Below are 141,922 nucleotides of genomic sequence, written 5' to 3' on the forward strand. Positions count from 1 at the left end.
TAGCCCATGTGCCACAACTACTGAGCCTGTGCTCTAGAGCCTGCAAGCCACAACTACTGAGCCTGCGTGCTGCAACTACTGAAGCCCGCGAGCCTAGAGCCCGCGCTCCGCAACAAGAGAAGCCACCACAGTGAGAAGCCCGCGCACCACAACAAAGAGTAGCCCCTGCTCACAGCAACCAGAGAAAGCCCGCACACAGCAACGAAGACCAAATGCAGCCAAAAATAAAATAAATAAATGTATATATTAAATAAAAAGACACCAGTCATACTGAATTAAGGCCAACTCTAATGACCTGATTTGAACTTAATGACCTCATTAAAGGCCCTATCTCCAAATACAGTCACGTTTTGAGTTATGGGGGGTTAGGACTTCAATTTTGGGAGGACACAATTCAGCCCATAACACCCATCCTAATAGCGGGGACTTGGGTGAGCAGATTGCCTTAGGCCGAGATTCCAAACCAGTGAGATCATCCCCAGTGGGAAGTCAAGCCCGTGGCCAAAACACATTGGCAGCATCAGGGAGGGTGAAAAACTAGGTGAAAATTGGGCTGACAAAGGGAATTGGCAATCAGCAGTGTTAACTATAGGAGGGTTAGGCTAAGTGATTGCTGAGATCTCTTCTAGCTCTAAAACTCAATGACTGAAAATTCCAAGTACTTTTCATCACAGTGTACTAAAAGCTAATACAAAGCAATAGGTGGAGATTTGATGACAGCAGACCAGAACTACGGGGTGAAAAGTTATTTTGCCAGAGAAGCCAGCAGGGCAAGATGACATTCTCTTAGAGATGTAGCTCTCTTGTCTGTGGATAGTGGCAATGGAGAACAAGACCACGACTCCAGGGGTTGTATAGGGGGGAGGGGAAGAGATGGCCCAGCATAGCCTATATTTCATCATATCGGATATGGTAAGAGTTCTGTAAATATCAAAGGATGCTGATAAAGACAGTTGACAGAAAAGTTCTACAGCTTTAGACTCAATCTTTGATTATGTTAGGTTAAAGCAAGAGAAACTGATGCTTTATAGGTTAAAAATAATTAAATATCAACAATTTCATGGTTCAACTTAATAAAGACCTTTCCTGTAGGCCTTAAAGATATGTGTTCTAAAACAAATCAACAAATATAAAGGATTTGTGAAAGAAAAGATATTTCAGAACATGAATTCCCTTTCAGTGTGATAGCTCCCCCCGCAATAGACTCCATTTACCAAACAATATAAAATGTTGATAATGACAATCTTAACTGATAGAGAAAAAGCGTAAGTATATTTCACATGGTCTGTTTCCTATATCTAGGAAATATAGAATACATCTAAAAGCATCTGAACAACTAACAAAAATTGTAGCATTTTTTAGTCTTGGTTATCTTAGGTATCTTTCCTTATTTATATTAAGTAACTGAATCCCCAGCTATAACTGGGAAAATATGATTTTCTGAGTTCTATATAAATAGTAGAAAAATGATTCCGGCCCCTAACCTTACCTTCCACCTTCCCTCTCTTTCTAACGTTATTGGCACTGAAATCTCAACTTATTTGATGGCTCATTTGTTTCGTTTGGATCTCAGACAGTCCTTAATGGAAAAGAAAGATTGGTTCCAGACTAGGTAAATCCCACTAACTTATTATAATACTATTTTTTGGTTTAGACCTTATTTCTTATTCTCTTTCCCCTAAGTGTGGGCAGATATTTAGAAAGAATTTTTTAGAAAGAATTTTTTTAGAAAGAATATTTCCTCTTTACTAAAGTTCTTTTACTTTTATAGAAATTTTAGGCTGAAGAAGTTTCTCATTATTTAATATGCCTCTCTTTAAAATGATGTTTGCTATGTTTAGGACTTACATTGATAAGGAAAAATTGGAAAGCCCCCCAAAATATTTCCTATAAATTTCCAATAATAAAAAAACATCGCTGGGCTTCCCTGGTGGCGCAGTGGTTGAGAGTCCGCCTGCAGATGCAGGGGACACGGGTTCGTGTCCCAGACCGGGAAGATCCCACATGCCACGGAGCGGCTGGGCCCGTGAGCCATGGCTGCTGAGCCTGCGCGTCCGGAGCCTGTGCTCTGCAACGGCAGAGGCCACAACAGTGAGAGGCCCGCGTACAGCAAAAACAAAACAAAACAAAAACAAAACAAAACAAAACATAACTTATGGCTCCTCTATGAAGAAGTTATTCAGAAGAATCTCAGTAAAAGGTTTTACATTTAGATTGCTCTGTTTATTTTACATGTTCTCAAAGAAAAACATAATTTTATTTGAGAAGAAAATTTCTGAGATTTTTTGCAATAGAGCATTTCTAATCAAAGTTTTGGCCCATGTTGTTGGTAGAACAACACAGTGTTTAATTAAAACACACGAGAATCCTTTCTATTTGAGAAATTAAAGAATGCCACCTTTTTCTTCTTCATTTTCCTTAAGGTGATCTCTAAAAAATGCATTTCTGTTATTCAGTTACTAAGTTTGTTGAAGTTTAATTGCTTATGTGGCTCTTATTGTCAGAGCCAAAGTGCAAAAGTCATCTTTTTCCTCCACACAGACACAAATGCTGGCCTGCATTACAGCTCACCGTGGGAGGTATTTATTCTGCGATTAAATGAGAGTAAGAAGAATGTTCTGAAGTTATTGCTTAGTGCCTCTCCCACCAACCTCCCCCCCACACCTTTTTAAAGATGATTAAAATCAAGGCTGAATGTGATTTTGGTAAAGTAAAATTCTGGGCTTATATAAATTAGTTGAAACTTACCAGAAATAAGGGTAAGCGTTTGCATTTAGGTTCAAGTATGAAATGAACATGTGACCTGGAGGTAGGTTGTTCCAAAAAAATCTGTAGATTTTAATTAATCTAAAGCTTAAGATTAGGGACTTCCTTGGTGGTCCAGTGGTTAAGACTCCAAGCTCTCAATGCAGGGAGCCAGGGTTCAATCCCTGGTCAGGGAACTAGATCCCGCATGCCACAACTAAGAGCCTGCATGCCACAACTAAAGATCCAGCACAGCCAAATAAATATGAAAAAAAAAAAAGAGAAAAAAAAGCTTAAAATTAATCAAAGTATGATATGATTATCTTGTATTGCAAAAATAGAATGTTAGATCATGACAAGTAACATCCCCACTGTTCTATGAATGAATCAGGTCGCACTTGGGGCATCTTTTTTCTTTAAATTTTTAATAAATTTTAATTAATTAATTTTTGGCTGTGTTAGGTCATCATTGCTGCGGGTAGGTTTTCTCTAGTTGTGGCGAGCAGGGACTTCTCATTGCAGTGAGGGGGCTTCTCATTGCGGTGGCTTCTCTCGTTATGGAGCATGGGCTCTAGGCACACGGGCTTCAGTAGTTGTGGCACGCGGGCTCAGTAGCTGTGGCTCATGGGCTCTAGAGCACAGGCTCAGTAGTTGGGGCGCTCAGGCTTAGTTGCTCCGCGGCATGTGGGATCTTCCTAGACCAGGGATCAAACCCGTGTCCCTTGCATTGGCAGGCGCGTTCTTAACCACTGTGCCACCAGGGAAGTCCCAACAGTTGGGACATCTTAATAGTCAAAATATTAAGAGCAATACTGATGAAATGAAGTGGATGAGCAGACCAGAAAACTGAGTTGTGTGAGGAACAGTGTATGGAATGAGAGATGCTGAGGCTGAAAAAGAGAAGACTAAGGGGTAGAAAACCACTAACATCCAAATAGCATCTCTTTTGTGCCAGGAATTGTATTAGGTGCCTTCCAGCACCTTGCTCAATTCTCAGAATAATTCTATGCCATAGGGTGTACTATTTCCATCTTCCCACTGGCTTCTTGTGATTAGGCAACTTGTCCCAAGATTCTTCATTATTCAGTGACAAAGTTGTGACTCCATCTGCTGCTTTTCTGATATCAAAACCTGCATTTTTCCTTTCATGTCTTAGGCCACCATCACCGTCACTTAGGCTTCAGATTCTGGAGAAAATTACAGGTCAAGAGTTACTTCATTCAAACCCTTTGTTCAACACTATTTGGGCCCCTGAGTATATGAGGCATCGTGCCAAGAATTCTGCCCAAAGTGAGCTTCTGGCTTCTTAGAGGAAAGAAAATACTTGCCTCAGTAACAGTAATGGAAGGTGGGAAAAGTAACATGAGCAATGCAGTCAGTGTGCTTCAGGGGAAGAAATATTGCTGCTGAAGAAGAGATGTGGCATTTGAACTGGGCTTTGGAAGACAGAGGGATTTGGATGTGCTGAGATAAGGCGGGGAGGGCACCCCAAGCAGAAAGAACAACGTGGGAAAATGCAATGCATGTCTAGGAAACATTAAATAGTTTCGTGTGCCTCTAATATTAGGTATGAGAAGATAAACGAGGAATGAGTTGGAGAAATGGATTGACCTAGATGAGAGAGGGTAAGAAATGCCAGGCTAATGAGTTCTGTAATGTTCTGTAGGCAACGGGGAGCCACAATTGATTTTTTTTTTTTAATTAGGGCAATTACAACGGCCTCAACAGTTTTTTTGCATAGAGAACATACTGCAGGGCAGAAAAGAAGGTGGGAAGAGGTTGGAAGGCTTTTATTTCCCAATGCAAGCTAATGAGAGCCTGAGTGATTGTACTGTGGAGGCTTCTTCCGTTTCTTTTTTTTTTTAATGATATCTTGAAGACAAAATTTTATTTTTTTCACTTAGTTATGATATTTAATTTTTATTAGAAATTTAAAAATTTTATGCAAGTTTTAAAATTTTATTTTTAATTAATTTTTATTGACATACAGTTGCTTTACAATGTTGTATTAGTTTCTGCTGTACAGCAAAGTGAATCAGTTATCCATATACATATATCCACTCTTTTTTAGATTTCTTTTCCCATATAGGTCATTACAGAGTATAGAGTAGAGTTCCCTGTGCTATGCAGTAAATTTTTATACAATTTTTAAAGACTTCTTTCCATTTACAGTTATTACAAAATATTGGCTATATTCCCCCTGTTGTACAATTCATCCTTGACCTATCTTATACCCAACAGTTTGTATCTCCCATTCCCCCGCCCCCTATATTGCCTCATCCCCCTCTCTCCCCACTGGTAACTACTAGTTTGTTCTCTATATCTGTGAGTCTGCTTCCATTTCTTTTTAAGCCCACCCAACCCTCATTCATACCACCCAACTGCTGTCCCATCAGATGGACTCTTGACCTACGCTTCTTTGCCTTTTCTCAATCTCCTTTGCCTTCACCTCCTTCCACTAATCAAGAATCTTGGCCCCCTGACTCCTGCCTTCAACTCTGGGCCCCATGTGTTTGATCTTCATCCTCACTTTCCTGGTATTTGGACACTAGTTTTCACCCACGCGCTATGCTTTGATTCACTTTTCCATCCTCGGATCATGCCATCACCTCAGGCAGGTTCACGCTGCCTCAACCTTGGCCTTAGCCCTTCCTTGCACACGAGTCAGGATTCAAGACCGCAAACGGAAACTACTCTAGTGAATTTAGGACAAAAGTTTTTTTTTTAACTTAATAAAGGATGTTTGGTACCTCATGGAATTTCTGAGTGCTGGCCCATAGGCCATGCAGTCAGGATCCATAGCCACAGGCCACATCATGCTGAATGCTGTGAGGGCTGCTGAAGGGGAGAGGGCTTCGCTGCTGCTGGGCACAGGGACCACGGAGCCAGTGATTCTGGGAACTCGACACAACAAGTTTCACCAAGGACGTTCTGGAAGAGCTGATGCCTCTATTGTCATTTTTGTGAAATGGTAGATTGCAAGGACTCCTGCTTCCCAAGGTTGTTCACTTCCGGAGTGAAATCTTTTTTTTTTTTTTTTTTTTTTGTGGTACGCGGGCCTCTCACTGTTGTGGCCTCTCCCGTTGTGGAGCACAGCCTCCGGACCGACGCGCAGGCCCCTCCGGACCGACGCGCAGGCTCAGCGGCCATGGCTCACGGGCCCAGCCGCTCCGCAGCATGTGGGATCTTCCCGGACCGGGGCACGAACCCGTGTCCCCTGCATCGGCAGGCGGACTCTCAACCACTGCGCCACCAGGGAAGCCCCCGGAGTGAAATCTTTATGATTATGTCTGATGGGTGAAACCTAACCGTCTCCAGAGATGGATGCACCACGGAGCTAATGAAGCTTCAGCCTCAGGACCTCTCATCTGCACAGACCCCTTCCAAGGCCCTGGGGGAGTCTTAGGATGGTCATAGGTTTTGGAAAATTTACACAAGAAAGATACTGTAACTGCAGCCCTGCCTTCCCGGTCCCACTTACTAAATTTACACAACATGATCAGCTATGTGTTGTGAAGCGTAAAGAAACTTCTCTAAACTATTGAGAATAATAAAAAAAACTTTGACCAACCTTACTAAAGGACAGTCTCGAGTGTCTTTCTATTCTTTATTAAAAATATATTATAAAGCCACTGCATGTGAAGAGGCAATCAAAGACTATGCAGCTAAAATAATAATAAATATATAATAAAGAAAAATATTAAAGAGGTGCATTAGGCAATTGAAATTACATTCTTTTTCGGGATTTGTGATGTTTATGGTACTGGTCAGTTTTTAAAATTTTTTTTCTCATTCTAAATAAGTACTTAATTTTTAAACCTAATTTTAAGTTCAAAATTTGGCTGCTTTTTATTATGAAAGAAATTTCCCCTAAATTGCATTAGCTTCAAGCCCTACGAAACCAAGATCTGCCCCTGGGTGAATCCCTGAACCCTAACTAAGCAGGTTAAGAAAACTATGGGGAATTCCCCAGACACAGGAAGCATATTTAAACATGCCAGGTGGCCCTAAACATGATGAATGTCCTTTCCATTGTGCTTGAGCATGTGTATGGAATGTGGGAAAGGACCTCTTTTGAGGAAATAGGTTTTAGAAAAGGAATGGAGAGTCAGGAACTCATAACAGAAATATTACATAGACATGGTGAGACATTAGATTGTGCATGACACCAGAGGACCCTGAGGATTAGCATAGATAGTGATCAGGATGGTGATGCTAATAGCCAGGAAAGAGATCTCAGAGCTGATTCAGATTCAGGGAGGAATTGGGAAGACAGAGTTTGTTTTTGAATATTCTAGGACTCAGATTGTGTAAGCCTTCATAAAGACTAAAGTTAGTAGATCCTCTAGTATTAACTCACTCATTCATAGCCCTGAATGAAGGGTAGTAACAATTACAGTTATGAACTGTAACTTGACAGCCAAAAGAAAATAAAGAAACAGATTAGTTTAGAAAAATACCAACAAACGTAACTGAAGGGCAAGGGTAACTAAAAGGCAGATCAGGCAAAATGTTACTCATGATTAAATACTAGAGATCCTGCTTTGATGTTAAACACATTTTAATCTTGTTATGCTAAAAAAATAGCAAAACTAGGTAGGATTACCAAAACAAAACATGGTTGTCTTGCAGAAATAGTTGTAATAGCAGCGGGTATGTATAGAGGGCTTTCTATGCTCCATGTATTATACTAAATAACATAAATAAATATATATATATATAAAACTTACATAACTTACATTATTTCTTACAACAACCCATTATGGTAGTGTCATTATTCTCATTTTACACATGGATAAACTGAGTTTTAGAGTGGTTAAATTACCTGCCAATTTGCAAACAGCGGTCTGGGCTCTAAAACCTGTACCGGAGTGTATAACCAGTGCACTATATTGTTCATTCAGCTTCCTTGCCTTCGTTATTTTGCTGGAATACACCTATGTGGAGAGCATTATGCAAATATACATGCTTTGTTCCACCACAGACGTATCAAGTTAAATGTATCTTTGATAGTCTCACACCCATACTAAGGAACAGTGGCCCATTCAGAGCTGCACAGAAACCAATGACCAGGTAGACTGGGTTCCCCAAATGACTGGCTTTTGGCAGCCTTGCTGTTGGGGGTGTATAGGTTGTTTAAGAGAGGCACCACGACTTAACGTGAGTCTGTTTGAAAAACAGGAAGAGAGAAGTTATTTGTACATCGTGGATTACATTCAGTCTTTCTTTTCCTTTTAAGTTGCTGATGGGGGATTTAAACACTGGGCTTCAGGGAAAATGGGACCAGGAAGTTACGAGAATCCCTATCCACTGCTTACACAGGGCTAATGAAACAGTCCTATATTCCCAGTACAACTGAGGCAGAGAAGAAAGAAAGATAAGCAGAGGCTGCAGCTTGCTTCCTTTCCCTCTTTTAGTCAGTGCAAGCAACTGGTTATCTCTATGCAAAGTAACACACCCCAATTTTTGGTCCCTTTAGTTTCTTTCATTTTATTCATCACAATTATTTTTCTTATTTATTTTCTGATTTCTGTCTTTCCCCTACAGTATGCATTTTTCGCAGGGATAATATCACCCCAAAGGGTAAAATTTGGTTCTTTGAGGGACAAAAAAATCTTAATCTTTCTATGTTTAAAGCACAGATATACACAATACATAAACAGATATACAATATATCTATAGTATTAAACATAATACATAAACAGATATACAGTATATCTGTAGTATTAAAATTTCATAGTGGAGCCAGTCAGAAAAAAACATTTCTAATAAAGTTCCTTTGGTAGGGGGCAAGCATGGAAAAGGATAGAGAAAGACTATTCTAGGGGATGAGCTTCAGAAGGGCAGGAGCTGCAGAATCCTTGTAGATTGTAGCCCCAAAGTTTAGAAATGTCTTGCACAGAGTAAGGGTGTAATAAATATTCTGAGGCATCAACCCTTCATTTGCCTTGCTAACAACAGACGATGTTCCACATGGAGCCATTCCTTTAAAGGAGGGGGAAGGAGAGTGGGGAAAAGGGAATTATGTAGAGGATTTTTTTTTTTTTTCCCCTGAAGGAAGCTAGGCAGAGTACATGTATAAATTATCAAGGTGTCAACTCAGACGTGAAGTTACTTCTCCATTTCTTTCAGAAAGCTACTTTGTCACCATTAGCTAGTGTGGACTTTTAGATATCTCCATGCAAAATGCTTAATTTAAAAACGGGCACACAGCGTTTCAATCAGAACTTTGCTGTCATCCTCATGCTTTGCCCAATGTCCTTGCTAGGTATTGTTATATCTTCCACATTAGCCCAGACTTGAATCTGGTGAGCTCAAAGCCCAGACTGCCAAGCAGTGCAGGTGAGTGGGCGTAAAGTGTTGGGGAAGGGAGGTCCAATGGCTCCAGCCATCACACAGTATCCATTCTTGACCAGACACACTCCATGCTCTGCCTCCTAACAGACTAATATTGGGTTCCTTTTAGATCAGAGTTTGGACAGCTGAAGATAATTGAGACAGTGGGGCATTTCTTGTGGTCTCTTTCTAATTCCCCAGTCCAAGACTTCCTCCTACAGCTTCCTCTCAAGAAGTAAGAATCACAACCTTAAAGGGTTCTGCAGAAACAGAAGAAATGTCAGTCATGATCTGGTGCTAAATGATTTCTCCTCAGCGCTCTGCTTTAAAGGCCCATGATGAGCTTACCTGGTGGTGCAGTGGTTAAGAATCTGCCTGCCACTGCAGGGGACACAGGTTCGATCCCTGGTCCGGGAAGATCCCACATGCCATGGAGCAACTAAGCCCATGTGCCACAAATACTGAGCCTGCGCTCTTGAGCCGGCATGCCACAACTACTGAAGCCCCTGCGCCTAGAGCCCGTGCTCCACAACAAGAGAAGCCACGACAATGAGAAGCCCGCGCACTGCAACGAAGAGTAACCCCCGCTCGCCACAACTAGAGAAAGCCCACGCACAGCAATGAAGACCCAACACAGCCCAAAATAAAAACAAATAAATAAATTAATTTTAAAAATAAAATAAAATTAAAAAAATAAATGCCCATGGTCATACTGGGAAACTTTCAATACAAGGATCTTCAAGGACACTCCATTCTTAAGTGTTACTTCTGTATACCTCAAATGGCATGAGATTCTGTACGTTGACTTAACTAGACAGAAATACTCTTTACAACATATCATACCTAGATGGAATTTCTACATATTGATTAGAAAACTCCTGAGTAAGGCAATAATAGTAAGAGATAGGAAATAAATTTCTTTGGGAAAGATAAAATTATTTGTTTCTTCTGAAAGAGGTAACTGAAGAATGTTTTAACAAACAGATGAGGTGTGAAAATATGTCCCCATACTTCTTTGTCCATTTGAAAATGATCTAAAGGTTCACAGAAATGATTACACAAGGATAAAGGTAAATTGGAGCATAGGAAAATGGGTTCCGTCGGACAAGAGGAGATTTTGACTTTGAGAAGTTGGTAGAATTCAGAACACGGGAGGATTGTTAGCCTTTGAGAAGGGTCCACTCTTCTCTGAGACTTTTGGAGAAAGAAAAGATGATGCAAACAGGGAAATAAGAAGGTGGAATGTTAGCCAGAGTTTCCATGGTGGGTGTCTCTTGATCTCAAAAGGAACTTTCTCAAGATCTGGCCTCAGTAGAGCCCATATTCAAAATGATTTTCCCAGTGCAAATAAACAGCCCCATGAGGCTCCTAATCCATTCCATCATCTGTCGTGGGTTTTGTGAAATCAGTGAGCTCCTGAAACAGTGAAGGTCAGAGCTGGCAGCTTGCTTCCAGTCACTGGAGAGCTTAGCCACCCTAGCACTCCGTAAGCTGTCCTCCACCCCATTCCCCCCACAGGAGGGTAACAGAGGTCATCACCGTTAAGTGAGGGCAGTGAGGAGGAATCGGGAGCTTTGAGTTGGGTAAGAGTTGGAAACAGCCCATGTAGGAAGTATATCTGTGAGTTCATGTGCCCTGAAAAAGTGTTGCTGACCTTCAGTAATCAAAGATGAAAGACATTTATACAGATATATATTTTTTAATCTAGAGAATGCAAACAATCAGAATGAATTTTTTGAAAAAGAGTAAAATTTTGAAAGTACAGTAGAAGCTCTCTTAACAGACCTCCATTTAAGCGAATCTCCAGATTATCCAGTCCTCTCCCTCCTCTCTGTAACATTCTGGCAGATGCCCATGGCATGCTGTCATGAAAATTGCTCATAGCTAGTTCACTATTTTCTAGCTCTCTTCTACTCCCATCTGTTGAATTGCTTGTGCTAAGAGCACTTGGTTTGTTTTTTGGGGTTTTTGTGGTTTGATCATCTTGAATATTTATTTATTTATTTGGTTATGCCGGGTCTTAGTTGCAGCAGGAGGGCTCCTTAGTTGTGGCATGCGAACTCTTAGTTGTGGTATGCGTGTGGGATCTAGTTCCCTGACCAGGGATCGAACCTGGGCCCCCTGCATTGGGAACACAGGGTCTTAACAACTGGACCACCAGGGAAGTCCCAAGAGCACTTGTTATTTTAATTATACATTTTTTCCTTTTCAAATGATCATATATTAAAATTTACTTTTTTGGGGTACAGTTGTATGAATTTTGACATATTATATTGTATGTATGACCTACTGTATAGATTAGTATACCACAATCAGGATACAAAAAAATTCCATGGCCCCCTCGCAAAAGTCCCTCACGCTGTTCTTTCATGACCACAGTGTCTCTCCATCCTTACACTGGCAATCACTGATCTGTTCTTCAACCCTACAGTTTTGTCCTCTTGGAAATGATATAAATTAATTTATATAGTACCATAAGCTTTTGAGACTGGCTCCTTTCATTCAGCATAAGGCTTTTGAGATTCATCCAAATTGCTGCTCATATCAATAGTTTATTCCTCTCTCTATATAGGATTTTATCATATAGATATACCACAGCTTGTTTAGCCATTCACCCACTGAAGGACATTTGGATTGTTTCCAGTTTGTGGTTACCATGTATAGAGCTACTAAAAACAACATTCAGGTACATATTTTTGCGTGAAGATAAGCTTCCATTTTTGTAGGGTAAATACAGCAGAAATGGATTGCTGTGTCATGTTGTAAGGGTATGTTTAACTTTATAAATAACTGCCAAATTGTTTTCCAGAATGGCTGTCCCATTTTGTATTCCCATCAGCAATGTATGAGAGTTCTAATTGCACTGTGTTCTTATCAACACTTGGTACAGTCAGTATTTTTAAAAGCCATTTTAATAGATTTGAGGTGTTATCCCAACATGGTTTAATTTTCATCTCACTAATGGCTAAAGATATTGAATATCTTTTCATGTGCTCATTTGCCATCTACATAACTCTTTTGGTTAAGTGTCAACCATTATTCATTCAAAAATATTTTTAGCACCACACTCATACTTCTTTCCTTCTTGGACTCCAGTGAATCAAAGGTTAAACCTTTTGTTAATATCCCACAGTTTCCCGAGGCTAAGTCCATTTTTTTTCAATTCTTTTTCTCTATTGTTCAAATTGGATATCTCTATCGATCTATCTTTGAGTCCATTGGCTCCTGCTCTATTATCTCCATTCTGCTCTTGAGCCCAGCAGGTGAGTTTATTTTGGTTATTGTATTTTTCAGTTCTAAAATTCCCTTTTGGTTCTTCTTTGTATCTTCTCTGTGCTTGCAGAGACTTTCTAGTTTTCTATTTGATTCAAGTGTGTTTGTGATTGCTTTAGGAGCATTTTATAATAGCTTCTTTAAAGTCTTTACCGGGTAATTCTAACATCCATGTCACTCATCTTTGTAATTCTAACATCCAAGTCACTCATCTTTGGTATCTATTGTCTTTTCCTATTCAGATTGAGATTTTCCTGGTTCTTTGATAGCAAATAGTTTTGGATTGTATCCTGGACTTTTTGAATATTACGTTATAAGATTCTGGGTCTTGTTTAAATTCTATGGAGAATAAATGTTGCTATTTTTGTTTTAGTAGGCAATCAGTCTGGTTGGGTTCAGGTCACAATCTCTAACCCACCTCCAGTGGGCTATGTTTTTAATGCCAGTTTAGTTTTCATGCCTTTGCAGTGCTGTTTGGACCTGTCCCATGTGTGCACTTCCCATTGGCCAACCTGAGACGTGAGCAGGTAGTCTGTCTGTTAAATTTAAATGCTGACTTGAGTCAGATCCATGTATGTGCTACTTTGGAGTGAGGTCAGGATTCATAAATAACTTTATGGGGTCACTTTCCTGAGCTGTACTCTCTCCCAGACATCCAGGTACTTTCCAGTTTCCTGAACTCCCATTTTGGTTCTCATGTCTGAAAGGTGGGGCTCTTTTTAACCATTCTTCTGCCAACTTGTACAACTTTGCCCACTTGTGGGGCTAAGCTTTAGGAGGACCAGAGGAAAAAATGCAGTAAATTCAGTGCTGCTTCAGTCAGAGGTACTTCAAATTCTGGGCTTTTCCCTTCAATTTTCCATTATTCCAAAACTTCCCTTCAGTTTGCCATTATTTACTTTCCAGACAAATAGCTTCTCCATGCGTTCTGTCCAGATTTTATAGCTGCTATCAATGAAAGAGACAGGGAGGAGTGTGCTTATTCTTATTTGGAACTTGAACCTCTATGGATTCTAATTAAACATTGTGTGAACCAAAATCATATGAGTACAGAAACAAAAGTGGTTGAAGTTTTTCATAGTTTGTTTTTTTTTTTTTGGCAGTACGCGGGCCTCTCACTGTTGTGGCCTCTCCCGTTGCGGAGCACAGACTCCGGACGCGCAGGCTCAGCGGCCATGGCTCACGGGCCCAGCCGCTCCGTGGCATGTGGGATCTTCCCGGACCGGGCACGAACCCGTGTCCCCTGTATCGGCAGGCGGACTCTCAACCACTGCACCACCAGGGAAGCCCTGGGCTGCTTGCTTTTTAACAGGACTGAGAATAACAAACAAAACACAAAGGAGAAAGAGGGGGGCTGGAGGCAGAGGATGCTGTTTGTTTTCTCAGCATGTTGATAAAATATTTGCCAAGATCAAAAGCAGGAGATATTGAAGTTGAACTCCATGGCAGGAAGCTTGGAGCCAAATTCAGCTAACAAAATATAAAGTTTTGGCATCATCGCTAAACATATAATAAGTACTGCATCTAATAAGTGTGTGTTGGTTTATTGTTGACTTTTTGTTTCATTTTCCTGCCTTTCATCAATTTGTTATTAATTGGGGACTTAGGATCTCTCAGGGAAGCTTATTGTTTAAAAACAATATGATAACTAATTGTACAATCGTTTGGGCTATTTCTTGGGAAAAATGAGGAAAGAAAGCCCAAGTTATCCAGTTACAGAAAACTGTAAGAAATTAAATTTGCTTTTTAATTGCTCCGCCCTTCTTTTGTCTTGCTGTAGTTCTGGGAATGGAGAGTCAATGTGATCTAATTGTAAATGATGGGGATTTGACATGCTGGATAATGATTATCCATGGGCAAGGAGAGTTTGCCAGTCTTATTCAGACCCAAAGTATATCTCAACAGGAAGGAGTAATAGAGCCAAGGAGCCTGATAATTGGGGGAAATTCCTCTTCTTTAATTGGATGCAAGGTATAATAGTACTTAATGTAGGAAAGACATTTAACAAGTGAATTGCCTCTGTGTACCTGTCCCTTTGCTTATTTCCTTTTCAGGAAACATTACTGTTTTTAAACTTTAGAGAGGACAGAAAAGCCAGTGTGGGGATGGCTTTAGTTAAACTAGAAATGTGTGGTTCTGGAATGTTTACTCCTATTCTTTTTTTTTTTTTTTTTTTTTAACGTTATCTCTCTCCTATCGACTCATTGCAATACTAATTTTTCGTAAGGTACCTTCAGGCTTAGAAAACACATTTCAGTGTTTCCTATTAAAGCTGAAAGGCAGAGTTTTCTTTTCATTTCCTTCTTTAGGAGTTTTAAAAACCAAACTGTTTTTCTAAAGCTCCAGCTCCAAAGTTCTAAACAATTAAATGCATTTTATAGGTTTTTCACAAAACCTAAGAATGATTTGAGGTTAAAAAATAAAATATCTTGAGCACAGGGAACTATATTCAATATTTTGTAATAAAATATAATGGGAAAGAATCTGAAAAAGAATATATATATACACACATACATATATATATAACTGAATCACTTCGCCGTGCACTTGAAACTAACACAACATTGTGAATTAACTACATTTCAATAAAAAATAAAATAAATAAAATGCCTTGAGTTTTATTGCTAATCAGACCTCAGTGCAAGACTTTGACCAGCATGATTTAAAAAAACATTTTCCACCTATCCTGATTACATTTTTAAACAATATTTTGCTTTTCGACATAGTAAAGACATTTAGGTACTTGAAAATGATTTTGTTGATAGCCAGCAATAGTTGTATTGGGGGTAAAGTTGGATACATTTTTGTGTGTAATGGGATGAAACAGGTTCTGTCCATGGATGATTATGTTTTAAGTGATCTCAAGCTATTGTTATGTATGTTTGAACTAGGAATGAATGTCATCTAATTTGTGGCTTCTTCATATTCTTTATGAGGGATATCCTTATCTCTTAAATATTACAAGTCAGTTTGCCTCTCCAAAGTCAGGAAAGAGATACTTGAGTTAAAACCATTCATTTGTGTACCAGTCAGACCTCATTTTTCAGATCCCACAGATTTCAGAATTATCATTCTTTACCTGCCATTGAATTAACTCTATTATAAAGGCATGGATAATTGACCAGAGCTCCACAATGTACATAAGAATTTGAGAGGACTATTAAAGACAATAAACTATTCCCCCTTGCCTTTAGCAAAACAACTCATATTAATTCATAGTAACCGAGGCTTTATTTTAAAAATTAATTTACCACATTATTTACCAAAAGAATGAAGTTGGACACTTGCCTTACACCATAAACAAAAAATAACACAAAATTGATCAAAGACCTAAACATAAGACTTAAAACTATAAAACTCTTAGAAGAAAACATAGAGGAAAAACTTTCTGGCATTAGGTTTGATGCTGATTTCTTGAATATGACACCCAAAGCACAGGGAACAAAAGAAAAATAGATAAGTTAGACTTTATAAAAATTTAAAATTATCAAGAGAGTGAAATGGCAACCCAGAGAATGGAAGAGAATATTTTCAAATCATATATCTGATAAGGGGTTAATGTCCAGAATATATAAAGAATTTACTCCTAACCACTCAATAACAAAAATACAGATTACCTGACTACAAAAATGGGTAAAGGATTTGAAGTGACATTTCTTCAAAAATGATATAAAAACGGCCAGTAAGCACATGAAAAAATGCTCAAAATCACTAATCATTAGAGAAATGCAAATTAAACCCACAATGAGATCCCACCCCATGTCCATTAGGATGGCTATTATAAACAACAACAATAACAATAGAAAATAACAAGTGTTGACAAGGAGGTGGAACACTTGGACCCTTGTGTATAGCTGGTGGGAATGTAAAATGGTGCAATCACTGTGGAAACCAGTATGGTGGTTCCTCAAAAAATTAAACATGGAATTACCATGTGATCCAGCAAGTTCACTTCTGAGTATATACCCCAAAGAATTGATAGCAGACACTGGAAGAGGGGCCTGTACACCAGTGTTCATAAGAGCATTTTTCACAATAGCCAAAAGATGGAAATGAATGTCCATCAATGGACGAATGCGTAAACAAAACGTGGTCTATACATACAATGAAATATCATTCAGCTTTAAAAAGGGATGAAATTCTAATACACACTACAACATGGATGAACCTTGGAGACATTCTGTTAAGTGAAATAAGCCAGATATAAAATAACACATAGTGTATGATTCTACTTATATAAGGTACCTCGAATAGTCAAATTTATAGAAGAGAAAGTAGAACAGTGGTTACCAGGGGCTGGAAAGTCCGGGGACGGTGGCAGGGGCAGGCAGTGGGGAATTGTTAATGGGTACAGAGTTTCAGTTTGGGAGAATGAAAAAGTTCTGATGATGGATGGTTTGTGATGGTTGCACAACGATGTAATGCCATGGAACTACACACTTTAAAATGGTTGAAGTGGTAAATTTTGTGTTATGTATATTTTACCACAATTAAAAAATCCATTTGTTTATACACTCTTAATTTGGATTTCCCCAAAAAACAGACCTCATGGGACAAGGATTTAAGAGGAAGTGGTTTCTGTGGGATCCCAAGTAATATTGGTGAGTGGGGAAAGGGGGCAAGGAAGAGAAAGCAACCAAGATGTGTGTCATCAAGCCAGTTACCACTATGAACAACTGAGACTTAATCCGGCTGGGAGCTCTGGGATCCAGTGCAGTACAGACCTCAGAGCTAACTCCCTGCAGATGAAGGAAATGGGATATTGCTCCACTAGCTCCCATCTGTCTTTTTTTTTTCACTCAAACTATAAACTTTATTCAAATTTCACCAGTTTTTTCCACTTATGTCCTTTTTCTGTTCCAGAATTCAATCCAAGATCCCACATTGCGTTTAGTCATCAGGTCTCCTTAATCTCTTCTAATCTGTGACAGTTCCTTAGTCTTGCCTTGTTTTTCATAACCTTGAAAGATTTGAACAGTACTGGTAAGTTATTTTGTAGAATGTCCCTCAGTTTGCATTTGTCTGGTGTCTCCTCTGGTTAGACTGGGGTTATGGGTTTTGGAGAAGAGGTGAAGTGCTCTTCATATCACATCACATCACATCATCACATCACAGGGCGCATGATAGCAACACGGCAATGCTGGTGATGTTGTCCTTAGTACCTGGTTCATGTGGTATCTGCCAGGCTTCTCGAACACTGTAAAGTTCCTTTTTTGCCCTTTCTATACTCTTTGGAAGTTCTTTCTATGTTCTTTGGAAGTTGAGTCACCAAGACCAGTCTACAGCAAAGGAGAGGGAATTAAGCTCCACCTCCTAGAGAGGAGAGTATCCTCATATGTTATTTGGAATTCTCCATCAGTCATTTTTTTAAGGGCTATTGCCCAGATGTCTAAGTCCTTTAAGCCAGGTGCAGCAGAGTGGACTCCAGCGTCCAGAGAAAGTCATTGGGCAAAGGGACCCTAATGCTGGCAGCAAACTGGATGGCATTATTTAAAATTGAAAGAGATTTCTGGATTAGGCAGATCCTGAATAAAGTACTGTAGGACCTACGGGGTGTGAAGCGTACATTAGGCATCACATCACCCCTTTCTTGTGACTGTCTGTCTTTGAACTGTATGCTCTGCAGCATCCTCAGGTTGGGTCCAAGTCTTCGCTTCCCAATCTGCTCCTGAACCCCTGCTCTAGTAAGAAAAAACACACAACAACCTTCTTTTCCAAAGAAGGAAAACTTAGACAGAAACGCCTGTTTTCTTCAAATATACCCAATATCTTGTAATAATCTATAACGGGATATAATCTGCAACAACACTGAATTACTATGTTGTATACCTGAAACTAACACAATGTTGTAAATCAACTATACTCCATTTAAAAGAAAAATGTTTTCTTCTGAATGTAATTAAATCTTGTTATTTTTGTATTCCCAAACTGCTATATATATATATCTACAGCTTTTCCTGTAAGTATTGAGTAAATGAAGGAGGAAGGGGAGGCAAAGATGACAGAGAAATGTCTTGGAGGACAAGAGCTGGGCAAGACTCTCAAGAACGAAGCTAAGGAATTCCCTGGTGATGCAGTGGTTAAGTGTAATAACACTGAATCACTATGCAAGGCACAAGGCCTGGTCTGGGAAGATCCCACATGCTGCGGAGCAACTAAACCCACTAAGCCCGTGTACCACAACTACTGAGCCCGCGTGCTGCAACTACTGAAGCCCGTGTGCCTAGAGCCCATGCTCCGCAACAAGAGAAGCCACCGCAATGAGAAGCAGGCGCACCACAACGAAGAGTAGCCCCCGCTCGCTGCAACTAGAGAAAGCCCGTGCACAACAACGAAGACTCAAGCCAGCCAAAAATAAAATATAAATAAATTAATTAAAAAAAGAAAAAAAGAACTAAGCTAAACCGTAGAGTAGTGAGAACCATCAAAGCTTAATTTCACTTACGCTTCAATGAATACCAGGGACAACTCTCATTGGGAGACTATTTATTGTGGAATTGATGGAAACTTTGTAGCTATCTCTTTGGTGTTTTGACCCCTTTCGGGTTTCCTGTTATAATTAAACAGTAAAACCAAATCTAACCAAACAAAAAGTCCTTGGAAAATCTTAAAAAGGTTCTGTGGTTTCAAGGCAGTCATGGGGTCACATCGAATTTTTTGATTCATGGTGCACTGGGAGGGCTAAAGTCCCCATGGAAACACCATTGAAAATGAAGCTGATGACCCCACCCTGACGAGATGGGAAGAAAAAAAGAGCCCACCAAACTTTTTATCTTTGACCTCCAGCTACAACTCGACACTCTGGCTTGGAGCTGAAGAAATCCCCACTACCTGGGGTAGTGGGAAAACTAGAAGACAGTCTTTTGGCCTACTAAGTTGAATCAAAACACTCCCCATGGAAACATTTTTAGATGTGATGGTTAGGTTCTGAAGTGCTGACAGCAAAATTACAGCTTAAATAAGTTTTGTGGTTTTAAGACAATAATGACTTACCATTTCTCACTTTGGGGACCAAACCCATTTTCACATCAGGAAATTCCTCAACTGGAAGATTTAGTAAGAAGAAAAGTTAATGTTAACCATTGAGGAGATTTTGCTTTCACTTACCTGCCTGGCTTGTATTTTTAGATTTATACACGTATAGGTTTACACATGCCCTTTCTGAGGTAGGGATATTTGAGTTAAAAGTGTACTATATGACAAAGACCTACTGTATAACACAAGGAACTCTACTCAGTATTCTGTAATATCCTATATGGGAAAAGAATCTGATATAGAATGGATATATGTATATGTATAACTGTATCACTTTGCTGTACACCTGTAACTAATGCAGCATTGTAAATCAACTTTACCCCAATATAAAATAAAACATTAAATGTAAAAAAGCGTACTACATGAGCTATCAGGCCATGAACAGACATGGAGAAAACTTAAATGCATAATACTAAGTAAAAAAAAGTTTTTTTTTTACCAAGTTTTTTTTACTAAGTAAAAAAAAGCCAATCTGAAAAGGCTACAAATTGCATGACATATATGACATTCTGGAAAAGGAAAAATTACGGCGATGGTAAAAATATTACCGGTTGCCAGGGACAGAGAATTTTGAGGGCAGCAAAATTACCCTGTTTGGTACTCTAATGGTGGGTACTTGTCATTATACCTTTGTCTAAACCCATAGAATGTACAACACCAAGAGTGAACCCTAATGTAAAATTAGGACTTTGGGTGATAATGTTGTGGCCATGTAGGTTCATCCGTTGCAACAAATGTACCATGCTGGTGGGAGATGTTGAGGATAGAGGAGGGACGCATGTGTGGAGCCACAGAGTATATGGGAAATCTCTGTACCTTCTGCTCAAAATCGCCGTGAACCTAAAACTGCTGTAAAAAAATAATAAAGTCTATTTTTAAAAATGAACTGTATGTTCAGCTATTGTGTATGTACACCTACCTACGCCCCTGCTTTCCTTTCTCCTTTCTTAGAAGAGCAGCATTGTCTTGGGTAGATGCTGCCACCTCGTGGCTAATATGAGAAACTGTCAAAAGCAAGACTTCTGCAGGGTGAACTTAAACCAGGCTTTCTTTCAGATATTCACTAACAGCTCAGCAAATCCCACCAAAGTGCCTTAAATATAATAAACACTGAGTACTCATAAATACAGAGAACAGATTGTTGGTTGCCAGAGGCGGGGGTTGGAGGTGGGCAAAATGGGTGTGAAGGGGGTCAAAAGGCACAAAATCTCAGTTATAAAATAAATCCGTCACGGGAATGTAATGTACAGCATGGTGACTATAGTTAATAATATTGTATTGCATATTTGAAAGTTGCTAAGAGTGTAGGTCTTACAAGTTCTTGTTAAAATTTTTTGAAACTATGCGTGGTGATGGATGTTAACTGTGGTGATCATTTACAATATACACAAATAATGAATCATGTTGTACACTTGAAGTTAGTATAATGTTATATGTCAATTATATCTCAATTAAAAAATACTCAATGAAAACACAGAGCTTCATTTTAATTAGAATATTCCACTATAAAGGAAATTAAAAGTGATGGATTTTTATTTACAAAATCATCTTGGGCCAACGTATATTCAGATTCCTGTTAAAGTTCAAATAGCTTAAAACTTTGAGAGGCTTTTAAGCAGTATATATGATTCCATTTTGGGTATCCTGTTATCTGCCACTAATCCACAAGTCTATTTTTACCAAGAGGTCTAATCTCAGGGATTCATTATATTCTTAGAACTGGAGCGCCGGCAGAAAGTTAGCTTTTTAAAACATGAAGTTTGTAGCAGATGCATGATTAAGAAGTAACTAAATCTCTTAAGATAACAATTTTTGGATGGTTCCACATCCTCCAGAATCTCTTATCTGATTTAAGCTCCTTAGTAAATCAAAACATTTGTTCTAAGATTGACAGCAAGCTTGGAAGCTTTCAACAGATGGGATCTCAAATAGCTCTGGATTATGTGAAACAAAACGAAACAAAATAAAAAAATCACTACAATCTTCCCAGGGCTTTATAAAATTATAAAAGAAACTATGATTTGCTTAGTTACGGATTTCTGCCTAACCCTGTTTGCAGAAATACTTCTGAGACCAGCCTCTGTGATCGCCCAGATATCATATGTCTGTGACTCAAGTCTTGGGTCCAAAGCTCTTGCTTTCAGTTTGTTACCAGGGGTAAAAGTGTTCTTTGTAGTTGTAGCTCTTTACAGGCTTCATTCTGCTGATACCTTCACGGCTGCCATCTTCTCCAGGCTGTGTCTGTGATTTGGGAAGATGGCGAAAGCAGAGAACTGTGCCGCCCCTGCCCTGGCCCCAGTAACGGCTTAGAGACAATCACAAGACACATCCGTCCTAGATGGATTTTTATGATATTGTATCTTATGTCCGTAGTGCTCACTGCAATCTATGAAAACATGCTTGCGTTCATCTCAGGAGCATGCCTTTGCACCCACATACTTCACAATAATTTTCCTCTACTCCACACCCATGTGACCAAGGAATATTTGCCAATCCTTTTGACTGAGTAATCATTTATGCGAGACATCCTTAAGTGCTTCGGGCCTGGCTCTGTCCTCCAGGGAGCTCCCGGTTGGTACGAGAAAGTACCTCGTCAGATTCTTTACCACCTAGAGTGAATCTGGTCCTTAGCAATGGAGACTGAGCCGGTGACGTCACTCAGGAAGCTAAGTTTTTTTTCTTTTATTGAAGTATAGTTGATTTACAATGTTGTGTTAATTCCTGCAGTAGAGCAAAGTGATTCAGTTATACATACATATACATTCTTTTTTAAATATTCTTTTCCATTATCCTTTATCACGGGACACTGAATATAGTTCCCTGTGCTGTACAGTAGGACCTTGTTGTTTATCCATTCCATATATAATAGCTTACATCTGCTAACACCAACCTCCCACTCAGGAAGATGAGTATTTTGAATGACGTGGAGTTTTGTTTGTTTGTTTGTTTGTTTGTTTTGCCGCACTGCGCAGCTTGTGGAATCTCAGCTCCCTGACCAGGGATCGAACCTGGACGCTTAGCAGTGAAAGTGCAGAGTCAGAACCACTGGACTGCCAGGGGATTCCCTTGAATGACCTTTAAGGACTGGTGTTTCCTAGGTTTCCTCAGTCCTCTTCTCCTCCCCAGGATATGCATTCTAACAGCTTCAGTTTCTATTTATATGTTGATGACTATCAATTCTATCATTTTAACCCCAAACTCTCTCCTGAGATCCAGACCCATATAACCATCTGGCTCTCGGACAGCTCATCTTGGATGTCTCTTGGCTACCCTATGGAATTTGTCATCACTTCCCTCCCCTCCCAAAATGTTGCTGTTTTGGAGGGCGATTCTTATCTCGGTGAGTGACACACCATCCATCCAATTTCTCCAAGCAAATATCACACTTCACTTCTTTCCTCCAGCATCTCCAACATGCACACATATACACTCATTGTCTCTCTTCCTCCGTGTATCCAGAATCCATCTAATTCTCTTCACGTTTGCTGCTACTATCTTCATCCTTGCTGCCCCTCTAAAAGCCTGCCTACACTTCCGGCCTCTGATCTTGTCCTTTTCCAATTTTCCAACTGCAACTAGAAAGATCTTTCTAAAACACAATTTAGATCGTTATCACTCCCCTGCTTAAACTCTTTCTAGAATCTTCTTTTTGCCCTTTAAATAAACACCAATGCAGCAATCTTAGTTCTCATTGCCTTCAATGCTGTTTACCTCCTCACTTTCACTTGGCTAACTCCTATCTACTTCTAATGGTTGAATTTTAAAATTATTTCCTTTGGGGCTTCCCTGGTGGCGCAGTGGTTGACAGTCCGCCTGCCGATGTAGGGGACACGGGTTCGTGCCCCGGTCTGGGAAGATCCCACATGCCGCAGAGCGGCTGGGCCCTGAGCCATTGCCGCTGAGCCTGCGAGTCCGGAGCCTGTGCCCCGCAACGGGAGAGGCCACAGCAGTGAGAGGCCCGCGTACCGAAAAAAAAAAAAAAAAATTATTTCCTTTGGGAAACCTTCCCTAAATTCTTCAGACCAGGTCAGCTACTCCTCCATTTTCACAGCCCCTTGTGTTTACCCTTCATAGTAGCTATGTTATTTTATATTAACTTGCCTGTCTCCTTCATGTACTGTAAGTTCCTTGCTAGAGGGAAGTGTGTCTAGTTCAGCACTGTAATACCTACCAGTGCCTAGGAGGCACTCTGCAAATATTTACTGAATGAATGAAGGACCGCAAGCAAAAATCACCAGCACTGAGAAGTAGTTAGTGAATGTGTATGTGCCCTACAGCAACAGAATAAAACATAAAATGGGAACATTTAAGATTCTGTGATGCTAAACAACAGAATTGTGAGCCATTACTGGCAAAGTACGATTCTTGCTATATTCAGAAGGTATTGGAATTGTGGATGAAAAATGTCACCTGCCATATCAGGATGTTGTGGCCATCAAGCCATCAGCCACCACGCCACCTCCTGACTGTTCACCCTGAGGGGATTCAGGATGGGTTAAAAAAAACAAAAAAACAAAAAAACAAAAAAAAAACAGGATACTGGCCTTAGATAGTTAAGGTGCATATCAAAGGAATGATTTCAATGAACCCAGACTCTTGCATCTTCCCATATAGAGAAAAGCACTAAATTATTCATTCACTTGAGATGTATGATTTTCTTTAATTAGCAGTAATCTTTTGAGGTTCTGACTACCTGGGAAAACTCCTCTATATCCTGGCTCCCCCCCTACCTCTTTGGAGCAGTCCCCCAGAGCCATCTGAGAGGCTGTCTCCTGGGCTTAGGTCCTCGCAAGTCCACTGGATAAAACATAATTCTCAAATTTTACGTTGTGCATTTTTTCAGTCGACAGAATGAAGCATAAAAAAAGCAAGATGATTAATTCATTTATTAACAAACCAGTAATGGGGGCCTACCGTGGGCCAGGCCCTGTGAGGGGCTTTGGACATCCTGAGATGATTGTTCCCAGTTCAAAGCTGAGTGGGTGACAGACTCACAGAATGCTAAAACCAGGAGGAGATACGAAGGAAATTCGATCAGCCCCCGCATTTTACAGAGGAGACTTAGATGATTTCTACAATGTCTTCCAAATTACTCAGTAACTGTATAAAAAGAGAATATTTTCCTTTTACACAACCAACTTTTCCTCACCTTCAATTAGGGAACCTCCTTAAGAAGGGAACACTGTATCAGTAATACTCTGAAATCCAGCCCACATAGGCTCACCTTGGAAGGGGAAAAACAATGAATAGTCTACCAAAGCTGCCTGGAAGGATATGTTTCTATTTAAAATCTTGGCATCGTGAACGCTTTAGGGGTAAAAAAAAAAAAAAAAAAAAAAACCTGCCTGCATGAAATAGTTAAAAATGATCATGAATTAAAATCATCAAGCTATGTTAGCAGGATATGGGAAGAATCTGATCACATAATCGTTTGACTCAATGACCAGAAACTGGTTTTCAAAGAGAGACTGTCATTATTAAATTAAGATAGAATTAGTTTTTAGTGGACCTTTTAGACGTTTTGGTAAAGTGACCATTTGTGCACACTTCAAGGTGTTGATGTCACGCAAAGATAGGCCAACTGCTTTGCATCAGGTGAGAGAGGAGGAAGTGTCCTGGCAAAGGCTGTTTTTCTTGGATGAAACAGGCCTTGTTCATAGGGTGTGTGCCCAACCATAGGAGACAAGAATAAGGCAGCCTAGAATTAAGAGGTTGAAAATATCTACATCTTCAAGTCAGAAAATCAGAAATGCTCACTTCTGGAGGATAGTGGATGCCTTAAGTATCTGTTTCACTCATATGTCACCTGTTTCCTGAAGCTCTGAACACCCATACGTGGGGTTTCACACGTTTTGTTTTTATACTTAGAGGGTCACTGACCTTATAAGATGTGCAAAAAGTTAGAGCCTCTGTAGAGGTTATAGTTTGGCCATTGATGATAGTTGTTATGTTATTACAACATCACATACACATATATGAATTATACTAATACATATACCTACGTGAACGTGCACATTATTACATATACACATCACTATTACGTATACACGCATACACATTATTACAATATGTTTTATTATTACATGCACATATATACATTATTATAACTATTGGGAGCAATTTTATTAATAAATCAGACTCTTCCTCAGTCAAACTTTGGGCATGATTTTCCCTGTCTTTTTATTTATTTATTTTTTTGCGGTACGCGGGCCTCTCACTGTTGTGGTCTCTCCCGTTGCGGAGCACAGGCTCCGGACGCGCAGGCTCAGCGGCCATGGCTCACGGACCCAGCCGCTCCGCGGCATGTGGGATCTTCCCGGACCGGGGCACGAACCCGCGTCCCCTGCCTTGGCAGGCAGACTCTCAACCACTGCGCCACCAGGGAAGCCCCTTCCCTGTCTTTTTGATTTTATAGTCCATGAGGGTGAGGGGAGATAAAAAAGCTTTTCTTTTTTCGGTTATTTAGTAGAGTGGCAATGGTACTGTTCCTTCAAGCAGAAAAGTCAAAAGTTGTATCTCATCTCAGAGAGTCCAACAGCTTTTAATTTATATGTTGATCCGGACTGGAATGCAATGGAATTTAAATTAGGCACACTCACCACAGTGACAGCAAAACACCCTGCATTTTCTAACTACGTAAGCACTGAGGCTTGGATGATAGACGATGGGGGAAACAAATCCCTAAGCAGGAAAGCAGTGCTTTCTTATTGCTCACAGCACTTATTTCCTCCAATGTACATTTTGAAACATGTGCCTACTTTGGCTGTTCCCCGTAACAGCGATGTGAATCTGGTCTCTTGCCGTCTGTGATTCTCTGTACTTGTTTTGAGTGTGTGAGGCCTATTTCCCTTTCTCAGTTGCCCACTTCTAGAGATTAGGGATTAATGATACACTGAAAAGAATATAATAAGTGATTTTATTATTACGTGTTGTATGTATGTGTGTGTGTTTATTATGCTATTTTAGAGATATATATGATTTGAATTTGTTTGCAAATACAATTTCCTCAAATTTGGGATCATGACCCCATTTTGCAGTGGAGGGGATGTGGTGTGTGTACGACTTGCCCAAGTTCTCCCTGCTGGTCTGTAGTGGAGCCAGGGTTAGAAGCCAGAGTCTGACTCCAGAGCTGTATTCTTTCCTCCATCAATTTCTCTGTAAACCGTACTCCTCCTCCAGGCCAGCCACCCCAGCACTGAACAGGGTACCCAACCTTATGGTGATCACTCAACAAATATTTGTGAAATTGATGTGAACTCTAATTGTAGAGTTGCTCACCAGATTACTTGAACAAGACTTTGCAGGAAGTGGAGAACAAAGCAGACACACACACCCAGAGGTTAACGTGAGTCCGGAATGCCACGTGGGCCCGGAATGCCACGTGCTGCTTCCTTCCCCGCTTCCCAGCCCAAAGGAGAAAGACTTCAAAATGACCCCAAATTAATTCTGCATAAGTAGGACAAAGAATGCAAAGCAAGTATTGCCAACTCACTTGAGAGATGGCTAGGAATGAATTTGGTTCCAACTGAGCAGAAATCCAATTTTGGCATCCACTCAGCTCAGAAATTAAGGTCAGTTGTTTAAAACTGTGTCCCAAGGAAAGCCTGAGTGTCACAGGTGATTATCTTCAAACTTCCGCAGCATCCTGGGGGACCCAACATCAGTCGTAGCATTCTCTCCTGAGAGCATTTGCGTAAGTGTTGATGAGAGCCTTGTTCCCAGCTTGGTTTTTATAGTCACAGGGTTAACTCCAGGGCACCATACCACCGGGTTTTCCCAGGTCATTTAAAAATCTCATGTCCCTACAGCAGTGACTTTTTGTTTGTGTCCATCTTGCATATCCTTCTCGGGGAAGACAAGCCATCATTCTCTTTGTTCTTAAAGAGGCAGCCGATTATGGATTTTTATACTTAGGACTCTGAAATATGACATTTGGGACAGGCTTACTTTCATCTACCGATCCCTAGGGCATAATCTAATTACCAACAAGGTACACAATGCCCACAGTCTTGTAGAGAACTCTAGAGTAAATGCTCTATATTGACCAGAGACAGAAATAATAGATAATTAATTCATGAGCCAGCATTTATTGAGCACATTGAACATTACTGAGTGTTAGATACGCCACATGATGGTAACTAAGTGGTGAAACTTCTCAAGGGATTCCCCCAGCGGCTTGGTGGGGTCAATTTCCCATCCAGTAGTGATAAAGCCATAAGGATTAGCTCACATTTCAGTGAAGACAAATAGGTCTTATCTACCCTTCCACTGGAGGGACAGCAGCACGTTCCCTGAGTTGAGAGGATGCTGGTTGCCAGGTGTGGAGGAGAAGGGAAAAGAGTGGGTATAGGAGTTCTTGGATGGGCGGCTTAAAGACCAGCTATGTATGGGGAGCTAACCCATAAACAGTGTCCAGTCCTTCCTCCAACAAGTCTCCATTGAGTAGCTGGAGGCAACTTCTCCGTCCTGAGAGTCACACAGCTTAAAGTTCTAGAGTGAATTTCCAACATATATGTGTGTGTTCATGGGGGCAGGGGGATCCCGTACATCCAAGTAATTCTCTGACTCCAGCGGCGTGTCCTACAGTTCAACCCAATTCTAACACTGCAGTTGGTCCTTTCTGTCTTCGGTTTCTGCATCCGTGGATGTGGAGGGCCTGCTATACTATGCCATTTTATACAAGGGACTTGAATATCCTCAGATTTTGGTATACGAGGGGGTCCTGGGAACAATCCCCCTGCAGATACAGAGGGATGACTTGGAGATAGCATCAGATCCCACAGGCTAAGGACTCAGTCCTACAAGACTGTCTCCCCTCCTACTTCAGATGCCAATTACAAGTCCAGGCAGTCACTTGGGCTTCTGACCAACAGGCTATAGATCAGAGATTCCCACAACCCCCTACTTGGGGGGGGTTGATTAATTTGCCAGCACACTGAACTCAGAACGTTTTACTTACTAGATTACCAATTTTTGAAAAAAAATGATATAACTCAAGAACAACCAGGTGGAAGAGATGCATAGGGCAAGATATGAGGAAAGGGCACAGGGTTTCCATGTGCACCAATGGTTCCCAAGTACACCATTTTCCCTGAATCTCCACATGTTCACCAGCCTGGAAGTTCTCCAAACCCTGTCTTTTTAGGGTTTTATGGAGGCTTCATTACACAGGCATGACTGATTAAATCATTGGCCATTGGCCATTGATTAAACTTCCAGCCCCTCTCCCCTTTCCAGAGGTTGGAGCGGGGTGCGAATTGGGACTGAATGTTCCAACCCTCTAATTAAATGGTTGGTTCTCCTGGCAAGTTAGCCTCCTTAGGTTCCTTCCAAAAGTCACCCATCAACATAACAAGACACCTTTGTTGCTCTCTTCACTTGGGAAATTCCAAGGGTTTTTGGAGCTCTGTGCCAGAAAGAAGTTTGAATATATATACATATTCTTATTATATATATTTCTTCTTATAAATCACAGCATCACAACAGCCCTTCATCTAGACAGCTCCCAGTGCAAGGGCTTTGTCTATTCTGACCTTGGCTCCCCTGGTAGTATTTGGCTTGCTTCATATCTCAATCCTGGATCCTAACTATCCCTGATACAGGAAATGCACAGTGAGTTTGACCTGTCCTAGATTAAGCCCAGGTTTAACTATGTCTTTATGGTTCTGATGTGACCTGTTGAAATGCTAAACAGTGTGAAAAAGCTGATCATTTTGTCAAGTAAGTTGTCAATCGTTCATTCATTCAACAAGTACTTATTGAGTGCCTACCAGGTTGCTTGGCTCTGTCCTGGGTGCTGGCAATACAACAGTGAGCAACACCCCCCAAAAACCCCTCCCCCCAAATCAACCCCCCGCAAATCCTTGACCTCATGGACACACAAGAAAATTAGATAAGACCTTAGACTATAGTGTGTTAGCTGATGTTAAACCCTAAGGAGAAAATAAGGCAGGGAAGAGGGATAAGGAGTTTGTTTGTGGGGTGAGGCTGCAATTGTAGAAAGGCTAGTCAAGAAAGGACGCTCGAGGAGGCAGCATGTGGGTCAGGACCAGGGAGCGGTGAGGGAGTGATTCATAAAAGCCATGTGGGTGGAGAGCATCCTGGCCAAATGAAAAAGCAAGTACCAAGGTCCTGAAGCTGAAGTATGACTGGAAAGTTCCAAGGCCACGAAGGAGGCCAGAGTGGCTGAATTGAGTGAGGGAGAGGCACAGTAGTAGGAAATGGGGTCAGAAGGGGAATTGCAGGGGGGAGGGAGGGGAGGGAGAAGGTTACAGGCAGGGCAGAGTAGGTAGAACTTTGGGGCCATTGATGATACTTTGACACTTAACTCTGAAGGAGATGGAGGGTCAATGGCATCTGTTATATAGACATCTTTATTTAATAAAAAATTTGATAGGCAGATAGGAAGGGTACAGTGGTATAGCTAAGTGTCTAGGAAATGAAAATACTTTGTGCTCATTTACGTAGAAGAACATTTCTATAAGTAGGTCACTGAGGTAGTGATATTTATCTGCTATGTATTCAAATCTTGCCTTTCCTTCTGCCCCCTAATATATCCACCATCTCACTCCCTCACTCGATTCAGGCTTAGTTCCAATGTCATCTACCAGCGAGGCCTTCTTTGACGATTCTACCTGAAATGCCACCTCCCACTGCTCTCTTGTCCCCATCCTAGTTTTGTTTTTCTTCAAAGTACTTAACGTTACCAGCATTATACAGACGTCCTCAGTATCCCCTGGGGGATTGGAGACCCTGTGGGTACCAAAATCCAAGGATGCTCAAGTCCCTTATGTCAAATGGTGTAGTGCCATGAATACCGTCTCAGTTGTTACAGTATAATACTTGACAGTTCATTTAGAAGAGCTTGTATACACATTAATATCATTTATCCATTTACTGTTATGTACCTGGAGTTTGTTACGGGTATACACATTCTCTATTCTTAAACAATCCCGAAAAATACAATGTAATATCTGACAACTGTCCCCGGAATTTTTCATCTAAATAACACAGAATAACAAGACAAAGACACTTAGAAAACACTCCCCTAAACTGAGAAACGGCATTGTGCCAAGAAGAGACAGATTTATTGTCCTCATAATGAAACAAAGCTGCCATCTTCCACCAAGATAAATATATATTAGATACAAACAGACTTTGTGACAAGGATTAGAGAGGACAGACTTTTTAGAGTTGATCTCTCTGGGTCACTTATTTACTCTGCCTCTAGGGCATCTGCCACTTTCAGGCCCAGAGGACCCTCCCTGGGACTTGTTGTCTCTTTATTAGACAGGAACAAAAAGGAAGACTCGCCTAGTCAGATGCTTCAGCTCTGCAGGATCTGGAATGAATTGCACTTCTGTAGAGGAGCAGAAATGGTGCAGCTTTGCACCAGCAAAGGGTCTTGCATCTACCAATCCCATCTCAGGCAAGGTCTGTGTTGCTTTGAGGGTAGCATCAAGACCAGGCAGTGTAGGGGATGAAGACATAAAGATTTCAATTCTGTTCAGTCACTAAATGGTTCCTAGTCCTGGACTGTAATCATTTAACCTTTCTGGCCCTCAATTTCCTCAACTTTAATCACGGAATTAAAACAAAAAACAAGTTGCAGAATAATGTGTCTAGTAAGATTTCATTTCCTTTTTTGTTTTGATACTAAAAAACCCTTTAAGGGAATTCCCTGGTGGTCCAGTAGTTAGGAATCAGTGCTTTCACTGCCCTGGTCAGGGAACTAAGATCCCACAAGCTGCACGATGCGGCCAAAAAACAGACAAACAAACAAACAAAAAAACCCAACCAAAAAATCCCCACTTTATATATGTGTTATGTGTCACATACATAACATACATATACTATATAGATATATATGGAGGATGCATACGTATACATACATTGATACATACAATACATATGTCTACATCTACATAGAGATATAGATATGCACACATGGATAAACACAAAGAAAGCTTTTAACATAAGTTATTCTAAAGAGACAAGCAGGATGCTTGGATATTTGGCCCCTGAGTCTCATTTAGTGTCAGTAGCAGTAAGTGGGCTGGGTCAGGGACTGCTCCTCCCTGGGGTTGGGGAGGTGAGACTCCAACTCAGTTTCTCACAAGGCTATCAGGTGCTAGCAGATAATGGTCCTAGAAGCCTGGGAACAGCTGGCACCCATGCTCACCCTTTTGGTACTCAAGCGCAAAGCTCTTTTTCCCTACTTGCAAGCACATCCCAATATGTGCCCCATAAAAAGGAAGAGTCACAGAGAGGTGGGATCCTTCTTCTGCAGCACAGCCCCATGGTATGGCTGGTGGCATCTATAGCCCAATCTTTCTATCCACAGAAGAGAAGGGACCCCTGTGATTGCTTCCTTTCTTCCCTGAGTTGCAGCCTGCACTAAAGGATGCTCGCAGGTACTCATGAGCCCTTGACTTGACTGGAATTCAAAGTGTTCACTTGAAAGTGGGGAGTGTAGTTTGGGGAGTGGGGATGAGGTGACGAGGGGAGAGATTATTAACGTTTACTATACTTTTATAGTATAGTATAGCATAGTTTCACTATGCTTTTACTTGTTAAAATGAGAGCACATTTGTAATTAAAAATCTAGTTAATAAAAGCAGGCACTAAGGATACTAAGTATACTTTCCAAGTGCAAAGTATGAATGACTTTACACGCCGACTCACTGTCCTGTGACATTTCATGTTATTAGGAACACTTAGTCAAGCATTTGGGTTTTGCTTCTGCTGACCACATTGATCATTGTAAGATCAGAGCCATTGATCGAGACTCATTGTTACTAGATTTGCAAAACAGAAATAGAGACATTTCGATGTTCATGCAGATCTTTTAAAGACACTGAGATTTTAAAGACACTCTTAAAGCATGAAGTAATTTTAGAAAGAAATTAAAGCTCCTGCCTACCCTAGTCAAGAGTAAATTTGGGGACGTCCCTGGTGGCGCAGTGGTTAAGAATCCGCCTGCCAATGCAGGGGACACGGGTTCGATTCCTGGTCAGGGAACGAAGATCCCACATGCCGCGAAGCAACTAAGCCCATGCGCCATAACTACTGAGCCCGCACACCACAACTACTGAAGCCCGCGCGCCTAGAGCCCGTGCTCCACAGCAAGAGAAGCCACCACGACGAGAAACCCGTGCACCGCAATGAAGAGTAGCCCCCGCTCGCCTTAACTAGAGAAAGCCCACGCTCAGCAATGAAGACCCAATAGCCAAAAAAAAGGGGGAAAAAAAAGAGTAAATTTGAACAAGGAAAGAAGGAATTGGATTAAAACTGGTTTAAAAACCTGACTTTGAGAGCTAAGGGAATCAGAGGGAAAGAAAAGCATCTCTGGAGCATCCCAGACAATGTCTGACCCTTCGGACCCTTCAGCATCTTGCTCTTCTGCATAAGATTCTTCAGGATTACACCCCTTACAACCAGCTCTGACACTGCAGCTCTACATGAGTTAAAAGGGCAAGAAAAAATATACCCTTCTAATGTACCACATGGACCAATCCCAGAGGAGAAGGATGCACGCGGCTTTCATATTCCTCACATTTGATTCAAGCAAGACTTATTTCTTATTCTCAGTGGTTTCTTGAGCTATTAGGATAATATTTTGGAAATGGATAGACTGCTTAATAAAAGGCCATTTGGTTACCATGTCTCATAAAGCAGTATGGACAGCAGTGTAAGGACACTGCTGATTTTCCAGATGGCTTTGGAATAAGTTGAATGCCATTCTTCCCTCAAATTGGTTAATTGCTCTAGGTTTCAAAGACGGGGAACTTCCTGGTACTTTACATGAAAAAAATTAAAAGCTTGCCTGAACTTTACAAACAGGGAATTTGTGAGATGGAAAGAAGGAGAAGGGGAGGAAGGAGGAGGGAAGACAGGAAGGAAGGAAAGAAGGAAGAAAACGTCATTTGACCTGTACCCCTTTAGAACCAAAAGTTAATATGGTCCTCTTAGCTTCTGTGGATACTCCTCTCCTGCATTCAGGTTCCTACTTTTCTATTTCTCTCCCAAACTGGAAAACACGGCAATGATCTCACTTTTAAATCATAGATATGATATCCATGTTACTCCATTTCTGTGGCTTCTGTTAAAGGCAGTCAGCTCATTAAATACTATCACCTAGGCTGCGTTTCAGATTTTGTGTACAGAACTGCATCAATGAATGCCATTGCATTCAAAGTTGAGGGCATGACTCCAGAAATATGTCTGCACCAAAAAGTTGAGCGTTTTGCATGGTTTCCGTTGCTTGGATGAAGTAATCCAATAATTAATGTTGTTTTCCATTGAGTAAGTCTTCTCAAGAGGATATTTTAAAAAGACCTGGCCTGAAAAAATTGTGTGTGTGTGTGTGAATTTTAATGGCAGGCAAATAATCAACATGGATTGTGTTTACCACAGGCTTTCTGTGGTAAATATTCAGAAATTTCCAATAATGTACTTAAATGGTTACTAAGGCCTCTTAAAACCATCCAATCTATTATTTATCCCCTCGTCCTCCCTCTTATTGTTTGAAAGGCATTTTGGCAAAAGTAATTTCTTCATTTTCCTATCTCCTTTTGTATTTTTTTTTCAAGTTACAGTTTTAAAGATGATTTGTTTATACAGGCTGTTGTGGTTCCCAAACATATCAGAAGCCTTATGTTTATGCATTTATATCCCCTGGGACTCCACAAAGTGACTCCTTTCATGGCCTTCAATATCTGTCCTTTCCATACCAATGAGTTTCTTTTTCTTTTTAATAAATTTATTTATTTATCTATTTATTTTTATTTTTGGCTGCGTTGGGTCTTTGTTGCTATGCGTGGACTTTCTCTAGCTGTGGCGAGTGTGGACTACTCTTGCGTTGCAGTGCACGAGCTTCTCATTGTGGTGGCTTCTCTTGTGGCAGAGCTCGGGCTCTAGGCGTGCGGGCTTCAGTAGTTGTGGTGCGCGGGCTCAGTAGTTGTGGCTTGCGGGCTCTAGAGCGCAGGCTCAGTAGTTGAGTAGCATGGGCTTAGTTGCTCTGCAGCATGTGGGATCTTCCCGGACCAGGGAACGAACCCGTGTCCCCTGCATCGGCAGGCGGACTTTCAACCCCTGCGCCACCAAGGACACCCGAGAAGCTATACTCATTTATCTCTATGCTTTTAAACGGGGTGTCAGCCGAGGGAAACCAGATCCTTTGTTTCACCCTCCACTAATACATCAGTGACCCAGTCGCTCCTTACTCTGCTGTCACAAAGGGAGCTGGACACTTTATTTTTCCTATGACAAATCTAAAGTAGGTAATCACTCTTTTCTCTAGATAACCAGGCAACACCCACAGTCAAAGAGGGTTCTCTCTTTCTAGTTCATTTAAACTCATAATTTCACATAGGCCCGTAATGATACACCAAACCACACAAATAGTTCAGTTTCATCCTACTGCTCCCAGGCAGAGAAAAATACAGGTTAGCTGGTAAGGCAGGGTACTGAAAGCAGAAGTTCATCTCAAATCCTTAAGCCAAATGGACAATTTCATGGCTATGTTACCAGCCCATTTCCCCAAGATTCACTGGGAAAAGGGGTGCTTCCTATTTTGGGGGGTGCAGGGAGCTGTGTGCCCTGCATGGTGGGAGTGCACAGGGAGTGCCCTTCTAGTTTCCATGTCATGGTCGTCCCCAGGAAGCCAATCACTCCAGGGTGACTGCCAAGGCACCTGGGCCAAAGGACTCTACGCCTTTTAATGTAATACAAATTTCTATGAAGGGCTATAGCCTTCCAAGGAAGTTAAAGTAATTAAAACCTGGCTTTAACATAGAGGTCATTTGTTCCATACATTGAAATCAATCCAGTTACATTTTGATGCACACATCGTGCCAAGCAGTCACGATGAACAAAGCACTACCTGAATGCTTAAGAAGAGCAATTCTCACCCGTGGAGGGAAGACAAGACCTGGGTAGCTTTCCCTTCCTTTTTTTAAAAACAGCTTTTTTGGGCTTCCCTGGTGGCGCAGTCATTGGGAATCTGCCTGCCAATGCAGGGGACACGGGTTCGAGCCCTGGTCCAGGAAGATCCCACATGCTGCGGAGCAGCTGGGCCCGTGCGCCACAGCTACTGAGCCTGTGCTCTAGAGACAGCGGGCCACAACTACTGAAGCCCATGCGCCTAGAGCCCATGCTCTGCAACAAGAGAAGCCACCGCAATGAGAAGCCCGCACACTGCGACGAAGAGTAGCCCATGCACAGCAATGAAGACCCAATGCAGCCAAAAAATAAATAAATTAATTAATTTTAAAAAATAAAAAATAAATAAAAATAGCTTTGTTGAGGTTTACTTTGCATATCCATAAAAGTGAAGTACAATACAAAGAGGTGAAGTAACTTGCCTAATATCTCGTAGCTGGCAAGAGGTCAAGTCAGGATGTGAAACATGACAGCCTGCATCCTATCCTCATAACCACCAGATGGAAGTACCTGAGGCTCAGGGAGCTATAGAACTTGTCCAACACAGCTACTCAGTCACAGGGATTAAACTGAAACTTTGAGTTTGTCTACTCCCAAATCTTTACTTTTTTACTACATTACATTGGTCCCACTCCAAACTGTGGGGAGCTTTGAACACTGTAGCTTCCCAATTACTTTAAAAATGTTTCTTTCATGCCCATTACTCATTCAACAAACAAGTCATGTAGTGAGTGAATTGGGCCAGAGCCACAGAGCTCCAGAGAACTAAGGCATGGCTGGATCCTGGGGGATCACAATCTTGTGTGGAAACAGACACAAAAACAATGAATTCTAACAGTAGGAACCTGTAAAAAGTACTCTGTTTGGAGAATAGGAAGGACTGAATTCCACCCAAGAAAGCAGAAACTTGAAGCAGCAGCCCAGGAGACATGCTGATGACAGAGTCTATTCTTAATTCTTCATAATAGGGCACAGCTGAGAGCAGAATCAGAATAGCATTTTAAGACTAGTTGATGGAGGATGGAAATTGATGGAGAGGAGATAAATTGTTAAGTCAATCAGGAACAAGATGCGAGATACTAGGGATCCTAAGTTAGGGCCGTGAACACAGAGAAGGGAAGGTGGGGACAGATGGCACAGCAAACACACAGTTATGTTTTTCCACTATGTTCTTTTTTTATTAATACCACATCCATTTGCAGTTTTATAGGAACCAAGATTTGAGCTCCTTAGGTGCTGCTATACTTTCATGTTGCATGCACATATGCGCACACAGTTTCACTAGTAATTTTTCACCTACAGATTTTTCTTAAAAAAAAAAAAATTCCCGTGTGGCACAAAGATCTGTAGGTGCGGAGGCTTCCAGGGCAGAAAAAGGTCCTTTGGAGGGGAAGCCCAAAAAGATGATCAGTGATCAGTTAATTATTAAGTCCACCAATGTGTTCAACACTGGGCAGGAGGACTTATAGAGGGAAAGGGCGTGAGGGCTCAAGGTGGAACCTCTAATTACTCCTTGATTCAGTGGGGAATTTTGTTGACCCAGAGAAAAGGAAGAGAATCCTAAAGTTCTCATGCATAAAACCTTCCCTCCCTTTTCCCACATACACAATTCCTTCCTTTAGAGGTCTTTTGGGGTTAGAAAGTTGTCCTCTGGCAGTGCAAATGCTTTTGGGAGAGTACCTGACATCTGGGACGAAATGGATGAGAGGTTAAGACAAATGTTCTCCCATTTTTAATTTTGCTAAAGATTTTGCTGAAGTTTGTAAGAGAAAATTCTAATTTTGAGTAGCTCTTATTATTACAAGGGTACTATCTTCATTTCCATATTTGCACTAAATAATCAAGACCCAGTTCTTCTCTTTGCCATCTTTCCTCTTCCCTAGCAGCCGCAGACAAGAGGGTCGAGCTCTGCAGTTTTGGTGGGTATACAATCTACCCTGGACACCGGAGGCTCTACACCAGGACCTACTGGAAGGTTTTCCAACTTCATAATGCAAATTGCAAGTTGGCGTTCCTTTCCAAGAGGAATCCTTGGCAGGTAAACTGGACTGTTCTCTCCAGAAGAAAGCACAAAAAGGGAGAGCTGAAGAAATTTTAAAAGGAGCCCACGGTACAGTCAAATTCCAGAGGCCATCACCGGTATAGCCCTTGCTGATATAAGGGCTAAGAGGAATCAGAAAGGCTTAACTAGAACAACCTGACAGGGCTGCCAAGGAAGCAAAAGAGGGCTAAGAAAGCACCTAAAAATACAGCAAAGGCTGCTGCTAAGCCTCCCTCGAAGGCAGCACCTAAGAAAAATATTGTGAAGCCCGTGAAGGTTTCTGCTCCCTGAGTTGGTGGAAAATGTCAAATTGTCAAGTGAAGGTTTCTGCTCCCTGAGTTGGTGGAAAATGTCAAATTGCCACATCAGATTTTTAAAATCAATTAATTATTATTTGTTAGATCAGATTTTAAAATAAAGATCTGACTCTAAAAAAGGGATTCCGTTCTTAAAACAAGGCGTACATATTCACATCTTTCCCTTTCCTCTATACTCATTTCCTCTCATCCCTGCTTTTTTTTTTTCCCCAACAAATTTGTTCAGAGCCTTCTAGGAGTTAGCCATCAGCTGGACCTTCCCTGGTCCCAAATATCTAGACATGATTGTCTTGAACCCCATTCTATGCCCCATGGGAGTGCAAAGCCCACCCTGAGATAACCACGTTCCCAGGAAGCTTAGAGTTTGTTCTGATCCGAGCTCCTGTTTGTTCCTGAGTTCACAGGTTGATGAATCACCTGGCAAAATTCTAGGTGCTGCCCCTTCTTCCTGCTGAAACTTTCACTCCAAGCATGTGATATAGGACTTCCTGAAGACTTAAGGGGACAGAGGGAGGGTTTACAATGCAGTAAGGCAATAGCTTCAAATCTACTGTCATCCAGCCTTATCACTAACAGTGACTTTCCACAGTCCCAGCCCAGACACCCAGTGACGCCACCTTCCTGCTCTCTTCCTCATGCCTCTTAAACTTCTTCTCTTTGCTTTCTGAGAAGGTACCCAGGTCCCAGGTCCCAGGCTAATGGGGTATTTGAGAGCTCGGCAGCACAGTAGGGGATCTCTATTTAGCAGAATCCAGCCTTGGTAAATGGAAATTTGTGGTTGTAAGTAGCAGGTTTCCTCCTCCCCCGACTCCCATTGCTCTCTGTCTCTACTACTGCATGTTATCTTCCCTTTAGGAGATTTTAGCCTCTTGGGAATAACACCTAATAAAGATATGTACAAAGTGCTGAAAGGACATCAGGAAAGGGAAGACTTGCATGCAAAGGGGCCTGTGGGGATTAAGGGAAAGCGTTATGAACAGTCCACGCATGCCTGCATCCATCCTCCCATCCATCCTCCCACCCACCCATCCATCCATCCATCCATCTATCCATCTAACATTGACTGAGTGCCAGCTTAAGTGCCAGATACCGCTCTAGCCATTGGAGATACAGTCATGAACAAGACAGCAAGGGCTCTGCCCTATCACGGTTTATATTCCAGTTGGGGGCTATGAATTTTGATTCATGTTTTGCAGGAAGAAGCAGCATTCACCGCATAGGTAAGGGAGTCAAGTCAAGACTTTTCCAGCAGAGAACAGGATACATAAAGCCATAAAGGCAAGAAAGAAAATGAAATACAATTAAAGCACTAGGAAACTTAATACGCTTGGCTCATAGGATATGCAGTGGGAAGGCGAAGATGGAGGCAGGGCCAGGCACGCATATAGCTGGGAGTTTGGATATTATCCTGTGGCAAAGGGAAGGTTTGATCAATTGTACAACGTCCCTGTCTTTCTTTTTCCTGCTGCTGTGCCCTCTCTTCATCTCTATTCCCGTCAGCATGTCTGCTTGTCATTCTCACCAAATGAGTCCATAGAGATAGGGGCGCTGATTTATTTGAGCAGACATGTGTCAACATCATTTGGAGAAAAGGCACCAGACCCATTATATACACTCAAATAATGTAATTAGGACTAGTTTGAAAGCAGCAAACCTCAAGCTTTCTTAATTCAGTCCTGACTGTTTCAGCCCACTCTGCTTCTCAGCCTGTCTTCCGAACTAATTTCTACTTCTCCATCTCTCCACTCGTCAGCTCCTTTTCCCCAACACACACACACACACACACACACACACACACACACACTTCAGTCATCTCAGGCTCTCCCCTGTTGTCTTGACTCTTGTCATGGCAAGCCATGATAGTCACTGGATTTCCACAGCAAGGAAGGGGTAAATTCTTAGACACCATCTCCCTTAATGTGGGCGAAGGTACTATAATAAAAACATGTTTCAATCCTAATCTCTTCACATCTTTGTTGGATTCATGCAATTCTAAAGGCAAGATCCGGATGGGACCTTAGAGACCGTCTAGTGAAATCTAGCTCCTTCATTTTAGAAAAAAACAGATCAGGGGAATTTATCTCAAGCTAACAAGACTCTGGAGCTGAAAGCAACAGAGGCACATCTTGGTTCCCTACTCTGATGGGGGATATGCATGTGTGTGTGTGTGTGTGTGTGTGTGTGTGTGTGTGTGTGTGTGTGTATGTACGTGTGTGTGTGTTGGAGAAGAGTGTGTGGTAGGAGACCCTGGTCCATGCAGGCAGGTGGAAAATGTAAGACACAATCCCAGCAGCCATACAACCAGGCTTTATGGATGTTGGAACATTCTAAGGTTCTGCAGGGGTTGATACAGCACAGAAACCAGGCATCGGGCCACATACCCAGAATTAGGGAATTCTTAGTCCCACCCAAGTGTTACACCTGGTGACAGCCTCACTCCTCTTATCTCTGCCTCTGCTATTCCTGCTACTTTGCTGCCACAGGTTAATAACTTGAGAAGAAAAAAACCAACTCGTCTGTCTCCTTTATGGCTCATGCTGACCCTTGGCCTCTCCTGATTGCGGTTTCTACTTGCTGGGTCTCTGTGGATCATCGGCTTTTGCCCATTGCTAAGTCCTTCTCTCAGTCTAGCCTTTAAAGTTCCCAAGAGGGAGTTCCCTGGTGGCCAAGTGGTTAGGATTCCAGGCTTTCACTACCGTGGCCTGGGTTCAGTCCCTGGTCAGGAACTGAGATCCTGTAAGCTGCATGGCGCTGCCAAAAAATAAAAAAAAGTTCCCGAGAGAGGGGCTGATTGGTTCGTTTTGTTTCCTCCTCCCTTCCCTCCTTCCTTCCTGCCTTCCTTCCTCCCTCCCTCCCTCCCTCCCTCCCTTCCTTTATTTTTGGCTGCTTTGGGTCTTCGTTGCTGCGTGCGTGCTTTCTCTAGTTGCGGCGAGTGGGGGCTACTCTCCGTTGCGGTGCGCAGGCTTCTCATTTTGGTGGCTTCTCTTGTTGTGGAGCACGGACTCTAGGCATGCGGGCTTCCATAATTGTGGCACGAGGGCTCAGTAGATGTGGCTCGCAGGCTCTAGGGCACAGGCTCAGTAGTTGTGGCACATGGGCTTAGTTGCTCCGCAGCATGTGGGATCTTCCTGGACCAGGGATGGAACCCGTGTCCCCTGCATTGGCAGGCGAATTCTTAACCACTGCACCACCAGGGAAGTCCCCCTTTAGTTTCATAGTTATTCTTCGTGGACAATATTCTTGTGTCAGATCTCGAAGACTGCCACCTGGCCTGGGCATCAGCTGTGCTAGGACTCATCGCCTGTGCCCAGGGTGGCAGTAATTTGCTTTTGTTAGACAGGACTGTGCTGGTGGCAGTGTTGAACTCCCTCTCCAAGCAGCCTCTCCCATAACTTTTAGTGGCTGAGGTAGGGCTCATATCCAGGTGTTCAGACTCCTTGCTCTGTGCCCTTCTCATCATGCCAAACTCACCTGGTTCTCACTGGTCCTGTGTGTTTCTTCCTCACCAGCTCCCACTCCTCGTGGCATCCACTCTCCCATAGAGCAGGACCCCGGGTCAGATCCTGGAATTATAGAAAAGGACGTGATAAACTAATTATAACTGAGAATGGCTTAGTCTATATCCTGGGTATTTACATTTTAATGATGCCTTAAGCCGAACAAATTACCCTCTAATGCAGCATTTCATACTGTGCTAGAAGGAAAGAAAGATTTGGGAGGGAGCAAATTTCCCAGGGCTACTCCAATTACCATACAAACAACAACTTATTCTGCGTGCCAATAAATATAGCTTCCAGCCTCTTTTACATATATTATCTCCCCGGTCACCACTTTTATTTCACTGATGAAGATTAAGAAATGAATAACTTTTCTGGGCATAAACCAGATTAAGGGTTGAGATGGGCAAAAATAAGCACATTTTATGCTCTAAAAGAGGCTCAGAAGTCACAAGGTGAAGGATGGGAAGGTCCTTTTATAAGGGAAAAAGGTTCTAATTTAAGAATTCTCAAACTTTCCATTACCCATTGCACTCTCCTGCAAGGGAGAGGTAAGTTGTCATTCACGGACCTGAAGTTAATTCTCTTGTATTCCTGTAGAGTTATTGAAACGGAGCAGGACCCTGTGCAGCTCCTGGGTACAAATCCTTTCTGCGTCTCTCGTTTCTTATTTGTAGGAAATAGGCTTCACTCAGCCACCGTGACCTTCCCTGAGTTCCAAAGGGCAGATTCGAACAGTTGCTGATCAGAGAAGAGAGGGGATGCAGAAACAAGGGAGGAGTAGTCAAGAAACAACAGTGCAGCCTTGGGGCAGGGTCCTGGTTCCTCCTCAAGGAATAGACGTAACAATATCTTTGAGCCCTTCTGCAGAACCAAGGCCCCCACCCAGGTGGAGGATGGCAACTTCAGGCTGAGCACAAGATTCCTGGAGCACCTCCCCACTACCTCACCACCAACCCATCAGAAGGAAGTCACACACCCTGCAGCCCTCACCCAAATGTTGCCTATAAAAACCTCTTCCCCCAGATCGGCGGGGAGTTTGGGGGTTTTGAGCATGAGCCACCCCTTCTCCTTGCTTGGCCCTGCACTAAACCTTTCTCTGCTCCAGACTCTGACTTTTTGGTTGGTTTGGCCCCACTGTGTGTCAGGGACATGAACTTTGTTCGGTAACATTATTTTTTAATCAACAAATATTATTATAGTGCCTATTAGGGACTGGGTGATATTTTTAAAATGCCAGTTACATATCCACTGTAAATATTTTTATTTTTACATTCATTTTACCTTATTGTTTTCAAACCCAAGTCCATGTGCCTGATACACAGTAAGGCCGAACAAACAGAAACGGAGTTTTGGGGCAGAGAAAGGTTTTTTGCCGGGCCAAGCAGGAGAACAGGTGGCTCATATTCAAAAGATGCAAACTCCCCAATGTCTTTTAGGGAATAATTTTTTTAAAAAATTTATTTATTTTTGGCTGCGTTGGGTCGTCATTGCTGTGCACGGGCTTTCTCTAGTCGCGGCGAGCGGGGGCTACTCTTTGTTGTGGTGCGCGGGCTTCTCATTGGGGTGGCTTCTCTTGTTGCGGAGCACGGGCTCTAGGTGCACAGGCTTCATTAGTTGTGGCACATGGGCTCAGTAGCTGTGGCTCTCAGGGTCTAGAGCACAGGCTCAGTAGTTGTGGTGCATGGGCTTAGTTGCTCCGCAGCCTGTGGGATCTTTCCGGACCAGGGCTCAAGCCCATGTCCCCTGCATTGGCAGGCGGATTCTTAACCACTGCACCACCAAGGAAGCCCTGGGAATAGTTTTTAAAGGAAACATTTGGGGTGAAGGCTGCAGGGGGCATGACTTTCTTCTGATTGGTTGTTGGGAGGTAACGGTGGTTACCGGGAATCTCAATCATCAACCTTCTGGTTCCAAACGGTCTGGGATCTTTGCAGGTAGTTAGCATCCTTCACCTGGGTGGGGGCCTTAGTTCCTGCAGAACAACTCAAAGATACAGTATCAGATTGTTATGGATATCCCTTGAGGAGGAACTGGGACTCAGGTTCTATCGGTTTTATGTTACACTATTGTTTCTTGACTGCTTTTCCTCAGTTTCTGCATTCACTCACTTCTATAATTAGCAATTGCTTGAATTTGCTCTTTGGAACCCAGGGAAGGCCTGGGGAATAAAGCCTTTTTCCAGAAACAAGAACTGGGGGACATGGAAAGGCTTTTGTACCCAGGAGGGCTCCACAGCGTCTTGCTTGGTTTCAATACCTCAAATAAAATTGAGAACGTGTGTATGTATATGCATATATGTACAATATTCTTAACTAATATTTACATTAATTTCATGTTATATTACAAAGATTTTTACATAACTAAACATATGGAAAGACATTATCCTCAAAACATATTATTGTAATAACTATATAATATTCCATTATTTCAATATATAATATAATTTAAATATTTCCCTCCTGGTGGATATTTAGGTTGTGAAATTTTCACTATTGCAATGATGCTATAAGTCTCCTACATAAATTCTTGTTTGCATTGATGATTACTCCTTAGGATAGATTCCCAGATTGGGAAATAGTGAAAGAGCATGATGATGTTTAAGGCAAAAAAAGCTATCTTTGAGGCTGAGTTGTAAAGAAGCTGCAGTGTCAGACATGGGAACAAGGCCAGGAACCCCTTTCCAAGTACAGAGAAACATCTTTGAGTGAACATTCAGTTTCCTCCATCAAGGGAAGGGAGCCTGCTTTGAGGCGTGGCTTGCATTTTGTCCTCCATTTTTCTGTTGGAGAATTGTACAGCCCGAGTTTGGAGGGCAAGTAAGTCCTTTCATATCATTGACAACCTCTCTTGGCTTAAACCGTACTCTCCTTTCAATGGACTTTGCTGAGAATAGCATCCAGAGGACTGTCAGGGCTCACAGCATCTGGCCCCCCACCACCCTGTTGGCCATCTTCGGCATTCTCCCCTTCCTTCAGTGCCTTGAAGGGGCCACGTTCTTTAAAGGCTTTAGTGCAGCCTTTTCTCTCTGTCTGGAATATTCTTCCCCACACTCTTTATGTGCTCTTGCTCTTTTTCCTCCTTTGGGACTCAGTTTTGTTTTTTGTTTTTTTTTTGGCGGTACACAGGCCTCTCACTGTTGTGGCCTCTCCCATTGCGGAGCACAGGCTCCGGACGCGCAGGCTCAGCAGCCGTGGCTCACGGGCCCAGCTGCTCCGTGGCATGTGGGATCTTCCCGGACCGGGGCACGAACCCGTGTCCCCTGCATTGGCATGCGGACTCTCAACCACTGCGCCACCAGGGAAGCCCCTGGGACTCAGTTTTAAGCATACCTCCTCAGAGAGTTCTTGCCCATGTCACTCAGAATGTTGCTACTTTGTAGAACTTATTAAAACTTCTAATTATTTTACTTAATTCTCTTTTTACTTGTTTTTTACCCTCTGCTTCCCACCCGTGATGGAAGAGTGGGTTCTCTGGAATCCCTGGAGCCTCTCGCAGTGACTGGCACGTAGTAGGCATTCTATAACTATTTACTGTTGAATTTCTGGACAGTTTGGCCGGTTGTGACAGGGGGACAAAGTGTACAGTAAGATGAGATGTGGACTCCAGAGCCACATTTGGACAGCAGGGACCTGGGCGCCAGGTCCAAGGTTGAGTTGATCTGCGTTACCTGCCGTGGTAGCTGAATAATTTTCTTTTTTCCTTTTTTTTTTTTTTATCAGGGTAGAGTTGTGTTACAATGTTGTGTTAGTTTCTACTGTACAGCAAAGTGGGGTTTCCTGTGCTATACAGCAGGTTCTTATTAGTTATCCATTTTATGCATATTAGTGTATATATGTCAATCCTGGTCTCCCAATTCATCACCCCCTCCCACCTTCCCCACCTTGGTGGTAGCTGAATAATTAATAAAAGATGTCCATGTCCGCATTCCTGGAACCTGTGACTATCTCAGAATGAAATACTGAGGTTTGTTTGGCCAAGACGCCAGCCAAGCAACCAACCCCAAGGTTGGGGTAGTTACGATCTGGGTTCAAAAGCTAGAACACCACCTATGAAGAGTCCAGTTCAGCAGAAATCTGAACTGCAGTAGTCCCAGCACCCACTGAGGCCCCAGTTAAACCAAGACAAGACCAGATACTGAAGCCAAAGGTGAGTGTAAGCCTGAATGGACCTCAAGATATACCCTGTTTGTGGGAGTTGAGTACAGAAAGTATGTAATTGAAACACTATGGACTGTGATATTACACTTTGGTTGGAATCTTGACTTAGCCACTTCCTAAGTATAATAGCCAGGTAAACTTGGGCAGTCCTTTAACCTACCTGAGATTTAGTTTTCTCATCGATAAAATGTCAGTCAAAACACCTACTCTACAGGATAGTTGTGAAGATTAGAAATTCCATTTATGGCGTGCCCAGGACATAGTAGGTTTGCAAATGGTGATTATTATTATTACTGGAGTGTCTTCCAGGGACCCATTGCCAGAGTCATGGATCAGGGACTAGGGCTCTATCTTAGCTTGGTTCTAGTGGAGGGGGTGTTTGTTCCCCCACCCCAAATCCCCAAAAGGGAGGCAGACATAAGAAAGGGATATACTAAGGGATCAGATCCTTTACCCCACTGGCTCCCCTACTTCCGATCTCGAACCCTGTTTAGCACAATTTGGCAAACCATGAAACAGGAAATATGTGCATTTCTCTACCTGGTAGACAGCCTATGAAACCTCTGTCCAATAAGTTAACTTTCAATCTCATTTTCTTCATCTCTCAAATAAGGGTAATAATAGTATCTTCCATGGAGGGTTATTATAGATAGGAAATTTAAATAATGCATATAAAACACTTATCAAGGAACCCGGTATGTGGCAAGAGCTCAGTAAATACTAACTGTTGCTGAGGTTGGGGGCAGTGAAGGTGAGCCTGAAGACGCTAATGGTGAGGATGGTGAGAGGGATGAGGTTGAGGATTACGATGCAATGAAAGTGGCTTCTTGATTAAATTCAGGGGACACCCTGGGACTTGACAGTTCTCACACAGCCTTAGGGCAGAACTCTTTCTGGAGAGAGGATGCTTAAAACGACACAAATTTCTTCTCTTACAATGGTGCAGTCAGAATTTTTAAATCAGTCTCACTGAGCTAAAGTCAAGGTGTCAGCACGGCTGGTTCCTCCTAGAAGCTCTAGGGGAGAATCCATTTCCTTGTGTTTTTTAGCATCTAGAAGCCACCTACACTCCTGCACTCGTGGCCTTCGTCCATCTTCAAAGCGCATCACTCTAACCTCTGCTTCTGCCATCACACTTCCTCCTCGATCCTTTGACCTTCTTACCTCCCTCTTCTAAAAACCCTTGTGACCACATTTATGACCCACCAGACAACCCCGAGTAATCTCCCCCCATCTCAAGATCCTTAACGTCATCACATCTGCAGAGTTTCTTTTGCTTTATGAGGTAACCATCACAGGTTCTGGGAATTAGGACGTGGCTTTGGGTGGGGCGGAGAGGCTCCTCCACCTACCCCAATCACCTGCCATCTGTCCCCATGCCCTCACTTCCTCAGCGTAGATTCCGGGACCCACCTCTGTGAGGCCCCCATTGCAGGCACCCTCCACACCCTGCTTCTCCCTTCTGTTGTAGGCTACAACTTCACCCAGTCCTCCATGTGCTTGCATCCAAGCAGCTCGACCAGTCTGGAGAAAAACACAACCGTGCCAGCGGGTCCCACCTTACGTTTTTTGCCCCAGATCTGAAGCAGGCCCTCAGCATTAGAGCAGACAGCTTGCCACAGACCAGGGCACAGACAGGTAAGGGAGAGGTAGAATGATTCATTTTGAGATAATAAAGTCCAAGGAAAAAAAGATAGCAAAGGTTAAACGGGGATAAGGCAATCTCCTTTGGATTCACAAATGAATTGTGAGGACCATTTGCCCTGAGTGGGAAGAGTTTTCATGCAATGCCCTCTGGGTGATGGAATTCTAAGGCAGAGGGAAAGTTACGTGGCCAATGCAGAGAAGGGGAATCTTTCCAGGTCTGCTAAGAAGCTAGAGGAAAACGTTGTGTAAGTACAGGGCTTAAATTCTTATCAGGGAGACAGAACATGATAAGGTAAACACATAAAGATAAAATACAGTGCCAGGTAAAGAAAAATGCTGATAAAAATAAAACAGGGAAGAGTACGGAAAATAACAAGGATTGTTATTTTAGAACGAGGAGCTGCAGTAATGACCTATATGGGGAAAGAAGCTAAAAAAAGAGGGGATATATGTATACATGTAACTGATTCACTTTGCTGTACAGCAGAAACTACACAACATTGTAAATCACCTATACTCCAATAAAAATTAAAAAAAAAAAAAGAAAGAGGAGTTGGAGAGGGCTTCTCTGAGGAGTGGCACGTGAGCAGTGAGGGAGGAGGAAAGAGATAGGCTGGGGAGGAGGGGAGGAAGTGCAAAAGCCCTGGGGCAGGATCTGGGTAGTGAGTTTGAGAACCTGCCGGGGAAGTGGGTGTGGCTGGAGAGGAGTGAGCCTGGAAAGGACTGGTAGGACAGGTTTCCAGGGGTTGTACCCCAGAGAGTCTTAGAGGACCTTCTGTCTTTGCTTGGCTGTTCCTCTGGTGGGGGAGACAGATGCCCCTCTCCTCGTCTCAACGGCACAGCTAAGCTGCCTTCAGGAAAGCCATCCTCGTGTGTCATCTCTGCTGAGAAGCCCTCCTGTATCCCCTGAAGGTGTGTAACTGATCATGGCCGCTTGCATCCTTCTGTGGTCCTGAGAGTCCCCACCTCGGGCAAGTCTTTATTTCTCAAGATCCCAGCCTCTGCGTCGGACCAGCTCAATCTTCCTGCAGGAGTCGAAAGGAACCATCCCTTCCCAAGTTCTGATACCCAAGTCATCACCCCATGACAGCCTCTTTCAGAGGATTTGCTTCTTCCTCTTATATTTGGAAAGATATTTGGCTTTCTTCTCCATTGTCTGGTTTGGTTCACTTCTCCTATTGTTGCTTTTTTGTTCCATGATTAGCATCTTGGACATAGGGGATGAAGAAGGACTCTAAAGTTTAAGTGAGGTCAGGGGGAGGTGGGAGAAAGCTTGGAAGGTGAAGCTGAGAACATGTGATTCAAGGAAGGGTAAAGAAACAAAACAAAGCAAGAAGGAGAGTCCGACACCCCTGGGAATCAGCTTCCACACCACTGCTGCTCGCACCTTCTGCCTGGTCCAGGGGCCAGAGGGGACGTCCTTGACTGTCCTTACCAGGTGGCCCAGCCCCGCCTGCTCTTGCAGCTGAAATGCCAGAGGGTTGGGGAGCTCATCTTTGAGGCTGAAAAATGGGCCACAGGTTTTAAATCTGGTCATTACACTGGTCAAAATTGAGGACTGAAAAGGCAAAGCCCAATATTAACAACAACATAATTACAAAAACCAAATGTAATTTTTTTTTTTTTTTTGGCCGTGCTGCACAGCTTGTGGGATCTTAGTTCCCCAACCAGAGACTGAACCTGGGCACTGGTGGTGAAAGCACGGAGACCTAACTGCTGGACCGCCAGGGAACTTCCCGAATGTAACTTTTGAGACAAATCTCACCACTCTGGTTTATTGTACAAAATAATCCAAAGAGTAGGCCAGCTAGGCAAGCCTGGGTTCAAGTCTTGATTCTGAAACTTCACACCTGTGTAACTTAGGTATCTAAGTACATTGTAAGATGTAAGTACAAAGCTTAAATTCTTATCAGGGAGACAGAACACGATAACGTAAACACATAAAGATAAAATACAGTGCCAGGTAAATAAAAATGCTGATTAAAAATAAAACAGGGAAGAGTACGGAAAATAACACGGATTGCTATTTTAGAAAGAGGAGTTGGAGTAATGACCTATATGGGGAAAGAAGATTTACTTCTTACAATGTAAGAAGTTACATTTCTTCACACTTGAGTTTTTCTTGCATGTAAATGTGATAAAATTATCCAGCTCACAAATGCACAAATTAACAAATGAGATCTACCTAGCAAGTTGCCTAGCCTGTAGTTAGCGCTCTTTCTCGTTCCTTTCTAGCTTTCCCTCCCTCGGTCCCTCCCTTCACCCCTTCCTTCTGATTTTTTAAAGAGTGCTATGACAGTCTAAAGATATTTAGAAAGTACAGATATACCAAAAAGATTTTAATAAACATGTTGACATGTTTCTAAGGAAAAGTTTCAGTGTGTATAACAGGTGTCATACCAAACCAAAAACAATAAGGAGAGAGAGACGGAGAAAAAGAAGAGAAGGAAAGTAAGAAGGAAGGAAAAAAGGAAGGAAGGAAAAGACTACATAATTCTCTTTCTCCCCTTCCTTTCTCTCTTGGAATATAAATTCCTGGGGGGTAAGTTTCCCAAACATATTCTTGTTTTTATATCAGCTCAAGTCAAAGTATCCCAGAAAAAAGTTTGGATTTACTACTAATCTTGAATTAAGCAGGCAAATGTTTCTCAAGCCCCTGTTTGAAGAGTATTGTTCCAAGTGCTGTGAGGTAACACAAACACGAATAAGAAATAAGAACTACCAGCAATCCCACTTCTGGGTATTTATCCAAAGAAAATGAAAACACTAATCCAAAAAGATATCTGCAGCCCCATGTTCACTGCAGTACTATTTGCAATAGCCAAGGTATGGAAACAGCCTAAGTGTCCATCAATGGATGAATGGATAAGGAAATTCTAGTATGTGTGTAAAAACGAAGTAAAGCTTGCCATTTGCAGCAACATGGATGGACCATAAAAAAGAAGGAAATCTTGCCATTGGCAATATAACAACATGGATGGAACTCGAAGGCATTATGCTAAGTGAAATAAGTCAGACAGATAAAGACAAATACCATATGACTCTCTTATATGTGGAATCTAAAAAAACAAAACAGGGACTTCCCTGGTGGCGCAGTGGTTAAGAATCCGTCTGCCAATGCAAGGGACACGGGTTCAAGCCCTGGTCCGGGAAGATCCCACATGCCGCAGAGCAACTAAGTTCCGTGGGCCACAACTACTGAGCCCGCACACCACAACTACTGAAGCCTGCATGCCTAGAGCCCGTGCTCCGCAATAAGAGAAGCCACTGCAATGAGAAGCCCGCGCACTGCAACGGAGAGTAGCCCCTTTTCGCTGCAACTAGAGAAAGACTGCGCGCAGCAACAAAGACCCAACGTAACCAAAAATAAATCAAAAAACAAAACAAAACTCCCAAAAGACAAGCACACAGATACAGAGGACAGATTGGTGATTGCCAGAGGTGGAGGGCAGGGGTGGGAGAAATGGGTGAATGGGGTCAAAAGGTAGAAAAAGCCAAACAAACAAATTTGAAAAACTTTCAATAGTGTGGATATATAATGGCTGGGGGCAGTGTACATAGTGAATTTAGAGATCTGTCTTCAGCGAGGGTCGGAGGTAAAGGGAGGATGGATCTCAGGTTCTTTCCTGATCTGAGCTGAATAAAGTTGCATTTCTCAAACTGGGTCTTAGTTTCTGCCACCAGCAGGAGTCATTGCCAAGCAGCTGGGTAGGATTCTAGCTTTACTGCTTGGCTGTGTGAGCTTGGACCAGTCACTTGCCTCTGAATATTTGTCTCTTCATCTGTAAAATATGATTAAGGATTCCTGACTCATAAGATTAATGTAGGATGATATTTGTGAAAACATCTGGCATATAGTAATCACTCAAACTAAGAGCTTATGACCTGTGAAATTTCAAGTTATACCTTTCTCTGAGTTCCACAGAGATAACACTCAACCTTCTACCCCTGGCTTCCCCATCATTAAATTTTGTTCTCTGCCTTGCAAATCCCTCTGTCTTCAGCCCACCTGACAGGAGAATTTGCAATAGGGAATTCCCTAGTGGTCCAGTGGTTAGGACTTGGTGCTTTCACTGCCAAGGGCTCGGATTCAATTCCTGGTTGGGGAACTAAGATTCCACAAGCCGTGTGGCGCGGCCAAAAAAAAAAGCAATAGGAATTAGGGTGCAGTTATTTTTTTAAATTGCTTGTAAACAGATATACTTATTTTATTAGGGAAACAGGAATTTAATGCCTTAAAATGAAACTCATTTTTACACTTACTTCTAAGAGAAAAATTGCATAAAATACCATTTTAGCAGCCAATCAACTCATTTACAATCCTTAATTTTAAAAGCAGTAAATGTTTCTATATTAAAAACAGGGTCTAACTGATTTGGAAAAGACATAAGAGGAGGATGGGTTTTCAAACAACCCCATTCATAAATCAGTTCTAGAAAAGACTACATTAGGATACAAATATCCATTGTGTTCATCATTATGAATCTTTTATTTAATATTAGTTTTAGTGCTGTGAAGAGAGACGGCTGAAAATCTCACAAAGTGACAACCACATTGTTGATTACTCTAAGGCTTTTGAATAGTTCAGATAATTCCATAAAATGATTATTTTCCAAGCAAAGTTCGTGCTGCTTTAAAAGTGACTTCAGATGCAAGCAAGCTACTTCAATTGAGGCTAAGGTATAGTGTGAGCAGAATGTCCCCAAAATCTTAAAGTGGTTTCAAGCTTTCATTACTTCAAGAGTATATATGTTACAAGCAACAAAAAAATCATTTGAAAGTGTTAGTATTTCAATTTCTTTACCTTTATGCATTTTGGTGCATTTTGAATGACTTTGTTTTTTGTTTGTTTTTTGTGTTTTTGGCTGTACCACGTGGCTTGTAGGCGGCTTGTGGGATCTTAGTTCCCGGACCAGGGGTTGAACCTGGGCCATGGGAGTGAAAGCACCAAGTCCTAACCACTGGACAGCCAGGGAATTCCATTGAATGACTAATGTTTTCATTTTTGTTTGTTTGTTTGTTTTGGTCAATGTTTGCTAACTTCAATTAGAGGGACAAAAATTAAAATTAAATATGAATTATTCTAAAACATTAAAAATGTAGTAATTGCATGAAGAAGTAAAAAACTGAACTTTCAAATGGTTTCTAAAGTTTGTAACGTATATACTTCTGAAAGGATGAACATTTAAAATTGCACTAAGACCTTTGGGACATCTTTTGTCAAATACTATACATAGTAAGTGCTGTGGAGAATAAAAGTGAAAAAGATCGAATCAGAAGGGAAAATTCCCTCTAAAGAAAAAAAATCCCTTTTTCCTTAGATCAGTTGATGTAGGCAGGGCACCAAAGACCAATCATCCAAAAAAACCCTAAAGGCCCTTGACGGGGTGAGGCAGTATGTGTGTGGGATGGTGAATTGGGGGTATGTGATTATACTGCCTAAATTTCCATTGCTTAAATGATTCTGGGTCCAATTTTCTTTTGCTAATGAAGTTGTTTCTCTGTCCATTCCCCTGCATGGAAGAGCTTATGGTATAATGAGAACATTACAGGTGTGAACTCCTAAGGCACATGTATGATGGGCAATTCAAGGTCAGGGCCACTTTTCATAGTGCTGCAGGTGAAAAAGAAAAAGGAACTAATTTAATCACCTCACTGTTCCTGGGAGTGAGACAAAGATGTCATACCTTCAAATGATCGGCTATTTTATTTTTTCAAATCATCCCTCTTTTACTATCCAAGAGAGAAGGAAGCTTCCAGAACCATGCCTGCCTTGCAATCCTATTCCCATTTGATCTTATCCAAGAATGTCTTCTTTGTAGAATGTCATCATGGAGACTTGATCAAACCATGCCCATGCACTTAATCTTGCAATCTGTTGCAGAATGGCTGATACTCCTTCTTAGGCCAGAGAACGGCAAGTTCTTAAATGAACTAGTTTAAGGAAACAAAGCTGTGGACAAAACACTTAACCCAAGTCGAGGACACGGCACTTTAGCAAAACACAAGATTAAACCTGTTATTATTTGTATAACACAACTCAGAATGTTTGATTTAAGGCTTGGAAAAGGAAAAGGTACATCAGGTGTGTTAACTGTTCCATGGTTTGTTAAACTTTCCAAGTTTGTTTCACTCAACAAATATTTATTGAGCCAGGTCAATATCTTGAATCTTCACTATGGAGATAGAAGATGATTAAGACATAAACTTTGGACCCAAAGAGCTCAAGATCTGGCCAGCGACACAGAGAGGTAAACTAACTATAGTATAATGTCATACATGCTGTAACAGAGGCATGTAGGATAAAACTAGAGGAACAACTGTCTTTCCATATGAGGGTAGAGAAGGTGAGGAGAGGACATTAGGAAAGGCTTCTGAGATGAGGTACCACTTGAGGTTGGTCTTAAAGGGTAGATTCATAGGGATTCAATAAGCAGAGGAGGGGAATTGAAAAGAAAACAACACCTAACAAAGGCTCAGAAGTATGACAAGGACAAGGTAGTTAAGAAACACAATGATCTAATGGGATTAGTGTGTAGAACCTGGGGTTTGTAGGGACTGGCAGGTACTGGGGATGAAACTAAGCCGGATGTAGGAAGTAAAGGCTCTATGTGCCATATCTGTACATGTTTACTCAACCTTGTAGCAGTGGGGAGGGTTGAACCATAAACAGAGATCAGAATGAATTGTTTTGTTAGGATTTTGAACTTCAAATTGAGAATAATGAGGAAACTTTGTTGGGGATTTGGTGAGGAAAGAACATGACCAGATTTAGGTTCTAAAATGTTCATTATCCTTAGGGTGTGAAGAAGAGATTTATTGCAGGACTGAGAGGCAGGGATGCCAATCATGAGGTTTGTGTAATCGTCTAGACAAGAGGCTTTGACCAGAGCAGAAGGGATCTAGAGGAGGAGCAAAGGGGAAAAAATGACAGAGATAGAATTAGATTAGAATTAATTGAGATAGAATTAGCAGGTCTTCATGACCTTGGATGAGAGGGATGATGAATAACTAAGGTCTAGCCAATGGGAATGCTTCCCAGAAGACACACATGGCGATTCTACTTGGCCAGAATTTTAGTCACATGGCCATACCTAGGAGCACTGGAGGCTAGGAAAAGTAGTCTTTTATTCTGGGCAGGCACATGATTGGTTGAAGTAAGTATGCACCTATAATTGAGCATAATAGCCATCTCTAACACCCAGACCTGCTGTACTATTTTAGTCATCTTTTAACCTTTCTCCTCCCTGAGACTGTGAATTCCTCAAAGACAGGATCAGTTCTTAATATTGTTTCTGCTGTACCCAACAGTGCCGAACACATAGGAGATACTCAGTAAGTGTTGAAATGAAACAATCTTGCTGTTGCTTAGATGAATTTCATGCTTTTTTTTTCCCTTTGAGTGTGGCTTTAAGCTGATTCTTGTAGCTTTTGTATGCTCACACCTCTTCCCATCAAATTCCTGTCATTCATTCCTTCATGGATCAGCTCGGGATGTTGACCATAAAGCAGGCACTACTAAGAATGTGAACTGTTATTTTCATTGTAAAAAGTGGGTACTTACATTCTTTTTTTTTTTCTATTTTAAAGTCTTTTTATACATGACAAAACCAGACCTCAAATAGCTAAATCTGCAAACTTCCTATATAGCATAGTAGGAATTCTACAGTGTTGGGGCCAAATATATATCTTAATAGTACTTAAATATTTCAGTGGATTATTTTATAATACATTTAATTACTGACCTGTGTGCAGTCGTTTCTGAGGCTCCCTTTCTTGCAACATAGCCTCTGTTAATATGCTGAGGGTTTGTTTGTCACACTTCCTCTTAGCAGGGCTTTAATAGAAATATACTTTTCAAAATTGTTTTCTCAAGGTCCAAAATTGCTGTTTGCCCATAGCACACAAAGATGCTATGACTGGCAAAAACCTTCTGCTTTTTAGTAGCCAGCTCTCATCAATTTTAGGTCTTCTTTATTTAACTTAGCAGTTCATCTTTTTCCATTTGGTAACCACTTTTCTTCCACTATTCTCGCAACTGCCTTGGTAAGTTACCTTCAGGAGTACTGTATTGAGTCTTGAAGCAGATAATTGAGAAACTGTGTTATCTTGAAGTAGAAGGGGTCAAGGAAAGCTAGAAGAAGCCCAGCACCATAGGGTTCACAAATGAGTGGTATGAGCCAGATGGCCAAAGAGGTAATTTCAATACAGTGTGCCCTGTGCTGGCAGAACCTAGAGGATGGACACTGTACCAGAAATGGTGGCAGCTCTCAGGAGGCTCTGCCTCCCACCAGGAGAGACAAAGAAAGGAAGGCCAGGTCCTCTCTCACATTAAGAAATGCAGGAGATGCCAACCAACCAAGGGAATGCTCTGGTTGCTCTTACTTCTGAGGCAGAATATTACCTCCCTCTCTACCCACTCACATCTCACAAAGGCATTTGGAACTCAACTCAAAATTTTTTAACACTTTTTTTGAGGGGAAGGGTGTTTCTTATCTCTGTTATACTCTGATTCAAAACTTTGGATCCTTTATTTAGGAAAATGCACCGGCCCACGTATTTCAAGGATTTCCAAGACCTCTGAAAGACCATCCACGGACGCAGCTTCCGCGGACTCCGGGTTTGGAATTCTTTAGTCTGGATTTCCTTAACTGCATTCATTAGCCCAGAGGATTTCAAACTTTACCCCATAATCTCCTCAAATCACCTAGAGAACTGAAAAAATTCCCAATGCCCAGGCCACATCCTGTTTCAAGTAAAGCAGAATCTCTGGGGTAGGACCAGGCATCAACGCGTATGTTTTAAACTCTCCAGCTGATTCTAAAGCGCAGCTACGTTTGAGAACCAAGTTGCTGGTCTCTTTATGGCATACAGTTGATCTAATGCTATATGGTCGTTTGCTGTCCTTAATCATTGAGCCAGAAGCAATAGAAAGGCGTCTGTCACAGAAAATAATTTACTGAGAATCATCTTAGAAAAAGGAAATAAATTGGGGTCAAGGGTGTGCATACCTTCGCAAAGTTTTCCCTGGGTCAATAAGCAGCTGCAATTTCTTCGGCGAACGCCAGGCGGCAACTTCTCCCTCCTCGCTCCTCCTGGACCGCCTTCCCACTTCTGATCGCACAAAGAGCCGGCCTCCTTCGCGGTGACATCACAAAGGGCCGATTCCCCGCCCCTTCAGCACCACCACGTGTGTCCCCGCGCCCGGCGGCCACCCGACTCATTCCCTCGCCGGCCGGTCTGGGCAGCGGAGGAGGGTGGTTGGCAGCGGCTGGAGGCTTCGCTATGGGAAGTTGTTCCTTCGCTCTCTTGCGCCCAGCCCTCCTCCCTGGTTCTCCGCAGCCGCTGTCGGAGGAGAGCACGGGGAGGCGCGGGTTGCAGCCGCGGCTGCTTCTCCCCGCCCGGGCAGCCGCGCAGCTGGGCAGGTGCTGAGCGCCCCCGGAGCCTCCCTCGCCGCCTCCCTCCTCTGTCGGGCTGTCCGGCTGCCGCAGTGCACATGGGGTGTTGGAGGTAGATGGGCTCCCGGCTCGGGAGGCGGCGGTGGATGCGGCGCTGGGCAGAAGCAGCCGCTGATTCCAGCTGCCGGGGGGCCACGCGCCCCGGGCGCCCTGCGAGCCCCGGGCTCAGCCATGGGGATCTCCGCGAGCAGCAGCACCGCCCCGGCCTCCTGCAGCCGCATCGCCGGAGCCACGATGATCGCGGGCTCCCTTTTCCTGGTGAGAGCTCGGGGTTGCTGGGGGCGGGGCGGGGGGGGAGCCGGGGGCGGCGGCCGCGTGGGAGCAGAAGGCACCGCGCTCCGGGAGCCGGGCGGGTCCTCGGGCCGGGGCTGCGGGGGGCTGGGGTCCGGCCGGCTGGGTCGGGAGGTTTGCGACCGAGGGAAGGCAACACAGCGGGGGGCTCGGACCGGGTCGTTTGGGGGAGACGTACGGCTCAGCCGGGACTCCGGAATGAAGGCGAATTGTTTTCCTTGCAGTCTGGCTGCGCCGGGCGAGGTGCGGGAGGTGTCCACCGGGCTTCCTGCGCATTTCAGGGTTTCTCCCCCTCCTCGGCCCCTCCGGGGGCCTCCACCCCCTCCATGCACCCCCACGGCCACCGGCCGCTGCCTTCGCCGCGTGGAGTGGGGCTGGGGCCGCGGGGTGGGCGACGAGGCTGGCGGCGGCCGCCGCTTTGTTGCAGCTGCAGTGTCATGTCGGGATGCTACCGCAGTGGGAGAGCGCGGGACCCGTGCGCGCTGGCTCCCAAGACCGCCGCGTGCATCCGCGCCTAGCGTTCGGCGCGGGCGCCTCGCCCCTCCCCCCATCTCTCCGCTTTGACTGGGTGGGTCCCGGTTTCTGCACGCCCGAAGAACCACCCTGAGACCCGCTCTGAGGCGCCTCCAAAGCGCCGGCTCGCAGCCAGGCAGAGCCAGCGCGTTGGCACTTGAGTGGGGGGAGGGGGAGAGAGCTCTCCATAAAGGAAGCTGAATTTTCTCCAGTCTTTCCTATCGCTCGCTTACCTGTGGCCGGGCAGGTGAGCCTGCAGGGTGAGGCAGCTTCCTCCTTGGGCACTCGGTCTGCATTCAGCTCCAGGGCGTGCTCTGTAGGTAGTCCTCTCTGTTACTTATCTGGTCAGAGCCTGAAAGCACCCTTGACCCAAAACTTATCCCCAACTTCCCCAGCACCCTTCCCCTTCTTTGCAAATGTTGGGGGGGATGGGATGAGTTAGGGGGAAGAAAGTTGACTTAAGATCAAACCCGAGCCACCATAAGCTTCCCTTGCGTATCTTTTTGTCTCCTCAAGGAGGATGGAGATTCTTAGCTAAAGGCCGAACAAAAACAAAAAACAAGAGCCTATTTTCATGGCAGGGCTGTGTCAGGGAAAGGCAGGCTTGCTGTCTCCTTCTCGCAAAGGGCTTAATGCCTGGCCAGCCAAGATCTCTTAGATCCCAGGGCATTGCAGTTGCTATGGCCTGAGCATTCATCCTACAGACACTCTGGTTCCCTGTGTGAGGGTGTGTTTTAAAGGGGAAGAGAGAGACTAAAGAAAAGTTTGGTGCTGTTAGCATTTATAATGAGGCAAGTCCCAGTCTTCCTTCAAAGACCCTTTTCTGACCATTTTATAGAAATGGCAAAGTCAAGATTTTTATCGTTGACTCAAGGGTGGTGGGTGATGAGCGGTAGAGGGGGAAGGTCTCTTAAAGCAGGGAACCTGGATTGGACAGTCTTGGTGTGGAGAGAAGCCCATCTAAGGCCCAGGGAACATTGATCCTAAGATGAAGTAGGTCCATCCTTCAGCTGCCTCCTTGTCAGCCTTAGATCTACTGTGCCCCACTGTGTGCCACCCCACTACATGCCTGTCCAGTCCCTCCAACACATCTGATCATTGAGCTCCCCATAGAGTCCATTTCTGGATTAAGTCTTAAGTCAGTGCAATATTTCATTGACTTTCCATTTCTGCATGAGATGCTTAAAGTAAGGTCAGAACGTAATCAAAGTGCAGCTTGCTTTAACCTCCAGAGAAAGAGCCCAGCTCCTTTTCTGAAATCATTAAGTCCAGTTGACCTAAAAATTGTGCACTGGATTTGCAACTGAAGACTTGAGAATGTAAGTTTGGCTGTCTTTAAAAAAAAAAAAAAAGAAATTTGTAGTCATGTTTAGAAGCAATCTCAAGATATTAACTAAAATGTGTCCTTATTCTTCTGCTAATTATGATAAGAAAGGTTCCACTTCAGTTCATGGAATGGCCTAGAGTTGACCCCTTTGTCCTGAAGGGAAACTGAGAGGGTGGACCAGGGGTCACCAGGGTGGGGAGGCAATGTCTTTTATTTTTCCCATTCCCACTCTGCAAGCTCCAGTCCTCAGCCCAGGCATTGTTAGTGTATAAAATGATGATCTCATGGGACTTCCCTGGCTGTCTAGTGGTTAAGACTCCACGCTCCCAGTACAGGGGGCACGGGTTCAATCCCTGGTCAGGGAACTAAGATCTTGCATGCTGCAAGTCACGGACAAAAAAAAAAAAAAAAATGATGACCCCACGACATTGTTATAAGGATTCTTTATCCCACTGGGATTCTTGGCCATGTGAAAATGACAGACTCCAGGTACTGGAGCTCAGGTAGACACGGAAGCACACTCAGAACACTACCGGGGCCAGTGGGGAGATAATGCCCTACCCATTCGTTGCCGTTAGCTTCAAAAATAATAAACCCAATAAAATGTCTTTTTATTATGGCTTTCCATCACTCTTCTTCTTTCAAATATCTCCTTTTTTGGGTGACAGTGTTTGTTGTTGTCATGATTTTCGACAATTTCTTTCTTGTGATGACAGGCTAACTGAAAGAGAACTTACTATAAGCTTTAAAAAATCTTTAATATATAATATGTATACATATAACATATAATATGACTATTATTATTGTATGTGTCAGGTGCTTTATAGAGAGTATCTCTCTTACTCCCAACATCTCTGAAGCAGGTGGGATGATTTCCATTTTACAGCTGGGAAAATGGAGGCTGCAAAAACTTCATTGATTGTCCTGGGCCACCCAGCTCCCAAGGGATGATGGCACTGGGGCTGGGACCCAGGACAGCCTGACTCCCTCTCCCACTTCACGCCTCCCTCCTGTGCCACTCGGCAGGTCTCACAACTCCGAATTGCCCGATGATGAAATGTAACAGGAGGGAAGGCTCACTGGGGCAGAGCTGAGGCTGGTGCTTTGGTCTGTTGCAGGGCGTTGATGCGAATTACACCAGCGCCTTTGGAGGAAAGTGTTTTCGCTGCTTGCACTTCTGTTTCTGATGCGTTTATTTTTGTTGTTGTTTTTTTTTTGGCCACACCACGTGGCTTGTGGGATCTTAGTTCCCTGGCCAGGGATTGAACCCACGCCCTGTGCAGTGGAAGCACGGAGCCTTAACCACTGGACCGCCAGGGAAGTCCCTGTTTCTTTTTTGTTTTTAATTAATTAATTTATTTGTTTATTTTTGGCTGCGTTGGGTCTTTGTTGCTGTGCGTGGGCTTTCTCTAGTTGCGGCGAGTGGGGGCTACTCTTTGTTGCAGTGTTCAGGCTTCTCTTGTTGTGGAGCGCGGGCTCTAGAGCACAGGCTCAGTAGTTGTGGCGCATGGGTTTAGTTGCTCCGTGGCATGTGAGATCTTCCCGGAGCAGGGCTCGAACCCGTGTCCCCAGCATTGGCAGGCGGATTCTTAACCACTGCGCCACCAGGGAAGTCCGAAAGCCCCTGTTTCTGATGCGTTGAGATATCTGTGTGATATTGGAAAGTGAACCACACACTGAAAGGCAAAATATTGCGTGTTTCAGGGCTTCCCTGCTGAAGCCCACACGCCTGGAGCCCATGCTCCGCAATAGGAGAGGCCACCGCAATGAGGGGCCCCCGCACCTCAGCGAAGAGTGGCCCCTGCTCGCCGCAGCTGGAGAGAGCCGCGCACAGCAACGAAGACCCAATGCAGCCAAAAATAAATAAATAAAATATATTTTTAAAAAACCCCAAAAACAATATTGCGTGTTTCAGGCCAAAAGTCTGGAGAGCAGATAAATGAGACCTTAAGGTTTGTGCCAGAGTTAAGGAATGCCCTAGAAGGGCTTGCCCAGTATGACACAACACACTCAAAGATGTCTCTTGCCCTCAGGGAGTTGCTTTGACTGGACAGATAGAATATTGGCAGTGGGACAGTCAGAAGAAGGGAGCCGTAATTGATAAGGAAATGAGGTCTGAAATTTTAGAAACCACCCATCTGCACAGATTATGAATTCCAGATAGGACGGTTGCTGTAAGATCCTTCAGCTGTGCTAGTCTAGAAAGCCCCAAGTATGGTGTTTGTCAGTGTCTTTGAGACTAGATGTCTAGCTTAATGCCATCTCCTGACCTTTGCTTATCAAAGTTAAAATTTGATAATTTGATAGTACGTTTGGTGTATAAACGTACATGGCTATCAATAGTGCTGGTTGGGTTTCACGCGTTCAGAAAGAATCAGTGGATGAATGTACTATACTCAAAGTAATACACAAAATGTGATAGATGTTAACATCTTTAAACTACTTGAAATAATTTTGGCTTTTAGTCTGAAAGTCAGAAGAAGAAACGTCTTCCTACTCTCAGAATGATATCTACTAGCCTTGGTAGGGAAAGTGACTTATGACTCAGAAGAGTAGGGAATGCAGACCTGTCCCGGAAGGCAGGGTTTCTCATGTACCCCGGGAATCTCCCATCCCTGTTGTCAAAATGTATAGAATGGGATCGAGCTTTCTCATCTGAATTCTCATCTCAACTGTTTCTAAAGGCATATGGCTGAATCTGTCTCAGGCCCAGTCTGAAACAAATAAACAAACCTACCGTGTAAAGAAAACACACAGGCGCACCAAATCAGCAAGAAAACGATTCCTTGTCATGGAATGCAGGCTACCTTAAGTTGAGGAAGTACCCGGGACTAAATCGGCATAGGTCCACCAACCGGCTAGATTACCTATTTTCGTGTGGCTAAATTTGAACAGAGTCTTTCAAGCTGGATGTGGTTTAGCACAGTTAATGCTGTCTTTTCCAGCACTGTTTGCAGAAGGCCCCTTTCTCCAGGTGGATGGGGTGAGTGTGCGTGGGTTCAGTCTGCTTGTAGATCACAAGACATCACATTTCACCTTACATTTGACTCCATCTGTGAGGATGAGAGGTAACGTCTCTTCGGAGATTCCATAGAGAAGTTGCAAATTGGTTTTGTACTCAGCCGGCCCTTTATAAAACATTCAAACTATAATTGGCTCAAGTAAACTTTATTGTGTGTGTGTGTGTGTGTGTGTGTGTGTGTGTGTGTGTGTGTGTGTGATGGGAAATGACCAGACGCATCCTCAGATTATTCAGGGGCCAGTGTGAATTGAGTGACTTTTCTTTCTGTCAACTGCCATGCCTTTTTTTCCGGTAAGCACTAACTCTGCTGGCCCTCTTCCCCCGAGCAGGCCTGGCCGACTCCGGTGATGCCAGGTCACCCGGCAACTTCCTGGAAGACTCAGGTGCTTCTCTTCGGTGACAAGAGTCTCTCATCGCCCTTGGGCATGTGCCCGACGACCATTTGGAGTGGACGCAGTCTGGAGCATTAGGCGCAGCTATGTCTGTTTGACAGAATGAAAACGGAAGCCGTAATAGGAGTTAACCTGGTCCCCAAATTGAATCCCCGTTTAGCGTTAGCGGGACACTGGGCATTACTGTTGCTGGGATAGCAGGTGCTGAGCTTCGATTCTTTAGGGGCGGGGTGAGGTCGTGAATAAATACTGGCCTAGCTCCAGTGTTTGTATTTGTCAAATACCAAAAAGTAAACAGGCATCCTAAATTGGCTTGTGTGCTGCCACCTGGCTACTCTACCACCTCCCATTTCCAGCCTGAGTCCAAGAGGAGAGGAGCCAGGCAGAGATCATAAGTAGGGAGGAACCTGGCAGATGTGTAAGTGTCTGCTGAACGCTCACGAGAGCTGTAGAAACCTGGCGCTCACGGACGTTTAGGCCGTTGGTTGAAAGCAGTGGTGACCTCACGCTTCGTAAGAGCTGCTGAAGGCCTCCAGGAATGGTCCGTTCTCCTGGCTTCTGGCTCTGGAGTTTTTCCACATGTTAGCATCCTGGCCTTGGAGATGATGGATGCTTGCAGTGGTGGGAAAGTTGCGCTCAGGGTGTCCTCAAGCAGGGGTGGGACTGGGCGGGGCATGGGTGGGGAGTCAGGGCAGCGTGCTATAGCCCCATCTTCTCTTGAGACTATCTGGGAATTTTGTCCAAGGCTTCATTCTATTTATTTATTTATTTTTGGCTGTGTTGGGTCTTCGTTTCTGTGCGAGGGCTTTCTCTAGTTGCGGCAAGCGGGGGCCACTCTTCATCGCGGTGCGCGGGCCTCTCACTATCGCGGCCTCTCTTGTTGTGGAGCACAGGTTCCAGACGCGCAGGCTCAGTAGTTGTGGCTCACGGGCCCAGTTGCTCCGCAGCATGTGGGATCCTCCCAGACCAGCGCTCGAACCTGTGTCCCCTGCATTGGCAGGCAGATTCTCAACCACTGCACCACCAGGGAAGCCCCAAGCCTTCATTCTAAACGAAAAAAAACAAAACCAAATTTAAAAAAGACGGGGCTTCTGGGACTTCCTTCATGGTCCAGTGGTTAAGACTCTGTACTTGCATTGCAGGGGGCACGGGTTTGACCCCTGGTCAGGGAACTAAGATCCTGCATGCCATATGGCGTGGCCAAAAAGTTAAAAAAATAAAAATAAAAAAGAGGGGGCTTCATAAACGAAGTCACAGCAAGGCTCATGAGCTTATCTTGATATAATATTTTTATTTATTTTATTTATTTATTTTTGGCTGTGTTGGGTCTTCGTTGCTGCGTGTGGGCTTTCTCTAGTTGTGGCGAGTGGGGGCTCCTTTTCGTTGCAGCACGCGGGCTTCTCATTGCGGTGGCTTCTCTTCTTGCGAAGCACAGGCTCTAGGCACATGGGCTTCAGTAGTTGTGGCACGTGGGCTCAGTAGTTGTGGCTCATGGACTCTGGAGCATAGGCTCAGTAGTTGTGGCACGCAGGCTTAGTTGCTCCGAGGCATGCGGGATTTTCCCGGACCAGGGCTCGAACCTGTGTCCCCTGCATTGACAGGCGGATTCTTAGCCACTGCACCACCAGGGAAGTCCCGATATAATTTTCCATTTGCTCTTTTGCCACCCGGACTGCTTGGTGGCTCTAGTTCTTGGAGCCATTTGCTAATCTGTTTTGGGAGAAGGAGCCTGAGTTGAATGGATTTAGGAGAAAGGAAAGGAGTGAGTTCATAGGTTCTGGAATCCAATGAGCAGTGGTGGCTTTAAGAGGGCTTTGGCCCTGACAGCCCAGAGGGAAGGAATATTAATGGCTCTTAATATGAATCATCGATGTTGGTATCGTTAAGCTTCTATTTATTGAGCATGTACCATTGACATTGTGTTGAATACCTTCTACAAATGATCTCAATAAAACCTTCAAGTCCATGAGGTAGTAGCATTAGCCCCATTTTGTAGGAAATGAGGCTTAGGAGAAGTTATGGTCAAGCAATTGTCGACTGCCAGAGAGAGAGTTCAGATCTAGGCCGACCTGGCTTCCTACACACTGCTCTTTCTGCCAAGATGTGGGTAGGGCACAAGTAACCTTAATTGACTGGAATTTTGTTTCCCGTTAAAGGAATGCTTTTACCTGAGAGTCGAACATTCTCTTTCCACTGGGTGAGCATTTCTGCTCCACGATGGCATTTGGAAGTTTAGCCCAAAGGGCTGATTATAAAGTAAAAGCAACCTGTGTGTGTGTGTGTATTGAAAGGGGAGGGCATGCAGCCATTGGCAAGCATTTTCCTGTGGTGTGATTCTGACAAGGAATGGTGCCATGGTTAAGATGGAAAGATACTCTTGCAAATTGAAATGTTATAAATAGGGAATAGACGCTTTGCTTTCCTGCTCCTTGGGTCATTTTGAAAAATATTTGCTTAGTGAGTAACAGTGTGACATGGGTTCTGCTTAGCATGGCAGTTTCAACTCATCCTGAGAACTTGAGGACCTCTTGGGGCTTTTTCTTTGCTGCCAGCCTGATTATTTGTATAGGATCAGTGCGTGGGTTTGCCTCATCTGTTATTAGTATTTTCTTTGTTAACTTTTCATTTCAGGTCTCTTAGAAACTGGTTGGGCTCCATGATTTGCATGGTCTTGTATGTGATGTGTTTGTGTGTGGTTTATCACGCTTGTAGCGCTCTCCTAATCAAGGTTTTCATAGATTGTAGGTGCTGAGTAGACTAAAGAAAGGCATAAGGGGAGAAGAAATGTTACCGCAGGTTCCAGGAAAGAGGTTGGCATTCTGGTTTCCCAAAGAATCCTTTAGAGACAAGACCATAATCTGATATCAACTTAGGTATGGCCAGTTCAGCATAACCAGGTTTAATAGAGGCAAGAGGATGGGAAGGGGGAAAAGTACTCAAAGGCAAATGGTGACAGGTTCCCAGAATAATCTAACTGGGCGTTAGTCACTCCTTGCTCTTCCTTTACTTCTGGACGTCCATGGCTCTTCTCTCTTTGGTTGAAATCTTGTGTACCTGGTCCAGGAGAAATACCAAATCGGACAAGATCTGGGTATGCTTCCCTCCCCATGTGGGATGCTCAGGGCCAGCGTTACTCCATTTCAGCTTCTTACTGACGACAGACAATGTGCTATTCATCTTTGTGTTTCTGGCTCAATGCCCTGACACATAGTAGTTAAGCAATAAATGATTGTTGAATGAATTCCAGAAGGATTTTGCTGTAAACTAACTGTTCATTCATTCTAGACGAGTTAGAGGGTAGTGAGAGCTTGATCTATCTCTCAATACTTTGAGCTACATCTCAAGGGTATTTGAGTTACTAACAAGGAACATTTTATTTATTTATTATTATTATTTTTTTAGCCACGTTGCACCGCTTGTGGGATCTTAGTTCTGTGACCAGGGATTGAACCTGGGCCCGGGATTGAACCTGGTCCCTCGGCAGTGAAAGTACCGAGTCCTAACCACTGGACCACCAGGGAAGCCCCTTCCCAATTCATTCTTATTCTTGGATGTTACACAACCATTCCTGTACAGTTAAAACTAATATGTACGTGCTTGTACTCTGCGTTTCTTTCTGTAGCTATTTTTCTGTGATCTTACAGGGATATATTTTTCACTCATTTAATAAATATTTATGGTACATCTGTTAAACATCAGGCATTGCTAGACTCTGGGTATGTGATGGTAAAAGGCTATTAATGGGTCCTCCCTCTTGAAGTTTATAGTTTATCAGGGAAGACAGAAGGGTTGATATTTAAAGACTAATCTTCTGAAAGAGCAGAAGGGTGAATATTCCAGTAAGAGGGAACAGCACGTGGAAGGGCCCAGAGGTAGGAAAGGGCCCACATGTTCAGAGACTGGAAAGAAGGCCATTGTGGTTGGTGCTCAGCGAATAGAGGCAGAAGGAGCATGGACTGAGGTTGAAGAGGTGGGCAGAGGCCAGACTGTACAAGATCTTTAAAGATACGAATATGTCAGGATATCACTTAGAGTACAGTGGGAAGCAGGGTTATAATATGGCTTTAATTAGATTTTTTTTTTTTAATAGATCACTGTGGCAGTTCTGTGGAAAATGGGTTGGAAAGGAGAAACGTAGATGCAGGAGGCCAGTTGGAACCTTTTGCCATAGTTCAGGGGAAAGATGATGGTTCTGGGGTGGTGGCAGTGAACATAGGGGGTTACCAGTTAGATCTGCAAGAGTTTGAACAGAGTTTCCGGATGGTGAAATACGAGCGGGCAGGTGCGGTGAAAAGAAAGCAGTCATCAAGGCTGGCTCCCTGGCACCGTGTGGCTTGTGGGATCTTAGTTCCCTGGGGGGCACAGGTATCGAAACTGTGCCCCCTGCAGTGGAAGCTCGGAATCCTAACCACTGGACCGCCAGGGAAATCCCATGACTCTCCGCTTCTTGAATTTAGTCTTTGATGGTCTGATTCCTTTGAAGGGGAGGCTGGGGAAGGAGTGGGTGGGATTGGGGCACCCAAAGTTTGGATGTGAGTTTGAGGTGCTGTGATTTATGTCAGTGCAGTCTTCATGCCCGCCAGTTTTTAAGCCCACCTCTTCTCTGGTTGGCAGTGTGTTGAGTCATCCCCCTGTTGTTGGACACTTAGGTTATTGTCATTGTTTTCCTACTGCAAGCGAGCAGCAGTAATAGAGTTGTCTCTGTACAGACGAGCTGCTCTTTTCCCTTTTGGGTTGTTCCCAAAAGTGAGGTGCATTTGAAGTGTATTCCCCAAAGTGGAATTGCGGGGTCGCAGGAAATGAATGAACCATTTTATGGCTCGTGCTGCATGTTGCCAGATTGTCTTTAGAAAGACTAAATTCATTAAGAACATCACCAGCAACCTATAAATGTACCTTCTACCCCACAAGCCTGCCAACGTTGAAGTTTCTCATTTTAATTTATTTATGCTGCTTTAATATAGACATGTAAAGGTCCCTGGTTGTGCAAATTTACATTTCAGTAGTTGCTAGGGATATCATCAATTTATCCATGGGATAATTTCCCTTGTAATGATTCTGTCTCAACTGTTGAGTGGAATTTGTGTTAACCTCCTTTGCATTAATTCTTTACATTTTTAGTTATAAGCTTTTATTAGCTATATGTGGCATATATTTTTCCAGTCTACTTTTAATGTTTTTATATTTCGTAATGCAAACATTTCTGTTAATGTTTTTTTTTCTTTTTCTTTCTTTTTCTTTTTTTCAGCCGTGCTGTGCGGCTTGCAGGATCTTAGTTCCCTGACCAGGGATTGGACCCGGGCCACGGAATTGAAAGCGTGGAGTCCTAACCACTGGACTGCCAGGGATTTCCCTTGGTTAATTTCTTAAACTTATTTTCTGAAAGTATCAGAAAATGAGAGTATCTTCTTTTGTGTCTGAGAGTATCTTCTTTGTTGTTGTTGATTTTTGTTTTCATAGTCAGACATTGATTTTTTTTTTTAACATCTTTATTGGAATATAATTGCTTTACAATGGTGTGTTAGTTTCTGCTTTATAACAAAGTGAATCAGCTATACATAAACATATATCCCCATATCTCCTCCCTCTTGCGTCTCCCTCCCTCCCACCCTATCCCACCCTTCTAGGTGGACACAAAGCACTGAGCTGATCTCCCTGTGCTATGCGGCTGCTTCCCACTAGCTATCTGTTTTACATTTGGTAGTGTATATAAGTCCATGCCACTCTCTCACTTCGTCCCAGCTTACCCTTTCCTCTCCCCGTGTCCTCAAGTCCATTCTCTACGTCTGCGTCTTTATTCCTAGACATTGATCTCCTTACAGATGGGCTAAATCAACTATTGCTATTACTTTAAATTTTATATTTGATCTTTTTTTTTTTAACATCTTTATTGGGGTATAATTGCTTTACAATGGTGTGTTAGTTTCTGCTTTATAACAAAGTGAATATATTTGATCTTTTTAATGTTGGGTTTATTAACCTTTCTGGAATTCAGCATCATGTTGGTGGTGAGAACTACATCAGTGTGTTCTGCAGATGTTCATACTCCTAGTGTGAGTAAAGGATTTCATGGTCAAATAAGTCTCACCATTTTCTGCTGTCGTCCCGCTGGGCCTCCTGGAGCCATCATCAGGCTGCCATTAACTGTGCCTCTGCAAGACAGGGCTCCAATCAGGAGCATTTCCTAAACTTTTAGACCAGGGGTGGGTGAACTTTATAAAGAGCTAGATAGTATTTTCGGCCACGTAGACCCTGTGATCTCTGTGGAAACTACTCAACTCTGCCTCTGTACTTTGACAGCCGGACCTAGGCAATGCCCAGAGGAATGGGTGTGGCTGGGTACCAAGTAAACTTGATTTGTGGACACCGAAATTTGAATTTCAAATGATTTTTTTCATGTGTCACAAAATTTTATTCTTCTTTTGATATTTTTTCCCAACTATTGAAAACGTAAAAGCCGGAGTTTGTTCACCGGTGTTGTAGACCCTAGAATCGTGAACATCTGACTTAACTTCTTCTCCGTTTGTCTCCAGTGTACCTACTAGTAACACATCCTTTCTCCTCTTGTGTTTTCTCATTTGCTGTATAGTAAGTTTATCTTCTAAATCTGTTTGGAAACGCCAGTTGGTCCTTGCTTGCCTTTTACCTCCTTGCCATGCGGTCTGTATGTTTTGTTCTGTGTGGGCTCCTAGCCTAGTAGGGTGTGTTTTAGGATTACAGTGTTTTTTGTTTTTTTTTAATTTAGAGTCTTTGACACACTTATCAAGAATCGGATATTTTCGTGTTTTTTTTTTTTTTTTTTGGCCGCACCTCACGGCTTGTGGGATCTTAGTTCCCCACCTAGGGATGATGGAACCCGTGCCCTCTGCAGTGAAAGCACATAGTCCTAACCACTGGACCTCCAGGGAACTCCCGTGTTTTGTTTTGTTTTTTAATAAAAAGGAGGCTACACGTTGATTCTTTTTTTTGCGTACGCGGGCCTCTCACTGCTGTGGCCTCTCCTGTTGCGGAGCACAGGCTCCGGACGCGCAGGCTCAGCGGCCATGGCTCACGGGCCCAGCCGCTCGGCGGCATGTGGGATCTTCCCGGACCGGGGCACGAACCCGTGTCCCCTGCATCGGCAGGCGGACTCTCAACCACTGCGCCACCAGGGAATCCCACGTTTATTCTTTAGTGTTGTAAAAAAAACAGGTATTATTTATTTATTTTATTGAATGAAAGGTTCTTTAAATTCTGTAGTGCTTTACAATTTTCAAAAGTTTCATACACATGATTCGTATTCATATAATCCCATAGTAACCCTTTTTCCCCCATCCCCATATTGCTTCTCCCCCTTCCCTCTCTCCACTGGTAACCACTAGCTTGTTCTCTATTGGATATTTGTGTTTTAATTGGGGTGTTTTAAAAAGTTGTCTAATCCCAAGGGACTGAAGCTAAACTAGAGTAAAATGACAGTAGAAGGAGTGATGATTAAAATAACTTATATTCATGGAGAACTTCCTTGGGTCATGTGTGTTCTACCTGCTTTATGTGTAGTAACAATTAATTGTGAAAACAACCCTAGGATTGTTACCCTATGTATTATTTTTATTGCATTATTATTAAAATTATTTAATTGTATTATTATTATCTCCATTATATTAATGAGGAAATGGAGACACAGGTCAAACCACTTCCATACCCTCCCCCCTCCCCCCTTCCCCCCCCTCCCCCCAGCTCCAAATCAGGATCTGGTAGAGCTGGGCTTGCTCAGATGCTTCAAGCTAAATTAGGTTTTGTTTATACTTTCAGGCTGGAGTTCCTGGCCTGGCTGGTGGTGTTAGTTTTGCCTTGGTTTATATGAGGATTCTATAAATTCTTAGTGAGCCCAGAGGCATGTTTCCCCTACACCTTTACCTGTCTTATTTATAAGTTGGCTTCTCCACGTAGGTGGGGTCTTAGCCTATAGAACTAGCCATCGTGATGGATGGAGGGAGATGCGTTTCTGTGGTCCAAGGCCTGAAGGCTGAGTACACACTCTTCTGCATTGTAGGTTCCAGGGAAGACAGCATCCGGGTCAGTTCAGTCTTGCCCATTTTTTTCCCTTTTCCCGTGGGTCCCCCGAGCTTGCCTCCTTCCGGTCCTGTTGTCAGCACATTCTAGCCTCAGCATTCTCTAGATTTGCCAGCTTTAACAGCAGTCCCTGCTTTTACCCTAGCAACAGAAGGCTTTTTTATATCAGAGAGGATAGTAGGCAGTGCCAGAGCCAGCCAAATTTATATAACACAACTGAGAACAGGTCTGTCCGTGCTTTGTAGAAGCTTTATCCCTGGTGCCTTTCTCTCTGTACATTCTTTTTCTTTCTTCAAGTCTAGAGAATTCCCAGCAGTCAGTGTCTTGTGATTACAAATTTAATGTGACGCCGAAAATAAAATGGTCAGAACTTCTGGGGGTGTTTCTACCCTGCCTGGTTTTTGCTGTTTGAGCATCTATTAGTATGTCTTATAGTCACCATCTCAGGAATAACTTGGTTCCCTTTTCTTTGTTATCGTATCCACAGTAGCGGAGATTCCTTTTGATGTACTAGTTTTAGGCAGCATTGAACAATTTTCTATAGCAAACTCACAAGTGGTCTTCCTGCTGATCCCTTACGAATAGACAAAAGTTTATCACTGTCTTGAGTTTGCTCATTTTCCATGAAAAGTGATTGGAATTTGATAGAGAACAAGAATGACATAAACACGTTGTACTTATAAACTGCGTGGAATTTTTTCCCCATTTGTTTGAAGGACGACGTCACGGGATAAGAATTGTTAAAGAGAAATAGGCATCAGTATTCTGACATGTATCAGCACAGCTGGTGCTTCTTGGGTCCATCTCTGTGCCCTAGAGTAGAAGCGATATAACAGGACAGGTGTGATGGGTATCACCAAGGTGAGTGTGGAGGCCTTTATAGCTGGTCGTTTTAGAGCTACCTCTTCCCTCCTTTGAAATTTGCTTTGTCTTGGGTTTTCCCTTTTAATCACTTCATAAGTATTTACAGTGCTCCCATATCCTGTACAGTTTGGGGTGGTACACTGATATTTGCTCATTTAACCATGATTGGTGGTGAAATAAGTGTCCTAAGTACATGAAATTTTTCAAATTTGAAGTTGAAGCTAAGAGGGACATAGGTGACTTCCGGAGAATAATCTCATTACACTGCTTATAATTCCAAGCACCAAGTTAGTGTAATCTTTTTATGAAATGAAGGGGAGGTATTTTAAATTCTTCGTTACATTTGCTTGTCATCTTAAGCACCACACAAAGCATAATTCTTATAAGCCAGTTTTGGTTCTGTTAAAACAGAGTGATATCCTCAGGGGCTTTGGAGGCGAAACTAGTTGCCTTTCCACCGAAAGGTGCCAACCTGCTTTATCTCTTGAGTGATGATGGCTACGAGGTGGAGGCATTTTGGTTTTCTCTCACTTGCCTTTATATCCGTGCTCATGCCCAGCAACCTCTTCCATCCCCACCCTCTACTTTGCTGCTTCTAATTACTTACGGTCTGCAAAGCCATTCATTCATTTAGCCAACAAACCCTCGCCAGTTATACCACACATTGGGTACTGTCCTCAAGGACTTGGAGAGCATCAGAATGTAACAGAGTCTATTCTTATCCTCATGGAGCTTGTGGTCCAGAGGGGAAGACAACACTAAGCAGATGGATGTGTAACTACAAAATAAAGGTAGTCGTATAGGAAAACCAGGAACGAGGGGATGGATAAACAACAAGGTCTTACTGCATAGCACAGGGAACTGTATTCAATATCCTGTGATAAGCCATAATGGAAAAGAATATGGAAAAGGATGTATATATATGTATAACTGAGTCACTTTGCTGGACAGCAGAAATTAACACAACACAATATAGTAAGTCAACTATATTTCAATAAAATAAATTAAAAAAAATAAAACATTTATTAGCCTAAAAAATGTATATGAGGGGAGAATATGAGACCAGTTTTAAGTTGGGGAGGGGAGGGCAGGGATGGCATTTCCAAGTAAGCCCTAACTCTGGTAAAGGTTTTGCATTCCATCGTAAGTCACGTGGGGAGCCATTGAGAGTTTTAAGCAGGGGATGGAAGGATCAGATTTGGTGTGTCAGTTGGAATGGGTGTCAAGAAAGGAAGCCACGCACTCCATACTCTGCTGGACTCTCCGAGGAGGTATGAGTGTTTCTGTGAGTGAGCTCCTGGTCCCTGAATTTTTTGACATTTCTTTTGACCGCTGAGCACAGGTATTGGCAGGCTTCTTTTTTTTTTTTTTTTTTCTTTCCTGTAAAGATCCAGATAGTAAATACTTTAAGTTTGCAGCCATATGGTCTCTATTGCAACTATCCAGCTCTGCCGTTAATAGCATGAAAGCAGCCATAGACAATACCTGAATGAATGCCTAGGTTCCCATAACACTTATTTACAGGAACAGGGGGCGTGTAGCTTGCTGACCCTTGGCTGAGAGGATGCTTTGTTTATCATTTCCATGATCTTCGTCACAGGTGGTTGAGCAAGGAAGGAAATGCAATCTATGTGGTTGACCCTGGCCTCCAGCTGCTTATAATCATTATGGGAAGATAAGTATATACACTGAGGAAGCCATCAACTAACATTACAAGGCAATATGTCGTTAGGCACCAACATGATGAACAGAAGAAACAGGAAATGTGTTGAAGAATTTGCTCATCGGCTTGGCATCTGGGTTTCTAGGAATGGTTGTAAAGGCTTCATAGAGAATGTGGAACTTGATAAACAATCACAGACACCTTGAAGGTTAGAGCTGAATACAGCCTAGTCCAACCTGATAATTTTACAGGCATGTAAAACCGGGTCCAACTGATCTTAAGGCAGAGTCTGGACAAGAACACAAGTCTTCTGTTCTCTAAATCTTTGCCCAGGTATTCTTTGTATTTCAGGTCTGGTGCTCTCGTAGGCTGAAAATACGTATCTAGTAAATTCATAGTAATAAAGAGGAGAAGGAGTGAGAGGTTCCTAGTTATGGGTTGTATGGAGACTTCTTTGGTCCTTGAAGAAAGGGGTTCTCAAAAGCCTGAGGGCAGCATAGTTGTAGCTGTCATTTGGGATGAGAAGGAAAGAAAAGGGAAACTGGGGTGTTGTGTGGGAAGGGAAGGAGGCGAATATGGATTATAGAAAGACACGTGCGTACACTGACACACGGACAGAGAAGCAATCTACATGTCCTTAGTAGGAAGTATCTCTAAATTCTTTACCATGCGCATGTTCAAAGGCATATCCATACTGTTGAAGAGAGCTTGACCATTATAGAGAAGGAAGTACCTATGTGTTCAGACTTGGAAAGATTTCAGTGATGCAGTATTAGAAGGTGAACAAAAGCAAGTCACTGTGAATAGTGGGTATGGCCTGTCCCCTTTATATACGTAAACCAAACCCAAACCCAAAGTAGCTGAACTGGCCAACTGAAAGCATGTATGTGTGTTTTATGTGTAAATGCTCAGAAAATGGTCTGGAACGGTGCACACCAGAATGAACAGTGCGTTTCTCTGGGGAATGGGTGGATTTGAGCAAAGACTTAAACATTTCACTCTATTTCATAATTATTAAAATTGTTACAAGAATGTTTGTTTTTGTTATAAAAATAATCATTAAAAAAGAGTAATATTAAAACAGTAAAAAGTGCCAGGTTGGGTGAGAGGCAGAGGGAAGGGCTCTGACCGTGGAACTGAGCTGTCTCAGAATCATAGGTGATTAGAGCCCCAGGAGGCCCGTCGTGGTTCAGGGGGTCTAAAACTTAGTTGGGGATGAGAATCACTTGGAAAGCTTAACAAGCAAACCAAACCAAACCAAAACAGATTCCTGGCCACACTGCAGATCCACATGATACCAGGTGATGGGCTGGGGAGGTGGACTTTTAAAAAACTTCTCAGGTAATTTTGATGCTGCGTTTGAGGCCCGAGTCTCTGTCTGAAGCTCTGATTTAGTTTCCCTGCCTCTGTATCAAGGAGAGAAGTAAGGATCTTGATCAGGGAGAGCCAGCTTCAGGTTTTCTGGCTCCTGTTCTCCTGAACTTTTCTCAGTGACTGTGTCTCTCGATTCAGGTGTTTTCCCTAACATCGGATTTTCGGTATCATCTAAATTTGTCTTTACATTTTATAGGGAACATTCTTAAATACTGTTTTTTTTTTTTAAATAATTTATTTATTTTTGGCTGCATGGGGTCTTCGTTGCTACATGTGGGCTTTCCCTAGTTGTGGCAAGCGGGCTGCACTTTGTTGCGGTACATGGGCTTCTCATTGCAGTGGCTTATTCTTGTTGCGGAGCACGGGGTCTAGGCGCGCGGGCTTCAGTAGTGGCAGCACATGAGCTCAGTAGTTGTGGCCACGGGCTTAGTTGCTCCACGCTGTGTGGGATCTTCCCAGACCAGGGCTCAAACCCGTGTCCCCTGCATTGGCAGGCAGATTCTTAACCACTGTGCCACCAGGGAAGTCCCTTAAATACTGTTTTTGAACTTGACTGCCCTCCTCCCCAAGCTTTGTGCTTGGGCTCCTAGGTGGCTGCAGGTTGACTGTGGCCTTCGGAGGCTCAACAAACAGGATGTGCATCTAAAAACATTAATTCTGTTATTTAAAGCTCGTTAAGAATGCCAAGGGCCTGCCTCTGTTTTACAAAATACAAACAAAAAACATTTACCTTTGTCTATTGGTCAACTCCAACCGGGTCACCTGTTAGGGAAGTAGCAGCTCAAATATTTGCCATGCTGCGTCTCAGCTGACTTGTCCTGGTATCAAGAAATGGCCACGCAACCTTTGGGTCATAGAAGGAGGACGCTATTCAGCAAGTTCTTTTCCTCTTGCATTAGGATTTTGACTTCTGTGTAGCGTTTTTAATGTGAGTCCCAAAGTGCTTTCACATTCATATTCTCCATTGATTTTACAATCAGTTCCGAGAGGTACTGTCAACTTCATTTTACAGATGGAAAAAAAGGAAGCTAATACAAAGGTCAGGCAACAAAACCAAAGCTCCACAGCCAGGAGATCAGGCCCCCATACGGAACTGGAGTCTGTTTCTCTCTCTGTTATGTTGCAGCCGCAGTCTTAAAAGGGTACAGAACAGGTCAGACCTTTCATGGGAACGATGATGATGGTGGGGTTGGGATTCTCCCATCCTTTCTCCTCCTCTTCCCGTGTAACACCTTCTTGGTTTTTGTCCCCCCACCTGCTTTTTCTTTCCTTCAGCTTGGATTCCTCAGTACCACCAGGGCTCAGCCGGAACAGAAGGCCCCAAGTCTCATTGGCAAATACCACCATGTCGATCGTGTCACCGGCCAGGTGCTTACCTGCGACAAGTGTCCGGCAGGAACCTATGTGTCTGAGCACTGTACCAACACAAGCCTGCGTGTCTGCAGCAGCTGCCCCACGGGGACCTTTACCAGACACGAGAACGGCATTGAGAAATGCCACGAGTGTAGTCAGCCGTGCCCCCGGCCGATGATTGAGAAATTACCTTGTGCTGCCTTGACTGACCGAGAATGCACTTGCCCACCTGGCATGTTCCAGTCAAATGCTACCTGCGCCCCCCACACGGTGTGCCCTGTGGGTTGGGGGGTGCGGAAGAAGGGGACGGAGACGGAGGACGTGCGGTGTAAGCAGTGTGCTCGGGGGACCTTCTCTGATGTGCCTTCCAGTGTGATGAGATGCAGAGCATACACAGACTGTCTGAGTCAGAACCTGGTGGTGATCAGGCTGGGGACCAAGGAGGCAGACAACGTCTGTGGCACGCTCCCGCCCCTCTCCAGCACCACCCCTCCTTCCCCTGGCACCATCAGCCTTTCCCGCCCTGAGCACGTGGAACCCCACGAAGTCCCTTCCTCCACTTATGTTCCCAAAGGTAACTTAACCTCATGAGTTATGTATGTGAGGAAGGCTTTGTGCTCCGTGGAGGTACCGAGAATGGGCTTGGACCCAGGATATTTTCTCCATCTGGTCTATTCCAAAGTCACCCCTTGAAGAAAGGGCTTGAGTTTTGTGGCTATTTAAAGTCTAGCTTCTTTGGACCTGTTAGAAACATTGAGAATCAGAAGTTATCTATTGGGGGGAGCAAGTATCTGAGAACTAGGTGACATCAAGCTAGAAAATAAAAACTGGGAGAAACAAGGTCAGCGTGTGGCCTTATGGAAGTCACTGAACTTCTCCAGGCCTTGGTTGCAAACTTGTCAATCGTATGACACCATAAATGAGTGATTTAGCTGTTTTAAGGTCCCTTCTAGATTAAAAGTTTTCCAACACCCAGTCAATCCTGGGGAGACACAGCCTGAAGGTCAGAAGGAGAAGGGGAGAAAAATACCATGACATCTGGAAGGGAGGGATGAATGTTGGATCTGAGGTGGGCCAGAAAAGGACAGTAAGGCAGAAGCTTCAGGAAACAAGCACATCCGTGTCACATTGAAGGTAACTAGCGTTCACATCTAGAAAAGAATTTCTTTTTTTCAAAGGACTTTATGTCCTCCATTAAGTGTATCCCAGTTTTCCTCAGAACTCATTTTGAACCTCAGGCAAGAATAACATTGTTTTTACTTTCATGTCCTTTTTGATTAAATTTAATTTTCATGAGATGACAGCCAGTGTGAGCTGTGCTTTCCAGCAGACTCTCACGTGTGGTTACGTTTGACCTTCCTGATGACTCCATAAGGAGGGCCTTCTCACAACCGCCAGTTGAAATGAAGAAACAACCTCAGAGAGATCCCATGACCTGCCCAGGTTTCCTCAGGTGTTGATTCAGGCCAGGTCCTGTCTCTTGGGACTCAAATTCCCAGGCTTCACTCCTTAATAGAGAATGCTTGTGGAAGCTTCTCCGAAAGCAGTCCACTGAGCTGCCTGCCCAAATCTGGTTCCTCTTATCACCAGCACATACTAAGTAAGTCCTGCCTGATTTTACTCACTGACCTGTCTCACTGAACCTTTCACTAGTCAGACTTAGACTGGAGTTCGAGCTCTTTTCTTTATTTTAGTCATATTCTCCATTTTACCACTGCATCGTGAAATAGCCAACTGGTGGGAGAGTAGCAATAAAGAAACTAAAGGACAAAGGAATTCAATTGGAACTAGTTTTCTGAATAATCAAAACAATTAAGGGTTGACTCAGTATAAGCAGCACAGGAGAAGCTGCTGTGAAGCTCAGACACTGGATCCCTGAGGATGGTTTTGACATGAGGAAGTGAGTTTAGCTGTTAAGCTGAGTTTTTACCTTCTCCATAAAGGTGCTGTCAGGGTTTTAATGAAAATGTACAATGCCATTTATTCTTAAGCTCCAAAGGTCGTCTTTTCTTGGATTATCTGGCCTGGTTTGGAGATGACTAGGAAGAGGAGGGAATGTATAGAGCCCCACATATAGAAAAGCTCTTCCCCCCTCCTTACTCTTTTTTCTAGGCATGAACTCAACAGAATCCAACTCTTCTGCCTCTGTTAGACCAAAGGTGCCGAGTGGCATCCAGGAAGGGACAGTCCCTGAGAACACAAGCTCAGCGAAGGGGGAGGAAGGTATGAACAAGACCCTCCCAAACCTCCAGGTAGTCCACCACCAGCAAGGCCCCTACCACAGACACATCCTGAAGCTGCTGCCATCCATGGAGGCCACTGGGGGCGAGAAGTCCAGCACGCCCATCAAAGGCCTCAAGAGGGGCCATCCCAGGCAGAACTCACACAAGCATTTTGATGTCAATGAGCATCTGCCGTGGATGATCGTGCTTTTCCTGCTGCTGGTGCTCGTGGTCATAGTGGTGTGCAGTATCCGGAAAAGCTCGAGGACTCTGAAGAAGGGGCCCCGGCAGGATCCCAGCACCATTGTGGAAAAGGCGGGGCTCAAGAAATCCATGACCCCCACCCAGCACCGGGAGAAGTGGATCTACTACTGCAATGGCCACGGTAAGCCTCCCCCATCTTTTCCCCTTGCTTCCAGATCCCCCGCCTCTCCCTCCCTAGTCCCTGTGGGCGGAAGGAATGGGAAATGCAAAGTTTCTGGAATCTCCTTTGAATACCAAGTGCTGTTTGATCTCAGTCGCATTACGAAAAAGGAGGTGGTCAGCATTCGACATAATAACGTTCAGAGAGAATAACTCCTCTGCCACCTGTCCCCGTGGCACATTTAGAGGACAGGGTTTTGGCATCAGAGACGTGAGAGTGACCTTTAGGGACTTTGTTCAACCTCATCATTTAACAAGTGAGGGAATCAAGTTCAGAGAGGTTTGGCTGCGTTGACCCAGGGGAGTCTTTTGTTCGGGACAGATGGGACTGAATCCATGTCTCCTGACTTTGGAGCCCTTGCTTCTCACAGGAGACTGCTCAGAAAATTGAGGGAGGAAAAAAACAACTTGTCTTAAATTTGCCTTGTTGAATTTGAACCTTGCTTTTAGGTTCCTATCACTTTTCTCACATGTACTTTTTCCCCCTTATATTTTTAGGATCGCATTTCTGTCAGGAAGATCGAAAGGTCTTTTGGGTTTTAGACACTCAAAGCTTAGTATATCGGTTATCATCTGAGGCTGGGCCCTGTATCTTTTTCCTAGTTGTCAGTGTGTGCGGATATAGGCTGGAATTTTCAGTTCTTCCTCTTTTGAAGGCAAAAAATAGCTTATAGAACGTGTCCTAGCAGCTAAGTGTGATCTGAAGACTACAGTTTTCAGACTGTGGCAGTAACTTCCCTTAAATGATATTTCAGCTCAAAGTTTTGATAATCCCATTTGGGATCGTTTTCCTTAAAGATAAAGGGGAGGGCTTCCCTGGTTGCACAGTGGTTGAGAGTCCGCCTGCCGATGCAGGGGACGCGGGTTCATGCCCCGGTCCGGGAAGATCCCACATGCTGCGGAGCGGCTGGGTTCGTGAGCCATGGCCGCTGAGCCTGAGCGTCCGGAGCCTGTGCTCCGCAACGGGAGAGGCCACAGCAGTGAGAGCCTCACGTAACGCAAAACAAACAAACAAAAAACAAACAAAAAAGATAAAGGGGTAAGCTTAACTTCCTAAAAGGTGGTTTGGCCTTTTGTATTGAGTCTTAAAAATGTTTATACTCTTTGGCCCAGCAATTCTATTTTTGTGAATCTATCATAAAGATATAAACCAGAAATATTAAAAAAAAATTTAAGCACAAAGATCTTGAACTTTTAATTCAGCATTATTTGTAATAAATAAAAACTGGAAATACTCAAAGGGCTGGTTTTAGGGAAATGGCTATGTAAATTATGGCATATCTATATAGTAGAATATTATGTTGACATTGAAGATTTTATTATGAAGTTTTTTACTTTTTACCCATGACATAGGAAAATGTTTATACTAGGTTAAAGAATGGGAAGAAAAAAAAGCTCCGCACTACACACTTTATAGAATATTATCCTAGTTCTCTTAAAATTTGGGAATAAAGACTGAAGGAAATATGCCAAAATGACAATGATGTTTCTTCCAGTTTGGTGGGATTTGGTGAGATTTATGTGGATTTTTTTCCTTCTTTATTAGTTTTCTGTCTTTTCCCCAAATTTTCTATGATAAGTACATGCTACTTTTGTAATCAGAAATGTAGAGAAAGTTTAAAAGAACAACTCATTTTGCTTCTTTTTGCTAATTTGTATGAACGATCAAACCAAGTGAAAGTCAGACTGGGGTGAACCTCCGACTTGGGATGAGCCTATACAGACTTGAATAAAACAACCCTTTGCAGGCAACCATCTGGGCAAGGGAGGCTCCAATTCTTCCTCCTTTTTAATAAAAAATTTTTATTTGGATATAATCTCAAACGTATGGAAAAATTACAAAAATAGTACAAAGAATATCTATATACCTGTGCCCAGATTGACCTATTGTTAACATTTTGCCCTTTTGCATTATCATGTGCTCTCTTTCTATAAAAATATAAATTTTATATTATAAAATGTGCCATGTAGAATAATCTGTGTTATATATAATGTTATATAATATAATGTTCCATAGTACACAATATATAGCATGTATATGCACATATATACAGACATAAAATAATTTTTCTGAACCATTTTATGACCATTTATGCCTAGATTCTTCAGTATGTATTTCCTAACAGTAAGGATATTCTCTTAAAAAACCAGCACAGTTTTCAACTTCAGTAAATTTAACATGGATATAATATTTTAATTTGCTGTCCATATTCCATAGTTGTCAGTTGACCCAGTAAGGCCCTTGATAAACAGCATACTTTTTCCTCTGGTATAGGATCCTGCCTAGGATCCTATATTTCATTAAATTGTCCTTTAAGGTGGCCAGGCAGAACACTTGTTCTAATATATCTAATTAGCAGAAAACAGTGTTCACATTGTGCTTAATTATGTAAATATTTGGAACTCTCCTCTCATTATTCATTTTATTTTTTAATAAATTTATTTATTTATTTTATTTTTGGCTGCGTGAGTCTTCGTTGCTGCACGCGGGCTTTCTCTAGATGTGGCGAGCCGGGGTTACTCTTCGTTGCGGTGTGCGGGCTTCTCACTGTGGTGTCTTCTCCTGTTGCAGAGCACGGGCTCCAGGCACACAGGCTTTAGTATTTGCAGCACGCGGGCTCAGTAGTTGTGGCTTGAGGGCTCTAGACCACAGGCTCAGTAGCTGTGGTGCGCTTAGGTGCCTCGGAGCATGTGGGATCTTCCTGGACCAGGGATCGAACCCGTGTCCCCTGCATTGGCAGGCGGATTCTTAACCACTGCGCCACCAGGGAAGCCCTCACTTTATTAAAGAAACGACTCCATTACTTTAATAGCTGGATTTATAGATTAGATTATGGTCAGCTATAGTTCTAAACTCTCTTGCAGTGCAGTTTTCAGAATTCTTGAGAACACAGGGAGTTGTAGAAGTAAATCTGGTCCAGCAGCAGAAAGCAATTTAATACCATGATCTTAGGCATTCTTATGGCCACTGTAACCTTGTAAACAAACTACTATGTCTGTGTCCTTGAAACAATCCTATTTTGTAGAAAGAATGGAAGTGCCAAATTAAACAAAACCTGAGCCTACCTTCCGAGAAAGCAGTATTTCAGCAATACACTTTTCCAACTAAATCACAGTCGTCTCGCTCAGACGTTATTATCTCTTCCAGTAGCTTAACCTTTTTCCCCGGGATTTTGCATTGGGGAGTTTATGTTTAAGGTGTTTTTTTAAGGAAGGTCTGTTTCCAAATTGCTATTCTCAAAGGTACACCCAGGTAAAATCCCATAACAAAGAGAGGTTCTGTTTCAGAAAAACCATTCCAGGTGCTCAGAGAGGCCTCTCGAAACAATACCGTGTTGATCTGATTGCAGTGAGTTCTGGGCAGCAGATAATCCTGTATAATAAGATCGTTTTCTGGTCCTTGTCCATTTCACACTGAATTGTTCAAGAGGATGAGGGTGGGGATAAAATCGCCTAGTCCTGTGTATTCTGTATAAGAGGTCGTGTAGGACCTCACTTAACCCTTACCCACCTTAAACAGATGGTGCCATGCTCCTGAATGCCTTGTAGACCCCCAGCACTGTGAAGCCAGCCCAGTGGTTCCCATCTTTCTCACCATCAAGAGCCTCTTTTGGTTCCACTCATCCCTCTCTGCCTTCCATGGGTTTACAGTTTTAAAGTTGAACTCCACAAAACTGCCTCCCTACTTCCATGGAATCCTAGTGTTGGAAACACATGACGAGACCTTATGTGGCCAGGAGGATGCGAGACTGAGGGGCTGTGGCATTTTGTATGTTTCCTTCCTTTCTGGAGTCATAGCTACTTTCTGTTGGTAGATTGGGACTGTACTGTGGTTTCCTGTAGTATGTCCTTTTCAGCAGCAGGAATTCAATGTCCATTCAGAATTTATTTAAGAGTTTATTACTAGGTCCAAGTGTCATCAAGATGTAAGTCTATTGTTAATGCTTAATGTGCCATGTTTTTGTCTTTTTCTTTTTGGCTACGTTGGGTCTTTGTTGCTGAGCGCGGGCTTTCTCTAGTTGCGGCAAGCAGGGGCTACTCTTTGTTGCAGTGCTCGGGCTTCTCATTGCGGTGGCTTCTCTTGTTGGAAGCACGGGCTGTAGGCATGCGGGCTTCAGTAGTTGTGACCCACGGGCTCTGTAGTTGTGGCTTGCAGGCTCTAGAGCGCAGGCTCAGTAGTTGTGACACACAGGCTTAGTTGCTCTGTGGCATGTGAGATCTTCCCGGACCAGGGCTCGAACCCATGTCCCCTGCATTGGCAGGAGGGCTCCTAACCATTGAGCCACCAGGGAAGTCCCTTTTTGTCGTTTTTAAAAATTTTAGTTCTTTTGATAACATAACCCAAGCATAATGGGGCAAGTGGGGGTCCAAATTGTTCAACTTAAAGATTAATGTGGGTTCATGTTATTTGGGAATTTACACGAAAAACAATATTTTTTTTGTTTGATCGCTTTGGAAACAAAAAGCACCAAAGTAAGGAGAGTGACACTTAGCGTGTACGCACTGGCCGTCCATTGCACTGAGAAAGCCTCAAGTGATCTTAAAACAGTCACCTCATTCACTTCGTTAGGATTATGGATCATACAGAACAGTGTGGTCCTGTCCCAGTTAAGGACAGAGATGGCTTGAGAACGGGAGCCAGTGCCGTTCTCTCGGTGCTGTTTCTAATATGGGTCCTTGCTATTGACTTTCCTTCCTTTGTTCCTCTCCTCCCTTCTGCCTTCCCCACTTCTCTCTCTTCCTATTTGTGACCTGTAACTATTTGTGATGAGTATGAAGTTGGGTTCCCAGCAGCCCCGTTGCCCTTGGGATTTTGAGGGGAAGTTTGGAAAGCAGGTGAGGTGTGGAAATTGCCCTGAAATACTTGTGGAGGAGGTTCTGGATAGTGAGAAAGGGAGCAAAAAACGGACAATGTCTCTCTTCAGTCGCATTCCCTTTTTCTTTCAGACTTCAGGCTATGAAGAAAAATGAGGGGAAAAAAGGGTGAGAGACAAAGGAATTGGACTTACCTTGTTTAAACTGCACTTAGTTCCTGATGAGCACATTCATAGTCCTGGATCTTAGGGAGATCGGAAGCATGTGACAGGGACAGTAATCCTTCCCTGTGTAGTTTCTTAAAGCACGTGTTGTATAAAGACAGCGTCTCCTTTCAGTGGACGCAAAAGGGATTGTGAAGGTAGCTGGTGGATGTTTTCTCAAGCAGACCGTTTTGTACCTGCAGCAGCAAAAAGGCAAAGGGCTCATTCTGTAGAACGAGATACTATTTCTTTTTTTTTAATTTTTAAATTAAAAAAATTTTTTTAATTGGAGTATAGTTGATTTACAATGTTGTGTTAGTTTGTGGTACAGCAAAGTGATTTGGTTATATCTATCTACCTATCTATCTACCTATCTATCTATATTCTTTCTTAGGTTCTTTTCCATTATAGGTTATTATAAGGTATTGAATATAGTTCCCTGTGCTATACATTAGGTCCTATGGTAGTCTGTATCTGTTAAACCCAAACTCCTAATTTATCCCTCCCTCACCCTTTCCCCTTCGGTAACCATAACTTTGTTTTCTATGTCTGTGAGTCTGTTTCTGTTTCATGAATAAGTTCATTAGTTCATTTGTGTCATTTTTTTAGATTTCACATATAAGTGATATTATACGGTATTTGTCTTTCTCTGCGTGACTTGCTTCACTTAGTATGATCATCTCTAGGTCCATCCATGTTTTTGCATAACTTTGACGTCCCAATCTGTACCTAAAGACTGTTCTTAGGGAAAACAATGCTGCTTAAGGAACAGGACAGAATTGGCTTAGTGCGCTTACTTAAAAGGTTCAGATATTGTCCTGGCACTGAGCTCTATTTTAGATCTTGAGTTTCTGGTAATATATTTTTTATTTCTTCCATCCTTTCCCCCATCCACAACTCACTGCTCAAGCAAAGCAAAACAGGACATCATCCTGCCTTACCCAGCAAACAAGCAGATACACATCCCCTCCCATCTCTGTGGTCTTTAGGTTTTACTCCGTAACGACCATGTTCTCAGTTCTGGGTCCCTACAAATCCCAACAATAGGCTGAGAATAAATGCTTCCTTTCCTCCCAGAATTCTGATTACTTACAAAAACCCAGCAATAGGCTGAGAAAAACTGCTTCCTTCTTTAGGATTGGCCCCGTGTGGGAGAAGTGGTTTTTATTGGGGCTTATGAAGGAAAACCATCCCTCAGTTTTGCAACTCTGCAGACTTCACCCTCTTTCGAGGGGAAGCAGGAAGATGCCATTGAATTGTAAGAGCGGAATTGTGATTGTGTGTCTCTTATAAATATTTCCCCGAAGTTGCGGGGGTTGGTTAGGGACAGATGCTGAGTAACTGACATCTGTGCCTTGGATGCGTTGGAACAACATCAATCTACTCTTCAGTCAGGTTTCAGGAATGACATAACATTTTGCCTGAATTATTAAAACCACCATAAGCAGTGTTGAGAAATGAAGAACGAATGAAGTGCATTAGGAATTCAATAATAAGTACTTTTCCACTTTACATTTTTCTAAAGTGAGATTAGGGAGTGTTTGCTACCACCCACATAGGCAAGATCTTGAGGTGATTTTGGGGTGCAAAAGATGGAATAAACTGTGACTTACTAATATAATTTTCTAACCTTATAAGAAAGGTTTCTGCTACCATTAAGTTTTCATTGTCTACTTTTCTTTAACAAAGACTTGTATCGTGCTTACTGAATGCCATATCCTGTTCTAAGCATTTTTTATAAATATTAACTTGATTTTTCTTAACCATATGAGGTAGGCCACTATCATGGCCATTTTACAGGTGGGAAAACTGAGGTACAGAGAATCACTTGCCCGAGGTCGCACAGCTACAAAAGGGCAGTAGCTAGGCTTTAAACCCAGGCACTGATCTGACTCTGGACACTGCCCCTTGATTCTTAGAATCTGGATTTATTTTTCTGGTTCTTGGCATCTGGATTTTAATTTTTCCAATGTTAGAAATTTCTAGTTTCTATGGTTGATTTTTTTAAATTGTGCTCAATCAAGAAAATTTTATTTCCCTTAGCAAAACCCAGCTTGTTCTGAAATAAAACAACTGAAAAATTGTCACCAATAATGAGTTTTCCTCCATAGAAATCACCCCGATTTCCTACTCTTCACTGTTTTCTTGGATTGCTTGAAATGGAAAAATTCTAAAGCCAGATACCCAATGGCTGAAGGCTCTGAGGGCTGTTTGAAAACATAAAGGCTGTTTCAGATAAGTCAGAGGTGATGGAGTCGTGCTAATTGGAACTCACATCTGTTGAACTTGGTGGTAGTTTTCTCAGCCCCAGACGGCAGCAGCTGCAACCAAAGAAACCCTCCTCCCTTTGCCAAAAGGCTCCTGGACTCCAAATTCTAGACAGTCATCCTGTCTGTCAGCCCAAATTTCCTACGGGAAGTAGACTTGAAGTGTAAACACCGGGAAGCCGGGCTGAAGGGAGCAGATTATTCCATTTAAGAGGTTGCTGTGCCCTTGCTCTGCCCCCAGGGCCGCAGTCATTTTCTGGGAGCAGGCAGGAACAGGCGGGCTGTTCTCCATCCCATGCTCCCCAACCCCGGTCTTTGCCACCTTTGCTTCCGGTAATGCTACTTCCAGCCGATGGCACCTTTCGGTTGAACCTCTAAGATGTTTGAGAATTATAAAGCACACACAACCACTGCAGTAGAAAAGCCTCTTATTGCGACAGCCTCAAAAGCATTATCTCGTGCACAGAGTCTAGAGTCTGTCATACAGAGTGAAGTAAGTCAGAAAGAGAAAGACAAATACCGTATGCTAACACATATATATATGGAATTTAAGAAAAAAAAATGTCACGAAGAACCTAGGGGTAAGACAGGGATAAAAGACCCAGACCTACTTGAGGATATGGGGAGGGGGAAGGGTAAGCTGTGAGAAAGTGAGAGAGAGGCATGGACATATATACACTACCAAACTTAAGGTAGATAGCTAGTGGGAAGCAGCCGCATAGCACAGGGAGATCAGCTCGGTGCTTTGTGACCACCTAGAGGGGTGGGATAGGGATGGTGGGAGGGAGGGAGACGCAAGAGGGAAGAGATATGGGAACATATGTATATGTATAACTGATTCACTTTGTTATAAAGCAGAAGCTAACACACCATTGTAAAGCAATTATACTCCAATAAAGATGTAAAAAAATAAAAATAAAAATAAAGCACTAAAAAAAAAAAAAAAAGAAAGAAAGGTGTGGCCTTTGCCCTTGGAAGGCTGTTGTCCTCCCCAGGCCCACCTACCAATGGCTTCTTCCTCTAGGCTTTAGAGGACAGGTGTTTATGTTTTAAATGTATATTTTTTTCTCTAATTTATTGAACAGCTTTTGAATTTAAGCTGTTTGGGATACTGAAAAACACATAAGCATTTTCCCCATGTAGGGCTAAAATACAAGTAGAAAAGAAAATCCTTACAAATGAGTGTCCTTGAATCAACCTGCTCAGGTATTATGTAAGCAGATTTTGCAGAGAAGGAGGAATTTCTCTAATTCTGTTGATTGTTCTTCACGAGTAATTGGTCGTTACCCTTGCAGCGTATGAACAGAATTTGACGTATTAGGTTGTTGATGGTATGTCAGATTGTAAAAATTAGGCGGGTTCAAGTTTATAAATTAAAAAAATAATAGTTCTTACTATATTTCGTCAAATCTAAGACACCACTGATTGTGAGACGCACCATTATTTTATACACCACTAAGGAAAAAAGCACACTGCAACCAAGCTACGGAAAGGCATTGGTCAAAAACATATATATCACTTATACGTGGAATCTAAAACGCTGATACAAATGAACTTATCTACAAAACAGAATTAGACTCACAGATTTGGAGAACAAATTTGTGGTTATCAAAGGGGGAAGGAGTGGGGGAGGGATAAACTGGGAATTTGGGATTAACAGGTACATACTACTGTATATAAAATAGATAACCAACAAGGACCTACTACTGTATAGCACAGGGAACTGTATTCAATATCTTGTAATAATCTATAAGGGAAAAGAATCTGAAAAAGAATACCTATCTATCTATCAATCTATCTATATCTGAATCACTTTGCTGTATACGTGGAACACTGTAAATCAACTATATTTCAGTTTTTAAAAAGTGCATTTAGATGTTTTAGCACCTCTAAAATATGGTAGCAATGTTTTAGCCCCAATCTGGCCTCTTTTCCACGTAGTCTGACAGCACGATTCTCACTGCATTGTTCGGTTTTGAGTTTTCCTCTACGGCCTACTGGGTCCCTTGGTTCCCTTCTTCCTGAAACACTTCCTTCCTTTGGCTTCCTGGACTCCACCCTCTCTTGCTCTCCTCCCACCTCTCTGGCTGTTCCTTCTCCAGCTCCTTGGCTATTTCCTCCTCTTGGACCCCACCTCTGAATAATGGAGAGCCCCGGGGCTCAGGACTCAACCCTCTTTTCTACCCTCACACACCCCTTCCCTGGGTGACCCATAGCTTTAAATGCCATCTATCTTCTGCTAATTCCCAAGTGCATCTACCCAGCCTGGATCTTGTACCCGAACTCAACATACAGATAGCCTCCCACCTGCCTGATGGACCCAGATGTCCAAGAGGCACCTCCCACTTAAGATGTGAAAACCTGAATCCCGAACTGTGCTCTTCACATCAGTTGCCCAGCGCGGAAAATGGCCCCGCTGGTCTTCCTGCTCCTCCGAGCAAAACCTTAGCATCATCCTTAACTCCTTTCCTGCTTTCTCACCCCATATTCAAGCCACTAGCCAATCCAATCAGCACTACCTTCAAAACAGATGCAGAAGGCCACCATTTGCCCTCATTTCCACAGCCACCACCCTGGCCCCAAGGCACTGTCACCTCCCTCCTGGGTCATTGCCATGGCCTCTGAACTGGTTGCTCCACTTCTGCCTGTGCCCCTTTTAGTTTATTCTTTTCACAACGGCCAGAGTGATCCTGTTCCATGTAAGTCACATCGCGGCAGTCCTGTCCTTGAAATGTCAGAATCCCCAGTGACTTTTCACTGCACGGGGAGCGGCAGCCTGAAAGCCCAGTGCAATCTGTACTCCCCTCCTGGCCATTCGTATCTAGCCTCTGACGCCCACCACACTCCCCACCACTCACTGTTGCAGCCACACTGGTCTTCCTGCCCTCTTTGTACGTGCCAGCACCCATCCTCCCTTTCTACCTGCGGTTCCCTCCGCAGGACTTGCTCCCTCACCTCCATTAGGGCTCGATTCCAACGTTAGCTCAGTGGAGCCTTCTTTGAGTTATCAGGGAGAAGGTCCCATATCTAAAATTGCAGCCCTGCCCCCTCGGTCCCCTTCCCCTGCTGTCTTAGCACTCCTGGCTGTGCAACGTATGGAATATTTTATTACTTCCCACGTTCCCCAACAGAATGCAGACTTCACCAGGAAAAAGGATTTTGTTTTGTCTCATTCGCTGCCACGTCCGCAATGCCCAGAATCGTGTCTGGTGCTCAGTAAGGGCTCAGTACATTTTCATTATATGAATAAACGAACAGCTTCATACAGAGGCTGAGACAGGGAGGAAGAGGGCATTTTGTGTTGTTTTGTTTTCCTCCTGGAATGAAAGAAAAGGTTATTAGTTTTGTCCTCACAGCCTCAGTGAAATTTATATCTTCCATTCCTACTGCTTTGATAGAGTTTGCCCTTGGTAAACAGTTCTTCCATTAACCACGAGACCTTTGCACGGTGGTTTTTAGCGGCTCCCGAGATTCATCTGAGCTTGTAATGATTGCCTATTGAACCTTCAACAAGATACTGATGAATTCAGCTTTGGAAATCACTTTTGGGGTTTCAGATGAAATCTAAACAGTTCCTCCAACTTTTTACCTCAATAGGGAAGGAGTATTTTTAACTTGGGGCCAACCAAGTTCCTGGCGTGGATGAAACAGTTTCCTGTGTGATGCTTTGGGAGTGATCACTTTAGATATAGTATGTTTTTTGCCTTTTGTTTTTGTTTTTGGCCACGCGGGATCTTAGTTCCTTGACCAGGGATCGAACCCATGCCCCCTACAATGGAATCGTAGAGTCTTAAACTCTGGACCGCCAGGGAAGTCCTGATATAGCATGTTTTAACCATCCTATGACATGCTGGTTACTGCAAAAAAAAACCATGCACATGTGGGGTTGTTGCTTTTAGGAGCATTTACTATGTTATCAGGCCAGCCAGACCGTGGCCTGGATAGCTTATCTCTGGAGGAGGTTTCCGCCATGGTGGGACCTCTTTGCCTCGTGAGCTCTGGGCCCTCACATGGATTCAGTGGACCGCCCTCAATGGGAAGAGGGCACCAGCAGAGGGAGAGGTTATTGCACAACGGCTGGGTTCCTGTGCCAGGAAGCCCACGTTTCCCCCATTGGCAGCCACACGTGGGCCTTTCTTCTTGTCATCATAGAGACTGTAGATCTGGCAGGGCTACACAGCAAGGATGTGCATTTGGTCCCTCTCATTTTTAGGGACTTAAGTTACAGGGGCTAATGGGATAACAAATGGTGGGGAGGAGGTTCAGGCAAGAGGGGAGGGATGTAAAAAGGCTCTCATTCATTCATTCAGAGATATTCATTGTACTTTTGTTATGTGCTAGGCTCCGGGAGTAGCTGGGGATAATGGTGATCGAAGCAGACATGGGGCTCGGGCAGAAGGTGGCCAGAAAAGGCATCTCTGAGGACATGACCATTGTACAGGGAAGGCCATCATGGCATGCTAAAGCCAGACTTTTTTTTTTTTTGCGGTACGCGGGCCTCTCACTGTTGTGGCCTCTCCCGTTGGGGAGCACAGGCTCCGGACGTGCAGGCTCAGCAGCCATGGCTCACGGGCCCAGCCGCTCCGCGGCATGTGGGATCTTCCTGGACCGGGGCACAAACCCGTGTCCCCTGCATCGGCAGGCGGACTCTCAACCACCAGGGAAGCCCTACCATGGCTTCTGAATGATGGCACTCATTTCAGATATTTATCTCCAAAAGGAAGGAGCGTTAATACCTTCTCTTGAAAAGGTCAATTCAGGTTCATATTAAAAGAGGAGGAACTTTTTTTGCATACTGACGTTGACATTGAGCCTCCGATGAGGGTTGTCACCCAGATTATATCTGATTCAGGGTTTTATAACGCATGGGAAAATGCCATGTCTTCCACAATAACCCAACTGCTCACCTTGTGCCTTTTCCTTGAGCTCCCTCACAGCAGAGCTGGGCAGAGCCCGCTCATTCGGAAGAACCCCCCCGAGTCCTGTTATGATGCCCTGTGTGTGGTGGGGGGCAGCGTTGACCTCTCACATGTGCCTTTCTGTGGGTGGTGCCCCTCTTGTGCAGAGGTGCCCCTTCGGACACATACTGGTGAGGTTCTGAAAAACCCAGGAGGCGAGGATGCTGGTGCCCGGCCTCATTGTTCAGCGCCTGTGGTCCTGGTGCTAAAACCGATGTCTATGCAGAACTCCTCCCGCCTGTCAGCTTCGTTGCCCCAGTGACTCTTGTCCAGAAATGGAGGGGACAGAGGAAGGAGAACCAAAGTGCTTTGCAGGTTTAATACTTGACCCCGTACATCTCCTTACCCAGCCTATGAGATAAGAGATGGTATTTTCGTTTTACTGGTGAGTACACTGAAATCTTAGAGGTCATTTGCCCCATGTCACACAAGTAACAAGTCATGGAGTTTGAAACTGTATCTTGGGATTAGCAAGTTTATGATCTTTCTACTACCTGCATCTTAAAAGTCACAAGCCATTTCCCTGGTGCCAGAACCACCTTCTCATACACAGCCCCTGGCAAGTACAGCCCCTGGTTTATAGGGCTTGGCTGCGTCACGACTTCTTTGGAAACTTCAGCCGTTCTCCAGGGCTCCAGGACCTGCCATCACAAGAAAAGCGAAGTTAAGCTCGTTGCCTATCAGTCAGCACTTCTGTGCGTTGACGGTTGTATAGCTTTTCAACCTAAGAAAAAAAGAGATTTGGCATCACGCTAAACAAGTTAGCTTAATTCAACACATGGTGACTGTCTCCATTCTAGATGAAAATTGTTGGAACGCTGATGGACAGATGACCAGGGCACCCAGCCACGCAGAGATTTGGTCTCTATTTTACTATCATTTCACATTGAGATTGATCATTGGGGTAGGAACTTTCATTTGGGGGGCTTTGTGTGTGTGTTTCTTTTAACAATGCTTTTCTAAATCTTTCTGCCGTTTGACAGTCTAGCTGTGGTCTCTTTAAATTGCTACAGTTTCAGGGGTTGGAGAACTTTAGCACGTGGGCTCACTTGTACTGCTTATGGCCGCTGTCACCTAACAACAGAGTTGAGAACTTGCAACAGAGACTGTATGGTTCTCAAAGCCTAAAATACTTATTCTTGTCCTGTACAGAAAAAGCTTGATGAAACTTCCTTTTTTTTAAAAAAAAAAGGGTACCATAGTTTTAAAGGAAAGAACTACACCTGCTAGCCCTAAAGAAAAACTTTCCAAGCACCTGCTTGGTCAGTAATAACAGGCCAGGAAGACGTACACGCACCATGGTCTATGCCGAGTGCATTCATATGTGGACTGTGCCCTAGGAGCATAGTTCCAGCGAATAGCAATGTTCCTCTGCGATACCATATTCCCTATTAACCACAACAGAGGTACCACTAAGTAGCTGGGCAACCTTGAACTAGTCACTAACCTTTCTACATGAGATTCCTCACCCATAAAATTAAACATTAAAAAAATTATGTATCCCACATCATAGTATGTATAGGTATGAAGTATATGCAAATATATCTATATATGTGTGTTATATATATGTATGTAGCTTTAAAAGGAATAATAACATAAATATCAAATACAATAATAAAATAAAAAGAAGACCCATTTCCCCACCATCCAGCTTAGGAAATTGAACCTCAGGAATACCTTTGAAGTCCCCTCTGTGCGCCTATCCAGTAGGGGACAGCTACCGTACCCCCCTCCCTCCCCAACGGTAGCTATCTCAATTTAGTTTAATCATTCTACTGCTTTGCCCTATAGTTGTATTGTTTAGTTTTGCCTGAAACTTGTTTTCTAAACGAAGAGCACTTTCAGATCCCATCAGATTTTGTACTTCATCAGTGTGACTTCATTTTCTTGGTGCTAAACTCTTTGTCTGAAAATCTCCCAAGGGCTTTCAGTCCAGCAAACAAAGTTAACACACGGTGGCTGCCCAACAAATACTCTTGAAATATTCCGCAGGTTTTTCTTTTCCCTTTGGTGGCGATAGTGGGGTCGGGGGCAGGGTACACCAAAGTCGTGGGCTAGTTCAGACTGGTCTTCCCTCCTCCTGCTGTGGTTTGTGATCCTGTGCTAGGCTGAGAGGCTGGGGTCTCCGGAGGTAGTGGTTGTCTTTGTATTTATCAGCTCCGAAGTGGGAGGGGCCCGTGGTGAGGAACCTTGTTGATCCAGGCTGGTTCACAGAAGTTGACTCCATGTTTACATAGTAAAAGAATGAGGTGAAACCTGATTCGTGGACCTAAAATTTAGCCTCCAGTCAATTTTAGTTGAAGGAAAATCTCATTGCACCCATTCTTCATGTTTTCCTTTTTTTTTTTTAATTTTGTGGCAGAAAAAAAGTATAAATACTGGCTTTTGGAAGAAGGAGCTATTGTTAAGCGTAAGCCTTTTAAACTCTGTAATTACTCTATAAAGCCTGTGTGTTTCCATCAGAAATGCATTTAGTCTTAAGTTGTAGTGCCCAGTGTATGGAACATTTATAATGATGGGGTACTTCCAAAAATAAATCCACTCTATAGAAAATGTTAATCAGCTCATCCCCAGGGACCACACTGAGTATCTCCATTGTACAAATGAGGAAATGAACATGACAGTTAGTGGTTTGCCCAAAGCCACACTGTCACTGGCACTACGAAGATTTGAGCAAAGGGCCCACATACAAGAAAACAGCCATGTTTCCATGTAAGACACTGTGGGCCTTCGTTAACTTGACCTAAATTAAGATTCGGGGGCTAAGAAGCCTTTTGGTGTTTGGAAGAATCGACCACACCAACCACAAAGAGCTGGCTTGCTTCTGAAAGTTACCTGCGGGGTTCTAAATAAGACATGTTGTTTTTTGAGGTGTCTGTTTGCTTGAAATCAGAAGCTCTGTATCTGGCTAAACATTGCTATGAAAACTGAAAAGCAGCGGGTTCAAGTGTATTTCACACCGCCGGGGAAAATAGTGTGGGAAGTACAGTCGGGTCTCAATCTGTGGCATTCTACTTTTACAGTTGACAAGAAAGCAGCCTGCTACCAGGAACTTACTTTCCGAAACCATTTTCAGGGGGTTGGTTCAGGATGTACACGCAAGTCTTCCAAGTCATCTGCTTCAATGGGATTGCGTGGCAGAGGAAGGGTTTCCATGGAGGAACCACAAATTCCTCCATTTACAAGGAAACTTCGGGAATTGTTATTGCTCTTTTCTCAGGCAAAAGTTGATAGCTCATTTTATAAATATTTTCCCCAACAACTGATTGGAGCAAAAAAATTTTTTTTCTTTCCCGCCCAACTAACCTCTAGTTAATTGAAAAATTCAATTAACCATCACAGTAAGCTCCTCTTCTCTTCTTTTGCTTTCTTCCCCAAGTTTCACTTGGGAACTTGACTTCATTTTTTTTTCGGCCTCGCCCCGTGGCCTGTGGGATCTTAGTTCTCCGACCAGGGATCGAACCCGTACTCCTTGCAGTGGAAGCACAGAGTCCTAACCATTGGACCACCAGGGAATACCCCCCCTGTTTTTTTTGAGTAGTAAATGTTTTAAAGACTTTTTTTCAACTTTCCTTTTAAATTGAAGTGTGGTTGATTTACAGTGTTGTGTTAGTTTCTGGTGTATAGCAAAGTGATTCAGTTATACACATATATATTCTTTTTCAGATTCTTTTCCATTATAGTTTATTATCAGATACTGAATATAGTTCCCTGTGCTATACAGTAGGACGTTGTTGTTTATCTATTTTATATATAGTAGTTTGTTTCTGCTAATCCAAAACTCCTAATTTATTCCTCCCTCACTCCCTTTCCCGTTTGGTAACCATAAGTGTTTTCCACATCTGTGAGTCTGTTTCTGTTTTGTAAATAAGTTCATTTGTGTCATATTTTAGATTCCACATATAAGTGGTATCACATGGTATTTGTCTTTTCTGTCTCACTTCACTTAGTATGATAATCTCTAGGCCCACCCATGTTGCTCAAATAACACTATTTCATTCTTTTTTTTTTTTTTTTTTTATTCGGCTGCACCGGGTCTTAGTTGCGGCGGACGGGCTCCTTAGTTGCAGCTCTCGGGCTCCTTAGTCACGGCTCACCAGCTCCTTAATTGTGGCTTGTGAACTCTTAGTTGCGGCATGCATGGGGGATCTAGTTCCTTAACCAGGGATCAAACCTGGACCCCCTCCACTGGGAGCTCGGAGTCTTATCCACTGCACCACCAGGGAAGTCCCTATTTCATTCTTTTTTATGGCTGAATAGTATTCCATTGTGTATCCTCTTTGTTAGCTGTAGTTAGCCAAGACATTGTTAACTATAATAACTCTGGTATCTGGGTTTGTGAGTATGGCCTCATTCAAAGATACGGTGGTATTGATTCAGAAGATTCATTCACCTGTTGTGATACCTACCAGAGCCCTTACTGTGGGGTTATATATACACTCCATGGATAAATTTGGGAAAAGCCAATACGTAATTGCAGAGAGAAGGTACCTTAAAGAGGAAGACACCAAAGTGTGCCACTCAGGGAAAACCCCACCTCACAGAGGGTCGGTGCCAGGTGCTTATCCTGAGTTGTCAAATCCCAAGATTTGATTTTGGCATTTTCACCCTCTGTTCATCAGATCTGGGGACTGCAGACCCCTGCTGATTGAGTTTATAAGTAACTGATGAGCCAGGATGACTCCATTTATAACGTTATCCAGTGAGTTGGGTTCAAAACCCAACGCACCTACCTTCGTGATATTGGGCAAGTTGCCTGACTTTTCTGTTTTGTTTTGTTTTTTCTTACCCGGGCAGTTGGAATGTTAATGAGCGAATGCCTTCACATAATACCTGGAAGATAATAGCTAGTGTTAGTATATTGTCATTTTGCTGTTGTCTTCATTATAACTGTGCAAGTCAACTTTAGGAGACTGACTAATAGATCAGAAAGTTGCCTCTTGAGCATAGGATTTTAGAGCATGGGAAGTTAGAAGTTCTGAAGGAATGCCCCCATTGGGCTGGATCAGTTGGGAATTTCATCAGTTGATATACAAGACACCATAGCCAGACTCTCACCACCCATTACCCAGACCCTGCTGGATAAACTCCACTGCAGTTTGAACCTGTGGCTTACCTTTTCTAGATTTTATAAAGTCGCCACTTTTTTCATCTGAGAGTCTCTAGTTTATTTGGTTCCAGTTTTTAGCAGCGATAAAGGAATCACTCTGAGTACTTTGTTTGGGTTTGACTTTCAAAATATTGTTTAGGGGCGATTTATTTTTCTTCCAGGTTGCTCCTCTGGTTCCACGTTCTGGAAGTGACATTTGCAGGAGGGTACCTAACTAGTCTCCAGGATGGCCTGCATGTGCAGTAGGAGGCCCTGCATCCCTTTGACGGACGAGAGCCATTGGAAAGCGTGCTTCTTTAAGTTCATTAAAACAGATTGGCCTTCTGTAAAGACCTCACATATCTGTATTTGTGTTTTATTTTACTTTGTGTCTGGTATAGGTATTGACATCCTGAAGCTTGTGGCAGCCCAAGTGGGAAGCCAGTGGAAGGATATCTATCAGCTTCTGTGCAATGCCAGCGAGAGGGAGGTGGCCGCTTTCTCCAACGGGTACACGGCGGACCACGAGCGGGCCTACGCAGCACTGCAGCACTGGACCATCCGGGGCCCCGAGGCCAGCCTGGCCCAGTTAATTAGCGCCCTGCGCCAGCACCGGCGCAACGATGTCGTGGAGAAGATCCGTGGCCTGATGGAAGATACAGCCCAGGTAATGCAGCCCGGATTGTCTGTCTTTCCCACTAACCTTTAGGCCCCTGTGCTCCAGACTTTACCAGGTATATGTAATAAGGAGAAAGAACTGAGAGTCGGTGTCTAGGTTCTGTCTCTGTCTCACTCACACACACACACCCCTCTTCTAGGGCAGTACTTCTCAATGGTTTTCCATTAATCATCTAGAGAACTTTTTAAAAATTTTGGTATTTGGACCCCACTGTAGACCAGTCACTGTAGAATCTCTAGGGACAGGACTAGGAACCAGTATTTTTAGGAATCAGTATTTTTAAAAGCTCTCCAAGTGTTTCTAATGTGCAAACTTGAGAATCTTTGCCTTTGGAGTGGATTCTGGCATCAGACTGTATGGCTAGATCTATTCCTTGTTACCCAATTTACAGTTTCATTTTGCATAACACATTTTGAACAAAAGCAAGAAGGAAGACTTTTTTCTATTCCCTTTCCCTTCCGGACGATATTTTCTGTGATGTGGTTTAAGAACGCTCTGTCTTACTCCTGAGTACCCCCAAGGATGCAGGTGGTACTGGCAGTATTTAGTAATAGGATTGATATTTCTTCTTGGGCTTGTCCAATCAGTGCCTCAGATGAAACTGAGGGGACCTCGGAGTGTGATTTATTTATAATCGTTGGTCCATGAGCCCTGGCTTTGGAGTCAGACAGCACTGGATAGGCATCCTGGCTCTGACACTTACTAGCTGGGTGACCCAAGGGTACATTACTTCAACTTTCTCTGCCTCTGTTCTCCCCATTGTAAGCCAGGTTTATAGGGTTAATTAAGACTGGAGATAAAGTATATAAAATGCCTGACACATTGAAGGTGTTCTGTAAATTGTAGTTATGGTCATGATGTAACTCATTTTACTTAGCCTTTCCTTAACCCTAAGGTGCTTCCCTGAAAGGCCGTGAATTAAATACAAATCTGGCTGTTGAATCATATTTCTTAGACTTCGATTGAAGTTTTGTAACGTGTTCCCAAAGGAGAAACACTGCCCTTGGGCCTTGATAAAACCCACTTAAAATTTAAAAGGCAATTCAGCCTGTGTTCTTTTCCAGTGGTCCAAACTCATTACCTAAGAGTGCAAGGGAGAGATTTTCCCCCTGTTCACTCTAATCTGCTATCATTCTGTACCACAGTTGTATATCAAGGGACTCAGTTTTATACATTTAAGAAGTCCCAGTGCCTTCATCTTTCTATACTAACAGTGTAGTGTTTCTTCATTATTGAAATAAACATTCATTAGGTGGATCTTTTATCTAAGTGACTAGATAAAAGTTCATCGGTGCTAATTGACTTTAAAGGTAGTCTTTAAAACCCCTGGTGTATTTTTAACTTTTTTGAAATGTGGAATTTCAGAAAAGAGGTTTACTAATAGAGTCGGGGGTAATTATTCAAAGGCACACACCAGTGTCTTGTGGCTTTCTGCGAAATGATCTCAATTAAGTATGGTTCACGACTAAAACGAGGCTTTGAGTAGCTGGATTTGGGGAAAGGAGAGGGAGACGCTTGGCCCCCAATTGAGTAAAATGGCTGCAGTTCAAACAAAGGGACTCAAGAGGCAAAACATTATTGTGGGGCTTTCCTGGTGGCGCAGTGGTTGAGAGTCCGCCTGCCGATGCAGGGGACACGGGTTCGTGCCCCGGGCCGGGAAGATCCCACATGCCATGGAGCGGCTGGGCCCGTGAGCCATGGCCGCTGAGCCTGCGCATCCAGAGCCTGTGCTCCGCAACGGGAGAGGCCACAGCAGTGAGAGGCCCGCGTACTGCAAAAAAAAAAAACAAAGAAAAACAAACAAAAAAAACCATTATTGTGCTTCCTTGGAGTGCTGGCTTTAAGGAAAGAACTGCTAGGGCGAGCAGTAGATTTGAAGAAGGATTTAGATGCTTGAGAATAAGCCACTGGATCGCCTTGATAATGCCTCCAAAAAAGAGAAAATGTAATTGATGCGATGTTCCTCCAAAAAGAGAAAATGTAATTGATGTCGGTTCAATGGAATATTTAATAAGGTGGAAGGATGATCATGATGTATTGTTAAGGGTTCGTGATGTATTGTTAAAGGTTCAAAGGTTTATCATTAGAAAAAACAAATGTAAACATAGGAAAATGCATACATGTTAATATTATTAAATCTAGGTGGTTGAATTAGAAGTGATTTTTTAAAAATTATTTTCTATAATGAAAACATTACTTTTGTGGTTTAAAACATTTTTTTAAATGACAGCTGAAAAGGCCCACGAGGAAAGATAGGTAGGGCTTTGTTTTACTGTGCTGAATTGAAAGACGGAACCATCCTCATTTTAATTGAGGAAAAGCAGACAGTGGTTTATGCGCCATCCATTCTTCCTTGAGGACTGGCTGAGGTTTGCTATGTTGGGTCATATTTGCCTAAAACTTACTTTACTTTCGGGTTCTGCAGATCTGTCTCCTCTCTCTGTGTACACTCAGCAATCACTTAGAATTTGGGCCTAGTCTTTAAGGTATTTCTTAATGGTGGTAATGATGGTGGTAGAATATTGTCTATACCAAATGACGTTGGTATGTTTAGTACCATTGAGTTTCATCAATGTTTACGGAGCACCTACTTTATTCCAGGCACTGTCCTAGGTGCTGGGAAAAGTGGGCCAAAGGTGCAGACTCCACGGAGGAGACTACATGTCAGGGAGAGTGATTATAGCCAAAATCACTGGGTCAATGAATAAGAGACCAAAACCCTTAGTCCCCAAGTGCCAAGCTCTTGTTCCTTTTAGCTTTTTCCTTCCTCTTATCTCCTCTGTATACAAAAGATTCTAGTATCTATTTTTTGTTGTTTATTTTGTAAGAAACAGGGACATCAAGACATCTTGTAGCCTTCTTCTTGGTTCTAGTGTAGCCTGCATGTTAGGATGGAGGCTGAGAAGGCAGTATTAAACTTCTTGTTCCATGTTTTAATCATGTCCATCATTGTCTGGCAGTGTTGTGGACCCAGCTCTTACCCTAATTTTAGCAGCCAACGAGCATGGATTTCTGGCTGCCAGCTATTATTGATTGCACAGTTTGCTTATAGTTTATCTCTGAGATTTGTGGAGTCAAACAAGAGAATCAAAACGCAGGGGGCATAATTGAGACCTAGTTTCCATTTTCTAGTGGACCTGTATTCTGTGTGTACGGTGGTACTGCTGACAATTTGAGACTTTGCCCCAGGAGTTAATGGACTCATAATATGCAAAAATGACTCCGTGTGTGTGTTTAAAATGGTTAATGTTTTTTCCTATTCACGAGCCTGAGAACACCTATGTTATGTTCCACTCGAAGGATTAGCCCTGGTGTTCCCTTTAGTCCTCTCTCAGGGACAGCTGGTCCATTATTAACCATGGTGGCCTATTAGCCATTTTTGAGTTAAACACATCCAGAGTCTTACTTTAAAAAGAAATTTATGCATAACAAATTATACAGTAAAATTTACTTTTTGGTGTACTGTTCTTTGCATTTTTTTTTTAAACAAGTTTTTAGAGCAGGTTTAGGTTTAAAACAAAATTGAGAGGGATGTTACAGAGTTTCCTGTATACTCCCTCCCCTCACACATGCACGGGCTCACCCGTTATCAATCTCACTCACCAGAATAGTACAGTTTTACCAAGAGTGAACCTGCATTGACACATCGTAATTACCCGAAGTCCATAGTTTACCATAGGGTTCACTCTTGGTGTCGTACCTGTGCTATGGATTTGGACAAATGTATAATGACATATGTCCATCACTATACTATCATACAGAATGCTTTTACTGCTCAAAAAATCCTCTATGCTTTCCCTATTTCTCTCTTCCCCATTACCCACCTCTCTCCCACATCAACCACTAACCTTTTCCTTGTCTCTTACAGTTTTGCCTTTTTCAGAATGTCATATAGTTGGAATCATAGAGTGTGTAGCCTTTTCAGGTTGGCTTTTTTCCCTCAGTCATATGCATTTAAGCTTCCTCTGTGTCTGTTTATGACTTGAATGCTCATTTGTTTTAAGCACCAAATAATATTCAGCTGTCTGGATTTATGTATTCATTCATTCATACAGTTTTATGTATTCATTGACCTCCCCGACCCTTTCCTTCTCTGAGGTATGAGCTGGGTGTTTCCGTTTGCTCTTCTTTCAAGTTCAACATCAAAACTGAACCCAGCCTTCCAGAATCGTCTGAATTCTTTCCTTCCTGGTCATGAGCTTTTGGGAGAAGCAGTAAAGCAGTGGGACAATAGTTTAGAAGTTACTGGGACTTTGCCGAAACTCTTTAAAAAACAAAACAAAACAAAAACCTAACACAGCCTTCCAAATTTTATGTTCTCTCTTTTTTTCCGTCCTTTTACTTTGATTCTTTTCTGCGGCTTTATTTCAAGAAAATCTTTTGTAAGGAGCATATATTCAAGCTTTTAAAAAATCTATTCTGACAGTTTTTGTCATTTAACTAGAGAATTTCAGTGTGGTTACATTGTTAACGTAATTACCGGTGTATTTGGCCATCTTATTATTTGTTTTGTATTTGTCCTATCTGTTCTCTTCCCCCTTTCCTTTCTTGTTCATAAAGCATTTCTTTTCCTCTTAACTTCTTAGTTACACATTTTTTCTTTACTTTTAATGGATACCCCAGAGGTTACAACACGCCTACTTAAATTATGAGCCATTTTATAAATGTGTACTTTCGACTACTTTTCAGACCACACAGCAGCCTTAAAAGACTTTAATCCTATTTCTCCTTCTCTGGTATTGTGTTTTTGTTGTCATACGTTTTAACACTACACATTTCTTAAACCTCCCAAAGGCACAATTATTACGGTTTTACACAGTCAAGATCCACATGATCCACCTGCTCACTGATATTTTCTGTTGTTCTTCATTCCCCATCTCTGCCTGAGATCATTTTTCTTTGGCCTAAAGAATACGCAGTGTAGGTTTCCGGCAGTAAGCTGTTTTTCTTCGTCTGGAAAGTGCCCGCTGACTAAAATAAATTGCATTATTTGCCCTTTGTTTTTGAAGGTGAGCTGGAAAGTAGAACTTAAGCTTGATAGTTATTTTTCTTTCAGTACTTTCTTGCGTGGGTTTAAGTTTCCCCTGCTAAATAAATAGCAAAGGAGGGGAATGTGATTTTATTTTTAAATCTATATTACATAACGAATTACATGTGCAATATTATACCAAGGACTTTGGGCAATGCAAAGACAAGGAGGACAGAGTCATTGCTGTCAGGGAAGCTTCCCATTGAAGGGAAGAAACATATACATATCAATGTTTAATCTAAGGGAGTAAACCCAGGAGGGAGGGAGGAGGGAATTGGTGGATGTGCAGTTTATCGACATTAAGGCTCCGAAGCGGGATGTCAGTGAGGAGATGTGTGCCGGGTTAAATTCCTGTCCAGGCAGCATATCACACTGGGGACTCAATGGTCAATTACTTTGCCTCTCTGCCTCAGTTTTTTCCTGAGAAAATGGGAGCACCCTTAGTGCCTGTCCTTTGAGTTGTTGTGAAATTAGGTCAGTGTGACCCACAGAAAGCTCTTGGTGAATGTTTACCATGAATCACTGCAGTTATTCCCAGACTCTAGAGGCAAGAGAGGTGGAAGAATGTTCCTGACTAGCTCCAACTCACATGGTGGATCCTTTAAATCCTGAACGCCAAGGGTTGCTCAGTGTCGGATGGGAAGGGACAGCCAAGTCCAAGACTGCTTGACAGGTAGATGGTTGAGCACGAGAGTTGCCATCTGCGTTCAGTGCCCAAGAACTGGAAATTCTAGTAGTTGTAGATATTTATTCCTTACTGGCTGAGTGAACGTTCCTGGGCTGGCAGGGATGTTTTCTCTAGTGAAGAAACAAAGGTGATGGTGTGTGTGTAGACAGGTCTGCTCTCAAGGGCTGTCAGAAAAAGGACATGAAATTGAGCAACTGGATTTCTAGGTTTCCTTACTTTCTTTTCTTTTTTTGGGGGGGGGACTTTGTATATTCAAATAGGCTTACCCAGTGCTGTCATTTTCTTTTCTTTTCCCCCTCACCTTGGACTTGTATTTTTCTCTCTAGGAAACCTTGGGCAAATGATTTCTCTGACTCAGAGTTTTCTATTTAAAATGGGAATTCAAGTGCTTTTCAGAATTAAATCAGATAATGGCTTGTTGAACTGTGGGATGTAAAAAAAATGAGGTAATGAAAGTGATGCTTACTGGCTAGGTTCAGAAGTCGTGGTGATTTGAATTTTCCAGCATTCCTTTATAGTTTCATTTTGAGAAAGGGAGGCAAAAGGAATTTTAGGTACATTTAAAAATGATAAACAACAAGGTCCTACTGTATAGCACAGGGAACTATATTCAATATCCTGTAATAAGCCATAATGGAAAAGAATATGAGAAAGAATATATTCTATGTATAACTGAATCACTTTGCTGTACACCAGAGACTAACACAACATTGTAAATCAACTACACTTCCATAAAAAGAAATGATCATATTAAAAACAACCACAAGCATTTAAAATAATATAAAGTGTTACTTTAGCTTCCTGCTTTGACCAGAGATTCATAAATGAAAAGAGTTGGTGTTGATCAGGCAGGGGGTTTGGGTAGCTCATCCCCCCTGCCCTCCTTCGATTAGCTAGATTAAAACTACACTGTAATGTACCAACCAGTGGCTCTGAAGCCAGTATTGTTGTGGTTAACTTCTATGGTAGTAGAATGATTCTTTGTTAGAGATTCTTAATCCTTTCCAGAAACCACATAGGAAACCTACATCCCAGGGACAGAGTTTTCTCTCTCTCTCTCTCTCTCTCTCTCTCAACTATAGTGGACTCTGTGTTGGAGATTGAGTGGTTTTGCTCTGTATAATCAACAGCGAGAAGCTACCAGTGAGGCGAGCAGTGGGCATTCTATTTGCGAGGACGGTACCACTGCTTTTGCTGCAAAGGGAACTACGTGATTTTTTTTTTTTTTTCTTACCAGCTGCAGGATGCAGCTGTCTTTATCTACAGTGTGACTGAGACCAGCTCTTTTCAGAAATTTAATATAGCGAGGGTGAGTGGAGGCAAATACCAGCTGTACCTTTAGCTGTTGACTTTTTGGCTTTTCAAATCTGTCTTTAACTTGCCAGTTGCTCATCTCTTAGAAAACAGGGATTATTGTCCTAAGGCCTTAAGATGTTAGCTAAACTCACGTGTGTCGAGCCCCTGACTTCTGTGTGACCACTGTGTGGAAGGTCATTTCAGGTCAAGTTACTTAATTTGCAGGGTGTGACTGTGGGCTCTGGGGAACTTGTGAGGTGGTGAGAAGGGGACATTGTAAAGGCATTGCTGACACACAGTAGGCCCGAGTACATTGAGTGATGCTTGTGTTTTAGGTGGTTATTGTGTACAAAGGAGGCATGTCTATGAATAAGCCTTTAGACTTTTAATGACATTTCAGGCCATTCTACTTGTTATCATACTCCAAGGTTTCATTCAGTTAGTCAACAATCTTTTGTCGAGCACCAGCTGTGTTCCTGGTACTATGTAAAGAAGAAAGGTGTGTGCCTTTCAATAGCTCACTCACTGAGATGGAGACACGTGCAAATAATGACAATTCAGTGGGATAAGCAAATGTATAATAGAAGTGTGCACGAGGAATTGTAAGATAGCGTCAGAAGGCAGGGGTATGCGACCCACCAAAATATACCTAGAAAATAAGAACATATATATATATATATATATATTTCCTTTTTTTTTTTTTGGACACAATATGCGGCATGCAAGATCTTAGTTCCCTGACCAGGGATCGAACCTGGGCCCACAGCAGTGAAAGCACCAAGTCCTAACCGCTGGACCGCCAGGGAATTCCCTACTTCTTGAAATCGTAGCCGTCTTGTAAGCATCTGGTGAGATAGAGTGTACATAGTAGAGGTAATGATTGTAGATGTCCAGTCCTGCACTTGACATCTACTAGGAGGGGCTCAGTGAATCTTAGCTACTGTTTTCCATGTTGGAATTTGAACTCTACACTCTCCTTTTTTGACTCAAGAGCAATACCACTCTACTTTCTGTGAAAGGAGATTAAGGAGAAAGGGGAGCAGTGTTTGCTGAGTATCTATTGTGTCCCAAACACATTGGGTGCTTTGCGTCTGCTTTTATCTAGCAAGCTTCATGGCCCTGTGAGATATAGGTCAGTATTAGAATTAAGATATATTTCTGTATTTCGTTGAATGCCATGGCAACCATGTATGTACCGTTGTTATAGGTACCACTAAGAAAGCAATAAAAACATTGCTAATTATAGTTGTTAGATACATCCCTATTTCAGAGATGTTAAAATGTGAAAAGAAATATCCACCATAGAATTAATGAAATACGGTAGTTGAGCTTGAAGAGTACAGGTTATTGGGGGAAAAGTCTGGGAAACAGATTCTTGGGATCTTGGGATTGATATACCCTCCCTCCCCAACACACACAGACTTACACATGCTTTTTGTGTTTTTTAGTAGCCTTTAAAGATGAGACAGTTTAACACAAGCAATTTATTTATCATTCGTTAATGGAACACCCATTTTGTTTCAAGCCCTGTACCAGGCACCGGATATACTAAATGAAAACACACACTATATACATTGGAATACTACTCAGCCATAAAAAGAACAAATTTTTGCCATTTGCAGCAACATGGATAGACTTGGAGAGTATTATGCTTAGTGAAATAAGTTAGATAGAGAAAGACAAATACTGTATGATATCACTTATATGTGGAATCTAAAAAATACAACAAACTAGTGAATATAACAAAAAAGAAGCAGGCTCACAGATATAGAGAACAAACTAGTCATTACCCACATGAAAGGATGCTCAACATCACTAATCATTAGAGAAATGCAAATCAAAACTACAATGAGGTATCACCTCACCCCAGTCAGAATAGCCATCATCAAAAAATCTACAAACAGTAAATGCTGGAGAGGGTGTGGAGAAAAGGGAACCCTCTTGCACTGCTGGTGGGAATGTAAATTGATACAGCCACTAGGGAAAACAGTATGGAGGTTCCTTAAAAAACCAAAAATATAACTACCACATGACCCAGCAATCCCACTACTGGGCATATACCCTGAGAAAACCATAATTCAAAAAGAGTCATGTACCACAATGTTCATTGCAGCTCTATTTACAATAGCCAAGACATGGAAGAAACCTAAGTGTCCATCAACAGATGAATGGAAAAGAAGATGTGGCACATATATACAATGGAATGTTACTCAGCCATAAAAAGAAATGAAATTGAGTTATTTGTAGTGAGGTGGATGGACCTAGAGACTGTCATACAGAGTGAAGTAAGTCAGAAAGAGAAAAACAAATATCGTATGCTAACATATATGAAATCTAAAAAAAAAAAAAAACAAACGGTTCTGAAGAACCTAGGGGCAGGACAGGAATAAAGACACAGATGTAGAGAATGGACTTGAGGATATGGGGAGGGGGAAGGGTAAGCTGGGACAAAGTGAGAGAGTGGCATGGACATATATACACTACCAAACGTAAAATGGATGGCTAGTGGGAAGCAGCCACATAGTACAGAGAGGTCAGCTCGGTGCTTTGTGACCACCTAGAGGGGTGGGATAGGGAGGGTGGGAGGGAGACGCAAGAGGGAGGGGATATGGGGATATACGTATATGATAGCTGATTCACTTCGTTATACAGTAGAAACTAACACAGTATTGTAAAGCAATTATACTCCAATAAAGATGTTAAAAAATAAACAACAACAGGGCTTCCCTGCTGGCGCAGTGGTTGAGAGTCCGCCTGCCGATGCGGGGGACACGGGTTCGTGCCCCGGTCCGGGAAGATCCCACATGCCGCGGAGTGGCTGGGCCCGTGAGCCATGGCCGCTGAGCCTGCGCGTCCGGAGCCTGTGCTCCGCAACGGGAGAGGCCACAGCAGTGAGAGGCCCGCATGCCGCAAAAACAACAACAACAACAGCTAGTCGTTACCAGTGTGGGGGCAACATAAGGGTGGGGAATGGGAGGTACAAACTATTGGGTATAAGATAGGCTCAAGGTTGCATTGTACAATATGGGGAATATATCCAATATTTTGTAATAACAGTAAATGGAAAGTAACCTTTCAAAGTAGTATAAAAAAGAAAAAAAAGAAAAGAAAACACACACACACACACACACACACACACCCCAAAACACAACAGGAATCATCCCTCAGGATGCTGGCCGTTTTATAGGAGGGATGCGTACGTGAGCCAAACTTTAGAATACATTCTGTGACACTGCCTCATAGAGGACTTGCAGTGGGCTTTTCTTTTTTTCCTGAGACACAGTGTCTCAACATTCAGAAAAGTCTGCGTCTATCAGTTGATGACATTTTCTACCCCTTTAATCCACACCCTTATTGGCTTTCTCAAAATGTGCATTGGAGGGAAATCAGAATCAATATTGTGAAAAGAAGCTTATTTTCTCAATCAGTTACCAGTGCTGGATATCATATTTTCTTTTTATTTTAAAGCCAAAACTTATATTCAGACGAAGCTTAATACCTTTCAGTTTTGGCCTAGCTTCTCCACCCTATGTTTGTGAGACTGTCTGTTCATCTGTTATAACCCAAGTTCCAAAAGTACGTACACTTACTGATAAGGAATTGTATCTCAGTCAGCAGTAGGTTTTATTGTACACTAGTTAGTTGCAACATTTTAATCGCTTATTCCTCACCAGTTCCTTAGGAGAGACAGCTGTCACTACCGAATTCCTCATTAATTTTTTTTTTTTTTTTACAGAAGGAACTTTGATTTATCCACAGTTGGGCTGAGTCAGGGGGCAGGCTGGAATGACCAACCATTAAATTGGCTTAGGGAAAAAAGTACTAGGGAAAAAGATGGAGGAAAGTTTTTATTTTTATAATCACAACAATAAGTAAGGCTCTTCTGAGAATGATATAAAACACAGAAGGCATACAAGAAAGATTCAACTACTTAATATATATACAAGCCAGAAAACACCATATGTAAATCAAAGACAAAATAATAACTGGGAAAGTTGTTTGCAATATAGGGTTAATTTCCTTTAATAATGCAGAGCTTTTGCAAATTAATTAAGAAACCAACCATCCAAAAGCAAAATGGGCAGTCTGTGAACAAGGCAGTGCACAGAAAAGAAACACTGAAGGTTCTTAAAGGTATACAGATTTTTATTTATTTTTTACCTTGCTCAAATAAGAAAAATTCAAATTGAAACCTACACTGAGATACAACTTTAACCTTTTAGACTGGCAAAGAGGGAAAGGTATGACACCATTCTTGTACTGTGAAGGGAATAAGGGTGTGTACACCAATGGGTGTGTACATCAGCCCTGCCCCTTCAGAGGGCCATCTGGCATCTTCTACCTAAGGACGTGTCCATTGACCACGGACATTCCACTCTTAGGAGTACGTCCTACATATATTCTTTTTTTAAATTTATTTAATTTATTTTTATTTTTGGCTGCATTGGGTCTTCGTTGCAGTGCTTGGGCTTCTCATTGCGGTGGCTTCTCTTGTTGTGGAGCACGGGCTCTAGTCATGCGGGCTCAGTAGTTGTGGCTTGCGGGCTCTAGATCCCAGGCTCCGTAGTTGTGGTGCAGGGGCTTAGTTGCTCCACGGCATGTGGGATCTTCCCGGACCAGGGCTCGAACCCGTGTCCCCTGCATTGGCAGGCGGATTCTTAACCACTGCGCCACCAGGGAAGCCCTACATATATTCTTTTTTTAAAAAAATTATTTTATTGAAGTATAGCTGGTTTACAATGTTGTGTTAATTTCTACTGTACAGCAAAGTAATTCGATTATACATATATATATACACACATTATTTTTCATATTCTTTTCCATTATGGTTTATCACAGGATATTGAATACAGTTCTCTGTGCTATACAGTAGGACCTTGTTGTTTATCCATTCTCTGTATAATAGCTTGCATCTGCTAATCCCGAACTCCCAATCCATCCCTTCCTGACCCCATCCTACATATATCCTTATATACATCCCACATATGTGCAGAGTGATGCAAGTATAAGTATCCCTCATTAATAACAAAAGAGTGGAAGCAACACAAATGCCCTTCAATAGAAAACTGGTTATGTAAGCTATGGAACATCTATACAGTGTAACAGTATACACTTATCAAAAACAGTGAGTCAGCTCTTTATGTGCTAACCTCAAGAAGTGTTTTTAAACAAAAACGGGCAAGGTACAGAACAGTGTGTATGTATACCTTAACACCATATTGTAAAAAAAAATTGTAAAACATGAAAGAGAAGGTCTGGAGTGGGGTGGAGAATATATGTACCTACCAACTGGTATAAGTATAGACAATGTCTGGAAGAATACACGGGGAATTGGTAACAGTTAACACTGGGGGTGGTAGGTACGGAGAAGCTAAAGTCAGGGTTTAGTGAGGGGGAAGTAGTTTCAGGGTTCCCTTTTGTACCTGTGGCATTGTGTACCATGTATAGTCTAATTCTAATGGCATGAATCCAATTAACGATTTTATTAAACAACACTAATTTAATCAAATTTGGGACGTTCAGAAAACTTGAGTCACAAAGGTCGGCTTGAGCCTTCTTATTTCAAGGTCATGCATTTCCTATGAAATTATTTTCTATCCTCCATACTTTTTAAAAAAACATTCTAAAGGCTTTATTTAGCACCAGGTAGGCTATTTCATTACAACAGTTGTTAACTTCAAGACAGCCATTAAAATAACTTACTGGCAGCTACTGAAGGCCCCTTGGACCAGTATCTCAGTCTGGGATTGGGTGGATAAATACTGTAAGATTAATGTACCCCAAATAAAGGGTCAAAGCTACTGTACAGTAAGTGTCTGTACATAGCTTAAGTACACGTGCCTTGCAAACTTGAAATGCACAAGACCTCCTTTTATATAGTTGGATACTTCTGTCTTGTCTTAAGGCAAGCTTATGACTCTTGCAACCTTTTTTCATGATTAGAATTGTCCAAAGGCTTTTTTGTGGGAAAGGCCTCCTAATAGGTCTCATTGAGTGAAGTTTACGAAAACCCGAGGCATTTCCAACAGCGCAATCTTCTCCTATAATGGTGGGGCCCCCCGACTTATCTCTCCTCACTTCCTTTTTTGAGAAAGCTAGCCGGTGAGTCAGCTCAGGGCTGCAACATTACGGTTGATGTCAGCAGCCTGGACTGCTTGGCAGACACATGTGCCAGCAGCTGGTGGCCACGCCCTCCTCTCCTCCCTCCGGAGCCAGCTGGTTCTTACCAGTTTTGGCAGCTTTGCACAGCACTGCTTGTGGCTTCCTGTGGCTGCCCCCTCACCCCACCGTGCACCTAGTCCTCTTAAGTTCTCTTGCTAGGCAAGGATTGGCCACCAACCACACCTTGGCTTAAAAGTGGGTGGATTTGAAATGAACTCTTAGACATGATCAGAATTAGCAGATGACATATATACACAAGACTCTGACAACTGCCTTGATTGGGGCTTGAGATACTTAAAGGAGAACCCAGCCATGGCCAGCTCGCCTGGGCTAACGTTTAAATGGAATCTTAAGTAAGGTTGCAGTTGAAACAAAATTCTTGAATCATCCTGTGCTTGGACAGATGTAGGGGGTGTGCAGGGTGTCTTTTAAAATAATTTCCCAGTGGTCTGGGCAGTTTTTGGTCACGTGAATCCTGTGAGCTTCCTGAGGGTGGGTGACTTGGTTCTGCAGGTGCTGCTGTTGGCTTGCAGCTTACCTGGGCAGTGCATAGCTCAGTGTTCACTCAGCTCTGTTGCCTCTGTGGTCCAGCGCAGGGGTTCCCAGGGAAGCTGAACAGGGCATCTTGGCATTGTACTCCTGTTCCTGCTTCCATCCCGTGACCTCCAGTGAACCCAGGGAGATCTAGACAGCATAACACTGCAGTGTCCGCTTGCCAGCTGATGATTTACGCTTAAGTGTTAGCACTGTTCCCTACTTATGCAATGGAAGCCCCTCTGTGCTTCCCTTTCCTGTGTTCTGGGCTGGGCCGGAGAAGAAAGAAGGAAGGTCAACAAAAGACTAAATAATCAGAAGCCTAGGAAAAGTTTGGGGAATTTCTGTCTTCAGGTTATTTGGCCCTTAGCCTTCTTTTTAATTTATTTTATTGTCCTAACTTTCAAAAATAAGACTTAGGAAACAAAGAAAAGTTAAAACACAGTACAACAAACACCCAGAACCTACCACCTAGATTCAACAGTTATATTTTGACATCTTTGCTTTATCTATATATGTGTGTATATATTTCCAGTCCATATTCCTCTTTCTAAGACTTCCCTCCAAATTTCTTATAAATGATAACCCTTCTTTTAAAGGTTTAGGAATCAGCGTCTTCTCAATTTCCTCTTAAGTTTTTTCTTTTTGTTTGCAAAAAATTTTGCTGAGTAAATTTGGGTGGTTCTTCTTAAGACCCCTTTCTCTGGGTTGGATTGAACAAGAATTCACACTCGGAAGAATAATTAAAGTCTGTCCCCTATCAGCTGGAACTTTAAAGAAACCCACCTATTTTCCCCCTTTTCTGTTGGAGGTGGTGTATTTGTTTTATTTTTTTTAGGGAGAAATCCTCGCATACAGTTATTCTTTAGTATCTGAACTTAGGAATTGTTTTGTGATAGGACATGTTTTGTGATAGGGCTGGTAACCATCATTATCTGAACCCTCATGTAGATCTGAAGCCCTGGAACCACATAGCTTTGGATGACAAAGCGTTTCTTATCATCCGAAATCCTGTTCTCTCAAGGTAGGAACTACATAGATCCAGATATCAAGAGAGATTTGTATAGCAAGGAGGAAAGTGCTCGTTTTTATCAGAGCCCAATCTTACATACCTACGTGGACCTATGGGAGGTCATGAAATCTAATTTGATCTTGATTACACGGGCAGCTGGGAGAATGGGGGAAACAAGCTTCAGATAATATCATCCTTAAATAGCTGTAGTCATGTCTTTATTTGTGACTGTAATTCCTTTGAGATAAACCTTTAGTGGAAATTGAATTTGTGTTTTTTTAAATAGTCACTGGTCTGTTGGGAACGGAAATATTTTCTAATAGAAAACAGTTATTGGCCACAGTTGAAGTGTCTGGTTATTTACATAGTCTCTCATCTTTATTTTTTTAATTTTAATATCTTTATTGGAGTATAATTGCTTTACAGTGTTGTGTTAGTTTCTGCTGTACAACAAAGTGAATCATCTCTACGTGTACATATATCCCCATATCCCCTCCCTCTTGAGCCTCCCTCCCACCCCCCTATCCCACCACCTAGGTGGTCACAAAGCATCGAGCTGATCTCCCTGTGCTATGCAGCTGCTTCCCACTAGCCATCCATTTTATATTTGGTAGTGTGTATATGCCAATGCTACCTTCTCACTTCGTCCCAGCTTCCTTTTCCCCCCACCTGTGTCCTCAAGTCCATTCTCTACATCTGCGTCTTTATTCCTGCCCTGACACTAGGTTCATCAGTACCGTTTTCTAGATTCCATGCATGTGCGTTAGCATACGGTATTTGTTTTTCTCTTTCTGACTTACTTCACTCTGTATGACAGACTCTAGGTCCATCTACCTCATTACAAATATCTCAATTTTGTTGCTTTTTATGGTTGAGTAATATTCCATTGTATATATGTGCCCCATATTCTTTATCCATTCATCTGTCGATGGACACTTAGGTTGCTTCCATGTCCTGGCTATTGTAAATAGAGCTGCAATGAACATTGTGGTACATGTGTCTTTCTGAATTACGGTTTTCTCAGGGTATATGCCCAGTAGTGGGATTGCTGGGTCATATGGTAATTCTATTTTCAGTTTTTTAAGGAACCTCCATACTGTTCTCCATAGTGGCTGTATCAATTTACATTCCCACCAACAGTGCAAGAGTGTTCCCTCTTCTCCACACCCTTTCCAGCATTTATTGTTTGTAGATTTTTGATGATGGCCATTCTGACCGGTGTGAGGTGACACCTCATTGTGGTTTTGATTTGCATTTCTCTAATGATTAGTGATGTTGAGCATCTTTTCATGTGTTTGTTGGCAATCTGTATGTCTTAGAAATGTCTGTTTAGGTCTTCCACCCATTTTTGGATTGGGTTGTTTTTTTGATATTGAGCTGCATGAGCTGCTTGTATATTTTGGTGACTAATCCTTTGTCAGTTGCTTCGTTTTCAAATGTCTTCTCCCATTCTGAGGGTTGTCCTTTCGTCTGGTTTATGGTTTCCTTTGCTGTGCAAAAGCTTTTAAGTTTCATTACATAATCTCTCATCTTTATCTCAGGGCAGTCATCCAGCTGAGGTTCAAGATCTGTCACTGAGTTACAGGTCCTTGCAGACTGTATGGGCCAGGGCAGCCCCTTGTGGTCATGTGATGTCTTTGTATTGAGTTTACAGGGTTTGTCAATTTCTGTAACTGCAGTGGGTCCAGACAGGGAAGTGACATGACTCAGCAAAGAGGATTACTTGGAAACTAGACCAGTCTGATCTTGAGTCCTGGCTTCTGTGATCTTGGGCAGGTTACTTAAACCTCTTAAAGCCACAGTTTTCTCATCTGTAAAATGGAGCTAATAAGAGCTACCTTAACATCAAATGGATTCCATATATTTCATGCTGAGTTGTTTAGCAGAGTACTGATGATGGCTTATTTTTTAAAGCCCCTTTTTGTTTACTGGATCTGAGTAACAAGCTGGTCAACTCAGATGGAATAGCAATTAGTTTCCGTTGAATTTAGCAAATGGGTTTTCGAAAACCATGATTAAAGCGACAGAAGTTTTCACAAATGTAACATACGAATTCTTCCTTCTTTCTAAGTGGTGGATGAGGTCTGGAGGGAAAGTTCAGTAGGAAGGTGATTTTTAATTGTAAGGAGCTTTCTTCTTGAGTCTATCAGACATATCTGGCTACAGAGGGGAGAGAAAAGGATCTTGTGGAATCTGACTGAGTGATACCAGGAACCAAGGGGTTAAGTTGAACCATTTTAGCAGATTGGCAAGGGGCATCAGGGCTGGGTAATTAAGGCTTCATTTCAGGGGATCACTGATGCATCAAAGTTGTTAATTAGTTTTATGAAAACAAATTGTGCAACCACAGGGAGATTGTAATTAGGTAGTAATTGAAAATAACTCAGTGGTAAACCTTAGTTGAGGAACCAGTGGAAGTAACTTGGAAGGAGAAAGGGAGTTGGGGGTCTGTAGGTGGGGAGTGGGGAGAATGAAAGAGCCATAGTGAGACAAACAATAAGACAATTTGAAGAGAGATGACCTAGAGTAACCTTTTTCTTTTAGAAATGAGGAAACAGATCTGAAAAGGGATGGGGTTTTTCTAAGACCACACAGCTAGTTAGTGGTAGATTTCCTTTCTTCCTTTGCCATGATGTTCCAGGATTGTCATGATTTTGATTTTTAGGAGTTGACTATGAAGATCATGAAACACGCTGAAAAGAAGGCTTCTGGGGCTGGAGTCTTCCACCCCTGCCTGTTTGCAGAGTATGCTCAGGAATGCTGCTCCATCATAGGAGAGAAGCAAAGTAGTCTCAAACTCTTGTTTCACTTATATACCATCCTCGCCATGACAATGGCTTCAGCATCCATGGCTCCACCATCCCCAGGGCTGGAGAAACATTTCAGCCTTCCACAGTGTGTTATCCTCGGAAAGGCCAGTCAACAGGGAAGTGCATTTTGTTTGATGTTAAAAGAGGAGAGTTATTTTATTCTAGTTTAATTTTATATTGGAGTATAGTTGATTTATGATGTGGTGTTAGTTTCAGGTATACAGCAAAGTCATTCAGTTATACACATACATCCATCCATTGCTTTTCAGATTCTTTTCCCATATAGGTTATTACAGAATATTGAGTAGAGTTTCCTGTGCTATATGGTAGGTCCTTGTTGATTATCTATTTTATCTATAGTAGTGTATATTTGTTAAGAGGAGAGTTACTTTTGAGGTTCAGTTTCAGGTTGTGATTTGATTGTGCACCCAAAGCGGGCATGTCAGTTTGGGGAGCTGGTTGAGGGAAGAGTGGACGGTTGCAAGGACACAGCTGGAAATGGCTCTTTCCAGTGCAACCCAGGACAAGTTATATCATTGTTCTCACAGATACTGCTCAAACCTCTGTAGCCCAGAGGCATTCAAGCCCACGAATTTTAATCAATAGCTTGTTTACCTAATTCCTTTGGATGGTTCCTCATACTCAGTGGTTCTGGGAATCCGGAAGGAAAATAGTCAGGTCAGCAATGGAGTTTTAGGTATGACTCAGCTGTCCTGTAAGGTGAACCACTTATCTCTCTTTTCTTATCAGTTTAGACCAATAAATACAGTATCTGGAAGGACAGAGTGTATTTGTATGGAAACTAATCAGGAGGACATTTGGGGCTCATTTGGCCAAAATAAATTTCATGGTCTTGAAGTTCATACAATAGACTCGTACTGATTTGGGTTACTTAGGGAGCTCTCCCCTCAGGATCCCTGCCTTCTCCCCCTTTTTGGTCTGTCTTACTGTCTCACCCTGATTTCTCAAATGAGTCTTCTAAGTTAGCACGGTTACAACATGGCTATAGAGCAAAAAGAACTCTACTTTTCAAGTTTCTCCAAAGGGACTTCAAATATCTGGTGGATCCATTGCCTTCACTGGCCAAGTTTTCCCAGAGGCCTTTCGTTTAAGTCTTAATATTTGCTTCACCACAGTAAGTTGGGAGGAGTGTTGTCCTTTTGTGCCTGTGAATGCTTGAAAAAAGTAAAGAGAGGAGCTCAGCCAAGTAGATGATTTTCCAACTGTCCTGTTCCTTGGCTACCAATATAAATAAGAGCTGTTGCGGCCACATTTTCCAATTAACAGAGGGAAAATATACTTATCAGTGGTAACTGCTTTTAAAAATAACATTTATTGTTTTTCTAATTATAAAAGTTAATATGGCCCTGTAGAGAATTTGGGAAACTTAAAGGAGAAAAAGGAATAAATTCATTTGCTCAGGATCTCTTTTGTGACTATTTTGATAAGTTTATGTTCAAATCTTTTCCAAGAGAATACAACCCGCTTCTGTGGACATCTAGCTTTCTTGTTTAGAGCGTTTGTCTTCTCTTTTAGTATCTGAATCTTATTATAAGTGCTCTTTATTTGCTGTAAACTCAGTACTGAACCATGAACTTTCTGAACTAAGAAAATAAAGAATTAATTTATCCCACACATCCTGAGGCTTCAGTTTCTTATTAGAGAAGTCACAGGTAACACAATGCTTGAGTTGCTGCAAAACATTTTTTTTTTTTTTTTTTTTTTTGCGGTACGCGGGCCTCTCACTGTTGTGGCCTCTCCCGTTGCGGAGCACAGGCCCCAGACGCACAGGCTCAGCGGCCATGGCTCATGGGCCCAGCCGCTCCGCGGCATGTGGGATCTTCCCGGATCGGGGCACGAACCCGTGTCCCCTGCATCGGCAGGCGGACTCTCAACCACTGCGCCACCAGGGAAGCCCTGCAAAACAATTTTGATGGATATTGTCAATAGTAAGGTAAAGGGAGGAAAGAAGTAAGTTTCTAGGGGCAAATTTTTTTTTCCTGCTAGGAAAAAAATGCAAGTAACTTTAGAGAAATCTGCAATGCAACCAGCTACTGTGTATCCTGTACATAGTGACAGATATCTATACTTGGTAGAGGAATAGATTTTCTAGAAAGATGCTTGTCAAATGGTCTCTGGCTTTAGCTGTGGTTGTGAGCTCCATTGTGGAGCTTCTAAAACCATTCCTAGCGGCATTTTCCCATTCACTTGACTCACTGTTAATGATTGGACAGCATCAATTCAGCATTCTGCCTTCCAAATTATGTTAGAAGTCATGTACTTAATTTCCACTGATAATATCCTTTGGCAAAATTGGGGGGAATATTAAATATTGAAAGTTTTGAACTGAGTTCAGGAAATAGGTGGGTGGATTTCTTAGGCTGTTGGCATGTGATTTGTGGGCAGGAATTTCTTTTTTTAAGCAAGAACAGTGCACTATATTGACTGGCCGGGTCATCCAATGTACTGTCCCTGAGAACCAGAGCGTAGACAAGTGTTCTTTGTCTAATTGAGTGAATAAAAAACATGTTTTGGCATGAATGGCCATGTGCATTTTCAGGGAGAGGGGCACATGCATGCCAGGGCCTAATGAATTCAAATCTTAAAAACGTATCCATAAAACTTGTCTGTGGATCAGAAGGGGGCTGGTGGGAATGCGTGATATCCAAGCCTTGAGACTGCACTGGAAGCAGAAGCAGGATGTGGGTGGTTGTACAAGGGAAAAATGCTGTTGGAACATTAGATGTGCCGTGTCAGAGGCCTTCAGAATCTGCACAGTTGCAAGAATTTCTCAGGCTGTAAAGCTTGTAAAAGAGGCAGTTGTGCTTTGCTTTGTGCGTTTTACAACTGGTGAACGTCATCCTTTGAAACAAGGGGCAATGTCTTCCTGATTGAGGAACTTGAAAATGTTTCTCTTGACAAGTGGGAGTCTAGTCATGAGGTTTCTAATGAGCGGTGATTAACAGCTCCGGGAAGAGTGCACATCACTGTCTGCACCCTGCCCGGTGTCATCTGGCCACCTGACTCCCAGATTTCCCTCTGTGCCAGAAGAACCAATAAAAATATAAGTCAACCGACTAGGAGATGCCACCAGTGTCTGCCAGATTTCTAGGGTATGGTGTCAAATGACAGGGGCAACTAGAGATGTCCAGCTGGCCTGAGTTGAGCACTGACTTTCTCCCCGGGTTTGTGTGCCGTCTCTGGGCCGTAGTCATTTCACCTGCAAAACGGGGTGATACCACTCATCACTTACGCTCATCTCCACTGTGCACCCTGGTACAAGCCATGATTACACGTCACCTGCCCGCTCGCTGTAGCAGCATCCTAACTAGTCTTCCTGTGTTGATTCTTACCTCCCTAAGATCCAGCCTCCATGCACCAGCCAGAGCGGTCATGATGCTCACTGTCTCCATCTGAAACCATCTTGTTTGCTTGCTTTCTTGTTATCTTCTCTCTGATCCCTGCCCTGGAATGCAAGCTTCACGGTCTCCCCTACATCCTGAAGAGCCTATCCATTGGCTCCAGCGGGGTGGTTCTCCCTTTCTCCTTCCAGCCGCTTTTGCTCTGGTGTTCTCCTGTTCTCATTTCTTTCAAGCAGTTTTATTTACTTCCTGAGCTAGTTTGAAATGTGAATCAGGAAACGGAGGGTTTAGTTTTAGTTCTGCCACTTCCTGGCTGGGTGCCCTAAAGACAGTCACTTACCTTCTCTGGGCCTGTTTCCTTACTTGTAAAGAGAGGGTGTATTTGTTTGCAAGGGCTGCCATAATAAACTACTACAGACTGGGAAGCTTAAACATCAGAAGTGTGTTTTCTCACAATTCTGGAGACTAGAAGTCTGAGGTAAAGGTGTCAGCAGGGTTGATTCTCCTGGGCATGTCGAAGACGGCCATCTTCTCCCTGTGTCTTCAACATGGCTTCCCCTCTGTGTGTCTGTGTCCTAATCTATTCTTATAAGGACATCAGTCATATTGGATGAGGGCCCAGGTGTACCTTAATTACATCTTTAAAGGCCCTATCTCCAAATACAGTCATGTTCTGAGGTACAAGGAGTTATGAGTTCAACATATGAATTTTGGGTGCACATAATTCATCCCGAAACAGAGGGGAATATGCTGGATAATATCTAAGACCATTTCCAGCAGGTACAAAATTATATTTTTGTTGGACATCTTCCTCCTCACTTTCTTGCCCAGTTTCACTCCTGTGAGGTAACAGCTTGGTGCATATGCTTCCTAATTTTTAATGTTCATACATATCCTCTTGTGCATTTTGAAGGGGGTGTGTGTGTGTGTATCTAGCAATAATGTAAGTTATGGACTGTCAAAATGGGAGAATTTATCCACAAAATACTAAATGGAACCCAAAAAAAGCATCCAAGAAGGGCTTTTTTTTTTTTTTTTTGCAGTACGCAGGCCTCTCATTGCTGTGGCCTCTCCCATTGCGGAGCACAGGCTCTGGACGCGCAGGCTCAGCGGCCATGGCTCACGGGCCCAGCCGCTCCGCGGCATGTGGGATCTTCCCGGCCCGGGGCACGAACCCGTGTCCCCTGCATCAGCAGGCGGACTCTCAACCACTGCGCCACCAGGGAAGCCCCAAGAAGGGCTTTAACTTTCATTTTTTTTTCTATCATTTTTTTAATTTAAAAATTATTTCTTTTATTTTAAAAATTGAAGTATAGTTGATTTAGAATCTTCTGTTCGTTTCTGATGTACGCCAAAGTTATGCAGTTATTCACGTATGTGTATATTCTTTTTCAGATGCTTTCCATTTGGTTTCTATAATTTTTTTTATTTTTTATTTTTTTTTTGGCTGCATTGGGTCTTTGTCACTGCGCGCGGGCTTTCTCTAGTTGCGATGAGCCGGGGCTACTCTTTGTTGCGGTGCACGGGCTTCTCATTGCGGTGGTTTCTCTTGTTGCGGAGCATGCGCTCTAGGCACGCGGGCTCAGTAGTTGTGGCTCGTGGGCTGTAGAGCACAGGCTCAGTAGTTTTGGCACACGGGCTTAGTTGCTCCGCGGCATGTGGGATCTTCCCGGACCAGGGCTCGAACCCGTGTCCCCTGCATTGACAGGCGGATTCTTAACCACTGCGCCACCAGGGAAGCCCCAGTTTCTATAATTTTTGAAGTATATAATTCAAAATTGTTTCTTTCCACAGCTGGAAACTGACAAGCTGGCTCTCCCGAGGAGCCCCAGCCCGCTTAGCACGAGCCCGGTCGCCAGCCCCAACCCGAAACTTGAGAATTCCACGCTTCTGACGGTGGAGCCCTCCCCGCTGGATAAGAACAAGGGCTTCTTCGTGGACGAGTCCGAGCCCCTCCTTCGCTGTGACTCCACGTCCAGCGGCTCCTCGGCGCTGAGCAGGACCGGATCCTTTATAACCAAAGGTACGGATGGTTCAGACCCACATTCATTCTTCAGCCTCCCCTCAAAGAGCCCGTGGCATCTCTCCCTCCATCAGTTCCCCATTCCAGTAGGGGCTGGGTCATCTAAATGACCTGCCCTGGACTCCGAGGTGAGGCTGGTCTGCGCGAAACGACGTCATTAGCCAGTCGGGACCTGCCTAGAAAATCTTTATAGCCCCGACTGTCTGGCCGGGAGCCTGCGTCCAGGAGTATCGGTCACCCTTGATTCTCATGATGCTATCGAGTGTGTGTTTCGGGGAAGGACCGATAACGTGTAGTCTGGCCGGTTTTTTTGTGTGTGTGTGCAAATTATTTACTAGGCTTGCAGAACCCAGGGATTTAAAGTATAACTTATCTTGAGAGTCTGGAGTAGAGGTTTTAGTGACTGAAATTAAATTTCGCTCTGTTAAGCTTGGTTGCAAATAACAATGTTTTAAACATCATGGGTTGGTACTTTCGGTAAATAATTTGCCACTTGCAGTTTTGAATAGCAGGGTAGGGAATTAGCATGTACACTATACTGATGACAGGTTTTTGTTAGAAATTTCCTAGTTTGGGTAACACCGGTTATATTTTACCAAAAGGGGTATATTTTATGTTGTTTTTTGTATATTTGTAAAATAATTCTATTTCACATATTTATATTTTATACTTTATATATTCATATATCTCTATACTTATATAAAGATTTATATTTTAGTTTATAATTTATGTTACATATTATGTTTTAGAGAATACATTTTATAAATGGTAGTAGAAGTTATAGTTCCTCACTCCATTGTAAGATATGACCCAAGAAGCAATATTTTCTTATTTATGTGCTTTTGCTCTAAGCAGTTTAATTTTAAAATATGACAATGTAATTAGGAAGTCAGATAAGCCGATTATTGACTTGGAATGTTTGAGGGGAAAGGCTGGGCTCATATCTTTGCTTACTAACATGTTACAGATGGGGAAAGTAGTGACGTTTTGTTTTTGTTTTTGTTTTTTTAAAGTTTCTTTAAGTATTTCAGCATTCTCCTGAGTTTTAGGAGAATTTCGGAGACGTCATTTGAGTCTAAGCAAATGTCATGTTCCATCAACAACGCATTCAAGCAGATAAGCAGATCCTTGTCTGATCTCTGTTAGGCACATCTTGTTTGTTATCTTACGTGCAACGTCGGTAAAAACCACTGTGGTGTTTAAAAATGTGCCTGAGCTTCACTCCCTCACCTTGCAGGGTGGGATGGGGACAGCCTGGGGAGAGGGTCGCTGTCACCTTAGCTCTCCTCCGTCCCCCAATACAGTCCCGTTACAGCTGTCCCCTCTCCTCTCCTCCCTGCAGAAAAGAAGGACACAGTGCTGCGACAGGTGCGCCTGGACCCCTGCGACTTGCAGCCTATTTTTGATGACATGCTCCACATCCTGAATCCCGAGGAGCTGCGGGTGATTGAAGAGATTCCTCAGGCCGAGGACAAGCTGGACCGGCTGTTTGAGATCATTGGAGTCAAGAGCCAGGAAGCCAGCCAGACCCTCCTGGACTCTGTTTATAGCCATCTTCCCGACCTGTTGTAGAACACGAGGAATACTGCACTCTGGAAATTACTCAATTTAGTGGCAGGGTAGCGTTTTTATTCTTTTATTTTTTTTTTAATTTTTGTTTTTTGGTGTGTGTGTGTGTGTGTGTGTGTGCACGTGCGCGTGTGTGTGTTTAACAGAGTATATGGCCAGTGTTTTGAGTTCATTCTTTCTTTTTAAAAACCCTCCTGGGAAGTTAGCATATAAGCCTTTTCAACTGTTTCAGAATATCCACCACTGAAGTTTTTTTAGGTTCCATATTTTCTCTGTCTTGCCTTCGTATGTATTCTCAAAATTGTTCTGTGCACTTTAAATTCACTTAATGTATCACAAATACAGTGTGGCTTTTCCCACACACTGGATTATGAGGCTCTTAACTTCTTAAAAGTGTCATAGCATCTTGTGAATGCTATAAGCTGTCTTCATGTCTCAACATTCACATCTGCTTTATTATTATTATTATTACTATTTTATTATTTGCCATTTATGAATTTTCTTAAGGGTTCAAGAAACGTAAGACCCCATTGAGTTACTGTAATGCAATTAGATCTTGAAGTATCTTTTTAACATGCCTTGTTGGGTAGTTCATATTTATGGCTGAAACTTGACCACACTGTTGCTGATTGTATGGTTTTCACCTGGACACCGTGTTGAATGCTTGATTACGTGTGCTCCCCTTACGCTATTCTGCTCTGGGCTGGAGACATGAAATCCCCACAAGCCATCGTGACTTGCTATTTGAGTGGCTTGACAACTGGGCCACCAAGGAACTTGAACTTCAACTTTTAGAGATTGAGCTGTCCTGGAACATATTGCTGCACTTTGGAAAGTCACAATTGAAGTGCTGGTGACAAATGACACCTTTTCCAAAGGGAATTTGTCCAGCTTTGCTTTACAAGATGTCTTGTTTTTTATACACACAGAGTCGATAGGTCTGGTCTGCCCTCAAGGCCTCGGTCTTGGTGGGTTTCCTTCATTCAATCACTTTAGTTAAAAATGGCTGCAGCTTTAAGAACTCTTGTCTGATATATTTGCAACTCTGCTCCCATTTATAAATGTGCTCTTTGATGCTTAGTTGCTGAATTCTAATGCAAAGGTGGTGTGGACTCCCTTTGTGTGGGTGGGGTTTGTGGGTAGTGGTGAGGGACTGATATCAGAAAACTGCCTTCAAGTGTAGTAATTTATTAATAAATATTAGGTGTTTGTTACTTGAGTAGTTGAGTGTATTTAATCCTTGCCTTGTTCGTGTGCTCATGTTATAATTCTTTGATTAGTCTCTTGGAAAAGTGTATTCTAAAAACCTGAGCGTTTCTAATCTGTGAATCATGCACAGTAGCGAAGGTTTGTGTTTGGAAAAGTACCTAGAGATTCATAGAGAAGGACTTCCAAGCATTGAGGATGAACAAGCATTTCCTAGTTTATTGGGGGTAAATCTGAGGCTCCTGCTTTTGAGATTGTCTCTGCTTTAAGAAATGAGGATTTGGAGGTGGAGAGGTATAAATGCTGACTAGGCTTTGGATTATATTCTTCTTAACTCAGTTCCATCTTGGAAATTAATACTCATGGGCGGGTCTATATAAGTTCATGGGCCTGTCTACACAAGTTCATAGGCTTCTATATGAAACCTTATTGCCCCTGATTAAGTTCAGGGGGCTTTCTTGGCAGTATGGCAGGGTAGCATCTTATGTTGGTGGGATATATTACATTATATTTTATCTATTATGTTATATTTTATATTTCATTGCTTATCTCCCTTAGTTTGGGAACCCTGGCTCTACAGAATTCCCACAGCCAGAACCCTTTGAGGGTTCAGCAACTTTGAGTTCCTCTTTCAGTGAGAAATGGGAAGTAGATACCCTGTCTGAACACTTTGACACCCATGTCAGTGACATGAAAGGGGTTTTCTGGTTTTGTCCACTTCCATGTGACTGGTTTCTAGAGCGCCATCCTGGGATTTGGTTTCATGGTTCTCGGGCCAAGTTTCCTTTCCTCTTTGTCACCAGAAGATAGAAACTCTTCACAAAAGGAAAACAAACCGGAATGGGTCCTGGATGGTAGTGGAGGAGACAGATTTTTTTGTTTTTCAGAGGATTTCAGGACTGCCACTTATTTTATGTGGGGTTGAGAACATCATAAATGAATGAATCAGCGTTAACGGTAATTTGTAAATTATTCATAGCTTGGAGATGCTTTTATTAATCTTTTACACAGCTTTATACTTTACAAAGTACTTTTCATATTATGTTATTGAATCCTCACAACTATCCTGTAAGACAGGGACTATAATTTGTGCCCATTTTATAGATGAAAAATAGGCTTATTTTAAAGGCTAAGGAACTTGCTTAAGGGCCAACAGCAGAGTTGTAGAGATCAGACTTGAATCTGAACCCAAGACAGTTTATTCAGGACTGTTTATCCAGAACTCTTTTGTCAGGCTGAAACAGTGGACACAGAGATCATGGTGATACAATTTATCTGGGTTATAAGGAAAGCCCTATACTTAAGTTCAATAAATAATTGTGGAAATATAGGGAAGGGGTGGCATCTCTTGATGATCCAGGGGAAAGGGACATAGGAGTTGTGGTTAAACAGAAGCTGAATATTGAATTAACGTGATATATAGCTTTTATTAAAAAAAAAAAAAAAGGCAACCTTTAACTGCAGTATTAAAAAATAGAATGTTCTGGGCTTCCCTGGTGGCGCAGTGGTTGGGAGTCCGCCTGCCAATGCAGGGGACACGGGTTCGTGCCCCGGTCCGGGAAGATCCCACATGCCGCGGAGCGGCTGGGCCCGTGAGCCATGGCCACTGAGCCTGCGCGTCCGGAGCCTGTGTTCCGCAGCGCGAGAGGCCACAGCGGTGAGAGGCCCACGTACCTCAAAAAAAATAAAATAAAATAAAATAAAAATAGAATGTTCTGATTGGAGCTGATGATAATCTCATTTGTATACTATCTTGATCACTTTGGAGGTTTTCTCCGATTGGAGCTGCCCTGCCTTGAGGGATCTGCTGAACTGGAAGGTCTCCACTGTGGGGTTAGGGGGGAAGAGTAAGAAACAGAATTGGGAGCAATGGCTGGGAAATCTACACTTGATGAGGAAGACCCATGGAGGCAGGGCAAAGGCTACCTTCAGTGATTTGAAAGGCTAAGCAAGAGACTGTTTTTCTTTAGAGAGTCATACTGTCTTCTCTAGGCCAACTTAGGCTAAATGCAGAGGAGCTTTGACACAACTAGGTGAGGCTGGTTTTCAGAGAGAATGATTCCTCCTCTGAGGAGAACTTGGACGTGCTTCCGTGCTTCTGAACTTTTCACGTAAGTAAGCATCGTCTGGGAATCAGCAGGCTGCTAAGTAGGCAGATTCCCGGAACGTTCGATTCAGGAGATTTGTGGTGACGTGGAGATCGAGCTTCCCACACAGTTCTTCTGGAAACCCTCATTGGGTCACATGGAGAAAAGTGCTTTAGATCCTTGCCACTGGGGACTGGGGACCAGCCGAACTACATCTGGGAGCTTTTAGAAATGCATAGTTTGAGGCCACTTTGCTGTGCTTCTTAAACTTTAATAAGCCATGAAGCACTTGGGGATCTTGTTACAGCACAGATTCTTTTTCAGTTGTTGGCCGGGGAGAGGGGGTGCCTGGGTGGCATGGATGCTGCTGGCCCCCAGATCACACTGAGGAGCCTGAGATGAAGCTTCGGTTTCAAAGAGACTTACAAAGAGTAGCACTGATATGGGAGAAGCTTACACCAATTCCACAGGAGAGAAGGAAAAAATCTCGGATGACCTAAAGAGATTTCCACCATCAGGCAATCCAATCCTGGTCAGAATCTACTGGAATCAGCCAGAGGAGCTTTGAGAAATCCAGTGCCCAAGCTCAACTCCAGACCAATTATGCCAGCCTCTCAGGGATGGGACCCCGACATGAGCATTTTTTAAAGCTCCCCAGGAGATGCCAGTGTGTAGACAGCTTGCACAACTGCTGATTTAAGAGCTCGTGAAGAGAGTGCTTCTGGAGCCTCACCCCAGATCTGATGGATAAATCTTACAGGGAGGTAACCTGGGGATCTGCAACTGTGATTTTGCTATAGCCAGTCCCACTCAAACCTGCAGACTTGCTTTAGGACACATAACCCTGCTGTAAAATGTTATGTAACTGTTAGCGGGCTTCCTTGGTGGTGCAGTGGTTCAGAATCCGCCTGCCAATGCAGGGGACACGGGTTTGAGCCCTGGTCCGGGAAGATACCACATGCCGCGGAACAACTAAGTCCGTGCGCCACACCTACTGAGCCTGCGCTCTGGAGCCCACGCGTCTAGAGCCCGTGCTCCGCAACAAGAGAAGCCACCGCAATGAGAAGCCCGTTCACCGCAGCAAAAAGTAGCCCCCGCTCGCCTCAACTAGAGAAAAGCCCAGTGCAGCAGAGACCCAGTGCAGACAAATTAATTAAGTAATTAATTAAATTTTAAAAATGCTATGTAACTGCTAGGAATTGATACACTACCAAGCACAGTTGGGGCAACATCTTATGGCTTAATTACACTGAAGAACCCACCTGCAACCAATCGGTTCTTCATGGCTTTGAGCATAATATATAAGGTATGATTAATCAAGAATATTTGGGAAGTGATGTTAGGAACATATGATTAAACAAGAACACTTGGGAAGTGATGTTATCCTGATTTATGTTTCTATCTGTATATTTGATTGAAGGTTTGCCAATTTCAAAGAAATGAAATAAGGTATCATGAGTCATAAACCTGCACTGACTATATCATAGAATCTCAGACTTTTGCAACACCTGGGCCCCTGGGGCTTCCATCTCATTGTACAGTCCTGTAGATGCAGCAAGGTCCTATCTTGACCTTTGACTTGAGAAAAGTAAATGTGATCTTTTGTTTAGCAGAATTGTAGCCCTTACCTTTGTAGGGAACATTGGACATCATCCAGGGAGCCTGTGGTTTTTCAGGTGGGAAGTTAGGGCACTGGTATAAATCATAACATTGTGGCATCCTAGAAAGAACACTGGATTTGGGGTCAGAAGTCCTTAGCCCACAGCTGCTGTTGGTTAAGACTAGGGAGGTTTGAGCACATCTGAGCCATCTATCAGAGTAAGGTAATATCCCAGTGGCTAAAGAGGCCCTGAGAGTTCCAAGGAAGCAAGAAGCATAAGACAGACACTGTTACCATGATCGTCAGGTCAGGCTCTGGGTCAGAGACCAGCATTTGGACATAAAGAAAATTGATACAGGGAAAAGCAATTAGAAAGTGATAATGTGGGGCTGATAACTGAGGCAGGGCTTTGGCAGAGCCAGAGATTTCACCTTCACTTTCTCCTTGGCCTGAAACCAAGTCCAGGGTCATAGGCCTGGCAGGGGCAGGGACAGACTAGGGAATTATGGATTATGGATTATGAGCTTAGCTTGGGTCAAGACAGAACCTGAAGACCCACATGGGAGCCCAGGTGGGAGACAGATGGAGGAGGCTTCCAGAGGGTGTGTGTCCCAGGGATCTAGAACTCGTAGGTCACAAGGACAATTTTCAAGGCCTCCCAGTTTAAAATCAGTGGTGGTCCCAAGCAGGAGTAGGGTGGGAGATGAGCCAAAGCCCAGAGAGTAGGATGTTAGTACTTAGACGACCAGAAGCATGGGTTCGGCAAGCAGCCCCTCAAAGATGGAAATAGGGGTGGAAACCCACTCATGATGGTTTGAGAGTGGAGGATTTAAAGACAGGGATTTTAGGCTCCAAGTTCTCCCCCAAAGAGCCCTTCCTCCCCTAAGATCAGATCTATCCCTGGAGTTGGGGGCAACAATTGCCTTTATAGATGAGGATGAGAGGTGAGTGGACAGCAATCAAGCAAGACAAGACAAGCAGGCATAATGGGAATTGAGGAAGACAGGTGAGTGAGCCCCTGATTCCAAGGGGGAGCAAGTGAGTGGAAATGAAGTCACTTCTGGATGCAGGGGACCTGGAATTGTCCTGGAACAAGATTCTTTGTGGTCCCTGAATGTAAATATCATAAAATATGAAACTAGATCTCAACGTGGTCAAACTCTTACCTCTACCATCCAAACTTGTCGTTGAGTCATCTTTCTGAAATTTAGTTTAATTCTAACTCCAGCCCACTTCTGGCTCTGCCCCCGACCCCTGGAGGGGAGGGCTCCATCAGAAAGCAGCTTGTCCCATGGTACACGGTCTCTTCTTGATAACACTAGGGCTCAGGTAGAAAATAGCCTTTCCCTTTTTATAGAACATTAAAAGTGATAATACTAATATATAGATATAGATGTAGATCTAGTTATAGATAGTTAAATTTAGTAGCTCCAGATCTCTGTGGTCCAGGAACTAGATATTATGTAAATGGAAGGAACCTTAGAGGTCATTTAATCACACTTCTCACTCCAAAGTGCTCTATTGCATACTTCACTGCAATTCAAATTCATGACCCATGAAACTTAAAAACAACCCTCCAGCCCCTGAGCTCTAAAAGTAGTCAAGCACAACAACTCAAGTGTAAAGTGTGGAATTTTCAACTGCCAAGAAAATTGGGGAAGTGACGAAAGAATAGATAATTCCATGGCAATGATTATCTTCACACTCCAATTCAGTGGTCAATTGATTTCATTTTGAGTTTTACAAATCTAACGCAAAGCCTCAGCTACACGATTAAACAGCTCAAGGGCTATGAAGTGAACATTTCCAAATATATTTCCACAGGTGCGTTACAGATACAGTCAACCTAATAAAAACAACCACCTAATAAAAACAACCACCTAATAAAAACAACCACCATAAAAATGATTTGTCCACATCACCACCTTTCCATCCTAATTAGCATTTGTTTTGCTGCACCAAGTAAAAGAAATAGATAAAAATAATAAGGTCTGGGACTTCCCTGGTGGCGCAGTGGCTAAGAATCTGCCTGCCAATGCAGGGGACACAGGTTCTGAGCCCAAAACTTATGTAAAAGGTATGTGTCCCTTCTCCCTTTCCTTTACAAAAACTATATCCTCATCATGAAATGCTATGGTATTTTGGATTTGCCTCAAAATAATTTGGCTTTGGGCAGGGAGAGAGTGGGATGTCTGTGAAACAAGCCTGGCCGTGAGTTGACTGTTGTTGCGTCTGGGTGATGAATACGCTGAGGTTTATGAAACTTTTCTACTTTTGTATAAATTATTCATAATAAAAAATACAAAATAAATCCTCCTCAGGATTATGAATTCTGCTCTGGTTAAGTAATATTCCAGGCTAAATTATACACTAACTGCTTGTTTACGCATGCCTTCAACAAAAGTTAATGTGTCGGATACTTGACAAGGCATCACATATTTACTGTGGTAAATGCAACTGTCCCTGTGTTTGCTGCTTCCTCCTCAACGTGAATCCTGGTTGTCCTGGACCCTGACTCAGGTCAGGGATGATTTATTCTGGAGGAGATGGTAAGGGTTATTAATGGTCCCACGGCTGAAAAATGGGCAGAGATTTCTCCTCTCAGTGGATGTCACAGAGGGCCTCTTACATATTAAATAGCTATCAAATATAGGGACACTTACCATGCTATCTCCCTTAATTGGTTCTACTCATCTACTATCCCTAGAAAGGAAATTTAAGGCACAGAGGGGTTAAGCAACTTGTCCAATATCACACTGCTAGTAAGGAACAAATTGAAGATTTGAACCCTATGGTGTCAAACTCCAAAGTCAATTCATTTAATCGTTAAGAACTGCCCAAGTCAGCCCTATAATGCTTTGGCATTTCATTTGTGCTCATACCTCCCCACTCTCGAATACTGGCTTTAGGGACAATATTCTCACTCTCTTTCTCCCATTTTAGAGGTTAATTTTTTCTCTCTCTTGTATTCCTGATGCCTGGATTGTCTTAGGTTAAATCTGATTCCTCTTACTCCTCAGATGTAATTTTTCCCCACAGCTGTATTATTTTTGGTTCCAGGGTCTTTGAAATTGCCAATTATGGGATGTGGTGATATGATGGCAAAGAAAAAAGAAGAGAAAGAGGCAGAGGCATCAGTTCCTGTCTTAAAAAATTACTGAAGACTTTTCCTTTTCCTAGAGACAGCTCATCAAAGAGGTAGTAAAGGCTCATGACAGTAATAGCTAACATTTAGTGACTGCTCCGTGGATTCAAAGGCTGAGCACTTTATATCAGCTTTCATACTTAACTCTTAGAATAACCCAGTGGGGTAGGCACTATTACCTCCATTTTACAGATGAGGAACTGAGGCTAATAGAAATTAAGGACTTACCTCAGGGCACACAGCTAGTGGGCAGCAGGCGAGGGATTGGCACCAGGGCTGCTGTGTACCGCTGTGCAGGTGGGGACACCTCTTTCTAATGGGCACAGAGATGTCATACGGACTATCAGATGCCCTGTGTGAACCTGCCCAGCAGACTTGGGAGTCAGACCATTGACTCTTCATCTTGCTGCCTGGGAGCTCTCTTTCCCCAGAGCTCAGAGTCTACATTCCCGGGTGTGCTCCGGATTGTTACAATGACATTTTGAGAAGGGAGAGATCCATGTGAATTCGTAAAGAAGCAGGATTCATGGGAGAAGTCAGCCCAAGCCACGCTTGAATGGATAAGCAGATTATTTTTAGGCAGAGGGAGAAGACAGGATTTCCTGCATAAGAGAGGTGAGAGAAAGGCAAGGGAGTTAGGAATGAGCGGACAGAGTGAGTGGGCAGCGAGGGGAGGGATCTGAGGATGGGGAAGGAGGCAGGGCTGAACTAGGGGCACCTGGAAGGGGGCAGAGAAGTTGAGACTTGAAGCAGGATGCACTCTGGAGCCAGGAGAGTGATCTGATCCTGGGAGCAGTGAGATGAAAGCATTTTTTAGGAGGATTAGGCTGGCTGAGGCATAGGACGTCTTGGTCTTAGGCAAGTTCAGACCAAAGGTTGACGAGAAGTCCTGAAGGAGGTATCCTATTCTGAGGTCTGGCCCAACATTGGTCCCCCAGACACAGTGACGGCAGCCTGCTTAGGAAGGATGGACTCACTCGGGGGCCCTGACTGTGTGTGTCTGGGACTCATCCCACCACCAGCTTTGCCTCCATGCCATCCCCTCACCCACCATTTCCAGGTCATGGAAACCAAAGGACTCAGCAGGCCGGGGTGTTCAGAGGCAACTCCCAGAACTTGCCTGGTCTGGCTCTCTTCCCCTGCAGAGAGGACAAAAGCATTGCTCAACTTGGTCTTTGCCGTCATGTGTCCAGGGCTGACTTCCCTTTGGCTCATCTTATACCCTCTCTCCTCTGTGCAGCCCTTTCTCCCACCTGTTCATTCATTGCCCTTCTTGAAACCTTCTCTAACTTTCTCTGGCTCCTTCTCATGGAGCTGTGGAGGAGAAATTCCACTGCCAGTCCCAGGGGCAAGGTTTGGAAAGACACAGTATACGGCCCAGCCTGGGAGGGTGACTTAATGAGAGCACGAGCCTCATGATTCCTCCTCTCGATCACTGGCGGTGTTTTATAGGTGACAAAGAAGGCTCCCGGCGAGCATTTGTGCGCCACCCCACTCAGCTCAGGAACAGAGTCTTGAGCCGACATTCTCGCTCACCCAGAGTCTGGTCCAAACTCACCATCGTCTCCAGGTCCTACCTCTCCATTGTGCAATGGCGGGGCCTGGGTTTCTTGCTAAGTCCTTTCCAGCTGCAGCCTTCAGGATTCCCTGAGGACCTTCCCATCCTCAGCCCTGGCCGGGGTGGAATCCTGGCTCCAACCAGGGCTGTGGCTGCCCAGAGAGGGCACATGAATGTAAGGCCCTGACATGGAGGCCACCTCCATGTAAGAACCACTCCCGCAAACAGCAGTCACACACGTGCTCACGCACATAGACACACGCACATCTTTGCTTCTCGTGACTCTGACCGCTCTCTCTCTAAGAGGATGCATTTGAACTACACTTCTCCCAAGAAGCTTCAGTGAACCTGTGCCCTTGTCACTAGAATCCTCCTGCACCGTGTAATGGCCCTTGGTTAAGACAAAGCTAAGGGAAATTCTATATGTATCATGGACTCTTGTGGTCCCTAAGTCATAGCATCTCTGGATCCTCGGATCTGCCCCATATCCTTGAATTGTCAGACCCTCTTCTCTGCTATTCTCATCCCACAGCAGCAATAGTCAACAGGGGATGGGTAAGTCGAGTACTGATGACTCTGGCATGGCCCACCATGCTGTTCCAGACTGGGGCAAGCCAGGGTTTCAGCTTGAAGGAAGATTTCAATCTGGTTAAGGGAGACAGGTGACCAGTCCTGCAGAGAGGCTTATGAAGTAACTACCCAGAGAGGGGAGAGGCTGTCAATGCCACAAGGGTCCTCCTTTCAGCCGAGGAGCTGATAGGTCCAGGGAAGTTTTCTAGAGGTTGTGCCTGCAGTGGAGATGTAAGGACTGGGAGGATTTGTTGTGTGGGGTGGATACAGGGAGATTTCCCAGGAGAACATGAACCGAGATGCATGTGAGAAAGAAGACGTCCAAGATGAGCCTGGCCTTGCCTGTTTGAGGCAGGGTTTCATGGGCAGTAGGAGATGATGTTGGAGAGAAGAAGGAGGCATCAGTCAAGGATGCTGGGGATGAGCTGAAAGGCTGGCACCTAGAAAGGTGGGCCCAGGTTGTGCGCGTCGCCGCTGAGGAAGGTCAGCTGATTGTAGCGACTTAGTTATGAGTTAGCACGGCGAAGGAATCCTAAGAAGACAGCCTCGAGGAAGTGAGCACTGACTAGAGCTCAGTTTGTTTTTTCAGCCAATATCTTTCCTTAGAGTTGAGGTTGGCCTTCCTCGGCTCATTCAACTCCCTAAAGTGATGCCTCATAGACTTTGAACATGGGTTACCTGTAGGCAGAACAAATTGCTAGCAATATTGGGAATGTGTGTGTGTGTGTGTGTGTGTGTGTGTGTGTGTGAGAGAGAGAGAGAGAGAGAGAGAGAGAGAGAGATTGGGATTGATTGAGAAGGACTGATAGAGAAATAACACATTGAGAAGGTAAGGGAGAAAAGACAGTGTACTATCTTACTGTTGGCGCTCAGTAAAAGCTCGTGCTGAATAAATGCTGCTGTATTAAACTGAAGTACAGAGAAGACTTACAGAGCTGGACTGGGACCACCATGCATTCTCTCTCTTGTTTGGTGGACTCTTCCACCAACCAAATCAGCGCCATCTAGTCACCTCTTCGGCAACAGAAATGCTGCAAAATGAGGGAGATTGGATGTTAATTTCCTTGGGGATATTTTTGCTCTTTCTTGTCCTTAGGTTCTGTAGTTCTTCCTATCGTTGGATTTATTTTTATTATTTATTTATTTATTTATTTTGTGGTACGCGGGCCTCTCACTGTTGTGGGCTCTCCCGTTGTGGAGCACAGGCTCCGGACGCGCAGGCTCAGCGGCCATGGCTCACGGGCCCAGCCGCTCCGCGGCATGTGGGATCTTCCCAGACCGGGGCACGAACCTGTGTCTCCCGCATCGGCAGGCGGACTCTCAACCACTGCGCCACCAGGGAAGCCCCTATCATTGGATTTATTAACTTTGCTCCACAAGGAGGCTATTAACAGTACCCATAACCCCAGGTAAGTCACCTTATAAATGCACGGCCCCCTGAGAGTGTGATTGCTTCCACATTAAACTCTCACCACTCCTGAAGTTACACAAAGGTTGCCTGAGTCTGGTCCAGCACTGCCGTGGTCAGTGATGAATGAAAGGTGACATCTGCCATCTTTCTCAAGGAGCTGAGCTCTCGTTCCCGTTAAACAAGCAACCAATTAATCAAGTCAGTGCTAATTGAATGTCTATTATGCTTTCAGTATTTGGAGGCAGCCTCTTGTCCTTTGATACTCCAGGAATTTTAACTCTGACTTGAACTTGCACCTACCCTTACTCCAAAATCATTTGGTTTCTCTTAACTACTTCTGTTTCTTCCTCTGGAAGCTGAAGAAATAGCTCTGCCCTAAGTGCTCATGGGGCAAGTACAGAAATTGGGTAACTAAGAATCAGTACAAGAAATTCTTTGTTATTGAGTTCTCCAGTAATTTTGGATGACATGGATATTTTCCCTCTCATTTTAAAGGTATGAAACATTTCACACCAAGAGAAAAGAAGAGAGAGTAATATCTCAATTGCCTGGCTCCCCACTACCCAGTTTTGTCAGATATTAACATTTAACCATAGTTGCTTCCTAATTTTGTTTTCTAAAGAAATGGAGCTTTGGACTTTAATCCCAATTCTATTGAGTGACCCAGAGGTGAGTTGGCTATTTCTGTGCTTTTTCTTTAAAATGCGGTGAAAGGTGGGGCTTTGAAAGGGAGGAGGTGACAAGAGTTCCAGATTCCATTGCAGAAGAATTATGTAACATGTTAATAGAAATTCTAAAATATTTTAAAACTGGAGTTTATCAATTGTATGAATTTAACAGACTTTAAGTTGCTCTTAATTTCCCCAACTACTAAATTTTTGAAAGGTTTTGGAAGTCTTTCAGTCTACACCATAATAAATCCATCAAACACTGTATGGTCCTTGCCCTGTTCAAATCAATCAAATCCACATAATCATCAGGTACTTAGAATTTAAGAATATGACTTATTCTTTGGGTTTTAGTCCTTAGAAGCCCAAAAGCTCAATGTCATTTTTCTATTTTGGCTTGGTTTAACATTTCCTAGGTTGTTCTTTGGAAAGAGAGATATGTGTGAATATTAACTTGATTTCATTAATGAGTTGCTATTTGAGTCTTCTGAGCTTGAAAGTTGAGTGGTTTGTTTCCCTTGAATCACAAAGCTGGCTCGTAGAGTATTCATTCATACAGAGATCCAATCTGATAACATCGTATAGAATTTAGAATATGTAAAGCATATGAATAGTAGTGGAAAGATTTTGAGAGGCTAAAGATGACTCTAGCAAATCCTAGGATTATAGATACCATTAAAAACCACTGTCTCCAAGGATAAAGATCATGGCATACGTAACATGTGCTTACATCAATACAAGCTAGAGAACAGTCCGTAGAGTTCAATTTGGATGACGCCACTGCCCAACGCACTTAGAAACTATGAGAGGTTTAAAGGTGACTAATACATAGCTAGTTCATCATCAAGTTGTATAGTCAGGGAGACAGGTGTGTATGACTTAATAGATTACGAGGTAATAAGAAGTCAGTGCTATAACAGACATACAAAGGAAATTCCATATGATCAGTGCGATGGGAACAGTTTGCTAATTCAGCAAAGATTTATGTCGCCAGTACTGAGTAATCCATTTTAACTGGCAGGAGTGCAGGGAAGCTCAAAATAAGATTGTATTTGGTCACAAAGCACCGAGCTGATCTCCCTGTGCTATGCGGCTGCTTCCCACTAGCAATCTACCTTACGTTTGGTAGTGTATATATGTCCATGCCACTCTCACTTTGTCACAGCTTACCCTTCCCCCTTCCCATATCCTCAAGTCCATTCTCTAGTAGGTCTGTGACCACCTAGAGGGGTGGGATAGGGAGGGTGGGAGGGAGGGAGACGCAAGAGAGAATAGATATGGGAACATATGTATATGTATAACCGATTCACTTTGTTATAAAGCAGAAACTAACACACCATTGTAAAGCAATTATACTCCAATAAAGATGTTAAAAAAAAATTGTATTTGGGGACTTCCCTGGTGGCACAGTTAAGAACCCGCCTGCCAATGCAGGGGACACAGGTTTGAGCCCTGGTCTGGGAAGATCCCACATGCTGCGGAGCAACTAAGCCCGTGCACCACAACTACTGAGCCCATGTGCTGCAACTACTGAAGCCCGCGCACCTAGAGCCTGTGCTCCACAACAAGAAAAGCCACCGCAATGAGAAGCCCGTGCACCACAGCAGAGAGTAGCCTCCGCTCGCTGCAACTAGAGAAAGCTCGCGTGCAGCGACGAAAACCCAAAGCAGCCAAAAATAAATAAATAAATAAAAATTTTTTAAAAGTATGTTCTGTTATTTAAAAAATGAACAAAATAAAATGATAAAATAGATGAAAAAAATTTTCAAAGAAGATTTTATTTGATTTGATCTTTAAAAAAATGGCTAGGCTTTCAATAGGAAGAGAACTGGGGATGACAGTCTAGGTAAAATAGGGAAAGAAGCAGGAGAGGAGGAAAGTGGTGTAAATGAGGATACAGCATAAAGATGTAATGGTTTTTGAATTTCCTCAGATTTGTCTGTAATTCCAATGCCTCACTTTTAATTCATTTCTCTCTTCACTGTGTTCTAGCCTTTGTCTACATCACTTGCTCAGAGGGCTTCTGGCCAGGTCATCAATGATTTCTCCATTCCAGATCCAATGGACACTCTTTAATCCTCATCTTATTTGACCTCTTGGCAACATGGATGCTGTGGTCTGCTCTTGTCTTCTCACTCCTCCTTTGGTTTCTACAACACCTTGTGTTTCCTTCTTCTCTAATCTCTATTCTCAGTTCCTTTTCTCTGGCCAATCCTGCTTGCCCCAATTCTTTATGCATACATTTTCTTCTCCTGTAGTAGACACTCCCTTCCCATATTATATCTGAATAGTTCTTATTTACCTTTCAGGTCTCAGCTCAGGAAGTCTTCCGTATCTTCCTACTCCCCAGATCTTGCCCCGGTGTAGTCAGGAGCCTCTAGATGAATGCCCATAGTACCCAGCTATCTTCCTAGATCGGTGTATTTTCATTGCTTGTATCATCTAAATCTAAACGCAGAGGTCATGTTCACCATTATATTGCCAACACTTAGGACAGAGGTGGGCTAATGCCAAGTACTTAATAAATACTTCTTGCACTTCTTGAAGAATGAATAGTTTCTTCAGGTGACATCAGGAGCTCTGGGTTGGTTACAATAGGGTGTATACAGAAAGAGAGGAGGGGACAAATAGGTTGGGAGAGATTGTTGGCTTTCAAATCAAAACATTTTAACTCCGTGCTATAGACAAAATTGACACTTGGAAGAGACCTGAGAGAGAGTATGCCGTGTTCTAGCGTTAGTCTAGTAGCCTGTTCTGTTAACTGGTGCAGCATGACCTGAGAAGTAAGGCACGTAGGATAGTCTGGTTGAGCAACTGCAGGAACAGAAAGACGATGATCCACTGAAGAGGCGTAGTGACCAAAGGTATGTTGGGGGATGATGAAAGAGAGGATTTATTCTCTTCTATACCACTACCATTCACCGGGACAAGGGGCACAGAGGGAAAGCCAGGATTAGAAGGAAGAGAGTGAGCTCATTCTATTTTTTTTTTTTTTCATATACGGTTTGAGCTGACAGGATATTTTGGAGATATTGCAAAGAGACATTTGGAAATTCCAGCCTGTAGCTCAGAGGAGGTTTGAGCAAGAGATGTGGATTTGAGAGACATTTGACAAGAAGTAATGGTTGAAGACATGAAGGTCACCAGGGAGAGAGGAGAAAGAGGGGGACCTTGAAGAAATCTCTCCTTTTCAGTGGAGAAACACAAAGTCAGCAAAGAAAAGATGAAGACATTTTTCAAGAAGGGTAGTCACACTCAAATATTGTTGGGGTCAGAGTCTTCAGAGTGTGGAAAGGTAACTTGAAAGTTGGTGGACAGCACGGCAAAGATGGAGAGAAAGTTATAATCTGACATGAGTTTCAAGAGAGGAGAGACTGTTGAGTTTAAAAGTAGAAAGTTATGCGGAGATGACCCAGAAGCAACAGTGGAGTGGAGGGTAATGAGAATGTGCCCTTTCTTGGCTGAGATATAGGAGAAATTAGGAAGCAAACTTTACTTGAGAGGGTGAAAAGCTAGGTTAAAGAGAAAGGTAGGTGTTCAGTAGTGCAGAGAAATGAAAGGGGAGGAAAAGGTGAAAGTGTTTAAGGCCAAGGTCCAAAGTGTAAAGGAATTTACTGACAGTGGAATGAGAGGTCCTAAGGTTACAATAACAAAGTTTAACCATTCCATACATTTTCACTGAGTCAAGTCAACCTGAAGATAGAGCACACACCTCATCAACTACCTGTGCAGGTATGTAAACTACAGGTCTGTTACATTTTATCATAGTTAATTATGTGTTTTATAAAAATAATCATTAATTAGTCATTAGCATTCCACCTTCCTGATTTTTGTCCTTTCAGACAACCACTCTCCTTCTGTTATTTTCTTCAAATGGACTCATTTCTTTCTCATCCTCATTTTAAACAAGAATATCCATGAAATCACTGGTTCATATTTGTATTTTTATATTCCGTAAATTAAATACATAACAGTTAAAATACAAAAGGTTTATACAGGTAGAGCCTGGGGTCTGACAACTTGATTCAAATCTTACCTCTACTACTTACTAGCTGTGTGACCTTGGGCAACATACTTAACCTCGCTGTGCCTCAGTTTTCTCTTATGTAAAATGAGGATGTTGTTGGATGCTCTGGCCCACTATGATCTCCTCCTTCTCTCAAACTCTTCAGTCACTCTTCTTATCTTGTTTTCTGTACAACCTACTTGTCACCTGTCACACACTACTCTCACTCTTTTTCATTCCAGGAAAATTACTGAGCACTTACTATGTGCCAGTCACTGAGAGGTTGAAGTCTGGACTGAGTGCTCAGTAAGGTCACCGAATAAAACTTAACTCACAACTTTCAGGTTGTGCGTTCTTCTTTAGCTGAAGTTTTCAACATCGAAGTGCTCATGACATTCTTATTTTGATTTGCTATCTCACTTCATAGGACCTGGGACTGTACTGCCTTGTTAGAACTCCAAGGCTTACCTGATTCAGAGACAAGTGAGAAGCCACTTAGATTTGGGCTGGGGAAGGGTGAGGAACAGGGCAGAAGTTCTAGTGCCCAGAGAAGTGATGATTCAGTAAATAGCAGGAATGTCCCCGTCTGTAGATAAGGTGACAGAATAACCTTTAGCAGACTTTTCCTCCCTGCCTGGTACTTATTGACACAGTGAAATCTTGGTTCACATTTCAAATCTCTACCTGAAGAGTTTCCAGAGAAACACTCTTTAGTAGCTCTGGTGGATAAACAAAAAGCAGACACAATGCTTCCTATCAACAGATTGATTGTTGCTCTCTTTCTCCCCACGTGTAGAAAGCTTTCAGGCTCTGAGTGAGCCCTCTCCATTGAAGAAGCTGCGGACTTCAAGGGCAGTCCATCACGGTCTCTGATATTTGTCGAATTGAATTTTGGAAACTGCAAGGAACCTCATTTCCAGTTCAAGCTCTGGGTAGGTTCCGGATTTTAAACAAAAGGGGTGAAACTCATCTGTCTGGTTAATCAGAAGTCCTTTTGGATAAAGACCAGCTAGTTCTCTGACATCTTTGAAGTACAAAGTTTCTTCTGAGGGTCTTAGTTGCCTGAATTCTAGAAAAAAGAAAGTGAAAATGATGACACTTTTTAGAACTTTCAGGAGCTAGATTTCAACGTATCATGAATTGATCTATTTTTCCTCTACTTTGTATATCAGTAATATACACCATAAAGCCAAATCAATGCTCATCAACTATACTTAGTTACAAACTACATTCAAATTGAGATCTACTGATTGTTACTGGGCATCTGTAACCAACTATGTCATTTCATACATGTCATCACATTTTATCATATTAATCTTCACAACAAATTAGTGAGATATTATTAATCCTGTTCTAGAATTGAAGAAACTGAGATTCAAGGTCACTTAGCTAACATCTTCCTCAAATTGTAGCTACAAGAAAATACTTTTTAAAAAAGATATTGTTTTCTTATAGTGAACCTCAAGTGTCCATGAACAAATACAGAAAACTGTACAAATAACGATTTTCAACGTATAAATTGTCATGAGATGAACAGGAAACTATTTCGGGCCTTAGGCTATGTCTTGTTTTTCTTTTTATCCCCAGGTCCCAGTATAAAGAGAGATTTAATAAATGTTTGTGGAACAACATGGGTGAATAATAATGATTTCCTTGGGCCTTGGATAGATGTATACACTTGAAGGAAACAATAGAATTCTAGAACTGGAAGGGATCTTAGAACCATCTATGCCCATGGTTCTTCAAACGTTAACATGTGGCATCAGAATCCTCTGGAAGGTTTGTTAAAACACAGACTGCTGTGTTCCAGACCCCTAGAGTTTCTGGTACACGATGTCGAGGATGGGTTTGAGCAATTGGCATTTCTAACAAGTTCCCAACTGAGGCTGATGTTGCTGGTCCCGGACCACACTTTGAGGATCACTAACCTGTAACAACAATAACTAACATTTATTAAGTGCTAATTATGTGACAGGCACTGTGCTAAGGGCATAATTCATATTATGTCATTTAATCCTTACAATAAGTCTAAGGATGGTGACATTATTAGCATCCTTATTTTACTTATAAGAAAAATGAGACCCAGAGAAGCTAAGTATTTTGCCCAGATTCATCTCTCTAACAATTGGTGGAACCAGCGTTATGCATTCAGGCTGTGTAATGCCAGATCCGGCACTCTAACCTGATGTTATAGAACTTCACAGAGTGAGCTGCCTCGTACATTGGTCCAGAGGAGGAGACGAATGCTCACCCGAAGTGACTCACCCAAGGTCACACGATGAATTGGAAGAGGAGTGTGAATGAGGACACAGGCTTCCTAATTCTGCATCTGCCTTCTTTTGCCATAGAGCGCTAGGAACGGACAAGGGCTCCACGCTTTCTTTCAATTTAGATTTCCCAGGCCATCACCTTCTAATCAGTTTGAGTGCTACAGATGTCCCTATGGTGTTCGGATATCTTAGTTGTTTTCCTTATTTACTCACTATTTCATAACTAAGGGAGGTGGTGGTTTCCATATAGGAGAGAGTTGGGGTTGACGGATGAGTCATGAGGCTGGAGGCTAAATCCCAGAAAGGAAAGGGGTTAATCAGACTGATGAATGGCTAAAGAGTGGGTGGAAGAAATGTCTCCATGTGTCTTGACAAGTCCTCTGTAATATCTCAACCCACACTTAGAAAATCCAGCTCTCAGGGACTTTAGGTCACTGTACCTCAACCTCCCGAGTCTCCCAGGGATGCTGGGAAGGAGAATTAAGAATGTTTGGTTCACAGAAGATTGGGCCTGGGAGGGCTCTAAATAACCCTAAATTCAGTCCCCAGAGCTCTGTCCTTAGGTGTGCTGTACCTAAGTCTCAGAGTGTGCCCTCTCCTGGGCCAGCTGTTGGACAAACATTTATAACGAGAGGCAGCACAGCGGACAGAGCCCTGGCCTTGGCTCACGTTTTTCCTCTCAAAGACAGCTTCATGAACTTGAACAGAACTATTATCTTTCAGAGTTGACTTCCTCATCTCTAAAAGGGGTATGGGAAGCAGGATAATGTCTGCATCTGAATCCCTAGAACAATTGGGTGAAAAGATGCATTTTTTGTAGCCAAGATGAGGTTAGAATGACTGTTGTCATGACCCAGCTACTCATCAGAAAAGCATTTTCAGAGTCAGCACAATCGCGGACGAGCTTGTTAAACTGCTTTTTTCTTTTTCTCTGACTTACAACGGAGAGCCCACTGTGGTAGCTTTTCTGGTAAAAATAAGTGCAAAATGGAGGCGGTGCCTGGAATACCGATAATTAGTTGAAGCCAAATGCATCTTTGGCCAATAAAATGCCATGGGACTGCTTGGTCTCCAGCCACACCAGGTTACAGGTCCTGAGGATGTCCATGCAGTGTATGAGCTTGGGGTGGTGGGGACAGACAGCTTTGTGACCCTGCCTCTCTCCTGACCCTCAGTCCCAAAGGTCCTGGAATCCCTCTGTTAGCTATGGCTTGGGCACGTAGTGGTCTTGGATGGTGGCATCTTTCCTCATACTGAGTTATTCTTAATTAAGCCCACAGGATTCAGCCTGGCGTTCTAGTCCCTGGGCAGTCTGCTCCCAGCCAACCGTTGTCCCTCGCTTCTACCTTGTGTGACCTGGGTCTCCTCTCAGTGGTAGAATGTTATAGGCATGGGCTCTGGAAACAGAAAAACTTGGTTCCTAATCCAGCTCGATTCACTGTTCTTAACTAGACGGAGCTATAACTTGACTTTTCCCCTCTTCCGTGCCCTTACTCACACCATTACCTTGGCCTGAAATGCCATCTCTGCTCCTTCACATAAAGGCAAACTCTATTCACCTCTAAGGTCAAGTGCAAATACCTCCTGTGAGCCCTTCCTTTTTTTTTTTTTTTTGGCTATTCTACATGGCTTGTGGGATCTTAGCTCCCTGACCAGGGATTGAACCTGGGCCCTCGGCAGCGAGAATGTGGAGTCCTAACCACTGGACCGCCAGGGAATTCCCAATTCTTCCTTAACTGCACAACTAGGTGTGATCTTTCTTTGGAGTTATCTCAGTGTTCTATCTCTTCACCATTTTTTATATCTTGGCTTTAATTGTTCCCAGAGCTCTCTCTCTTCTGAATTTCTACTTTGAATCTCTGCCATGCAACCTATCACACAGCAGGGTTGCCAGATAATATACAAGACACTCAGTGAAGTTTGAATTTCAGATGAACAATGACTACATTGGTTTAGTATAATTATGGCCTAGATATAATAGGGGGAATACTTATGCTAAAATTTTTCTGTCGGTTATCTGAAATTAAAATTTAACTGAGCACCCTGTATTGTGTGTGTGCGTGTGCATGTGTGTGTTTTAACCTTTTAACAGATAGCTGTGCCCTTTTCTGGATCCTTCACCGAAAGGTACAAGTTGTGACGATAGCAAGTTTGTCACATTTGCATCCCCCGGTGTTTCTTCCTCAAAGAAGTTGCTTGGTAAATTCTTGTGGATTAGTAAAGGGACTGTCACACCAGCAGGTATGAGCACAGATCCTAAGAGCCTTAGCTTTGGAATCAGAGGACCAGACCGTGTTGTTTTCCCATCACTAGCCTAACCACGTGTGCCTTAGCAAACCACCCACTCTCAAATCATGCTTATCTGTGAAATGGTAAGAAGACAGGGGTATCTATTCTGTAGTCACTATCTACCTTCTGTCCTCTGAACACACGTTAAGGGCTTAGCAGAGTGTCTGCTCCATAGAAAACGTTCAGTAATTGTTAGCTGTTGCTACTGGAAACACTGAAATACATTCAGACTACATAGCTTGAGTGTAGCGGCAACCACTTTGCTACAGACAATAAGGACTCTATAAAGGAATCAGTTACCTATGATTTGCAAACACAAAAATGCAGGATGGATCCCAGTCTTCCTTTGGAGAAATGTCTTAACTCATTTGGTTTTTCTTTCCAGTGTCCCAAGCCAAAGGTATGTCCTACTCTCAGGCTAAGGTATTGTCTGGCTTTCTAAGATGTCAGTTCTTCATCTCTTGTTCTAAGCCTGCCTTGTCAGCACCTTGAGATGTTGTAGCACCTCATCCAGCCCTTCACGACGATATTTTACTTCCCTCTTCTCCCTTTCCCCTGGTCCTGGGTGCTTTGTTCCCCAACTAGAAATTATTGGCAGCTTCCTTTGGATACTTTTGCCTTGTGTGTGTGTGTGTGTAATGTGTTGAGTGTGTGTGTGTGTAATGTGTT

General features: G+C 43.0%; 1 protein-coding gene and 1 long non-coding RNA gene across 3 annotated transcripts; one reads left to right on the forward strand and one right to left on the reverse strand.

Annotated features, from left to right (window-relative positions):
• Window positions 1-37,814: 37,814 nt before the first annotated feature.
• On the reverse strand, window positions 37,815-56,091 carry LOC114907203. Its single transcript, XR_003796693.1, has 3 exons — window positions 56,005-56,091; window positions 41,161-41,252; window positions 37,815-38,184 (listed from the first exon to the last, which is right to left on the reverse strand). It is a non-coding gene; the product is annotated as an uncharacterized LOC114907203 (long non-coding RNA).
• Window positions 56,083-121,662, forward strand: TNFRSF21 (TNF receptor superfamily member 21). 2 transcript variants are annotated; one of them, XM_029242602.1, is made up of 6 exons: window positions 56,083-56,709; window positions 75,225-75,876; window positions 77,415-77,909; window positions 95,681-95,946; window positions 118,646-118,874; window positions 120,217-121,662. In XM_029242602.1, the coding sequence occupies exons 1-6, from the start codon at window positions 56,623-56,625 to the stop codon at window positions 120,444-120,446; spliced, it is 1,959 nt and encodes a 652-aa protein (XP_029098435.1). In that variant the 5' UTR covers window positions 56,083-56,622; the 3' UTR covers window positions 120,447-121,662. The 2 variants fall into 2 exon arrangements, with proteins under 2 accessions (XP_029098435.1, XP_029098436.1); XM_029242603.1 differs by lacking the exon at window positions 56,083-56,709 and adding an exon at window positions 71,317-72,183 and having other exon boundaries at window positions 120,217-121,657.
• The last annotated feature ends 20,260 nt before the right edge of the window (window positions 121,663-141,922 follow it).

Source organism: Monodon monoceros, unplaced genomic scaffold (genome assembly GCF_005190385.1).
Source record: "Monodon monoceros isolate NGI ecotype Baffin Bay Population unplaced genomic scaffold, NGI_Narwhal_1 Super_Scaffold_3, whole genome shotgun sequence".
Taxonomy (NCBI): Eukaryota; Metazoa; Chordata; class Mammalia; order Artiodactyla; family Monodontidae; genus Monodon; species Monodon monoceros.

Excerpts from the sequence above, each read along its gene's own strand:
- TNFRSF21 (XM_029242603.1), top strand. The coding sequence starts at position 71,950 with ATGTATATGAGGGGAGAATATGAGACCAGTTTTAAGTTGGGGAGGGGA. Across the intron at positions 72,184-75,224 it reads CTGCTGGACTCTCCGAGGAG|CTTGGATTCCTCAGTACCAC; the intron begins GTATGAGTGTTT and ends TCTTTCCTTCAG. Across the intron at positions 118,875-120,216 it reads CGGATCCTTTATAACCAAAG|AAAAGAAGGACACAGTGCTG; the intron begins GTACGGATGGTT and ends TCCTCCCTGCAG.